This window comes from Nothobranchius furzeri, chromosome 7 (assembly GCF_043380555.1).
Source record: "Nothobranchius furzeri strain GRZ-AD chromosome 7, NfurGRZ-RIMD1, whole genome shotgun sequence".
Taxonomy (NCBI): Eukaryota; Metazoa; Chordata; class Actinopteri; order Cyprinodontiformes; family Nothobranchiidae; genus Nothobranchius; species Nothobranchius furzeri.
In genome coordinates this window covers 36,947,726-37,091,904 of record NC_091747.1, presented here as the reverse complement: position 1 = coordinate 37,091,904, position 144,179 = coordinate 36,947,726, and the positions used below count along the sequence as shown (strand labels likewise).

Here is a 144,179-nt window from a genome sequence, read left to right as displayed (position 1 = left end):
TTGAGTTCAATGCAGTTGAAGTCCGTGATTGTAAACATAAAATTGCGGGCTTGGAGAAGGAAGCCTCAACCTTACGAAGAGAAGTTGATGATCTCAAAGAAAAGGCAAGAGAACGAGACCGGTCTCACGAAGGTGGAATCTAAGGATTAAAGGAATGAAAGAACGCATGGGCGAAGATATCAGAAAAGAGGTGATCAAAATTCTCGCCAAGATTGCCCCAGAATGGTCGGATAATTTGGAGTACATCGTCGACACTGTGCACCGGATTGGAAGAAAAGAAGAGGGCAGAAATCGCCAAGTCATAATTCAATTCACACAGCGCCTACACCGAGATGGAATATGGAAGAAGTCCAAAAAGGCTCAGATTTGTGAGAGTGGAAAAAATCCATTTTGCCGAGGACTTGACGAAGGAGGATCGTATGGAGAGGGAGAAGGTTTGGCCGAAAATCTTACAAGCCAGAAAAGGGGGGGAGAAGGCTTACTACAGGGGAGCTGTCAGTTATAACGGCCGTCGCATTCTGGCAGATGGCTGAAAGGTGTTCACCTTTACTTGTTTTCTGAATTCTACTCAAAGAGGGACACTTGACAGTTATGAAGGGGATGGGAGGTGCCGACACCACTGTTCTCTCACCTTTTACTAAACAGGAAAGTAAACAAAATTTTTCTTTTTTGTATATCTTCCAAGTTTGATATTCTTAATATTTTTTAACTCTATTTTTGTTTATTTTTAATGCTACGCACGTGTTTACCCTTTGTGTCGTTGAATGTTAGAGGTCTCAGGGATAATGTTAAAAGAAAAGCAATGTTTATGTTTATCAAAGGGCTAAAAGCGAATTGTGCCTTACTACAAGAAACTCATTCAAGTGACGCTTGACGCCACCTTCTGGTCAAATCAGTGGGGTGAAAAAAATCCTCCAGCCACGGATCAAACCACTCCGCTGGAGTAGCTCTCTGTTTCTACCGATGTCCAGGGAAGGTCGTGACTTTTCAGGCTGATATTTCAGGACACTGGCTGGCAGTTGTATTGAGTATTGATGGTTCATTTGTGATCCTAGTAAATGTTTATGGGTACTCCTCTGTAACTCTAAATAAGCTCATGCTGGAAAAAATAACAGATGTCTTTTCCGAGTATAAACTTTTATACCACACAGACCATGTGTTACTAGGCGGTGATTTTAATCTTGTTCCAAATGAATGGCAGGATAGAAACCCTCCTAGATACAGTATTAATCAGTGTAATCCAACTCTAACAAAATTCATTGCTTCAAACAATTTAAGTGACATATGGAGAGAGAGAAAATCCTGGAGTTACTCAATTCTCTTGGATTAAACCAAATGGTAATATGTCCAGATTAGATCGGTGGTTGGGCTCATCTGTACTATATAGATATGTTTCACATGTTTCCATCTCAGCAGCCCCGTTGACAGATCATACTATTATTACTCTTAAACTTAACTCTGAAAATATAACACAGTTTAAAAAAGATTACTGGAAATTTAATGCAGATCTGTTAATTGATGATGGGTATGTTAAGATGGTTAAAGACCTCCTCCATAAAATTTACTATGATGGAACAATTGGTACTTACACACACAGATGGGAATTTTTTTAATTTAAAGTTAGAGAATTTCAATTGCGTTTAGTAAAATGAGAAGTAGACAACAAAAGGAGTTTGAAAGTAAACTACTTGACAATTTAAATAACTATTGTAATAGACAGCTTATGTCAGAGGCTGATAAGAAATACCTTTTGTCTTTACAAGCTCAATTAGATGATTTATACAAGAAAAAGGCTCATGGAGCATACAATAGAGCTTGTGCAAAATGGATAGAAGAAGGTGAAAAAAGTACTTCATATTTCTACAGTCTGGAGAAACGGAGGCAAGAGAAGAAATCTATTAGTACATTAATTGTAAATGGGGAAGAATGCACAAATCAAGACTATAGCAGAAGAAATACATAAGTTTTATTCAAATTTATACTCATCTAAATATTTAATTACTGATTTAATTCCTTTTTTGATCAGATTGAACCTTATATTCCAAAAATCGATTCTGTATTCAGAGTAATTTGTGATTCTGACACATCACTGGATGATTTAGATCAAGCCTTAAACAAACTGAAAATGGACAAATCTCCTGGTCAGGATGGCTTGATTGCCATCTTTTATAAATTCTTCCGGAAAGAAATTAAAGAATTTTTCTTCAAAACTATTAGGAAAATTATTAGTAATTAAACATTAGCAACGACAATGAAACAGGGTCTTATTTCCCTTATTCCCAAACCTGGTAAAGATAAAAGATTAATCGATAATCTATGACCAATTGCTCTATTGAATACAGATTATAAAATTCTGGCTCATGTTATTGCAAACAGATTAAAGGATGGTTTGGATCATATTATTAGTGAAACACAATCTGGGTTCCTTAAGAATCGTTCTATCCACAATAATATTAAATTAGTTTTAGATCTACTGGATTATAATCACTTAACTGAAGATGATGGTGTGATTCTTTTTTTAGACTTTTGTAAAGCATTTGATACGGTCGAACATCCTTTTATTTTAAAAGCTTTACAATATTTTGGTTTTGGTAAAAAATTCATAGATTTAATTTCTTTGTTATACTCTGATAACATCAGTTCTATTTCTTTACCTTTTGGAACGTCTAAACGATTTAACGTCAGTCGAGGAATCTGTCAGGGGTGTCCAGCTTCTTCGTTACTTTTCATTAGTGTTGTGGAACTTTTAGCTATTTTCATGAAACACAATCCAAATATTCAACCACTGAACTTGATGGGTGCCCCATTGATCATAAGTCAATTAGCAGATGATACTACACTATTTTAAAGAACACATCACAGGTTCCTCTCGCACTAAATGAAATTTCACTATTTTCAAAGGCCTCTGGTTTGTACCTGAATATCAGAAAATGTGAATTATTAAATATTCATGATTGTGAACCCAGTATCTCTCTTAACATAGCTATTAAAACTGAAATTAAATATTTGGGTATTATAATCTCAAAGAATACAAATAATAGAGAAAATCAAAATTTTGAGCAGATTACCCAGAAATCTAAAAAGATCCTAATCAGCTGGTTACAAAGAAACCTCTCCATCTTTGGACGCGTCTTACTTACCAAAACAGAAGGTATCTCTCGACTGATTTATCCATCACAATGTTTCCAATAGACTAATCAATAATATAAATAAAATTAACATTAATTACATTTGGAGAAACAAGCAACATTATATTAGGAAGAATGATGTAGTGAAATCATTTGAAGAAGGAGGTTTGAATGCAATTGATTTTGAAGCAATGGATGGTTCCATCATACTCAAATGGTTGGAGTCTTTCATGAATAACTCAAACAGTATTTGGTTTTATTTCCCTAAAATAATTTTTGAGAAGCTTGGTGGCATTGAATTTCTCTTAAAGTGTGACTTTGAAATTTCAAAATTACCTATTAAATTATCTAATTTTTGTAAACAGGTTCTCCAGTACTGGAAAATGATTTACAAGGATACTTTTTCTCCACATACAAATTCTATTTGGAACAACAGATGTATAATGATAAAAAGATAATCCATTTTTTATAAGGATTGGATGGATCATGGAATTTGGACAGTTTTACACCTGTTGGACAGTGATGGCAATGTATTATCATGTAATAAATTCATAGATAATTATGGCGTATCATGTACCCAAAATAAATTCATTAAAGTTGTGAAAGCCATTCCCCCTGCAATGATTCAGATGGCTAAAGCCAGTTTAACCTATTCTTCCTCTATAATTCGTGAACCGTCCTTAATTATTGATGATCGTCAATTTAAAGGAAAGTCATGCAATAATAAATTTTTAAGGACAATTCTAACCAAAAAACTTTTTCCTTCTCAATTAAAAAGAAAATATTTGTTTAAAGATTAATTCTAGGTTTTTGATTAAATATCTTTCTTTACCTATTCCACCAAAAGCAAAAGAAAATCACTTCAAAATTTTAAATGCCATTTACCCATCCAAGGACTATCTTCATAAGAAATTCAATATAGATACGAACACATGCACTTTTTGCAACACTGATGTTGAGACTACAGAGCACCTTTTTTATTCATGTGACGGTTCCAGATCTTTTTGGAATGATTTTCAGTACTGGTTAACCTCTAAAAATATTGACTGCCCTTCGCTAACCTTTCAAATAATTAGATTTGGCCTACAAACAGAAAATAAGAAAATACAATTTGGGATTAACAACTTATTTATAGTTGCAAAATGTTTCATTCATAAATGTTGCTTCTTAAAAATTACTCCGATTTATGCTGGCTTTAAAAATGAAGTTCTTCTATTGAAGGCTTCATTAGATAAGTGTAAATTAAATAAAGCTCAGATCTTACTTGAATTTTTGATGCTGCTTTTCAACTGATGTAGCTAGACTCTACTTGCGTACTTCTGTTTTTGTTTTGTTTTCTTTGTTTACTTTATAAGGAAGGTCATTTAATGTACTTGTATGCTGTTTTATGTTATTTCTGACCTATTGTCCGAAAGACCGAAGCAGAACTAATATTCCGCAGAGGGGAACTAATGTTTGTTCAGTGCTTCCAGACCATGCCTTTAATTTATGACGGACATACTTCCGGTTTAACGTTGTGTATGTTGTGCGTGACTGATATAAAAGTGAGTACTAAAGGCGAATATTGATGTTATATTTATGTTCGCTAGTTTATTTCATGTTTGGTAGCCCGTCAGTCGCAGTTGTTATTCGTTAGCATGTTTAATAGTGTTTAAATGACTGCCGTTAGTTGTTAATGCTAAAGCTAGCCTTGTGAGTTCTATACTAAGTTGGTAACGTACCTTCAGTTACACGAGTACCGGTTGATAATTTGTTTAGTTAGCAGTGGGTGTTGGCTATGTCTTTGTTGGATTATTTAACTTACGGAAGTCACTTTGTTTCTTCCTAGAAACCACACATATACATACATGTATTCAACTCCAGCCACAAGAGTCTGCTGTTTAATGTCAATGCCAATAAATCCACTGAAGATACTTCTAGTCCGCCTGGTTCTCTGATCGGAACCTCCTGTCCATATTGACTGCCTCAACCAGTCTGTATCCCCTTACTAGTGTAGTGCTACTACATTAAAGTCTGGTCCTTCGAGCCCGGATTGAGGCTAAACCACCACAAATGGATGATCCTGCGCCCACGGAAGAGGAACAAAGCAGACCACAGAGAGTGACTCGTCTACCCCAGCACCTAATGGACTATGAAGTGGATTATTCAGTGCACAGCTCACAGCCTCCACTCGCTTCATCCCACTCTAATTGCAAATACCAAAGCCATTCGAGGAGAGCTACAAGCACTGTAACCAGCTCCAGTTCACATTCTGGGCGGCGAACCATCTACTCCACTGGCCGCTATCCCCTGCACAGCCTCTCGCCGCTGCAAGCAGCTTTACTAGAAGTGTCAAGAAATGCAAACTAAATGATCTACAGCAGCAGCTGGAGGAAGACACTCTAGCCGAGCGTGAGCTCCAGCAGATACGGACACAAGCTAGGGCAGCTCAACTAGCTCAAGAGGAAGCCCTACAGGATAGAGAAGCTATAAGCAAGTGCCTAGAACAGAGTCGTCGTCTCAAAAAGGTAGAAGCGGACGTAGAACTAGCCGAACTAGTAACCTCCATGCTCTCCACTAACAGCATCACTAGCAAAGACAACCAGGTCTCAATACTTACCGGTCCAGTAGCATCAGTTGGACACCCGATCTCAGCCACAGTCCCTCAGCCTGAACCACACTCTCATAATGCTCCATCCAGGGATGCGCAGAACCCTGCCCAAGGCGCAGACATAGTGTAGGCCCCACCAGCACCTCCATCAGTAAGTACACCTGCTCCAGCAGCCAACGTACTCTCGCCCATTACACCACAACAACAACCCACTCAAGGTCGAGGGACAATGTCAGCTGCTGCAGTTCCCTGGCCACAGCCAAGCACAGCCCAAACTACCTTCTCATCTGACATTCCTCCCACGATGCAGCAGCAGAGGGAATCCCACAACATTCCGTCTTCTGCAGTGTTGTACCCTCCATGTACAGGTACCAATCCAGGACATACTCTACCGGCCCTGGCCCCGATGCCTTGAGAGGTAAAACCTGCAGCCACTCCTGCACCATAGCCAGCCCCTCCGCCAACGCCCGCCACCTATTCTGGTCCACAGCCACAAGTCGGAGCGGACATGTTTATTGCTGCTGCTTTTGGCATACCTTACCTCGGCTTTCCACAGGAGCTGTCAGCAACACGTTACTGCAGCAGCACGTCTTGCTCGTGTAAGCTGCTGCTTGGCCCTTTCCACGAGACACGAAGCAGCAGGGGAGCAGCTGTCACCGACAGAGCACGAAGTCACACGAGTGACTCAGTAAACAGTAAACACAACAACAGTAAACACAACAACAAGCAGGAGAAAATTACAACATGGTTAGTGTTTTATGTTCTGTCCGTTTTATAATCGCCAATACGGACCTGAAAAACAAAGGAGACTGCTAGCTACGTGATAACTTCTCACGGGGCCGAACAGTTAGTAACCTTTTTTAAAAGTAAAGAAACCGGAAGGCAGTATGTTCTTTATTCTGAAAATCTCGGGAGCTTCTTTCCATTTCCGCATCCGATTTCCTGTCTTTCCTTCCCAAAAATGTCGTTCAGAGGCGTTGCGCGTAGAAAATAGAACCGGCGCGTAAGGTCCACGACATGCTGCTCCTGAGACGCGGCCGACTCGCGCTGCTGACGGCTGCTGACGGCTCCAGTGGAAAGGGTTCTGTTGACCACAGCGGTTCCTATCAGCAGCTATGATGTGCTGCTACAGTAACATGCTGCTGACGGCTCCTGTGGAAAGCCGGGGTAAGCCAACACTACCAGTATTTGAGAGTGGGCGGGAGAGTGACTTTGCCCTCCTTAAGATGGCACTGGACAGCTTATTAGACAATCACAGCCATCTTAGTGAGCAGTACAAAGACCAAGTAATACTGAGTCACATAAAATTACCCAGTGCATTACAACTCACAAAGGCCTATATGCATCATCCAAATCCATACACTGCTGCACTCGATGCATTACAGGATAAATATGGCCAACCAAGGCAGCTCGTACAATCAGAGCTTGGTATCCTCCTAAACTCCCCTGCACTCAAGATGAGCGACATTAACAGTTTTGATACCTTTGCTCTGTCCGTACAATCCCTTGTGGGGATGTTACAGACTCTAGAAGGCCCAAATGGGATTGAGCTCCAGTGTGGATCGCATGTGGACCGGTTACTAGGTAAAATGCCCCCCTTTTACCGTGACGGCTTTGTGGAGTATTGCCTCAACCGGAGTATCCTGCAGTCTGGTTCAGACAGAACGTACACACTACCAGATCTCACTGTCCTACTCCAGGTCAAGTCCCAAGCCAAACGCATCTCAAGCCGGGCTGCAGCTCTATATCAACCCGAGCCTCACAGGCTAAGTAAGAGTGAAAGGAACCCCAACGCATATCGGGAACGATCCACTCCTGTACTTCTCACAGTAAACAATGATACAACTCCCTCCAAGCCAACTCATAGCAAATCGGCTCCAAAACCACAGCCCTATTGCCCACACTGTGATGAGAAGGATCACCACCTAAACGCATGTGATAAGTTTAAGAAGCTTACACCTGATCAGATTGTAAAATGGATCAAGGATGGAAATCAGTGCCGGAAGTGTGGCCGCAGTCACGCCACAGAGAACTGTACCCTTAAACGGCCCTGTAAGATCTGCAAAGAGCTACACCTCACTGTACTCCACGACCCCGTCCAATACACATCTGGTGCAAACCCAACCACAAGTTCTACAGCAACCAAAGTCTACCTTGACCGCCCAAACCGTTCACAGCGGGTGATGCTAAAGGTAGTCAAGATTCTCATCCACCATGGCAAGCAGGCATTAGAAGCCTATGCTATATTCGATGATGGCTCAGAGAGGACTATCGTACTAGCATCGGTCCTACAATCCCTCAAACTACAGGGCACCCCAGAGACTCTCCCTATACAAACCATTCACCAGAATGTGAAAAATTTAGGAGGGCTAACAGTCTCCTTTGAGGTATCGTCTATCACCAATCCGAATGAGAAGTATCTCATCTCCAACGCCTTTTCTGCTGATGGACTAAGTTTTGCAGAGCACAACTACCCAATAGCAGCACTACAGCACAACCACAGACACCTAAGAGACCTACCTCTTCCCACAGTGGATCATGTGCAGCTTCTGCTACTGATTGGGTCAGACATGAGCCATCTTATAACTCCAGTTCAGCCTATCATTAAGGAACCCAAAGACGGACCCATTGCTGTATGTACTCGTCTTGGCTGGTGTCTCCAAGGCCTAATGACTCAAATACAGAGCTAAACTCGCCCAACTCAATGCCTACACCTTGCAACAGCAACAAGCACTGAGTTGTTCCAGCACGTACAGCGCCTTTAGCAGCTAGATATCTTGCCATACTCTGAGAAAGTTGTGACCAGGTCAAAGCTGGATCAGCAAGCCCTCAACCTTCTACAAACCTCCACAATTCGAGTGGACACTGACGGCATCAGACGTTACGCTACACCTCTTCTCCGCCGTTCACCACCAACTCCTCTTAAGGCCCCGAAGAGGCAGGGCTTCCGAGTCTGCGCAGCACTGAACGTAAACTTGTCAAGGATCCATCAAGAGCTGCCTCCTACTGCTCTGAGATCCTAAAGCTAGAGTTTGCGGGTTATGTGGCTAAGGTCTCATCCGAAGAAGCACATAAGTCAACAGAGTCCTGGTACATTCCGCACCATATGGTGCACCACAATGGCAAAGATCGAACTGTCTTTAACTGCTCCTTCCAATATAAGGGACAGTGCCTATATGAGCAGCTCCTACCAGGGCCTACATTAGGACCATAGCTGTTGGGAGTCCTTCTGAGATTTCGTCAGTACGCCGTGGCCATCAGTGGTGATATCAAAGGCATGTTTCACCAGGTACTGCTACTCGACTCAGACAAACCCCTACTGCGCTTTCTGTGGAGGAACATGCAGAGGGAGGAGAAGCCACACATCTATGAATGGCAGGCCCATTCGGAACTACTTGCAGTCCATGCTGTGCCATCTACACACTGCAGCATCACGTTCAAAGCTGTCTGCCGTACCCAGCCAACCTGATCGACATTGTCACCCAAGCCTTTTACGTGGATAACTGCCTTTACAGCACACCAGACCCTGCCAAAGCCAAGGTCGTTGTGGACGGATTACTGACACTTCTAGCAGAAGGAGGCTTTGTCATCCGACAGTGGGCTAGCAACTTTCCTTCAGTCATTGACCATCTGCCTTCTGATGCCAGGTCTGCTAGTAGTGAGTTATGGTTGTCCCGAGATAGCACCAAGCTCGATGAGTCCACTCTCGGCTTACAGTGGAACTGTCTTGATGACACTCTGGACTACAAGCACTGCCCTGCAGAGTCACTCCAGCCCACACTGAGAAACATGTACAAGACTCTTGCAAGGCAGTATGATCCACTAGGCTTCATCACCCCCTTTACCACCAGAGCTAAGGTCCTAATACAGGATTTGTGGAAGCACAAGCTGAGTTGGGACAAACTCATAGAACACAGGCCATTGAAGGAGAAGTGGTTTGCCTGGGCAGGTGAGCTTCCCCAGTTCCGTCAGGTGCAGTTCCCCAGGACTTACACACCACCACACGTGGATGACACAGCCACCAGGCAGCTTCACATGTTCTGCAACGCCTCTGAGAGGGCCTATGGATCAGTTGACTACCTGCACACCACAGATGGTGAAGGTAACGTCCACATTGCCTTCATTCTCACTCGCTCCAGGGTAGCCCCCAAGAAGTGTCTCTCCATACCAAGACTGGAACTAAGTGCCCAGGAGCCCAGCTGGTCAAATTAATAAAGACTGAACTTACCATTCCCATTCAGGAAGTCGTGTGTTGGTCAGATTCCACCACTGTCCTTCACTGGCTGCATTCTGAGTCCTGTTGCTACAAGGTGTTTGTGGGGACACGTGTCGCAGAAATTCAGACCCTCACCGACGCTTCCAGCTGGAGATATGTGGAGTCTTCAAGGATCCCCGCAGATCACATCACCAGGGGCCTAACCTTATCAGAGTTAATACGTCATAACCAATGGAGATTTGGTCCTGACTTTCTGTCCCAGAATCAAGATCACTGGCCGGTCGTACCAAGTACCACGGTCAATGATGATCAAACTGAGATGAAGAGGAGTACCTTTGCTGGACTCGTTACTTCGAGCCCTCAGGTACCTGAGGCTGGCCAGTCCCAAACCTGGTCCGAGCTGGTCCGAGCCACTGTTCAATCTCGTCACGGGGTGGCTGCCCCCAATGATCAGATTGAAGCAGCAGATTACATTGCGGCAGAAAAGCTCTTCTGATCCAGGCCCAAGCTGACTCTTTCCCTGCAGAAATAAAGGCTCTCAAGGCTCAGCAGCTAGTCCCTACTAATAGTAGACTCAGTCCTCTTGCACCAGAGTTTGAAGAGGATACTGGTCTCATCCGAGTTGGTTGGTCGGCTCCGCCGTGCAGCAAGTCTCAAGACTGCCACCATACGCCCTATTGTCCTGGACCCTGGACATCCAGTGACCAAGTTGCTCATCAAAGACTATGATGAGAGGCTCCACCATCCAGGTGCAGAACGAGTCCTAGCCAAGCTGAGACGTCATTACTGGGTGCTAAGAAGACGCGAAGCAATTCGTAAGTACCAATATAACTGTCCCGAATGCCGACTTTGGCGTGCCAAGCCTCAGAAACCTAGAATGGCTGACCTCCCACCTGCAAGGCTACGGCTCTTTAAACCCCCTTTCTATTCAGTCGGAGTCGACTGCTTTGGTCCCTTCCTCGTGAAGATAGGACGTCGACACGAGAAAAGGTGGGGGATTTTATTCAAGTGTATGACCACGAGATGTCTGCACTTAGATCTCCTTGAGGGCTTGGATACAGAAGCGTTTTTGCTATCCTTGTGCCGGTTCATCGCCAGAAGGGGAAAGCCGTTTGAGGTCCTCTGCGACAATGGCACCAACTTCACTGGCGGTTGTCGCGAGCTACAAGAATCCTTTGAGGCTATGAGTCCTCAGCTGCAGGAGCAGCTAACTGAACAGAGGATTCGATTCCAGTTCAACCCTCCTGCCGCTCCCCACTTTGAAGGGACCTGGGAGAGAGAAATTAGGTCCATCAAGACATCACTGAGGATCGTCCTACGAGATCAGGTTGTTCCAGAGTCTGTTCTGCAGACCCTGCTCACTGAGGTGGAAGACATTCTGAACTCCAAACCTTTGGGTTACATCTCTGCAGATGTGGCAGATCTCGACCCTGTAACCCCTAATATGTTGCTGATGGGTCGCAGAGATGTGTCCCTACCACAAGCCCTGTACGACAGCGAGGACCTAGTTGGGAGACACCGGTGGACGCAGAGCCAGGTGCTGGCCGACAACTTCTGGTTGTCATTCATTCGTCAGTACCTTCCAGGACCGCAAGAACATCAGAAGTGGAGGATCGACGGAAGGGGCTTACTGTCGGCCAGGTTGACCTCATTATGGATCTGCGATTCCCATGATCATCCTGGCCCATGGGTACTGTTTCAGAGGTCTTCCCTGCCACAGATGGTAGGATCCGTTCAGCTGTAGTGCAGGTACTGGGGAAACCCTACACTCGTCTTGTCGTCAGACTGATCCCACTTCCTCAACTCTCGGAAGAAAGTGATGGTGCCTCTGATAGTCTTTCTAGGGATGAACAATTCTCTTAAAGACAATTGGGGCCGGCTGTGTCCGAAAGACCGAAATGGAACTAATATTCCGCAGAGGGGAACTAATGTTTGTTCAGTGCTTCCAGACCGTGCCTTTAATTTATGATGGACATACTTCCGGTTTAACGTTGTGTATGTTGTGCGTGACGGATATAAAAGTGAGTACTGAAGGCGAATATTGATGTTATATTTATGTTCGCTAGCTTATTTCATGTTTGGTAGCCCGTCAGTCGCAGTTGTTATTCGTTAGCATGTTTAATAGTGTTTAAATGACTGCCGTTAGTTGCTAATGCTAAAGCTAGCCTTGTGAGTTCCATGCTAAGTTGGTAACGTACCTTCAGTTACACGAGTACCGGTTGATAATTTGTTTAGTTAGCAGTGGGTGTTAGCTATGTCTTTGTTGGATTATTTAACTTACAGAAGTCACTTTGTTCCTTCCTAGAAACCACACATATACATACATGTATTCATCTCCAGCCACAAGAGTCTGCTGTTTAATGTCAACGCCAATAAATCCACTGAAGATACTTCTGGTGCGCCTGGTTCTCTGATCGGAACCTCCTGTCCATATTGACTGCCTCAACCAGTCTGTATCCCCTTACTAGTGTAGTGCTACTACACCTATACTGTTCTTTTCTGTTGCTCTTTGTTTGATGGCTGCTTTGTTCTTAACCACCTGTACTTATTTATATCTTGTTGAGTTGTAAGATATGCGCTGTATGTGTGAATTTGTACAGTAAAAAAAATATATATATATATATACATTGCTTGGTGTCTTTCAATAAAATTCTTATATTTTATTTTTGCCCTATTTCATCAACATCAAGAGCTTTTGAGGGTCACCGATTATCATTTGCTTATATTTTACATTTCCTTTAGAAATTTAAACATATTTTCTCCAAAAAGTGTTGATTTTTAAACTACAGGACTACAACCGCTACTAAAACCGCAAATTTGTTCTGACCAATCAAAATCATAACGTGATAACGTAACTTCCGTAAGCTTCATGTTCAGCCAATCAACTACTTTGATGTCATCGGCAGTCGAAGGACCCCGAGCCGATCCTGCACCCGTGCAGATCCTGTACCGACACCGGACTCGCGCTCCACGAGGAACCAGATGTTGTGCACAAGGTGCATGAGTGTTGTGAGGTGCACTGCTTGTACAGCACCTTGAGTCTATGCAGGAGAGGAAAAAAAGAGACGAGTTATCCAACACCATGCTCGTTTCCGACTGATAGCAGCAAGATCTGACCAGCCAGTGGTTAAAAGCGCCGACAGCAGATACCCATACAGACCTGGTTAGATGGCACCAAAAGAAAAGTATAGTGAGCAAGCACAGGAGAGAAGTTGTCAAAACAAGAGGCACATGCTTCATTTGAAAGTGGGCATGTTGGGGGGAAAAAACTGCACGGTCACAAACATCCCAGCTGCTGCTGATCACAATTGTCTGTGGGTCTAAACGTGAGAGAGTTTTGTGGAAATAGGTTTGTAAACAATTGGCACACTAATTCTAGTTTTTCTTGTTGACATGTTGCGTTTTGCTCGCTGTGGGAAGCTTGACGTCAACACTTGCTGCCCATAACAGAAAGACGGACTTGAATGCTGCTGAAGCAGCTGCTATGGACTCCCTGCTTCTTCCGATCAAGCGAGTGGAGAGGACCGAGCAAAGGATGTGTTTGCTTTGCTGATAAATAAAGGCAACACATTGAAATAATCCAGAACATGGACCTATAAAGACCCTGACAAAAAAAAATTCATTTTAACATAATTTCTTTGTAACTCTATGAAGTTTAAACCAGTCATCCTTTTAATAGAAAAACATTGCCTTTAAACTGTAAATAAATCACGTTCATGCTGAACTGAAGCTTCATTTTAATGGCTGGCTGGTGTTTCCCTTCCTAATATGGTGGACTCCTACACGAGTTGATGAACAAACGGATGGAGTGAAAAGTCTATGTAATTTAGGTCTATAGTGTTTAGTCTATTTCGCATTTCATTGGAAACTGGGGGTCGAACATATTCCCGTTCATACACGTAGAGTGGACGATGACGTAATCGTTTTGGGTGTGTGCTGAATGGGACGACCTCCAAAGAAAAACACTCGCAGCAGACGTGTCCCTGCTTTTAAGTGAAAATTAGCCGATCAGAGCCTGCTGGAGGTAAGACGATCTCTTATGCTGTCCGAACCGGTCCGAACACGCGCACACACACACACACACACACACACACTCGCTCGCGCGCGCGCACACACACGCTCGAGGTTGAGATGGTATTTCATTAAAGGACGATTTCACCAAGTTTTTCCATCTCAACCATCTGATGAAAAATCGAAACTATTGTTCAAAGTTCGAGATAAAGCAGTTCCTGATTTGTGAAATGTTTCTATTTAAGCAAAAGTTTCAATGTTCAAGTTAGTTTTCGTTGTTTTATTCCACATTAAGACATTTAAAAATCATCAGCTGGTGGTTAAACTCTTAACTCATGTCAGTCTTTGTGTATATTTAAAATGTATGTTTAAATAAAATCTTTAGATTTATTCCTGAATTTGTTTTGGAATGGTTTTGGGTCACAGTGGAATTAAATCAGAACTTCCTGTTTCCAGTGTTGCCTATCTGAGCCCTGTAGATACATTGAAAATGTTTGGGAAAAAACTCCTGATGTGGTTTTAATACAACGTTAAAATTTTTTTAAAGTCAACGAAGCCATTCAGTCTGAGTGAACTATGCTGACCAAGGTGTTGATCTAATTTAGGCAACTTTATTAAGCTTTCTTTGAATTCAGATGGAAGTTAACATGAGTGTTTTCCCATCAGCTACTTTGACTTCTGTCTAAAGATAAGTTTGCATATATATTTATTTGAAAGCATGCAACATCATAGAAGATATAATGCCAGATGTGATGCATCTAGATTAGGCAACAATAAATGTTAGGAAAAAAGCTAAATGTTCTTTTTCTTCATTTGTTACAGTGAGAGACTGTAGCTCCTGATGCAAACAGGTCTGATAATGGACAGATCTACTGATCATAAAGCTGTTTCAAAGAATCGTTATTCATTTGAATGTTTTATTCCAGAATTTAAATAGTTCTTTTTGGTTTTATGCAGCAGTCTATGCAGCAGAAAATCTACTCCGAGCCCCTCCCGGATGTCTGAGCTTCTCACCCTATCTCTCTTTTTTTTTTCTTTACCGTGTCCTGTCTGGCCTTGAAGCAAGCAGAATTGATGTCTGACTGCTGGTGACAAGCCTTACAGATTTACTCTCAGGTGGAGCATCAAAGCGTCTGCTTTTAATGTCACGCCTGATACTTAAAACTTTATTGTTATTGTTGTTGAATGCTTTGTAATTCCGACCAGACACGGAGACAGAGGTGAAAGAGAAAGGAAAAGATCAGGTGGGGAGAGGGGGGGGGGGGGGGGTCCACAAAAATAAACAATGAACAAGAGTCTGCTTCTAGACCTGCAGAAAAAGACAAAAAAAAAGCAAAAGGACAAAAAAAATGGGACACATCACCAATACAACAAAATCTAGCGTCAACTTGATGAAAAAATATATAATCAACATTGCTTAACTGAAAAATCACGATAATAAATCACTGTGCATTAAGTGCCCACCATAGTCTTAAGACCTGTGTTTAACGTGCCCAAGCCCATGCTTTTGAGAGCACCATGTGAGCACCTACACGCGCTTGTTTATTTAAGGTTTCTCTATAGGAGCGTCCAACAGAGAGTGTGAGGGACCACAGATCCGCCCCCCAAAGATGCGCAGGAGACGGGGGGAGCTCCAAGTCCCAGAGATCCAGGCGCTGCCTCAGGAACACAGGAACCCCAAGGAGACTTCAACCAGAAAGGCCCCCGCCCCCTCGAGAGGCACAGAGGATTGCCCCGGGGGGCCACAACCAGCAGCCGGCAGAGTCCCGGGAGACATCAGCGGCAGCCCACAGGCCTGCACGCAGCCTCCCACCCCCTAGCCGGCCGAGCCCGGGACCCAGCGACCCGGGACCCAGGGGCGACCACCCCCGCCGGGAACCCCAGCAGAGCCCAGGGACCCAGACCCCACTAGGCAGCCACCGGGATCTATCCGGCAGATGCCAAAATCTTAAACCCCCAGACCTGGTTGCAACCAACACTCAGGCAGACCAAGGCACAACCCCTCACACCAGGTGTGGCAGGGGGAGGGGGGACGAAGATCTATATCATCAAGAGAAGTTCCAGGAGAGGGGAGGAGTCAAAGGCCCCACCTGACATATACAGTCATACACAAACACAGTCACACACTCCCTCCCTCATGCTCACACATGCACATACAACCCAAAACTTACAAAAATGCACGCCGAACACCCACTCATGCTCCCCATACACACCCTATTCACTCTGGTCCCGGTACTGCTGCACATTGGGTTCAACCATCACCGGTAACCAGAGTTTGACCCTTTCTGCTGGGGTGCTGATGAGCAGGCTTCCCCACCCAACGCTGAGCACAGCAACCTACCACCCCAGACTCCAACCAGACGGCCAGATCTCCCTCCTAGCCTCCAGCCCCAGGAAGCCAAGCAACAACAGAGGTGGCTAAGACCCCTAGTCTCCCTCTGCCTGCTCCAATATAGTGTTGTGTGATCATGAGGTGTATTCCATGGCTGTGGTGAGTAGGCAGTGCGGGCATCATCCGGCCTATGCAAGCTGATACCAACGGACCACCCCACTTACACCCTCAGCCATCAGTGTCTAAGTGCAGTTTAAAATTGGAAGTGGGCACCGGCACCCGGGAGGAGGCTGAGATATCCCCTTGCCAAATGCCGTTGAATGTGCTCACTCCCAAGGCCCTAAGTGTGTGTTTGTGTGGAATGTCGTCAGTGGAAGTGTTTAAGGTGCAAATAAAATTGGGGGCAGGTTGCCACAGGAATGCGGAAATGGGGTTCATACCCACTTGCCCACTCCCCAAGGTCCTATGTGTATGTTTGTGTGATGATGTGAGGGAGCAGGAGGAGAGAAATATGCGGGGATGGGGAGGAATGGCTGGTTGGGCTTAGCCCTCCAGGGAGCCAGCTCCCCTACTGGCCCCAATAGGCACCTCTGTTGTCAAACTGCCACCCAGGGCATGGAGACCCCAGCCCATCCTGCCAGGGCCCAAAGCAGCAGCATTACAGAGCCTCACTGAGTCTGAGGGCACCAACCCAGCCCCACCCCAGCAGAATATCTATTCCCATCCCTGCATTTGCACTACTTCCAGAATATATAAGACATGGGACATCCAGGTAAGGTTGGGTCCTCCCCCTCCTGGACCTCCCCCTCCCCTGTGATGGAACGGCAGAGAAGCCAAGGTCTACCTGAGGCCCCCGAACCCGGGCCAGGCACTGCTGCGTGTTCCTGCCTTCTTCCCGGCAGCATACATGTCAGGACCTGACCCCTAAGGCCCCGCCCAGATCCCCACACGGGGCCGGCCACCCCCAAACCCCGAGCCCCCAGGCCCCCACCCAGACCCGCCCAGGGGCATTGCAGCTGCCAGGCAGTGAGCCATGGCCGCCGCCAAGATCCCCAAGGGGCCCCACTCACAACCGCCAGTAGTCCACCCCCCAAGGCAACCCAAGCACCTCCAGAGGGGGGCAACGGCCCCCCAGTCCCAGACACCCCCAGTGAACCCACCTCCAGGGAACATCCGGATACTCCAAACTCAGACCCCCCCACCCCCACCCCCCCACCCCCCACACCATTCCGCAGGACAACATCAATGGCCCCCCACCCTCGCTATTTGATGGAACTGATCAAAGGAGCCCAGAGAGATTCATCTGAAGTGGAAGCAGAGGCTATATCAAGTGCAATATGATCTAACAAAAGATTTCTATACTGGTTAATGCAGAGAGTTTCTCTATTTTTCCAATTCAAGAGGATAGTTTTCTTAGCGATGCATATGGCAGTCAGAACCACGTGAACCAAAGATGTTGCAATCGGGACATCGTCCAGCTTCCCCAGTAAACAAAGAGAGGGGGTGGTTGGGATATGACATTTCAGCGACTTTGACAGGTCTTCACACACTCTACCCCAAAATTCCTGGACAGGTGGACAGGACCACAGTGCATGAATGTAATTGTCAGGAACGTTGTTTGTGCAGTGTGTACAGGTGTCAGATGACACAAACCCCATCTTGAAAATCCGATGACCTGTATAGTGTACTCTGTGTAGAATTTTGTACTGAATTAACTGATCATTTTAAAAGTTTTTAAACAAGTTTGGGACCAGAAGTTCTGGTCAAAGCTGACTGATAGATCTACCTCCCATTTTTCAATAGGGATTACTATTCTATCGTCTATTTTGGACAGTGTCTTATATACTTTAGACAGTAGTTTGGGGGGTTTGAGATTAAAGAAGTCTAATACCCTTGGTGGTGTTTGTAATTCTATTTTATTGAGCTTAAATTTTTGTTTTACTACAGATTTAATTTGGTGGTATTCTAAAAAGCTATTCTTATCTATTCCAAATTGGGAGACTATTCTATTAAATGGGATGAAGTCCAATCCTTCATATATATGTTCCAGGTATAGGATTCCTTTATTATTCCAGTCCGGAAGGTTTATCATTTTATTCTTTTGCAAAATATCAGGATTATTCCAGATAGGTGTGCGTCTGCATGGTACTAGTGAAGACTCTGTCATTTTAAGATACTCCCACCATGCTGTCAGAGAGGTGCTGATACTAATACTTTTGAAGCCTTCATGTTTTCTTATGGTTGAGCTAATAAATGGTAAGTCTGAAAGCTCTATCGTATTGCAAAGTGTCTGTTCTATATCTAACCAGGACTCATCTAGTGGGTTATCTTGCAACCATCTTGGTATATATTGCAGCCTGTTGGCTAAGAAATAATAATAAAAGTTCTCACCCTATCTCTAAGGGAGAGCCCAGCCACCCTGCGGAGAAAACTCATTTCGGCCGCTTGTATCCGCAATCTCGTTCTTTCAGTCACCACCCAAATGTCATGACCATAGGTGAGGGTAGGAATGTAGATCGACCGGTAAATCGAGAGCTTCGTCTTTTGACTAAGCTCACTCTTGACCACGACAGACCGGTACAATGCCCGAATCACTGCAGATGCAGCATCAATCTGCCAATTGAGCTTGTGCTCCAGGTCCCCGGGAACAAGACCCCGAGATACTTAAACTCCTCCACTTGAGGCAGGACTTCGTCCCTGACCCAGAGAAGGCATTCTACCCTTTTCCGAATCCAGACCATGGTCTCAGATTTAGAGGAGCTGATTCTCATCCCAGCTGCTTCACACTCGGCTGCGAACCGCTCCAGCGAAAGCTGAAGATCACATTCTGATGAAGCCAACAGGACCACATCATCTGCACAAAGCAGAGACCCAATCCTCAGGCCATCAAAATGGATGCCCTCAACACCTTGGCTGCACCTAGAAATCCTGTCAATAAAGGTTATGAACAGAATCGGTGACAAGGGGGAGCCTTGATGGAGTCCAACTCTCACTGGGAACGAGCCCGACTTACTGCCAGCAATGCGGAACAAGCTCTTACACCGGTCACACAGGAACCTAACAACCTGCATCAGAGGGCCTGGTACCCCATAGCCCCAGGGCCCCCTAAGGGAGGTCAAACGCCTTCTCCAATTTCACTAAACACATGTAGATTGGTTGGGCAAATTCCCGCGCAGGATCCCCCTAAGGGTATAGAGCTGGTCCAGTGTTCCACGGCCAGAACAAAAACCGCATCGCTCCTCCAGAATCTGAGGTTCGACAATCCGACGGACCCTCCTCTCCAGAACCTCTGAAAAGACCTTACCAAGGAGGTTAGGAGTGTGATCCCTCTGTAGTTGGAACACACCCTGCAGTCCCCCTTTTTTAAATAAGGGAACCACCACCCCGGTCTGCAAGTCCAGTGCGACTGCCCCCGATGTACACGCGATATTGCAGAGCCTTGTCAGCCAACACAGCCCCGCAACATCCAGAGCCTTAAGGAACTCTGGGCGGATCTCATCGACCCCTGGAGCATTGCCACAGAGGAGCTTTTTAACCACCAGTTGTATGGACTTCTTGCTCCATGGTCATACCAAACTCCTCCCATGCCTGGGATTATGCCTCCGTGACCACCCGAGTCGCATTCTGCTTGGACTACCGATACCTGTCAGCTGCCTCTGGAGTCCCACAGGCTGAAAAGACCTGATAGGACTCTTTCTTCAGCCTGACAGCATCTCTAACCACTAGTGTCCAACAGCAGGTTTGTAGGTTGCCGCCACGACGGGCACCAATGAACTTCTGTTGGCCATAATCCATATTTTTAAATAATAACATAGAAAATGGGATGGCACTGCATTTTAACCAAACACTGACTGAATCAGAGGCCACCTTGTGATTTCTGCTCTGTTCTGTCTCCATCAGACACAATGGCCTCATCCACCCCTCTATCCAAGGCCAACACCAGCTTCTCTCTGGATCTGCTCAGAAAACTGAGTGAAGACAACTCAACTGCAAACATCTTCTTCTCTCCTTTCAGCATTTCTTCAGCTCTGGCTATGGTGATGCTGGGAGCCAGAGGAGACACGGCCACACAGATATCAGAGGTACCCAGCAGTGTGTTTCAGTTTGATCCTCACTGTGCCTCTGTGTGACACTACTACTTTGTCCGCAGTGTTTAAAAACTCAGGACTGCCGGGATGATGTCCACTCTCAGTTTGACAAACTGCTGGGAGAGCTCAACAAGCCAGGTGCTCCTTTTGCCCTCAGCTTGGCTAGCAGGCTGTTTGGAGACCAGTCCTACCAGTTCCTTCAGGTCAGTGGGTGATGGCCTGAGCAAATAATTTGTTTTTATTAGAAAAGGTAAGTGGTTTAAAGATTTTTTTCTGACAGCGAATGAATTAGATCTGGTAGCTAACATTTTTATGATAATCTAAAAAAATGTGCTTTGTGTTTTCAGGAGTTTTTAACACAAACCAGGACAAACTACAAGTCTGAGCTGGAGTCTGTGGACTTCAGAACTAAATATGAGAAAACCAGAAACGAGATCAACAGCTGGGTGAAGAAGCAGACACAAGGTGGATCACCAAAGCCATATTTATACATCTCCGTCAGCTCCGCGAGGGAGAGACGCACGGACGGATGGAGACAATTTGCCCTCATATTTCTCCGTCTCCTGGGGAATGTTGCAAAGCAATTCCCCGCCAGGACAATAGAGGGCATAGCGCTGTTCTGTGGAATCCTGTCATGTATCCGGTCCAAGATAGTGTGTTTATATTGTGTTCTAGTGTGTTTATATTGTGTTCTTTGTATATAAGAGACTTTTTAAACGCGGACAAATTTGTCACTCATCCTCCTCCACCTCTTCATGCGCTCGCCACCTCTAAACCCACATTTCCCGTCATTTCCATCCACGAATAGAACGCATGCTGCGTATCTTTTCTCTCCTCCAGTCACGGGGACTAAATCGTTCATATTTTTAGAGTTTTTCCTAGAGGTACTCTTCAAGCTTCTCCATGTCTGCCGCTAGATATCCTTGGGTCTCTATGTTTTTGAGGGCGCAATGGTGGCGCTATTTACAACAGTGGCGTTCTAACCAATCACAAGCTTACGTTCTCCGTCTTGATGGACGGATGTTTAGAATAGAATAGAATAGAATAGAATTCAACTTCATTGTCATTGCACATGTACAGGTACAGGGCAACGAAATGCAGTTTGCATCCATCCAGAAGTGCTTTAGCCGTGATATAGACGTATTACAATATATATTAGCAATAATATAGATGTGTAAGTATATTACAGAAATAGATCTATTACGTATGTTATAATGTACACGGTATGAAGTATGTTATGAATATTCTATGACTATAAGTATGTACAGGCTGTAGTTAATACAAGCAGTCCATGAGTTTAACGTGGGTCAGATGTCAGGAGGCAGGGTTCAGGAGTCTGACAGCTGTTGGGAAGAAACTGTTCCGGTACCTGGTGGTCTTAGTCCGGAGGCTCCTGTAGCGCCTCCCAGAGGGCAGCAGGGTGATCAGTGCATGTGATGGGTGACTGTGGTCTCTGATGATTTTCCCTGCCCTTTTCAGACACCGCTTCCTGTAGATGTCCTTTATGGCAGGAAGTGGTGCTCCGGCGATGCGCTGGGCAGTTTTCCCGACCCTCTGCAATGCCTTCCAGTCCGAGGAGGAGCAGTTCCCATACCAGACTGTTATACAGTTGGTCAGGATGCTCTCGGTGGTGCAGCAATAGAAGTTCACCAGGATGTCTGAGGACAGGTTGTTCTTCCTCAGAGTCCTCAAGAAGAAGAGGCGCTGGTGAGCCTTCTTGACCAGCTTTGAGCAGTTGGTATTCCAGGTGAGATCCTCGGAGATGTGGACTCCCAGGAACTTGAAGCTGCTCACACGCTCCACTGCCATCCCCTTAATGTGGATGGGTGGATGTGGGTCAGCATTCCTCCTGTAGTCCACGATGAGCTCCTTAGTCTTCTCAGTGTTGAGCAGCAGGTTGTTTGTGTCGCACCACTCGGTCAGACGGTCCACCTCCTCCCTGTAGGCGGTCTCATCGTTGTCACTGATGAGACCAATCACCGTGGTGTCATCTACAAACTTAATGATGTTGTTGGAACCATCAGCAGGTCAGCAGTCGTGGGTGAAAAGGGAGTAGAGGAAAGGGCTCATCACACAGCCTTGTGGTACACCAGTGTTCATTGTGATTGTTGATGAGCAGCGGTTATCCAGTCGGACATGTTGAGGGCGGTTGGTCAGGAAGTCCAGTAACCATTTGCAGGTGAGGGTCCTAAAAGTGGTGTTGCGGGCCTTCAGTAGGAGACGAACATCCCGGTTCATCCAAGGCTTCTGATTGGGGTACATGGTCATCCTTTTCTGGGTGGTGACCCTGTCTGTGGTAACGGAGATGTAATACAGTACAGATGAGGCGTACTGGTCCAGGTCTGTGTTGGTGAACATATTCCAGTCTGTGTTTTTAAATCTGTCCTGGAGCACCGCGTCTGTCCCCTCTGGCCACACTTTAATTGTCCTCACAGCAGGTTTCACACGTTGGATGAGTGGTGAATACCGAGGTGTGAGGAACTGGGAGAGATGGTCCGATTGTCCAATGTGGGGGAGAGGTGTTGCTTTGTAGGCTCCAGCCAAGTTGGAATAAACATGGTCTAAAGTCTTGTCTCCTCTAGTGTGGCAGGAGACATGTTGGTGGAATCTGGGGAGGACTGTCTTTAAGTTGGTGTGGTTGAAGTCGCCAGCAACAATAAAAGCAGCCTCGGGGTGTTTATTCTGGTGTTTGTTAATGGCTGCAGAAAGTTCTTTCATGGCCAACCTAGCATTAGCGTCAGGGGGGATATACACTGCAGTAAGTATGATCGAGGTGAGCTCTCTGGGGAGATAATAAGGTCTGCATTTGACCATTAAAAACTCCGCATTGGGTGAGCAGTGACTCTCAGTAGTAGTTGAGTTCATGCACCAAGCATTGTTAATAAAAATGCACAAACCTCCACCTCTGGTCTTGCCGGAGTCATCTGCTAGCCTGTCGGCTCGGTGTGTGTGGCATCCTGCTAACTCGATAGCATTGTCCGGGCAGCTGTTGTTCAACCATGTTTCGGTAAAAAACATGGCATTGGAGTCCATTATCCGTCTGTTGTTAGTCATGGAGAGCCGTATCTCATCCATTTTGTTTGCCAGAGAATGGACATTGGCGAGGAAGATACTGGGTAAAGGCAGCCGATGTGGTGTTAGCCTTAGCTTGGCCCGTAGCCCTCCGCACCTACCTCGCCTTTGTTTACGTTCTCGGCGTCGTCTGCATGCACTTCTGCCCGGCTGGGGGGGGGGGGGGGGGGCAGCCTCCGGTGTTCTGGAGATCTCTGGGATGAGTCGGAGATCGCCGATAAAACTGTTGGAGTTTTAAGTCCAGATGTCCAGAATCTCTTGTCTGCTGTAGGTCTGCGTTGTTCATGCGCCGCCATCTTGGTCGTTTTTAGAAAAGAGCTTGACTCAGTCTGTCCTTGCAAGGGCTTTCCAGCAGCCTCGCAAGGACGGATAATGGAGTTGCGAGCGTCCGTCCCTACGCAGACGGAGAAGTATAAATTAGGCTTAAGACCATCATATGAACCATCAGTCACACATATGATGAAGAAACCTGCAGCTTCAGCAGTGTGGTATTGTGATGTTATTGATTCTTCTATTGTTCTCAGGTAAAATCAAGGGTATCATAGCTAAGGGTGAGCTGAACAACATGACCAGGCTGGTACTGGTCAACGCCATCTACTTCAAAGCAGCCTGGGATGAACCTTTTCTGAAAATGTCAACTTATAATGGCCAATTTTGGCTCAACAAGGTAAAACTGAAAAACCTCAAAGTCTGCCAGACACAATCTTTGTGCAAAACTCAGACATAGATTCAGTTATTTTCATGGTTCTCAGTGTTGTCACATCCAATAACTTATGTTTGGACATTAGGGATGTATGTGTTTAGGTGAAATTCTGGTAATACGATATGTATCATTCCATTCCATTTCCATTTTTTATTTCATGCAATCAAACAAAATTTACATTAAAACAATTCATGTTCACAAATAATCCATAAATGAAAAGGAGCAGAAAGAAGCTAAAACTTATATCTGCCCCCTTAACACATCAGACATTAGCTGTTCAACTCAAAGACTGTCGTTCACCTACCCCCCACCCCCAACACAAACAAGTCTATCAGCCTACTTAAGGTCTTATTTCATCAAGATAAGTTTGACGCCTGTTTTAAATACAGAACATGATTTAGATAGTTTTATTTCACCGTCAAGACTATTCAATAAACGGACACCTTTAACGGAAATACATCTTTCCATTATCTTGTTTAAATTTCTTTTAAATATCAATTCCTTTTAAATTATTATTACTTTATCTTTTTACAAATCTCTTTTGAATATTTATTGGTAGAACTCCTTTCTGTGCTTTGTACATAAGTCTAATAAATTATATTCTACTAATTAGTCAAATTTCTTTAGGTCTAGTTGTGAAAACATTGGATCCGTAGGATCCCTATATCCACTTCCACTAATAACTCTCACTGCTCTTTTCTGTAAAAGAACAATTAAATGTGTAAATATTTTGCAGGTACTTCCCCATACTTCAATACAATGTGTCAGATATGGAAGAATTAACGAGTTATACAGAATATACAAAGCTTTTTTGTTAAACAATTCCTTTGTCTTATTTAGTACTGCAATAATTCGAGATATTTTAATTTTAATAGCATTTACCGTAAATCCTCTAATACAGGCCCGGGCCTGTATTTGACTCAAGCTCATCAAGCTCCAGGCCTTTATTGGAAGGAGGACCAGAATTAGAGGCAGGCCTCTATTTCCATTTGAGCAAAATGAACTAATGGTTCCCTGGAGTTTTTGACAGTTAAAATTGCTCCCACATTTTCAAAGTTAAACACATTTCTTTTAACAACGGTAGTTTCTGCTTCAGCCCCCCCCCCCCCCCCCCCCCCAACCCCCCTCCACCTGCGCAGCGGCCGCAAACTGACTGATGCGCCTGCGGCCTCTCGGAGTTCCTGCTGTTCTAAACATTAAAATAATTATTTCATTTTCTGTTCCTCACTTCTGATTACCTTCAATGGTGTCTGTTTGTTGCAACCACCAGGTACAAAAACTAACTTGTTTTTGATTTTTTAAAAACTGAAATTATTGTAGGAAAATTCAATAAACAGTCCAAACTGATACATAACATGATTAACATGAGGTGGAAACAAAACCTGTTGCACATTGCTGCCAACTAGCAGTCGGTGTTTGAATTTCACCAAAAGAAAAGAAAATACCCTAATGTTTGCATGCAAATTCCTCCAAAAATTCTATACACTGCTTTTGCATATTGATATAATATTGCAGGAAAAAAATATTACGATATATTGCCGAATCGATATTTTCTTATATCCCTATTGGACATGTTATAATACAGTAGAGTAAAGTGGTCAAACAAGTGCAAATTTCTGGTTTGTTTTAGCACTGAAAATAAAAATGCTGATTCATGTTTGCTTTACCCTGGTGATGTCTGCTGTGAACCTCATTAACCAGGTTAGAATTTCAGGCACAATGCAGGATTGGAGATTTAGGATCCAGACAGTCGTAGTTCCTCTCCAGCAAAATTAAATGATACATAATATGAAATCCACAATAAAGCTTTAGAGGTAGGACAAAAGAAGTAATAACTCTAAGATTAACTCAACAACCCAGTTACTGGATGAGACATGGAGGTGTCAGGAGAAAACTGTTGAAAGGTTTTACTAAACAGAATTCAGGAGCTAGATTTGCATATGAAGCTAGTATTTCATAAGAAGGGGACATAAAAGGGAGGATGATTTTTTTTTACACTTCTTTTTGGGAAAGACGAGTTCAGGGAAGACTCTTTCCCAGAGACACAAAGACAGAATGGGAACAATCTGAGATCACTGACAACCCTCTGATTACTGGTGAACCCGCTCTTCCTCCTGACCCACTGTCATGCATGACTACTTGATGTGCTTGCTGTCTTCAGAGCATCACAAAACCAGTAAAGATGATGTCCCAGTACTCCTTCTTTCCTCTTGGCTTCATTCCTGAAGTCAGCTGTCAGGTAATAAAGTAACAAAGTCTAAATATTAATAAAAAAATACTTCATAAGGAGACTGACAGGGATTCTGTATAATATGTTTTAAACATTTGAATTCTTCATCTGAACAGGTCCTGGAGTTGCCTTACAAAGGGAAGGAACTGAGCATGCTCATCCTTTTACCTAAGAGGATAGATGATGATACAACAGGTCTGGAGCAGGTAGGACTCATTCTCACATAGATTGATAGGATTTACGTGGACGGACGCATCCTATGATTTTTCATCCATGCAGCTGGAGAAGCACTTGACCTATGAGAAGTTCATGGAGTGGACTCATCCAGGAAAGATGCACAAATGTAAAGTTGACGTGTACCTACCTCGATTCAGACTTGAGGAGACGTACGAACTGAATGAAGTCCTGACCCGCATGGGCGTGGTGGATGCTTTTGCTGCGTCAAAATGTGACTTCTCTGGTGAGACATGTTAACCTGTCGCATGCAGTGGGGTGTAGAGAACCTCGCTAGGCTCTTCCAATTATGTAGTGTAATGGTTTATGCTCTTTTATGAAAGAGGAACCATTCTACATATTAATTTGGAATATTAATTTTTAATAAATTAATAACCAAATTTTATAGGGTTAAGAAGACTCAAAGGTTGTTTTCATCGATAAACTGACGATAATATCCGTGGGTCTGTGTTTCAGTTCAATGAAGAGACAAGTTTGAAAGTTAAAAGTTTTAATTCTTCAAATTAAACTAATGATTTTTAAATGACAAACATAGGAAATAACAATCAACATTGGCAACTTTGTTGAACAATCTTTAACAGTTGATATTTTAAACTTGCTCAAATAGACCTTGTGTTGAATGTGTGAAAATTGAGAATGAGGTGAGATGAATGCGTGTGTGCGTCTGATTTTGCTTCAGGAAGAAACAGGTGTCTGAGTGAAAAGTGATGGTTTGAATAAACTTAGGTTTCGTTGGAAAAGATGCATCAAACGCTATCTATTGTGTTCTGCCTCACCGTACGAGGACCCTCGTTCAGATCCGGACCTCAGGAGGATGTTTATCCAGGTCACACCTTGGCTGGCAGAGGAGACGAAGGTGTGCGACGATCCGGTCCAGAGATGCTCCCCGGTACACGTTGTTGGAGCGTTTGCAGATGCGCTTTCTTAAGTTTAATTTACTCAGAAAATCAAAGTTTAATTTACTCAGAAAATCAAAGATTCTGAACGAGTCTGCGTTAGCGGTTGCAATTCAGCTATCCTGTCTGGCTTGACAAGAATAGCGTGGGGGGGGGGAGAGAAAGGAGCCGCAGCCCCGTTCCCCCGTTAGCGGTTGTTCACACGTCCTCTTTCTCTCGTTGTCACCACGAACTGAACCATGAACTGAAAACTTACCAAAAGCCTTTCTCTTCTCAAAGCAAAACTTGTGCGTCAGCAAATGTGTTTTGAATTTACTGTGAGAGTGTGTGTGAGCGAGTGTGAAGGTCACCACTAAAACATCTTCAAAACATTACTTAATTAAGCATTGCCTCATTATATTTAATATGATTAACCAAAGCATAATTATAATTCATTTGATTAAAATACATTTATAATGAGTAAAATGGTAAAATGATTATTTAGCATTAATAAACAAAGGAAGCGTAAGACTCTTTATTATGACTAGCTTTCATGAGAACAACATCTTCTGGCACTGCAGGTGGCAGATGTTATGGTTTGCAGCAGACTCTTGCAGACTTCATGTCGGCAAAGGTCTCACTCTGTGGGTGAATGTTCTGCATGACCCAGCTTTGACCCAGCCGGGCCAAGTACAACCTTTGGCACAGAAAACCCATATTTCCTCACGTTACAGGGGCAAAAAGTATTTTCATTGATTGTGCAAATTGTCCCACTTAAAAAGTTGAGAGAGGTCTGTAGTTTTCATAGGTACATCTCAACTGTGAGACATAATGTACAAAATGTTCAGTAAAAAAATTGTATGATTTTTTAAAGATTTTAATTGTACAATGGTGCAACTAATAAGTATTTAGCTCCAAGCATTATTAATTTATTTAACATTGAAGATAAAATGTGGTTGGATCTTCCAGCATGATAATCATCCTCAAAGCAGTGGCTTTGTAAAAAAAAAAAAAAAAAAAAAGTGTTTCAAGGTTCTGGAGTGACCTAGCCAGTCTCCAGACCTCAATCCAATAGAGAATCTGGGTAAGGAGCTGAAGGTCCATGTTGTCCAGTGACAGCACCAAAACATCACAGTTCTAGCATCGACCCACATGGAAGAATGGGCCAAAATACCAGCTACAGTGTGGTCCAACCATGGTTACATTACAAAGTATTGAGGTGGATTTTTGTTAACTCATTCACTGCCAGCCGTTTCTTGATCAGATAAGCCCTTCGCTGCCAGCGTTTTTCAGTGTTTTCACTGTTTTTTAAGAGTCACAAAACGTTGCGCTCTGTGATGATCTCATCGCTAAAACTAACAAAACAAAGATGAGACTCACCTCTTACATCAGGAAGAATCTGCTTGTTGTGAGCGTTTGTCACGTTTCGGGGATGTTTAGGACCCAAATTTGCAGATACCCAGGATGACACGAGGCAGGAGTTGAATATAAAGAAAAATCCTTTTATTGTAGGATTAAACAAAAATAATGCCAAGGGGCAGCAAGCCAAAAGCCAAAAACTCCAGATAACGATCAGGATATCCAACAACGCTAAAGACTCAAGAGTACCAAAAACACTGGAAATTACAAAAGCTAGACGAGACTGACAGAATAACATCACAGTGGACCGACAAGACACTGAGACAAGACAGGGCTTAAATACACCGGGAGGATGAGCTGCAGGTGTGTGGGGTGTGGGAGGAGGACCAGGTGAAGGCAATGACTAATCAGGGGTGAAACTAAATTGACCTAGGAATAAAACCTAATACAAAAGAGCAGGAAACATAACTACAATTCAAAGGGAGGTGGTAGAAAAATAATGAACACTGATGGGAAAAAACATACTAAATGATGAAAGGCTGTACTAAAGGAAATGACCTGAGAAACCTAGAGGGCTGGAGATCTAGGGGCAAATGGGGAAAACCAGAAGACACATGAGGAAGACGCAGACATGACACATGAGGGTGCTAGGAAACAAAAGGAGCACCTAGAGAGGATGGAGAAACACCAGGAGGCACATGAAGGAAGGGCTGCAGAGGCAGACCATGACAGCGTTATCCGTTCTTTCATAATCCGTTGTTGAATTGGGATCGGCAGAAGGTTTTCCGGTTTGCGCTTCACTTTTTTTTTTAACAGCAGCGGCCCAAAACGATCTCCTGACACATGGATTTTCTGCTTCCTGATCATGTGATGTGTGACGTATGCAGATGAAGATCGACCTTAGAGCTGGGATGTTTGTTCTCACAGAGCGGGGGCGTGTTCCGATGCCCACACGGTAAAAAAATGCAAATGACGACTTTAGTTGTCAATGGCAGTTAATGAGTTAATGACCAAATGCATAATTTCTTCACCATTATGCAAATACATTCCAGAAAAATAAAACATTGGGATTTCCTGGAGTGTACATATTATGAAAATTACAGATCTTTCATTTTTTCAAGTGGGACAACTTGCACAATCGGTGGCTGCCAAAAATGTTTTGCCCCACTGCACTTATAAAAGTCTCTGAGTTAAAATTGTGATTATTTGAAACCCGTTCATGTGACTGACTTGCCTCAAAACCTTATTTATACTGTGACTTTGTCCGATCAAAATCATAAAATCGTTTATTTCAATCATTATTTAACCCGAAAAGTAAACCTGTCAATTTTAAAATATGTGTGCACGATCAGGGGCACCTAGTCACCACAGTTTAATAATTCAATACAAATTATTATTATTATTATCATTACTATTATTATTATTATTATTATTTATTATTATCTATTATAATATATAAAGGGCGATGGTGGCACAGGAGTTAAGTGCTCGCCCTGTTGCAGGTTCGAGACCCGCTCAGTTTGTTGATGTCGTTGTGTCCTTGGGCAAGACACTTACCCCACCTCGCCTGCTGGTGGTGGTCTGAGGGACCGGTGGCGCCAGTGCTCGGCAGCCTCGCCTCTGTCAGTGTGCCCCAGGGCAGCTGTGGCTACATTGTAGCTCATACCCACCAGTGTGTGAATGTGTGTTAATGGGTGAATGACTGATTGTGTTGTTAAGCACCTTGGGGGGCTCCAGGACTCTAGAAGGCACTATATCAAATACAGGCCATTTACCATATATATTTCTTTTTGTAGGTATGTCGAGCAACAAAGAGCTCTTTCTGTCCAAAGTCTCCCACAAGGCCTTTGTGGAAGTAAACGAGGAGGGAACTGAAGCTGCTGCTGCCACTGACATCTCTATAAGGATGCTTAGTGCTGGACCAGTGTTCAGAGCAGACCATCCTTTCCTTTTCTTCATCCGCCATAACCCCACCATGAGTGTTCTGTTTGCCGGACGCTTCTGCTCCCCTAAGTGAGAGGTGTCTGGACATGGACTTTTATAGTGATGAACATCAGTATTTGAACACCCTGCGGTCATACAATGGGATTTCCTGCTTATTTTAAATGCTTTCTCTCACAATAGGAATACACCTCATGTGAGTTTCAGTCCCCCTAATAATTTCTTAGTTAGAACTTGCAAAATTGCTGGGTGTTCGAATATGTATGTTCCTCGCCATATGGTGGAACAGGTTTATTGTACTTCACAGAAAGCTACTGTTTCTTCTACAAACTAGTGATTTTCTTCATATCCATATTAATCAGTTTGTTGTTTTCTGTGTCTTGTAAAATATCTGATGAAGGGCGCTCATCCAGTTTAGTCCAACGCCAAAGGCTTACTGATGGCACCACCAACACCAAGTCGTAGGAAGAAGGAGGTCCAGTCATTGAGTTCTTTGCAACATTTTTTTATTTTTGAAATTAATTTGGAAACTCAACAATTATTTTTATGCAAATAATGTCTTAATATTGTATGTGTGTCAATAAAATAATGAAAAATCAAAATTATGCTCTCTAATGTAAATTTTTCATCTTTTTGCGTCTTTTAATAATTTACTTTTGTATCATGGGCTCGGTGTCAAGGGCTTTTATTATTGTATATATTGAATTTCCACTAACCTAACAAAGTAGCAGGTTCAATAGGTACTGCTCCAGACTAAATATTGCTCCTGATAAAATGCATCCTTCAAATAAAGTTATTCAGCATAGTTCAGAGTTGTAAACTGTGCTCCATGTCTCTGCTGCTGAGATGGGTGGACCACGCTGTTGATGGGACGGGCATGCCCAGTTCTCCCAGAACCGTGAGCTGCGGCTGCGCGCCGCCATAATGACATGCTTTATTTAGAAATGCAGCAGCTTCGCCAGTTGGTGTTGACGGAGCTTCAGTCCCAAATGTTTTTCTTTTGTTTTCACTCATCAGCCACAGATCGCTGCTCTCGCTCACAGCAAGCTGGGCTTCCTACCGTGGTGGCTGAAGCTTGGTTTATGCTTGACGCATTTACTTTCCACTTGGTGATGCGGCTCGCGGCTGGAACGCGCTTCACAACTTGCAGCGTTTATGGTTCATGCGGCTTGTCTCTGCGGTGAGCCAATATTCTCCCAAACTGTACGGGACAGCATGGAGCGCTATGGCATGCGTCCCACACTACACCATAGTAGAAGTAAAAATTACCGTTGTTTACAACACGGCATTCCAGCATTTTTTAACAGCGTGCTCGTCTTTTCTGACAGTGCGAGCTATTTCTCCTCAAGAATTATTAACAACATGTTGATCACGGTGTTCTTTGAGAGCTGAATCATACAAATGTCTGTATTTACGAACCTCTGCCATACTAGTTCTTGCCGGTCCGCCATGTTTTTCCACGTCCGACTGGTTAGAAAATTTCCTAGGTGTGCGGTGCGGAAACTTTGGGCCATGCGGAGGCGCGGTGGAGGGGCGTGGTTGTTAAAATGAAGCAATTTTGCCGCGCGGAGCCGTGCGAACCTCGTGGACGCGTCAAGCATAAACCAAGCTTCACTCACATGCTCCCTCTCCTACATTAGTAGCTGCTTCTGGTCAACACCTTCTACAGTGTTGTAGTGTAGTGAGATTGGGGTGTTAAATTATGACCAATAAAATGTGATGATTCTATATAAATATAGAATATCATCTGATTGATCTCCCAGAAGAATTTAGGATTCTTTGCTTATTCAGTGACCATAAACACACTTCGTATTAATGCAGACAGAGTCAAGTATATAATTAAAAATACATTTTATGTCATGTTAGAGGGCAGTTTTTTGACCCACGACATGAAGAATCACCACAGAACCTGAGGTAAGGAAAAGTTTTCATGTATTTTATTAAAGTCTTTGTGGAGGAGAGAAAAAACGGAGATCGAGGGGGTAGAGGAGTTTCGGGGTGTTCTTGAGAGAGAATGGATTTTAGTCTTTGGATAATGATGCAGAGGAAAATCAAAAGGGGAGAGGAGGCTTACGGTCTTCAGGAAGTTGGGAAGCCAAGGAGGGAGGCAGGTCAGGTCTGGCTGAGGGGGGATTGAGAGACCAAGGCTGGGAGCTGAGCACAGGGAGTTGGCTGCAGGTGTGTTCAGGTGAGCAGGTGGGTGGTGAAGAGCTGGTGGTCAGAGGTGAACGACATGGCTGAAGGCTTGAGTGATTCCAAAGCTATTGAAGTGTGATGTTCTTTGCAGGTGAGAGAAATCTGGATGGGTCAGGAGAACAGATCAGATAAACGTGGAGTCAGGATAAAAAAGACAAAAATATATTCAGAGATGACAAGAGCTAGGACTGGTAGTAGCTAGAACTACCCAAGACGGAATATCATCCGGCACTGGTGAGTTGTCACGCCGCTCCTTAAATCCCCTGGCCACTGATGGGCTGAACAGCAACAGCTCTGCTCTCCAGGACACGCCCACCTGCAGACAGCACTCAGAGGAAAACAAAACCAGTTTAGCTCAGCACAAACCATGACACTTTATTTTCGAGACTAATTGTAATACATGACATGCTATGAATAATGATGTGTGATGGATGTACGTGTGTTGATGGAATGTGATGCAGATGTTTATCAGAACCTTTGTATCTGAAAGAAACTGTGAGCTGTGGGTGTAAAAGAATTTGGTCTGCTATAAAACTAGAGTTGATGATTTATAGAACAACATCAGACACAATCTGTTGTGTCTACGAACCCTGATGGAGACCCCCGTTGCAGATCCGGAATGTCAGGAAGCCGTGTGTACCCCAAGGCACAGAAGTTTGCAGAATAACTGCCGTACCACTGGACCGGTCTTGAGTTGTCTCCAGGTCACAACAGGTATGAAGGTTGTTTGCGTGTGTTTAGTGATGTTTACCAAACATCCCTCAGAAACCACACCTTCCGGATACAAAATGTTTTGTTCTGTAAATAAAGAATCTTTAAACCTATGTGATATGTGACGTTAACCGTAATTTATAACTTATGAACATTGTGTATGAGTGCAGATAGTGATTCACCTGTCAAATCAAACATTGCTGATCCTAACATATAAATCTTTCAATGAAATAATAATATTCATTTCCCTTTACTGAATTAGGCACAGATTATCCAAACATTAATATTATTACTCATATAACATTTGTTTATTCAACCATACGATTATTTAATGAGTATGAGCTGCAACAGTTCACTTTTTACTCAGAGTGTGGAATCCTGCAGTCTTATCAGAAGAAAGCTTTGTTTGGGAGCATCGTATCCTCCTGAAATGTCACCATGCGCTGCAGAATCTTCTGGGCTTTAGAAGACAGAATAGAAGCTCCACTCAGCTAGTGGAATTATGTCTGTAGGTGGCCGGTCACTCTGTGGTCAATATATAGGTGACAATTGACCCTTTCTGGATGTTACAGTGTTTAGCATTAATGAGTACACCCCACCAGGTGTGTCAGAAAAACTTCAGTTTTCTTTCAGAATCTACTTTTTCCATGGAATGCTGTACTGCAAAATACTCCCTCAAATGTGATCCATTGACTGCAATCAAGATTTGTTCATTTGCTCACACGTAAAAGTTAATTTCCTAACAAAGTAATACAAGCTCATTAGTGCACCACATTTAAAATTTACATATATATATTTTTTTTTATTTAAGATGTGAAGACAGAAAATTATATAAAGGCATCACTCGACAAAGAAAATCCTTTCTCATATCATGCTGTCACCAACCCCGTGGAAGAGAAATGTCACAAAACCTGAGAAAGGAAATAATTCGACAACAAAGGTGAAGACTTTAAGAAGATCAGCAAATATTTACAAATCAGAACACTGTAGTTTAAGAAAGATGGAAGTGCAACAACGTCCAGCCCGATGATGAAAGTTAACATCTCGACAGAAGCATCTTTTCATGAGAGTGGAAGAAAATCTCCAAAGAAGTTCACTGCAGTTAGCTAAAGAATTAGAAAGACAAACTGAAGTGACACCATGTGGCACACCCTCTTGAGGAATGGCATGCATTGGTGTCATCTATAACAGAGCTGTGTACTCTGGAGTGATGAGACAAAGATCACTGTTTTTAGAAATCACGGTTTCAAAAATGTATGGCGCTGCAAAGGTGAGGATTTCAAAGAAAACTGAATGGTGCCTACAGTAAAACATGGTGGTGGCGTTGTCCTTATGTGGGGCTGCACGAGTGCTGCTGGTGTTGGAGAGCGTCATTTCATTGATGGTATCATGAACTCACAGATGTAGTCTATTGCTCAATACTGAAATAGAAGATGCTACCATCACTCTGTGCCCTTGTTATCATGCACTTTTTCTACATGACAATGATCCACAACACACGTCTTAAGCCACTGTTGGCTTTCTGGAGAGGAACAGGGTGAAAGTAATTATTGGCCAAGAAAGCCACCTGATCTGAACCCAACTGAACATCTATGGGGAATCCTGAAGAAACAAGTTGAGCATCATTCTCCATCCAGCATCCAGGCTCTAAAGAAGGTTATTCTTGAAGAATGGATAAAGATCGATGTTGCAATATGTCGCCAGTTTGTTTGTTCCATGTGACTTGAAGACAGTTTTGTCCTTAAAACTCACGCTGGTTATACAAAATAATAGATGTAGTACTTTATGTTGCAGGGTTGCTACTAGGGCTGCACGATATTAGGAAAACCTGCGATATGCGATAACAGTGATTAATATTGTGGTGACGATATTTTTTTAATTAAATCTTTATTTGGAATGAACATAAACAAAAGATCTAAATGACACAGGAACAGGGTCATTCCAGTTTTTTGTTCTTTTTTTCCCCTCCTTCCCCCCTCCCCATTTGAATTCAAGATGAGTGGTGGACGGCAAGAGCATCCCACCCTTCATAGAGGAGTATCAAGGAGAGTCCCTTAATGTCTAAACTACTGAAAAGTCACTGCGCTCCAGAGGGGAACCTGTAATAGTTAAAGGGTTAAACACATTTATATGGAACAGGAAACATAACCAAAAACTGAGGGGTTGTCTGTGCTGCTGCCAAAAAAAGAAATGAAATTGCCAGGTTACAAAAAGTTGATTAACAGTCGAATCACATAATGTCCGCTCTAGAGGGGGGAATGAATAAGATCCACTTGTTCCAGATTTCATAGAATTTGGTCTTCCGATTTTTCAACAAATATGTCAGTTTTTCCATCCTAAATAGCTCGTGATGACGATATTACTTGCGATAACTAAAAACTAAACTCAGGAACAAAAATAATCAAAAACAAAGAAATTTTAAAAAGTACTAAATAAATCATTAAAATGAAAAAAGCAAAAGATGTGAGGAAAGGGAAAATAAAACGAACAAGAAAAGGCAATCAGTGTATCCCGGGAAAAGCTGGATCAGCAGATAGAGCAGAATAAAGCTAACTCAGGTGTTTGCTAAGTGCTGTTCGTCTCGGGGCGGGCATCTAACCTATGAGAACCCACCCAATTGGCCAAATGGGTGAAGATCTCTATTTGATTTGTTAAAAAACATCATGCTTCCGTTTGATTGACAGAATGCATTATGTGTAGCAAACATTTGAGCTGACCATTCATTGCAATATTTATCTGTTCTTTGAAATATGCATATTGCGCATGCTGATATCGTGATAACGATATATTTGCGACATATTGCACAGCCCTAGTTGCTAGATACTGTGTCTATAAGGGTTTATATTTATTTATTCGTTAACTTAAAATTTAGGATATAATTTTCAAGTGGGTCTTCCTACATTATAGCCAATAAAAGAAAGATAGCAGAAAAAAGCAAAGCATTAATCACAAATTAAAAGCAACACAAAAAAAATACTTTTTCTGTGGCATGTAAAACATATTTTGCCATATATATACACACAAATACATAAACAAATATATACATATGCATAAAAGTAAGCATTATAAAATTACATTTCAAATGTTCATGGTAATTAGACAGTAGAGCGGAAGCAATTACAATTCTGCATAACAAACATAAACAGACGTACTAAATAAGTGAAAGAAGAACATCCTGACCAAAACGGGAATACACAGGTATAATTAATACACTACACATCATATTAACTCCGAAAGGTATGCATGATAAAATTGTTTTGTCTAAAAATATCAGAAAACCAGAGGTTTGAGCAGATTGAAAGGGCGAAACTTTTTCTCCCTTATCGGCTTCCGTAAACAGACAAATGCGGAAGTCGTTTTCATGAAGAATTTGGGGTGTGTCGACCTCTTCCACAGACAGTAGTTTTCCCAGAAGTGAGGATAACAGCAGACGTGTCTGACAGTGAGTACATTTGTTCGGTTTGTGAGAAAAATTTATAATGTTTTGTTTGTTTTAACCGTTTTTCGTCGCAGCGTTTTATACAGGAAAAGCTGCCATTACTGAACTTTATAAGTTTCTATTAAATGTTGGAGCTTACTGTTAGTTTTCCTGCGTAAGCTAATGATCACAATATTACTTATAAAAATGTACACTAAAACAAGTCACTGCTACGAAATAATAATAATGATTAGTCTCATTTCTCATAGGATTTTATTTAGTAAGTAAAAAAGTAAATACAAAGAAAATTTCCTGAATTAGTATGTTTAATGAAAGCTGAATAAATGTCAAACGTTTTCCCAGTTTGCAAAATGTTACAGCTTTCATATATGAATCATACACAGATGAATGAATTTGTTATTGTGTAATTTAATATTTTTCTATTGGAGCTTGATTAGACATGAAAGCAGTGCTTTGTTTCATAAAGAAGTAAACAATAATTAACGTCCAGCTCTTCTTGTATTTACAGGCACCATGGCATCATCCACCCCTCTGTCCAAGGCCAACACTTCCTTCTCTCTTGCTTTGTTCAAAAAGCTGGGAGAAAAGGACAACTCTTCCAATGTCTTCTTCTCTCCGCTCAGCATCTCCTCAGCTCTGGCTATGGTGATGCTGGGAGCCAGAGGCAACACGGCATCGCAGATGTCAGAGGTAGCGTCCATGCTCAGTAACCGCTGTTCTTGTCTTGTTATTATCACGTTGCTGTCATATCACAATACCATAAACTCTCCATTTTCTCAAATACTCAGTGTTTTATCTAAAACCCTGTAATCCAACACTGAACCTTAAAGGACCGTGAAGGTACTGCGTTGAATCTGATGTAAGGAGAACCCAGGTCAGAGTCCCAGGTGTCAGAAACGCATCTGGCGCAGATTTATCATCTGCTTTGTCTTTCATCGTCCGCAGAAAAGATCAGGTTGGGCTTGTGCTGTGTGGCCATGGTAACATAATAAACAATGCGGAAGTGTAGGGGTAATAAAGCCATCCGTTTGGTAGGGAGAGCTTTATGTGAGATCTCAAAGTTCAACCTGCATGAGCACTCATCAGGAGCTCAGAGACCGTATCTTTCCTTAAAATAACAAATGACTGTTTTCTTTCTCAATAAAGATGTATTTGGCAACTGCTGCATTAAAATGCACAGACCTTTAAAGAGAACATAGAAATGTATGTAGCTGAATTGAATACATTCTAATTATAACAATGTGGTTTTAGTCCAAGAGAGCAGCCAAGCCCCACCTAGTTTAGTCAGTGTTTGTAGATGGAAGGAGATCAGCCTCACCCATAATCTGCCCTGAAATTCAAATGTCTCCAGTTCCACAATAAATCAGTCTTTTGACATTTCTAAAGCAGTATTACGTAATTATTACAACATATGATGACTGTTAAGGAAAGCTAAATAACCGTGCTGTTATGTTTCCCTATGCAGGATTATCGTCCGAGTGTTTCACAGGGTCAGTAATTATCCATGAGTTTGTTGCTCAGAACGTAACCTTTTTTATGTTTAGAAACTGAATTAGTACAAAAAGAAGCTGCAGTTCCCAGCAAACCCCAAAATCCAGATGGCAAGTGCTGCAGAACTGCTCATGAACAAGATCCGAAGCAGGAAAGAAGCCCGTTTAGCAGCATTTATTTATTTAACCTTTATTTAACCAGATGAGTGGATTGAGAACTCATTCTCATTTACAACAATGATCTGGCCAGCAGCAACAGACACATAGTTAGCTTTACACCAAATAACAACGATTAGACATAAAGACAAAGGACTGTTCTCATATATAATATGAACAAGCAATCAAAACAGACTTAAAACAGTCTTAAGTACTCAGAAGCACATCGATCAGAAACTCTTGATTACAATGAATTATGAAGGTAGATAATGGAAAGTAGGTAGTGAACTTCAAGGATTTTTGCATCTCATTCCAGTCGTTGGAAGCAGCAAACTGGAATGAGGAGCGGCCAAAGGAGGTGCGGGAGACCAAAGGAGGTGCTTTGGGAATAACCACAGAGATTAAAGTGACAGCGTGTATTTTTCCTGGCGATAGGGTTCAGTAGATACCTAAATTTGTTGAAAGCAATCAGTGTTTTTGTGTTGGAGTAAGACCTTACCAAAGGATGCCCATTAGGGTCAAAAAGCCCAGAGGCATGCAAACTTTAGCAAAATAACAAGCACATCAGACTCTCTTTCATCACTGGCAATGAGTGAACAGGTTAATTTGTGAAACAATAACATTAACCCTCCCACTGTCTTCATGGGTGACCCCACCAGGAAAGTTGACCATTGAGCTCGACTGATGGTTTATCACTTGAGGGCCATGTGGCAGGGGTGAGGTGGTGCTCACTCCTCACCCCTGCCACGTGGAGTGATGATGAAAAGTTTTGTAACCATTTGTTACAAATCAGTAAATGCATTTTGTCCTCAAGAGCTCCCGTAGAAGGAAACATGGCGTCTAATATGGTGTCGCCCAGAGACTTAAACCCGCTCCATGTATTTTAGACCTGATTTTTATGGTTATATGTTACAAAGCCGCCAATATTTTTCAACAACTGGACATCGGTTAATTAACTTTCAACATTTTGATGGAAATTACCATAAATTAATGGTAAAAACTACACATTGTCTCTTGTTGTTGGAAGTGATGAGTAATGAGCGAAGATGTGATGGTGTTCTATTGATTATTGTTTTGCATATAAATTGATACCAATGTAACAATCTGCAGGAATTGAGCGATGGCAAGTTAACGAGCATTGTTAGTGACAGAATCTTTAAATGGTACTGTTAAACTCTTGAGTATATTCCCGTGTGTTATGCTGTTTTTAGGCCTACAGGGCAAAGTCAGCTGAGTAATGTGGTTTTTAAATGAGTAAAACCTGTCTGTGCTGCAGGAAAAAGTGACTCAGCCTGTGTCAGGAGTAGGGAGAAACGCCTTAGAAAACCCTAACCCTAACTAAAACCACTATGTTTGCTTAACTTTCCTTTAAGGCACCATCACAAAAGGTTGAACTTTAAGCTTTACAGAGACACGGCCCTGAGTCTGATAAGAGAGGAGGGTGGAGTGGAGTCCTCTGGTTGTGAATCACCAGATTTATCTGACATGGTCAGCAGGAATGAACAGTCAGGGTCAGCTCAGTGGGAGCAGCTCTTGATGCTCTTTAACAACTTTTAGTGCCATCACAAAGTGAGACACGAAGTGTTTGAAACAATCATGGTCATCTTCTTCCGTTCCGAAAAGAACTCTAAATATTAGGGGTGTGTATTGGTGAAATTCTGGCGATTCGATACGTATCACGGTGCAGGGGAGACGATACGATATATCACAATACATTGCGATACATTCAGCCAGGTGATATTAGCGATTTTTTTTAGACTGAATTTATTGTAGGAAAATTCAATAAACAGTCCAAACTGATACGTAACATGTTTGACTCATTCACTGCCAGCCATTTCCTGATCAGAAAAGCCCTTCGCTGCCAGCGATTTTCAGCATTTTCACAGTTTTTTTAAGAGTCACGGAATGTCGCGTTCTATGAAGATGTCAACGCTTAAACTACCAAAACAAAGAGGAGACTCGCCTCTTACATCAGGAAAAATCCAATAGTTTTGAGCGTTATCCGTTCTTTCATAATCCATTGTCGAATTGTGATCGGCAGAAGCTTTTCCGGTTCGCACCTCACTTTTTTTTTTACAGCAGTGGCTCTAAACGATCTCCTAACACATGGATTTTCAGCTTTCTGATCACGTGGCGTGTGACGTACGCGGATGGAGATCTGCTTTAGAGCTGAAAGGTTTGTTCTCACGTTGCGGGGGCTCGTTCCGTCGCCCACGCAGTAAAAAATGCAAATGATGACTTCAATTGTCACTGGCAGTTAATGAGTTAACATGAGGTATCTGAACCATAACAGGGATTTACATTTCCATGGTGGAAACAAAGCCCAGTGCACAATGCTGCAAACTAGCGGTTGGCATTTGAATTGCAACAAAAGAAAAGGAAAAACACACAAAAGTTTGCATGTAAATTCTTCCAACAATTCAATACGCAGATTTTGAATGTCGATATAATATCGCAGGAAATATATATCGATATATTGCCCTATCGATATTTTCTTACATCCCTACTAAATATAAAGTTTGAATGATGGACGTCCACAGCTTCTCTCACACATGCCTGGGCTGGAGATCATAACCGAACATAAGTGATGCCCTGTTTACAGCAGCTACAAATTTCACCTCCAGGTCCTCAGGTTCACTGAGACCAACAAGCTGAAGCATGCAGGAGCACAGATGCAGCAGCAGGCCCAGGCCCATCTGCCACAGTTCCTACAGAGGGTAACGTCACTAATACAGGGAGTGGCACTGGTCTTACTAACAGATGACGGCAGGCGTTCAGAGGGTCTCACACAAAGAATATTCTTCCTGACTGTTCTTCACCAGCTTCCCCTGCTTTCTGCAATGTGGTTCTCCTTCTCTTTTATCAGCGTCTGTCTTGGGTCATCAGGAAGTAGGATCAACATTCACCAAACCTTCCACAACATGTGTGTTCCTTTTCTGACTCCACAAAATTGTGGTTTTTATCGCTGACAAATGCAAATGACATTTCAGTGACAAAACGCGTTTCCTCTGACAGAAAATAGGCTTAGCATTCGTCATGCTGAGCCTTAGGAGGCAATGGTTAACGGCCTGTTTATTTGAACGCAGACGGTTTAAGAAAAAGCAAATATGAGCTTTTATGTAGACGTCAGAAAAATCTATATGAATAACAACATGGTGGAGGGCCAACTTGGGGCTTTGTTTTCTGCAAATGTTCCTGAAATAACTTAGAAAATTTGGGTCGTGGATTCTGTTGTTTTTAAATTCCTTTTTGCATTAACCTGGGGTTCATGTTGGACTTTGACTAATTTTCTTTGAAACATGGTGAGTTACACTCCATAAGCATATATAATAACGAGACAAAACCTACTACTATTGCTCAGAAGTCAAGCCGTAGTCTTCCTTTTACAGGCACGGCCATGTTGAATACTTTAAAATGAATGTCTACATAGAAGTGGGGCTAAAAGCCACGCCTACTCACCTGCACACAATCAAAGTGTGTTAGAACAATGTCGATTTGATCATAAAACTGCAAGTTTTAACTATGAGTCAACAGAAGTCTACAAATAAAGTATTTCAGATGTGATTTTAGTTTTTTGGTTAGAAAAGCATCTCTTATGTTGCATGAAAGGGGTGGGGCTTATCAAATGTACTGCAGCCCACCAGTAGAGGGAGACATTACATTCAGACATGTAGGTATTATTTATGCTGATGGTTTGTACCTTGTTTATTTATATTGGATAATTATTTGCTTATTTTTGCCTTAACCAGTGAGCTGACCATCACACCAGTCTGTTCGCCTGTTGGGAGTGGGCTGGCCTGGCCTTTTTCTTGTTCAACCTGTATTATAATACCTTGTTTTATTTGCAGAGCCTGAAAACGCTTGATTTACGTGATGGTGTTCACTCAAGCTTCGCCCACCTACTGAGCGAGCTCAACAGGTCAGACGCTCCATATGCCCTCAGTGTCGCCAACAGGCTGTTCGGAGAGCAGTCCTACCAGTTTGTTCAGGTGTGTAGAAAATTTGCATCGTGTGTGTGTGTGTGTGTGTGTGTGCGCTTTGGCTCACCCTTTGTTAAGCCAGAATGAATGAGGAGTGTCAAAGCCCTGTGAGAATGTCAGCTAGTCGATAAACAACCAGGTCTAGTGGTGGCCGTATTTTAATGCTTCATAAATCTTTCTTGAAAATTCACACAACAGAGGAAAGATGTTTAGTTTTTGAGGTGAATGTCTGTAAACGGGATTATAATTTGTTTCAGGATTACCTGGAAGAGACCAGGAAGTACTACAAGGCAGAGCTGCAGACCATGGACTTCATACACAACACAGAAACAGCAAGGCTCACCATCAACAGCTGGGTGGAGAAGGAGACACAAGGTGGGTCTCACACACACACACACACACACACACACACACACACACACACCTGGCAAACCTCTACCTCTCAGTCCAAAATGATGCTGTTAGAACAGAGAACCTTATTGTTAAAGACTCTTAGAAATTTGCTGTTACAGATTTCTGAGCATCATAGTTTCATGTGGGTCTTTTCATCTTTCTTCCCCAGGTAAAATTAAGGATATTCTGGATCAGGGTGCGGTGAATGGTTTGACCAAGCTGGTGCTGGTCAACGCCATCTACTTTAAAGGAAACTGGAACAAGCAGTTTAATGAGAGCGCCACACGAGACGCTTCATTCAGAATCAACAAGGTACTAATATCAGACTATTAAACCCGTGTTCATAAACAACAGGTAATATTGCTCTCTTTATGCGTCAGCAAATCAGAAATCATCTGTTTGTCTTTCATGTTTTCCAGAATTCATCCAAGCAGGTGAAGATGATGCACCAGAAGTCCAAGTTCCCTCTGACTTACATCTCTGAGGCCGCCTGCCAGGTAACTCGGTTAAGGTTTACCGTGATTGTGTCACATTCATGTGGTTTCACTTAAACACATAACTGAATATCTGAAATGTTCAAGAACAGATCACACTTCTAAAAGCATAAGAAAATCTTATTTGTCTTTTCAAAGTTGGTTTCAAATCTCCAACCAACATAGAAATAAATGGTCATTAATTTGAAAGTGCCAACGGAAGCAATGTCTCCTAATATCTAGTCTCTAAAAACATGACCGATGTAAAGCGTGAACCTGGGGAGTTTTTGTGCTAGTTAACCATAGCTCAGTGGTTTAGTGGTGTGAGTGTCTGCCCCGAGATTGGGAGATTGTGGGTTCAAATCTACAGTCGAGTCACACCAAAGGCGTTAGAAATGGGACCCAATGCCTCCAGCTTGACATTAAGGGGTTAAACCACCAAATAGTTCCAGGGTGCGGTCGTGTCTGGAGCTCACCAATCCCCATGGGGAGGGGTCAAATGAGGAGAAAAAAATGTACTAATGGGACTTTCATCTTTATGGGCTCGACACACGGGAGGCGACATTGCCTCTCCTCCATTCATTTTCAATGAGACATGTGCGACAAAGCGATAATCGCGGGTCTCCCTCCTACCAAGCGAAACGCGGAAAACGTGTGTGTGAAATTTTGCACTCATGCACGTGTCGTGCACAGGCGACACGGCAACGCGATCCCAGAAAGTTGAAATATTTTCAACTTTTCATCGTTGTCGCTCGGACGAGGACCAATCAGCGGAGGTTTCATTCACTGACCAATGAGCGGACAGGATGCTCCGTACATCTCCGAGTAAACATGAAGGAGAAGTTGATTATTATTATGTTTTATAGTAAAATCAGAAGTAAGATTTCACATAACTCTAGCAGCACCTTGTGAAACATCATATCTACTGCTTTATTAACTCTGAACCGCTTAAATAACCTTAATTCCTTCCAACCTGACACAGCCAAACAAAACAACAGAAGTTTCAATTTCGCCATGGAACAGAACGCGCCAACGGCTTTACTGCTGGCTGCTGCCGCGGGTCGCCTCCCGTGTGTCAGGTAATAAAAGCGACAGCGACGAATTTCGCTGATCGCGGTCGTTTCTTGCCTCCCGTGTGTCGAGCCGCCAAGCTGGTCCACTTGGACACTTAAAAAAACATGATTTGTTACAGTCATCATGATTGTCAGCCCAGTCCACTTCAAACCAGCAAAGTCTTGGTTGCTAAGCACGAAACGGTTATTCTGAACGTTGGTTAAGAGCTGTCCGGTGCTCGGTTTGTGTCGTTTCCTTTTGGGAACGCTGTGGCTGGACTCTGGTGGCCTTCAGGAGATCAGGATGATCCTGAATGTGCTATGGAAGAAAGGGAGGAGTTAAGAGTCTTGCTGGGTTTTAGTGAAGTAATCCTGATCAGAGGTTTTCACTGGGATGAGATTATAAAGTCTTGAGTGTATTTAGTTTATTTCTTGATGAGCATGGTGTGTTTGACAGGTCCTGGAGATGCCTTACAAAGGGAAGGAGCTGAGCATGCTTATCTTCTTACCTAATAACATAGAGGACAGTACAACTGGTCTGGAGAAGGTAGGATAAGCACGCATTCCCTCTTGAACCTGAAGTCTGAAAGATGAGAACAAATGAGTGACTGGTTTTGTTTTGGGCACTCAGCTGGAGAGCGTGCTGTCATACGAGAACTTTGTGGAGTGGACTCGCCCGGACATGATGGATGAAGTTGAGGTCCAAGTGGGCCTGCCTCGATTTAAGATGGAGGAGAAGTATGACATGAAGGCCGTCCTGATGAGCATGGGCATGGTGGATGCCTTTGACATGGGAAAGAGCGACTTCTCAGGTAGGACGTGTTCCTGGGTGGTAACCACACACGTTTGTTGAACAGCCATTCCAAACCAGAGGTCTCATTTATCAAGCTTGCTTACACACAAAACAGGGTCGGAAAACTGCGTAAGCAACTTTCCATGCAAACTTTGGGATTTATGAAAGAAAACTTGGTGGAAAAATGTGCTCAACTTTAAGTTGACTAAGGACCTGGCTTATGCACATGTTGGACATGGAGAGCACCTGCAGTGCTGCTGCTGAGAAGATAAAATCATGAAATCCTGCAGCATTATCACTTGTACTGCTTTGTTTTCACACAGAACAAGACACCCCCCCCCCCCACACACACACACACACACATATGCGCGCGCGCACACACACACACACACACATGCGCTCACACACGTGCGTGCACAGCCTGAAGCGCAGACTACGGAATGCAGAATATCAGCAGGGCAACAGATTGAGACAGAATGTCATGCATCTGTGACAGTGTGTGTCCCGTCACTGTGACCTGATTAATCATGCACCCTGCCTACTTTGACAAGGGAGATCGCCATTTGGCTGACTGGTTAGCGCGCGTGACTTTCACCTGGGAGTCTGAGGATCAAATCCCGATTGGACCTTTTTTTTTTTATATCCGCCACAGATCTCTCTGAAGAATTCACAACATTGATGGCTTCAGCAACGCTGTGCCACTCCGTGGATTTTCTCTTATTTGTTTTGCAAAAGCACTTCCTTTCATTTCTCCACCTCACCCACAAGTACCTCAATTTCTGCTTCTGTGAAATTGTGCTTCCTTGATCTGCCTTGATCTACGGTCCCCATGTCATTGGTGGAGCGCTACAACAGCCGGCTTATGTATATGCATGAGATCCACAAGGCACTGTGCATTGACCATTTATGGCAGTAAGTGGGCGTGGTGAGGGCGGGATGTGACCAAAATGCAGCTGAGAAACATTCTCGTTAGTCTCCGATTTATGAAGCGGAGATTGCGTGCAGCTGTGCGTACTCCATGTTTGATAGATCACAAACCTACTTGGCGTAAGTAAATTATTTTTGCTGAGCTTAAGTACGGTTCTAGTAAGGATTCTACGCAATGTTTGATAAATGAGACCCCTGATCCAGAAGGTTTTGTTTTAATCTCATGTGGTGCATTATCACTTAAAGAATCTTGCTGTTACAGGCATGTCTCCTGCCAACGACTTGTTTGTGTCAGAAGTTTACCACAAAGCCTTTGTGGAGGTCAACGAGGAAGGAACTGAGGCTGCCGCTGCCACTGCAGCTGTCATGATGCTGCGTTGTGCCCTACGCCCGGCCGCCTTCATCGCAGACCACCCCTTCCTCTTCTTCATCCGACACAACCCCTCCAACAGTGTTCTGTTTGCTGGTCGTTACTGCTCACCTGAGTGATCAGCACGTCGCTTAGGGCAGGAAGGAGGTTACTGTGTCAGCAATAGAATAACTAGAGGTCGTCTAGACTTCCCTTTTGCTAAACACACCCACGTAAAAGCTGATGAGGAAAACCTGTAGATGGATGTCTCAGAACATCTTGCTTGTACCACTTCTAACATAATCACTGAGTGTATCACGTGCCTTGCTTAAAATGAACACCTGATATCATGTTAGTGGGATTTTATCTATGTCTGTAATGTATGTACGGCCCTATATGCTGCTACCTGATACCCCAGGTTCTGTATTTTCGTTCAATTCATCTACGCATCAGTTCATTTGCCTCTAAAATAGATGAAGTTATTTCCACTGCTGTTTCACCATTAAGAGAATGAAAGATCCGTCACTAAGTGCAAATGACGGGAAGCTTTGCTGGCACTGGGTCTGAGTCCGCGTAACGCCTCCTGCTTTTACACATGGAATAAAAGTGTGTAGTTTGCATGTGTGTCTTCTTTTAAAAGCACCAAAAACGTGATGATTCAACATTGTTACAAAATTTTATTTTCAACCAGTTTTGCTATAAAAATCTGTGTAGTAACATAGTTATACTGCAGGAAATATATCCAGTCAGACACATCCATCTGTCTACAATCTGGATTACATTTAGATAACAGCTGTTTTTATTCAAAGTGGTTTACAGATTAAATCAATGGAACCAAACAAAATCAGCAGTTTTAAGGTTATAGAAGTGAAGAAGGAACAGGAGAACGAATGCATCTTCCTTGGCTGCAGGGGGCTCCTGTAAATATTCAGATTTGAATCTTGTGTCAGACGGTCATGTGAGAGAATGTGTTAGAGGACTTATGCATTTGCATAAAATCAAAAGAATGCTTTTGGGAGGCATCCTGCTCTGGAAAACAAATCTAAGAATATGAACTTAAAATGATTGTTTTTCTATGGATGACCTTTTATTTTATTTGGCATACAAGTGTCCTCTTTGTGTGGCCGTTTGTGTTTTTACAGCTCAGCAAATCTCACTGCGACACAGAGACGACGCAAAAAACTGCTGGATGCTATTAAAGGGACAGTTCACACGAAATGGAAGGGTTATTTATACTACCCTGTTTAACAACATTCAAATCAATTCAATGTTTGCCCTTTTTTGTCACTGAAGTAAATATTTATGGGGAAAAAAAGAATATTTTTTCTCCTTAAAAAGGAAGTTTATAGTGTTAATTGGACTATTGTGGTCCCAGAATGCATCACTCATCAGAGTGCTTAGTCAACCACATTGACTTATTTTTCAGATTTACTGTGTTAAACGTGTCTTTTGGAGTAATAGCTCCATTAGTAGTTTAGACATTTTACCTGGACCAAATGTGTCTAATTCTGTGCTTTTTATGACAACATCTGGTGCCAGAAATGAGGAAAACCTATCTTTTAGTTTTGTATTATTCTACACATGAAAGAAAATTGGTTTAATTTTTAATCTTTTTTATCTCAATTATTAGAAAAAGAATTCGGGTCAGAAATTTGTATTTTAAATCAATTGCTTGATTTTCTTTAGCATGTTTTTTAAAAAAATCCAGAAACCTAAACAAACACGGGCCAGGATCGTGAGTCTATATGAAGGATGTGTTAAACTGAGAATAAGAAGTGATAAGGGATTAAATCTGCTTCTTTCCTTTTCATATTCATGTTCTGATTTTTACTATATTTAGTTACAACCATTTTTCATTTTGCCAGACTTCACAACCTTTTCTACCTGTACCTAGTGACAAAAGAGAAGAAGGAAATTTTAGATGTTGAAAAGCTAACAGAAGCCAAAACAGGCTGTTTTCCGGATTTTTGGTGGCGGACTAGAAGAGAACTGTGTAGTCAGTTGTAAGAGCCAGACTGGAATCACGTGAACCTTTTCTGTATAATACTTTTCAAACACCAAAGCAAATATTGGAGGGACACTTTTTTATGTTAAAAGGCAGATAATAAATAAAAAAAACTATTTCATAAAATAAAAAGAGCCAAATAAAGCCTGTAAAACCTGCTTCTTCTCAAAAGCTTGTGATGTAGTAGTTCCTTTCTTCCAGCAGGTGGCAGGAATGACACATGATCATTTGAAGTGCCGCTACAAACCAAAGAAGAAGACAATGTTTTCCTCTGCACTTCCGGGTTGTCACATTTGAAGCAGTCTGGTCACTTATTAAAGGTCATTCACAAAAATGCTCGATGAAAACACTTTTAAAAGTGTCATGCGTTCAAGAAAAGCGGACATGATTCACATAGAACTGAACATTTGAGTTAAACTGCAGCTAATCTGATGGAGATGGGGAGACTTTTGTCCAAGCTTACAGAAAAACACGTCCTCCTGTTCACGACGTCCTTTCTAATCCGGCTGGTTCTGGTCGCTTATGGAGACTACCAGGACAGGAACATGGTGGTGAAGTTCACCGACATCGACTATCACGTGTTTACAGATGCTGCCAGGTTCATCACTCAGGTATGTCGCAGTGCTCGCTGTGCATTATGGGGGGAAACTGAGCTGCAGTTTTATCTACTTGTTACAAAACCTTTAAGTAAAGCGGTGGGCAAGACACGGAAATATAAATGAATTCATTTATTTATAAATATCATTGTAAGGAAAACAGTTTTCTGTGCAAACATGCCTAAAGTGTTATTTATAGTTTTACAGATTTATGAGAGGTACACATGTTTTCTAAACTCACATTAACTTGTGAGCGTTTTCACAGGGCGAGTCTCCGTACAACCGCTCTACCTACCGCTACACTCCTCTTCTGGCCTGGCTTCTCACCTCAAACATCTACCTAACCCTGGTGTTTGGTAAGATGCTCTTCATCTTGTGTGATGCGCTGTCAGGAGTGCTCATCTACAAAATCCTTTGCATGCAAGGTCTAGACTGCAAGGTATGTCAGTCTGAGCTAGACCTTTTTGTTTCTTGAACAAATTTAGTAGGAAATGCAGGTTTTTTTACATACCAGAATGAAAAAATGTGTTTTTGTTTGCATTTTTCTTCAGAGTGCAAGCAAAATTTCATCTTTGTGGCTTTTAAACCCTCTTCCTATGGGTGTGTCCAGTCGAGGGAATGCCGAGTCCATCCTGTCTGCTCTGGTGCTCGGGACGTTGCTCTGTATGGAAGGTAAAGAGGGGATGCCCTCCTTAGAAAGGGAACTCTTGAGACTTTTTAGTTTCTGATCTTCCTTTTTAAGCTTCAGTGCACCGATACCTTTCTTTGTTTGTTCTTCCAGCCAAGCATCTGGCATGTGCAGCTGTGCTTTATGGCTTGTCTGTCCATATGAAGATCTATCCTGTTACATATGCCCTGCCCATCGCTCTGGCTCTGCGAGCACCAGAGGGCAGAAGAGAGGAAGGCAGACAAAAGCAAACATGGAAGAAGTGGGTCACCTTTATTGGAAGTTTCCTCAACTATGAGCTGATCCTCTTTGTGAGTGTGGCCGGAGCGGTCTTTTTCACACTCAAAGGACTCTTCTACTACATGTAAGCACCAAAACACACACACTTACGCACAGGATGGTTTCCTGTGGCAGCACTTTTAAACTCTCTCCGAACGATCAGTTTTAGGCTTTAAGATTTTCACCTCGTGACATATTTAACTTTAAAACAGACACAATTTCTTTAAAAGTAAACATTTTAGCTTCTTTTATCTCTGAACTTCTAAGTGTGATCACCTCTGCTGAAACCTCAGGTATGGCTGGCAGTTTCTTCATGAGACATACTTCTACCATCTGACCAGAAGAGACATCAGACACAACTTCTCCCCCTACTTCTACATGCTCTACCTCACTGCAGGTATCTACTAATTCAGCATATCAAATCCACCAGATTAAGACAACAAAACAGGTGTTTTATATCGATGTTTTGTAGTTTTCCACATATTTTTATTGTTTTTGCAGACAGCAGGGGGAGCCAGTGGCTTGGCCTGGCAGCCTTTCTGCCTCAGCTCATCCTGCTGTTAGTAGCATCATGGGCCTTCCATCGTCACCTGGCCTTCGCCTGTTTCCTTAATACAGCCATTTTTGTTTCCTTCAACAAAGTCTGCACTTCACAGGTACTAAAGGTCTAGGCAGAGATCATATAAGAATTTATGGAAACAGACTAAGCGCTAAGCAATTGTTTATATATATTTTTTTTCAGTACTTTCTGTGGTATCTTTGCTTACTTCCTCTGGTCATCCCACACCTGAGTCTGTCTGGGAAACGGGGTTCAGGCCTGCTGCTCCTCTGGTTTGCTGGACAGGTAATTCAGTTTTTTTCATTAATTCTATTCTCATAATCTTGTTGGCTTAACCAGCAGGATTTTAGTAGATTTTATTTTCTTTGCTTCTTAATGTTAGGAAATTTCTCAGGCAAGCCCCATCTTATAAATGTGAATATGTAGCCTAGCCATCAGTGTTGGGAGTAATGCGGTACAAATGTAATTAATTACTGTAATGCATTGTTTTTTGCTGTAATGTGGTAAAGAAAATGGTAATATTTACTCGGTACAATTGTCAGTAACGCGGTAATTACAATGCATTTTAAAACCCAGAATCAAGACGTGGGTTTCCTAAAAATTCAAATTGTGGGAAACCTGAAAAAAGATCCAGTATCCACATATATGACGTCATTTATGGACTCAGCTTTGCGGGCATTCTATGAGCAGAGAGAACGCAGCGGTAATGGCTCAAATACTCCAGCTGCATCCTGCGCGTGTGGCCGCTGTTATATTCACAAAATCGCTCCACCAAAACAACGTAATTCGTTTGTGATCGTTTATGTCAGCCCATATTCTCTGGTACTTCACGTACTTTTCAGCTGAGTTCATAATCTGTGCCCCGGTGATTTCAATTCGTTGCTGCTGGAGCGCAGCGCATATTAAGCTTTTTATTTTTTATTTTTTATTTTTTTTGCGTTCGGTAGATCCCTTTGGCTGATTAGTTAGAAAGTAGGAAATCTAGGAAACAGTTTTTCTGGAAGACGGAGAAAACATGCAGCATGCAGGAAGGTTAGAGAGAGAAAGGGCAGGAAATTATTCACATAAAACCAAGAAAACAAAACAAAGTGCTTGAAAAGAAAAAAAAGTAGGTAGATTTATCCCCAATTCACATTTTTACCAGTGAAAAGCAACAATATATAAGCTTTTAATATTTATACATGTGATAGAATCAGATCACCCCAGAAGTCAGTCCCACATCCAGGGCCGTATCAAGGCATTTGGGGACCAAGGCAAATGTAGGCTTGGAGCCCCCATCACCAGCAGTCCTAGCTCAGACACCACATCACTTTCCACATATATGTCATGAGCTCACTGAGCGTCACATTACAGATTCATACTGAAGTTGTTTTGGTGAAAGTAACTTAAAGTTATTCAAAAGTAGTGTAATGCCTTACATTTTAAAATCAGTAATATTGTAATGTAATGAATTACTTTAAAATGAGGGTAACAAGTAATAAATAATGCATTACAGTTTTGAAGTAACTTGCCCAACACTGCTAGCCATAAACAGAGCTCCGTCGTCTTCAAAATGTCTTCACGTGCCAACAAACAAATACATAATTTTTCTAAATAAACTTCAGTACTGTCACCATCTTAGTTGTTCCACTCTGTTGCATCTAGGGTTGTCACGGTGTGGAAATTTAACCTCACGGTTATTGTGACCAGAATTGTCACGGTTTTGGGTGTTATCGCAGTATTTTTTAAAACGTGCTACATTTTCAGACAACTAAATAAATCCTGTATATCAGGAAAATATTGTCCTCAGTTTGTGTCTAAATTTTGCCTAAAATTTATTATTTTGTAATGATGTTGTTTATTTGTTTACATTTTCCCCTTTAGTCTTTAAAATACCAATATTTGTCCATAACTTCTTATTTTATGTCTGTTTGATGTCATAATTTAAAAATATTAGATCAGATGATACTCAGTACTCAAGTAGCCTTCTAATCAGATACTTTTTTACCCTTACTTGAGTACTAAACCCTATATCAGGAAAATATTGTCCTCGGTTTGTGTCCTTCCAGTGAGCTTTGCAGATGTGGGAAAATGTCATCAGGCAGTAATCATTGTTAAATTCATAATTATTCTCGGAGAGAGACCAACTCTTATCTGCCCCTGGGAGCCCCGTAATGCATAGCGTCATTTCAACATGGGGGTGTCCGTGACACGGTTTATATGCAGGTAGCGGCGCTGCGGCTACTTTATATAGCGACCCGTTGCATTCTCCCTCAACCCAAATCCTCGGATCACGCATTTTAGCTAAAACGCTAACGTTAGCTTGCCTTGCGTTGACTGCAGAGTTGTGGGTGATGGTCACGCAGATGTGTCATGAGATTTGAAGCGTTGCTGCCTTTCACAGACACTTTTTCTGCACGTGCTGCAAACAGGATAGCCGTCTTCTATCAACTGTCCCTCGGCATTCTTCAAATATCCAAAAGATGCCCGTACTTCCCACTTTGTCTTCTTTGAGGGATAATAAATGTCCTGAGCGCTGCCATCTCCTCCTTTGGCCATTATTTCAGCTTTAGCTTCAAGAAAGTTTTGGTCGTAAACAACAAAGTGCGCATGTGCCGCCGGCAACTTCAGCAGATGATACGGTGGCTGGTAAGGGTCACCGCGCCTACACCGCAGCCACGGTAGTCCACCGAGATAATATAGTTTTTAAAAAACAAGACGGTTATTATTTTTGTCAACTTGTTTTTTTTACCGGGGTTTACCGCTACACCGGTTACCTTGACAACCCTAGTTGCATCATCCCACCCACCAAACCGATGGAGCTCTGTTAGTTGCGAGACACAAGACTGCTGCGGCTCTAATAAAGCGTGGCAGGGCTAAATCATTTTAGCCTCAGCTACCTTCTGTCTTGATTTCTAGGCTAGGTCTCAGGTTCAGATCTGGCTGGGATCAGTTTTAAAAGATAGAAAATAGCTGGAAATGTTGTAGAACTGTAATTTGGGTGCACTGAGACCCTAAGACTGTTTGGTGTTAGGGCCAGGGCTATTTAACCTAATCTATCATGCTTTAAGTGTTGTGGCTCATCAACACAAAGTAGTAGTTAGAGCTGGTTTTGGGTGCCTGTCCTGTACCGAGCCATGTTTTATCCCCCTGCAGGGTATCTGGTTGGCTCCGGCCTACTTCCTGGAGTTTGAAGACTACAACACATTCTTCCTGATCTGGATGGCGGGATTATTGTTCTTAGTCATCAACTGCTTCATCCTGGTTCAGATCATAAGCCACTACAGACACACACCGCCTGCACAGAGACTTAAAACAGAGTGACTCTAGTTTTCTCACTGCTGCTTGTTCGGCTTTCATTGTGAAACTCCAGCAGATTACAGATGCATCAACTCAAAAGCTCTCTCTTTTACTCACTTTCTCCTTTCAGTTTTTAGACTTCCTGCTCCGTAATCTAAAGAGATGAGTTGTAAAGTAAATTGTGGGGGATTATATTTAAGCCGTTTGGATTAAATGTTTGTCCAGTCAGACCACCGGTAACTTCTCTTGTGCTACTCTCTTGAGACTTTCAGTTTGTTTTTAACTTTAATAAACTTGCTGTAAGTCAGAGAAAGTCCCCAGATGGGTTTGTTTAGATGTTCTGGTTCTGCTACAAGCTTCATCAGTTTTCCTGTGCTGTTTTATTATCAAATGATTAAAAACCTTTTGTCTTCTTTTATGGTTTTAGAACTCCTAAAGTATGGGTTCTTACACCGTTTTACCTTCATTTGACATCAGCGTGGTCATTTAATTATAACTGTTTAGCAGGAAAGGTTCACCAAGCAGAGTTCAAGGAAATCTGGGATTTTAATCTGCAAAAAAGTGGGATACTTACACATGCTCGTATTTCAACGGTTACATTTAAAGCATCTTTAAAATGTAAACTGTTGATGAGGCACGACTACGTTTAAAACCTTTGTCAAATAGCAACAATTAGTGATTTGTTAACTTATCACTAATTCTAAAGTAAGACCTCCCGTCCACCTGCAGTACCTGGTCGTGACCAGTAGATGGAGGTATAATCCAGCAGAACCAACAGAATGAGCTACTAGCCTTTTGTAACCTCACAGATTAATCAGTCAACTGGAGCATGAATCTGACCCAAACAGCTGCCAGTGGTTCCCTAATCTCACCCTCTCTGCTAATCTCACGCTGAAACCATCAGAGTGTCCTGTTTGGTTCTGGAGGTTCTGATTGTGTTTGTTGGTCTTGCGTCTTAGAGACTGACACCAGAACCAGAGCATGCTGTATGTGAATGCATGAGATGCACAGTGGGGCAGAGTTGGAGGGGTTTTCCTACGACATTTCTCGTGTGCTCCATATGTGCAGGCATGTTGGGTTGACTCACGGTCAGTTGCGGCCTGAGTTTATGAATCACTGAGTTGCACATGGTAACCTTTCAGCTGGCGCTTTGCCCCTGGGCCCATACGTAAACTATTTAACCACCACATTCAGAGTTTTTGTGTCAAATGTGCTGACTGTTAAAAGGCTAGTCCCCTCCTCTTTATTGGATTCATTCTGACCAGCCTTTCAGTTGAATGTATTATGTTTAGTTAAAGGTGCTTACAGTTGTAAGTAAGGGCTCTTGTGAGCAATACCAAATGTAATTAATACACTTGGAACCTGATTAGGTGAGGTGTTTCTGTTGTTAGACACTCAGGATCAGGAAGCGAGGTGCAGTGAGGATGGTGTTATTGTTGTACACATTCAACATATTTAAAATGCATTTGATCTGTTTAGAGTTTTTTTTTCCACTTGTCTTAAACCGGAGAGTCCAGAATAAGGATCTACTGTTGATTATAAAGGTTCAAATTAAAGGCATCTTAATCCAATCTGGAGAATTGTCTGATCAATACCGTTTTCCACTGATCAGTATTGAACATATAAGGCAACACTCGGCTCCTAAACATTATTGTTCACCTACTTTTAATGGTTTAATGGCAGCCATGTAGCGGTATGGTACCATTCCTGACCGGTCAGTAGAAGTACTTTAATCAGCAGCAGGAGACGGGCTATTGAAGACCAACTACCAATCAAAGTTGTTATGGCTCCATATTGGCAATCTCGGGTAGTTTAACTTTTACTCAGTTTAATTTAAAACAAAGATTTCACTTCATATCAGTGGAATAATAACAGTTTATTATGTTTTTAGTTGAAAAGGGTCAGAAACTGCATTTATTATCATCAGCTGGTGGTGCAAATGTACAAATTCATAGTTCAGACTTTTATCATGTGCTTTAGGGAGATACGGTGCATAAATACGGAGATCTAAACGTGCTTCTATAAAAATATTTGTTCATGCCTGTGAGAAACACAGAAAATGCACTTTAATTAGAGTAAAAATGTTAATATGCATCATCACAGCCCGCACACACACACACACACACACGTTTTACTGCCTCTTACAGAAACGGCTGTCAACATGCATCAAACACAGCGTACACGACTACTGCCTCACTTCTTACTCCTGATTGGATCTCCTCTATTCATCTTTTTTTTCTTCTCGCATCCATTTTCTCACTCCTGCATTGTGTCTCACTTCGCCCACCTCCCTGTCTTTGTTGATTCGCACCTTCTCTTTTTCCTGTACCAACGTGTAGATGGCGAGGCAGAAGAGCAGCATCATGCTTTTGCAGCGTGATGTCTTCAATTCCTTTTCTGAAGAGGTCTGGTCTTAAGCACATGTTAGCGAGGCTCTGCTGCAAATGTGATGCGCACAAACCAAGTGTTACATCATAAGAGGAGAAAGATACTTCTAATTTACTTTTTTTTTGTCATTTTGAATGTTTCATTTGAAGGCAATTTTTGTGTTTCTTTTGGAAAATATTTAAAATTCCCTGCCGAAAATGCATTCTTGCTTTGTTAATTCAGAACTAAGCAACATATTTGAAAATAAATTTCAGTTTTTATTTTCTACAGCCTAAACAAGGACAATTCTTAAATTTCTCATATAAGACAGTTAGCTGTTTACATGATCTGTAAAGACTTAGGTGATTTATCTTCTTTATAATAAAACTTTTCATTCTTTAAGTTAGAAGAACTAACTGACAGGTGTTCCTGTTGCTGACCCAAACGCCGTCCAAGAAGCCAAAAAGGTTTTACATTGACCGAGTCAATCTCCAGATTAAAACCTTACTGAGCTGCATTTCACCTGCTAAGAAGAGGATTGAAGAGAATGTCTCCAAAATAAACACGATGCTGCAGTTGAACCCTGGGAAAGTTCAGGGGAAAAAACTAGTTTATATATTTCTCTTTGTCACAAGCTTTATGTAAATCAGAGATCTACAGCTGAATAATGGTCCTTCCTTGGGTGTCTGATCTATTTTAGGGTTACTTGTGAAACTGTAACATTAAAAATTGTGTTTATTTTCTGTTGTTTTCACACTAATCTTGCATCATCAGCATAATTTCAGTTTTGGGTGAAAGCCCCACATGGAGGTATGTGAAGGTGAGAGGCCTGGAAGCATGACTGTGATAGGAGGTGGTTTCATTTAATTAGAGAAACAAACAAACATTGATCTAATGTGTGCTCGGTGTAGAAGTATTCACACATACACTCACATGTGCCCAAATGTACGCAAACACTCAAATCGTCCCAATTAGTCAAATCCCTGCATTAACTGATCCTTGCTCAGCCTGTAATGCTCTGTAATCTATACACCGAGTGAGAGGAAACAAACAGGGATGACTGGGAGGGATTAGGAGGAGTGATGAGAGTGTCGCTGACAATTAGTCAGATCTAGACCGATTCACTAAGTCAGAGGTAGGTGATGAGCGTATTGTAGCGTATTCTACATACTAGAATCAACACTGTTTGCTATCAGTTGTGGATTCTGAGAATGACCAAGCAAATTAGCATACGAGCCTTTATCATGCATACATATCCAGGATACTTATATAATCGATAGAGTTTCATACACCAACCTGTTTGGTCTATATTTAATCCAAAGATTAATGTTTAATTTAAGATAATTAAATTTAACAGCAAAAGTTTATTTTTGAATCAGAAGTTAAGAATCTTTGCTTTTTCAATAACAAGACATTTTTTAAACATTTCTGTGTTTCATTTCAAAGATGAGAGTCAAGTTTTTAAAGTTAAGAATTTATTACTAACAATTTTAAACTTGACAGTTTGGAACGACAATTCATGGATGACAATTTACCAGCTTTGATATTAAACTTGGTTTAAAGGCAAACCTGTGACTGGATGGAAAGCTAAATTGAAAATGCGAGTTTTGGATGCGTGAATGAATTCTCAGAAGGTTTCTTTCAGAGAGAGAAGCGCGTTCTGGGTTGGAAATGATGGTTTTGCAGCTAACTGTTGTTACTAAGAGAAACAGCATCAGACGTCATCTGTCGAAAGTGTCTACCTCACCCAGTTTCAGGAGACCCCTTTCTGGGTCCGAGATGTCAGATGGAGATGATTTCCTCTGGGCACGAGGATGGTAGAAGAACCTCAACGCGACCAAATCAGTCCTGGGATGTCTCCGTGGGTCACACGACTGATGAAACTATTTGCGTCTCAAAATCAATAACTCTGAAGGAGTTTTGCGTCAGCTGGTTATCGTGTGTTTATTCAAAGCTATTCTATCAGCGTGACAGAACAGCAGGTGGAGGCTTCAGGGCGGCCGTTCTCTTATCCTCAGTGATGGTGGTTGGTTCACGAACTGAGGTTTTGCTGCTGGAAAGTTAGTTTTAACAAACCCCTCAGAACACGCCCACTCTCAGAGCAAGAAAGCTTTGGTCATGAGTCAAAGACGTGATGGCAGATTACCTTTACTCTGGATAAGCTCTGTGTTGGATGGATAAAGTGGAAGTTGACCTTCTGGTTTACTGAACATACATAACCGATTATCAACCATAATCATAATTATACCCAAAGCATAATAATTCATTTCAGTAATTAAAAATAAATTTACTGATCCAAGATATTATTTATGATGATTATAATAAACAGTAATAAAGTCAAAGAGTTTATTAAAATTATTATTTAAATTATCATTGTGAAACTTGAAGTGTCCTTCTTCTGGGACGGAACAGCAGCAGATAGGGATGATATTCAGCCGTCATCATGACTCCTGGATTAATCTGTGGAACCAAAAGTTACAGTCTGACCCAGCTTGACCTAGCTGGGAAAATGTGACCTTTGTCACAAATTAGAGGACCTTCGTGACGCTACAGTATTTATTCTACAAAATTAGTTTTGTGTCAAAGCTGTTTGATTTTAAGAACTTGGTAAAGTAAAAAAGTGCCCTGATATGGACGCTGGACCTGGTTAAAGGTGACTGAAAGGTCCTTCAGCGTACACTGGGGCAAAAAGTATTTAGTCAACCTCTAATTGTGCAAGTGCCCCCATACTGGGCTTTCTTTTGCATAGTAGGTGATGACAGAAATCTTTTTAAAAACACTCACAGGTGTGTCTTCATTATGTCATCAAGCTCTACAGAACCATGGTCATAGGCAAGACAATGCTGAAAATACTTTGTCCCTTTTATTTGTTACCATCCAATGCATTGACATGGGGAAACATCTATAAGGTTCCAGAGAACCAAGAATAGGGTCCTCCTGCTTTTATAACCATCACATATGCAGGTTTTGGACAATAAAAACAGACTGAGCTAAAATAAAAGGAGATGGCATTAAACACAGATCCACTGTAATTATAGTGTAACACGTGAATGTTCAGGGATGATTCAAACCAAGCGTGCCAAGTGAATGTTGGCTCTCTGCTTGTCAGGACAGACAACTGGTTCTCCTGAGAATCACAGGGATCAGGAACTAACCACAGCTTTGAGACCAAATATCTTCATCTTCTTGTCCCCAGCCTCCCCCATGCCTTCTACCTTTCTCTGGATACCAACAGTCCCCTGGCTCCATGCTTCATCCAAACAGTGAAGACAGATGTGTATAAAATTTCTTAGGTCATGTGACGAAGTTGTCATGCCAGCTTTGCAGCACATTAATCATACAGCAAATGTGGCTATCCCCTGTATCCTTTTCTGCTGTGTATCTATTATTGATAGAAAAAGAAATTCAAAGGATGCAACTACAATTGGTAAATGTAAAAAATTCAAAAGCTAATTAAGAGACAGAGATGCTAACCGAACTAAAGAATGTCCCTTGTTTTCTTCTGGAAACTATTTATAGCAGAGGGACGCCTAAGGAGAATGACAAAGGTTATCTTTGTTAAAATGTTCTTTAGAAAAAGTATTACCTCCTTTTGTGTTTTATTTCACAACAAGCCATTAATATTTACGACTTGGTGTTTTGATGTTATATAATTGACCCACACAGCTTGGTGCGATGAAATATAAAAGAGACTAAACTGAAAAATTGTTTTGAAGTCTGACTTTCAGTAAAATACCAAACCACCTCCCGAAAAAACGAGTTCTATTAAATCTAAATCAACTTGTTTGCAAGCAAAGTATTCAACATCACTTTGAAAGGCCTATATATGAGAAGGTCTGAAAAACTATCTGGAGCAAAGACGGTTATGAGAAGTTTACGGGAAGAAAATGCTAAAAGCCACAAGGGTTCAGAACGTGGCAGCACTTTTTATTCCTGAAAATGCTAATTTCATTAATTTTAAATGGAAATACATCAAATGAACTGCACATAGAGGTATTGTGAGAGTTATAGAAATTTTAATTAGAAATTATGAATATCGTCTTCAAATTTTGCTTTAAAAAATAATAAAAACACATTTTGCAGTAGGTCCAACCTAAAAGATCTAAGATGAGCTTTCATCCCGTTTTCCCCGGAACATCTTCCATCCATTCATTATCGTACACTTAACCGGGGTTGGATCGTGGGTGCAGCAGTCTAAGCAGGGAGGCCCAGACTTCCGTTTCCCCAGCCACTTGGGCCAGCTCATTCAGAGGAATCCCAAGGCGTTCCCTGGCCAGCCGAAAAACATGGTTCCTCCAGCATATCCTGGGTCTTCCTTTAAGTCTTCTCCCAGTTTGTGTCACGTTGAGGAGAGGAGGTTGGACCCAGGATGCAGAAGTACCCAGAACGACTCAAAGGCAGGAGAGGTCTTAAGAAAAACAATTCCTTTATTTAAGGCGGATGTGCTGAAAAGTCCAAAGCACAAAATAAGACTAATACTCAAAAGCTTGAAAAAAATCAAAAATAACTAAGCTCACACATGAGCAGGGACTCAGAGAGACTCGAGAGGGGAACAAACGGCGCAACACATAAGAAAATGAACCAACAGACACAGAGTGACAAGACAGGGCTTAAATAGACTGAGAAGATGAGAGGGAGATGAATTGCAGGTGTGTGGGGAGAGGGACCAGGTGAACACAATTACTAACTCAGGGAGGAGGAAGAAAACACTGGTGGGAAAAAACACACTAAATAATGAAAGGCTGTAACAAAGGAAAATGACCTAAAAGACCAGAAGGCATGAATCATAACTAATTTTCTAAGGGGAAACTGACACTAAAGGAAAACACTACAGAAAGAAACTACAGGGGCGTGGCTAAGAGGGGGCCAAGAGAGCACAGGACCTGGGAAAGGGAAGTCTGAGGGGGGAATCCTAGAGGGCAAATGGGGAACACCAGGAGACACATGAGGAAGACGCAGACACGACACCTGAGGGCGCTAGAAGACACAAAAGGAGCACCTAGAGACGACTGAGGACAAAAGGAGACACATGAGGTGAGACGCAGACACAGACCATGACAGTTTGACATGCCAAGAAAACATCACTATAGAGGCATCCAGGAGGCATCCTAACCAGATGCCTGAGCCAACTATAACTGGCTCGTCTCGATGTGGAGGCGTAGCAGATCTACTCTGAGCCCGTCCCAGATGACCAAGCTTCTCACCCTATCTCTAAACTCCTCCACCTGGGGCAGGTCCTCACCCCTGACTTGGAGAAGGCATTCTACCCTTTTATGACTCAAGACCATGGTTTCAGATTTAGAGGAGCAGACTCTCATTCCAGCTGCTTCACACTTGGCTGCAAACCGCTCCAGCAAAAGCTGGAGATCATGTTCTGATGAACCTAACAGGACCACATCATCTGCAAAAAGCAGAGACCTGATCCTGAGGCTACAAGAACGGGTCCTCTTAACACCTGGATAGTCTTCCTCCATAAATCCTATCATCAAGCTGCTCCCAAGACAGCTTAGTAGGGTTGAGATCTGACTCTTTAATAGTGAAACGTCCAGCTAACGTTTTTGGTATTTTAATTACACATATGTTTTTGGCTAATGATTCTGTTTTAGAATGAGACTGGCTCTCGTCATATGCTCTCAGGTGTGGCGTGGTGTACCAACTTCTTGTAATTACTTTCCCTTTTACCCTTTACACTTATGAAAGGATTTACTTGGATATGCAGCCATACTAGGACATTTATGCCGTTGACTGAAAGACACTGATAATAGGTCATTGTGCAAAAAATGGATCTTTCCTCTAAAATCCAATTAATTTTGTTAATTGCACGAAAGCACCTTATTTTACACATTTCCAAGTGATTCAGACTTTTCATTGATAGATTATTAATTCATCTGATCACCAAAACTCACTTACATTGCATAAATCAGAGATAAAAACAAAAAAGGAAATTAATTCTGAAGGAGTCTCATCATGTGAGAGTTGAATTTCTTGAGCTTCATAAAAAAAATCTGTTTTTCCCCAAACCTAATCCCCAAACAGCAGTGAAGCACGGTGGTGGTGTCATCATGCTGGTGTTTGTTTATTGGCAGGGCTGGGAAACTAAGAATAAGAATGAACAGGATGGTGAAAAGTCTAAAGTACAGACAAATTCTTGAGGGAAAACTGTTTCCGTCATAAAGATTTGAGAATGAGACTTACAGTTCTTACATTTTTTTGGCTCTTTTTAATATTTATTGTGTGTTTTGATTGCTGTTTTTATCTGCTTTTACTGCCTGTTTTATTTGTATTTTTTATTCTGAGTCCTATGTTGGGAGGCGCTTTGGTCAGCTCCCATGCTGTTTTTAAATGTGCCGTATAAATAAACTGGTATAGTAGTTCAGACAAACAAATACTCTTAGTAAAAGCAACCCTCGAGTGGTTTAAGAGGAAACTTTGAGACATTGGTAGAAAAAAAAGATCACAGTAGTTAGATTTTATATCATATTTTTGGAAATCTAGAAGTAGTTTTGATATTTTAAAAATAAACGTGTTGATACAAACTATTTTTTTTAAGCCGTGAAGCTAAATAAAAACATTTTTTGACTGCTGGGGAGTGTGTGTGTGTGTGTGTGTGTGTGTGTGTGTGTGTGTGTGTGTGTGTGTGTGTGTGTGTGTGTGTGTGTGTGTGTGTGTGTGTGTGTGTGTGTGTCACCTGCTGTGTTTGCTTTGATCAGGGCATTGTTTTGTTTTGTTTTTGGTGAAATTACATATGAAAGTAAAAAATGACAATATGGCACAAAAGTTCATGTATTTCAGTAATTCAAAGGTAAAACAAATCTATGAGACTGATTATTACATGCAAAGCCAGATATTTCCAGCCTTTTCCTCACATTTTTCATCCCTGACCTGCTTTTATGTCTGATTGCTTTGGTGTTAAGACCAGTTGTTTGGTTAGCAATGTCTGGGTTCAAATATAAGCAGCGCTTGCTTAACTAGCGTCAAGTTGGGCTATAGCTACCTGGCAGCTGGCTTCTCACCGTGTTGCCACCATCCTGCGCCAGATGGCAGGCCGCTTTCAAATTTTCTTAAGAAATTTTCTAGTTTATTTTTGCACTGTGGTTAGTTATTCTTCTTCGTCGTCTTCCTCCGCTTATCCGGGTCTGGGTCGTGGGGGCAGCATCCCAACTAGGGAGCTCCAGATCGTCCTCTCCCCAGCCACCTCCACCAGTTCCTCCGGCAGGACCCCAAGGCGTTCCCGTACCAGACTGGAGATGTAACCTATCCAATGTGTCCTGGGTCGACCCGGGGGCCTCCTGCCGGCAGGACATGCACGAAACACCTCCCCAAGGAGGCGTCCAGGAGGCATCCTGACCAGATGACCAAACCACCTCAACTGACTCCTTTCGATCCGGAGGAGCAGCGGTTCCACTCCGAGTCCCTCCCGAATGTCCAAGCTCCTCACCCCATCTCTAAGGCTGAGCCCGGCCAACCTACGGGGGAAACTCATTTCAGCCGCTTGTATCCGCAATCTCGTTCTTTCGGTCATTACCCAAAGCTCATGACCATAGGTGAGGATTGGGACGTAGATCGACCGGTAAATCGAGAGCCTGGCTTTCTGGCTCAGCTCCCTCTTCACCCCGACAGATTGGCCCAGTGTCCACATCACTGCAGACGCCGAACCAATCCGCCTGTTGATCTCCCGATCCCTCTTACCCTCACTCGTGAACAAGACCCCGAGATACTTAAACTCCTCCACTTGAGGTAGGACCTCTCTCCCGACCCAGAGTTGGCAAGCCACCCTTTCCCGGTCGAGAACCATGGTCTCAGATTTGGAGGTGCTGATCCCCATCCCAGCTGCTTCACACTCGGCCGCGAATCTACCCAGCAAGAGCTGAAGGTCAGAGCTGGATGAAGCTAGGAGGACCACATCATCTGCAAAAAGCAGAGACGAGATTCTCCTGCCACCAAACTCAACACACTCCACACCACGGCTGCACCTAGAAATTCTGTCCATAAAGGTTATGAACAGAACCGGTGACAAAGGGCAGCCCTGGTGGAGTCCAACCCTCACTGGGAACAGGTCCGACTTACTACCGGCTATGCGGACCAAACTTACGCTCCTCTGGTAAAGGGACTGAATGGCCCTTAACAGAAAGCCACCCACCCCATACTCCTGGTGCGTCCCCCACAGGGTGCCTCTGGGGACATGGTCATAGGCCTTCTCCAAATCCACAAAACACATGTGGATTTGTTGGGCAAACTCCCATGCCCCCTCCATCACCCTTGCAAGGGTATAGAGCTGGTCCACAGTTCCACGGCCAGGACGAAAACCACATTGCTCTTCCTCAATCTGAGATTCAACTATCGATCTGACCCTCCTCTCCAGTACCTTGGAGTAGACCTTTCCAGGGAGGCTGAGGAGTGTGATCCCCCTATAGTTGGAACACACCCTCAGGTCACCCTTCTTAAAGATGGGGACCACCACCCCGGTTTGCCACTCCACAGAAACTGCCCCCGATGACCATGCAATGTTGCAGAGACGTGTCAACCATGACAGCCCTACAACATCCATAGCCTTGAGATACCCAGGACGAATCTCATCCACCCCCGGGGCTCTGCCGCTGTGTAGTTGTTTGACTACCTCAGCAACTTCTGCCCCTGAGATTGGACAGTCCGTCCCCAGGTCTCCCAGCTCTGGCTTTTCCTTGTAATGCAGGTGGGATTGAGGAGCTCCTCAAAGTATTCCTTCCACCGCCCGACTATAGCCCCAGTTGACGTCAGTAGCTCCCCATTCCCACTGTAAACAGAGTGAGCGAGTTGCTGCCTCCCTCTCCTGAGGCGCCGGACAGTTTGCCAGAACCTCTTTGGCACTGATCAATAGTCTTTCTCCATGGCCTCACCAAACTCCTCCCACGCCCGAGATTTTGCCTCGGCAACTGCCACTGCTGCACCCCGCTTGGCTATCCGGTACCCGTCTGCTGCCTCTGGAGACCCACAGACCAGCCACGCCCTGCAGGCCTCCTTCTTCAGCCTAACGGCTCCCTGAACCTCTGGTGTCAACCAGCGGGTACAGGGGTTGCCCCCACGACTGGCACCGGCCACCTTGCAACCACAGCTAGCAACAGCTGCCTCAACAATCACAGAGTGGAACAAGGCCCACTCGGAATCAATGTCCCTCACTGCTCTCTGGACGCGGTCAAAGCTCTGCTGGAGGTGGGAGTTGAAGACCGTCTTGACATGTTCTTCTGCCAAGCATTCCCAGCAGACCCTCACTATACATTTGGGTCTGCCAGATCTACGTGGCATCTTCCTCTGCCATCTGATCCAACTCACCACCAGGTGGTGATCAGTTGACAGCTCCACTCCGCTCCTCTCTTCACTCGGGTGTCCAAAACATACGGCCGCAGGTCAGATGATACGACTACATAGTTTATCATCAACCTGCGATCTAGGCTGCCCTGGTACCAAGTGTACTGATGGGCATCCTTATGTTCGAACATGGTGTTCGTTATGGCCAAACTGCGGCTTGCACAGAAGTCCAATAATGAAACACCACTCGAGTTCAGACCAGGGGGGCCATTCCTCCCAACCACAACCCTCCAGGTCATGCTGTCATTGCCCACGTGAGCAATGAAGACCCCCAGCAGGACAATGGAGTCCCCTGATGGAGCACTATCTAGCACTTGTTCTAGGGACTCCAAAAAGGGTGGGTAATCTGAACTGAAATTTGGCCCATAACCACAAACAACAGTCAGGACCCGTTCCCGGACCCGAAGGCGCAGGGAAGCTACCCTCTTGTCCCCCAGGGTAAATCCCAACACGCATGCAGAGAGTCTTGGGGCTAACAAAAAGCCAACTCCAGCCCTCCGCCTCTCACCCGGAGCAACTCCAGCAAAGGAGAGTGTCCAACCCCTCTCAAGGACTTGGGTTCCAGAGCCAATGCTATGAGTTGAGGTGAGTCCGACTACATGTAGCCGGTATCGCTCAACCTCTGCCACAAGCTCCTGCTCCTTCCCCGCCAGTGAGGTGACGTTCCATGTCCCAATAACCAGTTTCTTTGTCCGGGGATCGGACCGCCAAGGCTCCTGCATCGGTCTGCCACCCGATCCACACTGCACCGGACCCTTCATGTTCCTCCTGCGGGTGGTGGGTCCACAGTTGGATGAGCCCATATATCCGGTTCGGGCTGGGCCCGGCCAGTCCCCTTGGGCGAAAGCCTGGCCACCAGGCGCTCGCTCACAGGTCCAAACCCCAGGCCTGGTTCCAGGGTGGGACCCCGGTAACCCTCCAGGCCGGGTACTCCGACTCTTTGTTCTTACATCCATGAAAGATCCTCTGAACCATTCTTTGTCTCACACTTCACCTAAGACCCATTTGCCATGGGAGACCCTACCAGGGACACAAAGTGCCCCAGACAACATAGCTCCTAGGATAATTAGGCCACTCAAACTCCTCTGCCATGATAAGGTGACGGTTCAAGGAGGACGGTTAGTTATTCTGTGTCAGGTAAACCCAGGATGCACAAACTTTCCATATAAAGAGAGATCTTTAATAGACAATAGTTCCATTTGCAAAAACATTGGAAGACTCTGTATATGTACACTCTGTTCACAACTTTTCAGCAAAATCCTCAGTGACATAAGCACAAATGACCAACAAAAAATATATAGAAAAGAAAAAAAGCGTCATTTTCCAATAAAGAACAAAGCCTTCAAATTTGTAGTCTTAAAATTAGACACATTTGCCTTTTACAATAAATACAAAGAGTCAAGCATGTATTTCCATGAGTGTACACAAGAATAAAAGGATAAATCCACAACAGTGATATTGTCTACATTTGTGCGTGTTGACGCAACGTTTCTAGGTAGGCTGAACTTCAAATGAAACTATTCCCAGTAGTGCAATAAAGAAACTACCACTGTAGTTCCTCAGAGCTGAGACCTGTTATTAAATCAATTTGGTACTTTTAATCAATATGTGCAAAAATACTGATGCAAAAAACAAACAAAATCTGATTATTCTGGACTTAAAAGACAATATGAAATAGGATACTTTAATTCTGAAGGAAATTTTTCAGAGATGCGAGGCTACACTGAGAACAAAATGCAAAATTTAAGTTCTACAGTTAAAAATAACATTAAAATTAAAAATTGTGCTTTAGAAGGAGGAAATAGTTAAAAGATAGAAAAATATCACTTTTATTTTGCTTCTGCTGACCTTCAGTTTACAATTGTTACAATCCTACTGGTGCAGGAACTATTCAGTTTATCCTGTTGATTTAAATAATAGTTATGACAAGTTAAAAAAATGTCTAAATCTTTCTAAAATCTGACTTTAAGTAAAAGTGGACTCATGGACTCAGATTTATGACTGAGGTTAGTTTACTTACTTTTTGAACCCACATCTCTTCCCTTGTAACAACGTTGTTATGAGTTAATAAACACATTTTAAATGGGACCTACCAATTAAATGTTTAAATTAGACTCTGAAGACACTTTTGCAAATGTTTTTGCATCAAATCCTCTAAATGTTGTGTAGTGATATATGTCGTATTTATAAACAGCCATGTGAAAAGAAAAATGTGTGTCCGAACATAAACACAAAACATACTGAAAAACAGACGACGTGGTTTTAATTCTCTCTTAGTTCTGGATGAAAGGTGTACTTCAACACATCAACAGTAAAAACTCAGATAATGTATCATCTTGCTACTTTGGTGTTTAAACTGCACATAAGTTTTATGTCTGTGCAAACTGAATGATTTGAGTCCATAATGCATAGAAAGGTTTTTTTTTTTCCATTTCCATTCACACATTACCAGATGCTGTGACATAAAAAGAGTAATTACAACTCTGGTATCTAAAAAATCGACATGCATAACTACAAATAAAAACAGAATGCAATGATGAACATTAAAGCTGCTACAGCAAATGTGGAAAACAAATTAGCTTCAATTTTTTTATGCCTCTTAACAACGTTCCAACATAGTATAGCTATATTTAGCTATACATATATTTTGGAGATTTAAAAAAATGAAAAATAAACAAATGTATTGGCTCTCTCGCATTTGTCTAAAAATCCCCGCCAATAACACATTTCAGACCAAAAGCAACTACTGACCCATCCAGTCGTCTGTCTCCTGAGCCACCTCACTTCCCTGGGTCTTCCACTCATTACACACTCACGCATTTAGCAACAGAACGCCACTGTCAATAAATGAGAAGGAGAAACAGCCGGCTGCTACCACTTCAGCTTTAGGACAAACTACCAGAGTCCCAAAAAGAAAATCACCGTTTGAAGTCACGGACAACAAAAGACGTTTGGACGTAGAAAACAGTGACTGGTGTTAGCACTGTTTCGTTTTGTCGTGGGCTTCTGGTTCTGGTGGATGCGTCTTAGGGAAGATACCCGAGAGGAGGGGGTCAGTGTTCCATCATCGTGTTTGCTTTCAAAACCTAGCCTGTTCTGTACATTTGCTATAGGAGCTTTAACCAAAACCTTAGAATTAGTTTAATCTAGTGACCTCTTATGCAAAGATAATGTGAAGTTTCGTACCAATTATGAATGAAGTTTTGTTTACTGTTCTGTTTTTGTACTCTTATTTTAAAGGCAGAATGTTTTCTCAGTTGCTGTTTGATGATAAGATGACAGGTCTGTCCTAAAACATGCAGAATTATCAAGCAAGGCTTTCTCTGAAGAAGAGATCATCAGAATGTGATGCTCTGATGCCTGTTTGTATCATTCAGCTTTAATGAATCTTTACAGATGTGCAGTTTTCCAGCAACTCTGGTCCTTAAAATGAGTTTGGGCTAAAACAATGTGGCAGTGTTTCAGAAACTCATATTTTAGGCTCAGAGGTTCTAACGCAACAGCTTCACAGCTTTGCTGCTTTTTGTTGCTTTGTTTTCTCTTCATCATTTTCCAGTAAAATTTAAGATCCAATTGCATTGTACATCATTGCATTTTATATTTTACATTTTATGCAGCATCAAATGTTTTAGTCATTTGCACAAAAAGAAGTAAACGGAACAGATATGAAACACGCCAGCCTTTGAGTACATCTCTGCCTCCTATACGCATGTTTTCCTAATCATCTACCTAAACTGAATGAAGTTAACAGTGGAGTCTTCTGTGCTCAAAAAATCTTTTTATAGCTATTTTACCTCGACAGCCTGATGTGCACATACATGCAAAACCAAAAAAAAAAAGACTTTTGTCACATTGTCTATAAATGCAAAAGTGCTTGGAATCAATAAAATGTGTACCTCAAAAACAAGGGATCGATAAAATAAACTAAAAGTAACCTTTTTTTCTGATTGTCAACACTGACGCTTAAACCTGAGCCTTGTGAGAAACATCTTCATTAAATATAAAAAAAACTTCTCTTGTGATGCTGGTACGTGTTCACGAAAAGGTGAAGCAATCGATTTTAATACACAACTTTGTTTGTATGAACAGGGGCGTGTCCAGGGAGTGGCCCGGGGTAGCACATGCCACCCTTGGAATCTGCTTGGCCACCCCTAGGTGCCACCACACTAATTTACCTTTAAATAGGCTTTTCATTGTCCACAAAAGGCTTGGGGGTAAAACAAAAAAAAAGCATAATCATTGGTGCCACCCATGCACAAAGTTGTGCCTCACCTGGGCCACCCCATTTTAAAAGATCTGGACACGCCCCTGTGTGTGTGTGTGTGTGTGTGTGTGTGTGTGTGTGTGTGTGTGTGTGTGTGTGAGAGAGAGAGAGAGAGAGAGAGAGAGCAGGTAGGTAAGTGCTGCTTCATAGTGCACCAAACATTTTTACTGCATATAAATGTAAGGACTGGGTTTGTGGTGGCCTGTGCTCATCCCACACGGCATAACGTTCCTGGAGCCCACCAGCATGGACCGGTTTAGGTCGTGACCATTCCCAGACCAGGGAGGGGAGTCCATGGGCTCCCGCTTGATTGAATGGATCAGACCCTGACCTTTGAACTCATAAGTGCCATGCTTGTTGTAGTCCAGGTGCATGTAGGCCTTGTGAGAGTATACGTTTGAGTCCATGAGGTTGGTAGATTGATTGTTGCATAGAGAGTCTGAGTGGGAGAGTTTCTGAGGACTGTACTGGCTGGAGTCACTGTTGTTGCCCATGTCTTTATCGCCTTTTAGCAGGCGCGCGGCGTTGCCTACGTTGTTGTTGATTGCATAGTTTGGATAGGTGCCACTGTTGTATGGGGGGCTAATTCCTGCTTTACCTCGCTGACAAGGTGAGTACTGAGCATCATAATAATTGGTCTCTGATTTCAGTTGCAAGCCAGAGCTTGGATCATACATCCCGTTACCATAGTGACGGTCGATGGAAACTTGGTCACGACAAGCCCAAGTTTGCCCGTATGCGTCACACCCGTTGTCAGAGTCCGAGTCATGCTCCACCTTGATGGGTTGCACATCTGGCATCAAATGGGCATTGTAGCACTCTCCATAGTCGTTCTCACTCTTCACCAGGTCCACACAGTAAGCATCAGGGTCTGCTGGAATCTGGACGTTCCCATAGAGCTTGGAAACAAACACCTCATCCCCTCGTCCACCGTGACAGCTCGGAGAACGGCGATAAGTCTTCTCGTACTGGCCAGTTCTATTCAGGCGATTCGAGGTGTTGTATCCAACTCCCTGGGCTGCTCTGATGGGACCTGAGTGCTGCCTCATGTGCCACCCACCACCCATGCCACCCCCTACACCTTTATGGACAGCCATGGAGGACTTGCAGTAATTGAGGGGCTCCTCCTGGTTGTAGTAGCCATCAGAGTGGTACTTGAGGTTTTCTTTGCAGATTGGGGTCCAGGGAGTGTGGTGACCTCGCTGCGAAGCTCCTGGATGGGAAAACAGGATGGGGTCTGTGATGTCCCCCATCCCACCATTGACGGAGTGCCTTCTCAGGTGTTCCCCATGCTCACTGCGAGGGAGAACAAAGAAACTAATGTAATGCCCAATAAATGCAGACAACTCAATAAAAACACTATCTTTTCCTGATTCTTGACAATTATCTAAATTAAAAATATACTGTCCACCTCAGACATGGGCTTTTCCTCAACTTCATTTCTCTGCTGAATGGGATGTGATTTTCCTAAAGTGTTTGTTGTTCTGCCAATCTGTCAACATGATCATAACCTGTGTGCAACGTTTGATAGCACATCATTTTGAATAGCAGGGCTCACACTGCACTTGTTGGACTTCCTGCTTCTGCAACTGAGGAAACTGTTTTATCCACACAGCAGATGGATGGCCTCGCTGGAGTAAATTTGACTGGCCGACCATACATCCATGTGGGAACATCCACATGTTTTTCTTTATTTCTGAGAGACAAATGACTCAAAGCATAAATATTTTGGTTTAGTTCATTTTAGTACACAAAGGAATCATTCCAGCAGTGACTCATCTTTTCTGGGATGAATCCCGTCCGAAAACTGAGAACAGACTTTACATCCAGAGCCCAAAGATCGATGATGGTTCACACAGTGAGTCTGTCAGCAGTATAACCTGTTCAGCAACAGCCCCCTACCCCTTTCATGAATGAGTTGGTAAGAAAAAGGGAAAGTTTTTAAGCATTAAAGCTAGTAAATGTGAATTATAATGAGATCTAAAAAGCCCAAATATAGGAGTTTAGTACCTCCCAAATGAAAACTACATTATTTTTAAAGAGAAAATTACCAGATGCTTTATATCCTGCATGCAACCCTTTTGCAAAAAAATAAGTCATCTTCTTACCCATGCTCCATTGCAGACATAATCCCTCCTCCCTTGTTCTTTCCCCGCATTAAGATATTTTTCACTTTCATCTCAGCGATGGAGGGCAGTAAGAGAGGCACAGCTATGCAGAAAAGAGCCAGTTGGGGAGGCGTCGATGTACCAGAGGGGGACTTCTTCTTTTGCCCATGGAGGAACTTTAACCGACCTTGGAACTGCATAGTCTGGGATAAAAAAACAATATGTCTTCACTGGATTTGAAAATATTTAAATATCCAGATTTCATTAATATTTTTATGTTATTATTTTAATTCTTGCCATAGTTTATTTAAAACATAGCATGGTACTTTATTAGTAGGTACCAAACTTCAACTTTTCACATTTACTAAAATGAACTACAAACACATTCTACTAACAGTCTTATCACAGACGTAAGGTTTATTTATTTATTTATTTGGCTCAATTTTGTTTTCCCAAGAGGTTCATGGGTATGCTAGCCTGGCCTGCCAGACTCCTCCTCTGTTTAATTCTGCACAGAGAAAGGGTCTGGGAACTCTCCTATTCAAATAACCCCACCCCCTGAGAATTCTAACTGAGCCGATCAGCGCTGAGTAGCGTACGTCTGTCACGCTGAGAGCAGGAGATTTCGACCCAAAATGCAGAAACCCAGACAACTCAGGCAGGAGCGGTTGAATAAATGTAAAGTCCTTTTATTAGGGTGATGAGTAAATATCCAAAGGGACTGGAAGCCAAACCTAAAATCTGAAATACAAAAACAAAGCTCATTTATGAGCAAGAACCTGGAGTTTCTAGAGGAGGACAGAACAACACTGACAAAGACAATGGACCAACAAACACTGAGAGACAAGACAGGGTTTTATACACAGGTGATTAAGGGAATTGGGCACAGGTGAGACTGATAACTGAGAGGAGGAGCAGAACAGGGCAGGTGAGGAAACCAGACCTAAAATCTGTAAGACAAAGCTACTGAGCGTAAATAAACCTAAACAGTGTAGAAATAAGACTAAAGATAAATGAACGAATGACCTCAGAGTGACAGAACTAATTATACTGAAAGGCAGGAGAGGATCATACTTAAATGGGGAAGGAACACAATACACTAAAGGGAGATATGAACTAGATAATCTAAAATAACAGAAAAATAATGACAAGTGAAGTGACTAGAGGGAAACCTGGAGGAGCTGGGGACCAAAAGGGGCACAGAACATTAGAGGACACATGAGGGAACCTGGAGGAGCTGGGGACCACAGGGACACAGAACATGACAGCGTCACACACCATAACGTCGAGTTTGTCATAAACATGACGACTGAAGCGGAGTTCGCTGCGGCTCTTTCCTCTGGTCTAAATGACTTGGACACGTCTTTAAAACCACAACAAGTAGAAGCGCTAAAAGCCTTTCCTCTAAAGAAAGATGTTTGTGCTGTCGCCAGACGCCACTTTTGACTACAGCAATAGAACTACAGCGTTGTGGACGTCACACACAGCGGCGCTCAGTTTCTCATAAACAAAGGACAGCGGCGGAGTTTGCTGCGGCTCTTTCCCCCGTTCTAAATGACCTGAATGTCTTTAAAACCACAACAAGTATAAAATGGTAAATGGCCTGTATTTGATATAGCGCCTTCTAGAGTCCTGGAACCCCCCAAGGCGCTTTACAACACAATCAGTCATTCACCCATTCACACACACATTCACACACTGGTGGGGATGAACTACAATGTAGCCACAGCTGCCCTGGGGCGCACTGACAGAGGCGAGGCTGCCGAGCACTGGCGCCACCGGTCCCTCCGACCACCACCAGCAGGCAATGTGTGCTAATTTCTTCTAAAAATAAAAGATGTTTGCACCGTTGCCAGACACCTTTTTTTTTTTACTACAGCTAAAAAACTACAGCGTCACGCGGTACAGTCGACATTTCCGTCTTTTTTCTGATTGGTTATTTTTGAGCTGCTTAGTCCCGCCCCTCATGTGCCTCTCTGCCTGTGAGTTACCAGACTCTCTCTCTCTGTGCAGGCTGTTCTGGTTTAATGATTAATTATTCCAGTGGTTACAAAGCGAAATGTTAACACGTAACTAGGGGGAGTTTACAACAGGGACCATCTTGGTCCAGCTTGCTAGCATGTTTACATGTTTGTTTGTTTTTTATTTAGCACAATAATTAACATTCATCTGGATTTTCGAAGCTTCGGGTTGTTTGAGATGTTTTGTTTGAACAGAAATTCATCATTCTCTGTTCTTTTCATTAACTAACAATAAATATACAAATTTCTTCTCTCTGTGCGCAGTAAGCAGTTAGCCCACCAGTCCTTACTTTCCACTTGACATTCAATAACTGAAACAGTAAGGCAAAACATTACAATCCAGCATTTTCGTTGTGTTGCTGGCATCAGTGCAACCACAGCAGACTTTGTGACTGTGAACTCAAGTGACCCTGGTGGCATTGTCCAAACCCAAATTCTTGTTGCACCCTCATCAGGGCCTCAAGGTTTTCCACTGCAGGTCTAAAAAACACTTAAGATGCTGCTATAATAAAATCCTCTAAGCTCCCATTCTGTTGGTGACCACACACACATATTTCAGCATTCTTAGAGTCAGCTGTACATAAGTGTACACACTACCATGGACGTAATTTGGGGGGGGGGGGGGGGGACGACAGGGGGGACATGCCCCCCCTACCCCCACCCCACCCACACATACTTTTTCCAAAGTCAAGTTTTGACCCCTGCACTTTTTTACCATCCAAAAACAATATTACGCTATATTAAATTGACACTGGTTGAGCTCTAGGACCAAGCAGAAAACAACCGTTTGTGTTGAAGTCTGTTTCCCATTAGAACATACTGTAAAGATACCCCCCCCCCCCCGTGCCCCCCCTACTTCTAAAGTGAAAATTACGTTCATGCACACTACTGCTGTGAATGGGTTTAAAACACAATTTGAGACGCCTACCAGGAAACCAGAGGTACTGTCCAATAGACATCGCACCCTGGCTACGAAGCATCTGTTGAGAAAGCAGGAGAGCTCAGGAGGAATTCCTCCTGCCTCTGGAGAGTTGAACACGCTGTTCACCACAAAGTCCTCACCTGCAGCAAAACATGAAATAGAAATATATTTTGAGGACACAAAATGAGAAAATTTAAAATTTGCTGGCAGAACAGAGAACCCCAACATGCGTCATGAAGATATTAAAATAATCTAATCTTGTCTAAATAAACTTTCATTTGGCAGTCTCACATTGCAGAAGCGGTTCTGTAAAAATACTAAACTGTAGTATAATTATTAGCAAAAATATACAGCGTTGTGATTTATTTATGAAAAAGATAGTGTTTGTCACTTAGTCCCGTAAACAATGGGAGGATTTTCTTGTTTACAGTATAATAACAATATTTTACAAGCTATTTATAAGCTAACTGTCAGGTAAACATTCAACAAGCAGTAATACAACAACTTCCAGAGGTAGCGCATCTCCAGGTTAAGAGCTCGTGACATAGTAATCGGTCAATGCATTTCCCCAAAGTAGCACACATCCATATATGTATAGACCTAAAGGGCCTGCACTCGTATAGCGCCTTTAAGAGTCTGAGGACTCCAAAGCGCTTTCCACTACAGTGTATCATTCACCCATTCACACAAGCATTCACACGCTATGAGCTACGATGTAGCCACAGCTGCCCTGGCGACAAAGGCAAGGCTGTTGAGCACGGGAGCCACTGGTCCTTCTGACCACCACCAACAGGCAAGATGGGTTAAGTGTCTTGCCCAAGGACGCAAGAGCAGCATTCCCTGTCCGGAGCCGGGATCAAACATGCAGCCTTTCAATTACTGGCCAGCCCCACGGCTGCCCCACCGTGGTGTGTGTAGCTACCAGGAGGTGTGATGGAAAATAATTGGGAGCCACTACATTACAACCACCTTGCAGCCGCTATAAAAAACCTTTTTCACACTTCTGTTCTGTTTTCATCAGGGAGCGACAAAACAACACTTTCTCACACCCGAAGAGTCGAAAACTGAAGCTGGATGATCACACATCTGTCGAGAGGCGACGCGCTGTGCCAGAGCGTTGTTTTCCGACCGCCGCGGGAAAACTGAGATTTCACCAAATTCTGACCTTTATCCTCTTGCTTTTTAACCTTCCCCTCACCCCCCCCCCCCATCCTATCCTTAACCTTCTGGCGCATGCAAAACTTTGTTTCTGGTTGTAACGTCCCTCTCAAACACGGTTAACGGGAAGTTTAGAATGAGAAACAGGGTTAAGGTTAGGATGGGGGTGAGGTTAAATAACAAGAGGTTAGAGGTTAAATGTCAGTGAAATGTACATTTTACCGCAGGTGCTCTGGCGCAGCGCGTCGCCTCCCGACGCATTGGGACTCCCAAAGCGTTGGAAACAAACGCTTCGTCACCCAGCGTCGTTTCTCTACGCTTCGGGGGTGAGAATGTGTTGGACGACAGCAGGAGACAAATATTTCTGTAGGCTGAGTTGCTAAAATATCACTAAAACTATGGAACTTTTGAAATATGCCTGAGTGTGTGTTAAACTAAATGATCCATGTCTTTAGTAGCAATCATTTCTGACTGTGGGCTATGTGTCTAGAGGAAGAAAACAAACCATTATCCATTTTTCTATCAGCTATTTAATGGTTTTTGTGGAATCCACATGTCTCCTATAGCCTTGCAAGCCATCCTGTACATGTGTTAATACACAGTTTGGCCATGACCCATAGACAGAACTCAGTTGCTGGTGTAGAATCTACGCTTGTCTTTCAAACTGACTCCATACATATTTGGGCAGTGTTAGAACCAATCAGAGAGACAAACAACTTGACATGACGGCAATCAGTCATCAGGCAGTCCGCTATACACCATCGAAGAAGATGAAAAAGCATATGCATCCTTTTTTGAATTACAAAGGAATTAGGGTACCTCTATCTGCTCATGTCTCAAAGAAAAATCCAAGTCTAAATCATCCAAAGTTGATGCCAAAGAGCTCTATTCCTAAGCCGAGGCCATCTTTGTAGTTTTGCTTTGTCGCAGCTCGGGTGCTAAGCCCGCCCAATGTCTCTCTAAAAAGACAGTGCTGTGACTGGCCAGACTTAAAACTGTTCGACCCAACGGTAGACCTGCTGAGGTTACAGGCTAGACCAGGGGTGTCAAACTCATTTTAGCTCAGTGGCCACATTGAGGGAAATCTAGTCCCAAGTGGGTCCTACCGGTAAATTAAAAAAAACTTCAGATTGTTTTCTTTGTTTTAATACAGTCAATATAAAACAAGGCTGGAGCCTGAGGACAGTGTATCCAAAATAGTACAATTACAACACCTGAAGTGTACTTGAAAATTTGAAACAAAAGAAAAAATATCAACAAATAAAAAAAAACATTCCTTAGTGATTCAGAGCTTACAGATCACACGACAAGATCAGTTCCATGCAGCACTTAAAGTATATTTGACTCATTTTACTTTACATCTTTTAGCTTTCACCAGCACATCAATATCAGAAGTCACATCCTGAGTGGCGGCCAACTTCAGGATGGGATTCAAGTTCTTGTGTGAGCCTTGAGAGCAGCTTTGTTTCATTTATACTCATTACAGAGAAAACTTGCTCACAAAGATAAGTTTATTTTCACTCTACATTGTAAAGTATGAAAATAAAGTTTACACAACCATCTCGCGGGCCGGATTTAACCCGCTTGCGGGCCGGATCTGGCCCGCGGGCCGCAAATTTGACACCCCTGGGCTAAACCAACCTGCAGAGCAAAACCTTTTGCTACTGCTGTGGTCGGTCTACGTCAGTGGTTTTCAACATTTTTTAACGAGGACCCCCTTTCCTGTGTCCAAGACAAGCCAGAGCCCCCCAACTCCTCTGTCCATGCACACAATTAAAAGTGAATAATTACAAACCTTATGCACACATAGAGTTATGCCTCTAACACAGAGTTCTGATTGTAGTACTGGGTGTGTTATCGGGATTTTTCATGCAAGTTTTACTAATATAATCTTGGTAACCTCACTGTCTCAGCACACACAAAATCACGAGGACCCCCTGCAACCTTTTGGGCACCCTCTTAGGGGGGTCACGAACAAAGACTGGGAACCACTGCTCTACATCACCAAACTACATGTCCCCTACATGCTTCATCCATTTGTCACGAAGCTACTCACTGGTTCCTGCAGTAATCTGATTGTCCTGTTGACCAGATGTCCCCTGGTATTGTGGAGGACACATGGACCAGTGAAGCTGGCGTCTGAACTCCTGACGGTCGTCTATGTGGATGTAGTCAAAGATGTTTTGGTGCATCACGTCAGTCTGTGGAGAAAAGGTAGAAGAACGGAGGTGGTCCAGGCTGCAGTTTAGAAAGACACGATTTCCTTGATGCCTGATCAAACTACCAACATAAGCTCCTTACCAGTGCAGACTGACATTCACACGGATGAAATTATAAAGAGGAAAATCTTTTATATAACGCCTCTTAATATAAAAGTCACACAGCACTTAAACAGATGGTTTATATTAGTAAATGTGTTAATCCACTTCATTAAAACATGTGTACTTGTGACAGATCTGGAGCACTTTCCTTCAGTGCTGATGTTGTCTCTGTTCTACGTCTTGTCTCGGGAATCCCAAGCAGGATGAACTTCTCCATCCCTCAGAAACAGGGTGAACATTTCACAGCAAATGAAGCAACAGCAGCATACGTGCTTCGTTTACATCCGTACTGCATGTTTCTACACACACATGCAGCAGGATTTACTCAGGCTAAGCAGCTGCAGGACCAGCAAGGGCAGCTGTGTTTGTCAAACATTGCGTGACACCAACTCCTGAGCTGCAGTCCAGCCAGGCTGACCCTCTCATCCCCATCCACACACACACACACACACACACACACACACACACACACACACACACACACACACACACACACACACACTGAATGGGTCAAGTTCCATGCACTTTCATGCTTCTCTCTCTCTCTCTCTTTTCCAGCAATAGCTTTGGTTTCACCAGCAGATTCCTCCCTGAAACGTTTAACCTCCTCCTCTTTCTTTCTGTCTCTCTCTCTCTCTCTCTCTCTCTCTCTCTCTCTCTCTCTCTCTCTCTCTCTCTCTCTCTCTCTCTCTCTCTCTCTCTCTCTCTCTCTCTCTCTCTCTCTCTCTCTCTCTCTCTCTCTCTCTCTCTCTCTCTCTCTCTCTCTCTCTCTCTCTCTCTCTCTCTCTCTCTCTCTCTCTCTCTCTCTCTCTCTCTCTCTCTCTCTCTCTCTCTCTCTCTCTCTCTCTCTCTCTCTCTCCATAATTTCCACCATGGTGGCACGCAACGGTTTTTGATTGTCCTCTGAAAACACAAACTCTTTCCACCGTTTCTGCAAACACTTCATCCTGCGGTCTGGTTCTCTACTAGCGTTAGGACAAATATATCACCATTGTTTTGTGTCCCATGAAAAACAAAACAAATAAAAAAAAGACTGTGGAAAAAATGCAAATGAGAACATTTTAACTGAGGCTAATGTTTTCTCTTAACTGGTAGGATGCCAGTAAGTTAACTTCTGGGTTCTGGTGTTTTTTAGGTCTTGTAAAAGAAAGAAGGCAAAAACAAATAGCTTATTTTGAAAAAGTGAATGTGGGAAAATCCAGGAGCGGTTTTGTTCACTATATATAATCACAAAGATCTTTGAATGTCGTTAGCATATTTTGGTGCTTCTGGCTCACAGTCATGTTGTAACTTGCAAACATCTTTTCATTTTCTGTTGAGCATGTAATGTGTTTTTGCATCTCACTTATGAAAAAGTAATTATATTGCATAACTGGGCTTTACAACGGGCCGGTTTATCGAACCATCACCGCCAAGTCCTGCAGACAGGAAGGTGCAGCTGTTATATACGCAATCTCTTTTTTTACATCTGCTGGATCTGTAAGAAATGCTTAGCTTCTTTGCATTTTCTATGTAGTTACGAGCGTAAATATAGTGTGAGCTCTTGGTTTTTCCCACACAAGCATTGTTTCTACAAGAAAGTTCTTACTTTACCCAAGAAGACGGTTTGTTAAACACTTTTAAACTCATTCACTGTCCCGGGAAATGTTTTAACACCATTAAAACTAAATGGACGGCAATATGACATTCCTCTGAAGTTTGTATGTGAAACTGAATCAAGTTGATGCACCAGTATTGAACGGGTCCTGGACTTTCTGTCTAATGAAGACCACAAAATAAAAGTCTTATACATCTGTACACACAATGTGTTCACACATATTAAAGCAGGGTGTCTCAGACCACTTTAGCGTTCCTAATGATTTCATGGCGTTGGGTTTTCTTGCAGAGTCTGATTGTAAAGCCAAGCGGGAGCGCTGTAGCAGAAGGATTTGTACCCTAATGTGAGACGTGGGAGCAAACGAAGGGTTTTGACACTGAAAAGCACTTTATTCATGGTTTTAAAGGGGAGCAATGGTTTCAGCATCAAAGGACAGGAGAGCTGATGATATAATTTATAATGAATGAAGGGATGTTCCCACCGGAGAGGAAGAACGCTTAAGCGTTGGTGACTGGTGCCTGAACACACACACACACACACACACACACACACACACACACACACACACACACACACACACACACACACCAGACGAGAGAGTAACGGAGTGATTCTCAGGGTAAAAGAGAAGTCTTCATTTCTTTGTTTTCCCTTAAAGTGAAACCTCAGATTTTTGATATCTGTTGCAGAACGCCCTTTGACCTGCTGGGCGGAACTGTTTCTGACTGGAATGATGAGCTAACTGCTAGCAACGGTGATGAAAAAATAAGTTTTTTGCTAACTCTGTTTTATAAACCTTTACTTTCCCACTGATTTGACCTCATATGGTGATTTACATAAATTTCATGGAACTAACAAAGAACATTTACCAGCAAATATAATTTAAAATATTTGCAAATTTAAAATTTCTGCTTTTTCTGATCATCTTGTGACATTTTAGTAAAAAATACTTTTTTCCTATTAAATTAATTTGGCAGCTAAGTTTTTATGTCTTAAATGGAGGACATAAGCTTTTAAAATATAACAAAATGCTGAATATTGAGTCTGAAGTTTTACTACTCTTTAGCTGTGGTCACATTTTACAGCACTTTGAGCCAATAGAGTTTAGGTTGTTCACCAAATGTCTGATTATTCGCAAATATTACCACTTAGTTGTGATTTTAACATTAAAAACAATATAACAGTCTAACTATCAGCTTGTTCTACTTCCTCCACATGATCTTACATGAAAAATAAACAAAGAAAAAGGATTGGGAACCATTTTTTAATTATTCTTCCATAAAAACAGGAAGAATGGTTGCCTGTTCTTAGTTGTGTTTATTAGATTCAAGAGAGTTTATCTGAATGCAGCATTTTTGAAAATCTCAAACCTTTGCACTGTTTTCCTAGAAATATTTAGTGATAAATCAACTTAAAGGCAGATGAGGTTTGTTCACAGCTAGGATATTCTGTACAGTGAGGCTGTGAATGCAGCAGGCCAACAATAGTGATTAGTGATTTTTAACGCTGACAACAACAATAAAACTGGACAGTGGTTGTACTGCCATTTGCTGCATCCGTGTGTATTAATTTCCTTGTTTGTTAATTCGGTCTTAACTTGAGATTGTATGATTTAAGACTCAACGTTTGCTTTTAATGGCTAAAAATACTGCATCTAAACTCCTGATTCTAGAGATTTGTTTGGTTGTGCGTTTTTACGTTCCCTAGCAGTTTAGAAGGACCTAACAAACATAATAAATGAACTTTGTAATTGTACAGGAAGTAGTTTTCATAAAAAAAGTTGTCCCACAAAAAAACATAAATAAAAAAAAGATTCCTTTGTTATTTCAGATCAAAATGTCCCAATTACTTCAAAATCAAGACTTCAACTTTCTATGACAACATGAATTTTTTCAGTTGTGACATAAAATACACCATTGGTTGACAAAAGTAAAAACCTGTCTATTTTAATACATTAAATAACTCAGCCAATCTTTACAGAAAATCAGCTGATTTTACCATGTTTTATGTAATAGTGTCAAATTCTCTGTGTGCTTTTCAAAACGGCAGCTGTGTGTTAAATGCATGTACGTCTGAGTACCGCATACTAAAAACGGTAAATGCGTGTTTGCATAAATGAACACTGCTCCACTGTAAACAGCCTGTTTACCATTAAAAGCCACATTCTATTTATATTGTTTTATTTACGAGGATTTATTCCCGGACCGAGATAGGAAGAGACTGAAGAAGCTAGTTAAGAAAGCTAGCCCGGTTCTGGGATGCCCACTGGATTCTGTCGAGGCGGAGCTGACCTCCATCTTGGAAAATCCCCCTCACCCACTGTATCCCACTATGGAGGCCATATAATGCTGTTTTAGAGGCAGACTGAGACATCCCAGATGTAAAACTATTGGGATGTAGACGACGCTACTGTAGGTCATTCATCCCCTCTGCAGTAAGAGTGTACAACTCCTGAGTTTAACTGGTACTGGCATTATCCTACGCAATAACATCAGTGCTATGTGTTCATTACACAGATGCACATTTATATGTCTCTGTCCTTTATGCTGTTTCTTCTTGGAAACTACATTTTCTATTTTTATTCATTATTTTAATTGCTGAAGGTTGCAGTAATAGCCTACAGCCTTGTATTTAACTGTATTATTTTATCTTTCCTCCAAGTGTAAAATCTATTCCGTGACTTTTCTGACTCACCTGATGAAATCCAAGATAATCCACAATGGTTGAGGAAGCGTAGAAAACCATCCCATCATTGTTCACCACCAAGGCAAAGCCTGTCAAAGACTACACACACACACACACACACACACACACACACACACACACACACACACACACACACACACACACACACACACACACACACACACACAGTTAAATATTAAATACAAACTTAAGTGCAGTAAGTACAAACTTCCGACATTTATAATTTTTATTTATTATCACGTTGATTTCTTTTTATCTCTTGCCTTTAGGACAAATTATCAGAAGAGTTCCTTAAATTTGCACTTTTTTTTATCCCAACTTTAAAACAATGAATACATAAATAAATGAAGAATAAAACAAACGTACATTTTCCGGCTTAACTAAATTGTTTTTGCTTTTTTCCAAACTGAGAAAAAAAATCCCCCTTCATAAACTCCTTACAAATCATGAAGTTAATAGAAAAAAAAGAAAAGTGGTCTGACCAAAAAAGGGGAGAAGTCGTAATAATAAAATAATCTTGTTTTTATGGCTGGTGCAGATGTAAAATGGAGAGAAATTATAAAATTCTTTCCAGAATCCTTGGAACAGAAAATAAGCATGAAAGTGGAACAAAAGACGGGACAATAACTAACAGATGGTTGTGTTTCAGAGTGTGCCAAATAAAACAGTGAATTTATATTTAATCAGCTGCTTCAGAATAAGTTTTGGGTGTGTTTTCTCCTCAGATTTAGATAACTGGTGTGCAAAGTAAGCTCATCATATGGGTGACACACACTTTGATGTTTCTATCAACACAGAAAAACTTTAGTCTGCGTAGATCCTCTTGTTAGTAATAAACAACTGTAGGACTATCATTTTCACCTTCCCTGTTTAACACAAAGGATGACAGGTTCGGATGAAGAAAAAACAAAAACTCCGGTAAATGAATAAAGATCGGAAGATGGCGAAGTAAAAGAGGAAGAACAAACTTCACAGAGATGATTTGTGGAAGAATTCGCTCAGCGGTCGTAGCGTGACAATAAATGACTAGCGTGACTGCTGCTGGAGTCTGCCACCTCGTTTTATGGAGAAGAAGTGCATGCAGGACTTTCCTGGTGCGCGTGTGTGTGTGTCTGTGTGTGTGTGTGTGTGTGTGTGTGGGGGGGGGGGCTGATTTACGTACGCCTCTGTGATCTCTACTTTCACACTTAAACACCTGAGGATGATATGATTGCTGTTCTGCACGCGTGTTCATGCTCGGTCATCTGTTAAGTCTGCGTGACCACAGCGAATTATGGCAACTAACTGTCATAGAGTCATGATATAGAGGAGGGAGACATAACCTTTACAGCTGTGGTATCAAAACAAAAGTTTATGTGGAAGAAAAGAGGAAACGATGCTGAAAGACAGAGCAGGCGCTCAGTTGTTATGATGCAAACAATGTTTGACATGTTCAACTGCTGGCACATGTCCCCCCAGTGACCCCCAAAACACACGCATATGTACACGCACACGCACACACACACACACACACACACACACACACACACACACACACACACACACACACACACACACACACACACACACTTGAGAGCAGTGGGTGTTGATGCCAATGCCAACATTATGATAAACAATAATTTTTTTTGCCCAAGTTTAACAGAAAAGCTGAAATCATTCCATACAAAGTGAAATATTTCAAGCCTTTATTTGTTATTTTGATGTTTCAAGTTCAAAATCTCAGGCAATTAAAATATTGTGAAAAGGTTCAATATTCTAGAGTGGCACACTCTAGTCAGCTAATGAATCCAGAACACCTGCAGAGAGTTCCTGAGCCTTTAGATGGTCTCTCAGTCTAAGTTTAACTACTGATGTTAGTTAACTTTTGCACTATAATCTCATTTTTGAGTCTCACCTGTATAATAATGTTATGTTGGTTTTTGGATAGAAAACAAATCACTTTTTATTCTGGATTGAATCCTTTATGCAGCAAGAGAACTCGCCCCTCAATTTTACTTCCAAGTCATTGAAATAAAAAATTCTTGTACTTTAATGGTTTTAATTTTTCTGGAACAAATAGGTGTCAGATTTCAATCTGAAAGAGTTTGTGCAGGCCAAAGTAGGTGTGCGTGTGTGTGTGTACGTGCCATGTGTGCACGTGTGTGTGTGTGTGTGTGTGTGTATGCGTGCGTGTATGTGTGTGTGTGTGTGTGTGTGTGTGTGAGTGTGTGTGTATGCGTGCATGCATGTGTGTGTGTGTACGTGCGTGTGTGCATGTGTGCGTGTGTATGTGTGTGTGTGTGTGTGTGTGTGTGTGTGTGTGTGTGTGTGTGTGTGTGTGTGTGTGTGTGTGTGTGTGTGTGCTGGTTGCTTTTCTAAAGGAAATGCCTGGAAATCTTTCTACAGACGAACACAGTGAATTTGTTCTTTTCCTGTTACCGACTGTTAAAGGGACACTTGTTTATTAAGGTGGAATACATCAGCCCTGTAGAGGCAGTAAGGACTGCTGAAAACAATCATTATTTGATCATATTCCTCAAAAGTGGCAGGTGCATCCAACACAAACAGATCTTGTTATAAAAAAGTAAAATAACAACATGAAGGTATTAATACTAATATTGGCAGCCCCTTGCAACACGCTGATTTTGGATGTCTTCTCAACATTTGCCTCATTTCCTTGCATACTGAAACCTTTAGGTAATGGAAACATGCACCTATTGACGTCCCTCGGCACCAAATATCTGCAATATCTGCAAAGCCACTTCACATTTAGCACATGTTCTCACTCGTGGATAGTAACTGGAGACAACTGGAACCCCTGTGTGGTGAAAAAACAACCTGGACTTCACCTTCATGTGTTTACATGTGACTCAGAGCAGGTGGAACACTTTTGTCATACTGTTTTATCCAAAAGTGAATAAATGAAATTCCTATTTATGAGTCTGCTGCTAAACCTCATCAGTGGTCTGAGGTCAAGTGGCTGAAAAACAAACGTTATTGTTGACAGACTTGATCTCACTTTCACACATGACCACATGCATTCAGACAGTTCTCTTGGCCTCCGTCAGCTCCGACACCACCGTCTTCTCCTCGTGTGTCACGCAACACCAAAGCTACACTGGGAAGTTCAAAGGTCAGCTCGCTCAGACAAACCTCCTTACAGACGTGGAGGAGAGCGTTTCACAGACGTGTGTGTGTGAGTGTGTGATAGCTGATGGTGTGTTTCACCATCACCAGTAAAGTGAACTTTAAGGTTTTTGTTTACAGATGACCTCCTCTGTTTAAGAGATTTGAGATCACATGCACACACACACGCACACACATCCAGGTCATATGGTTTCTTACTTCCAGGAGGAGGCTGCTTTCGTTGATGGTGGCGCCTAGTGGAAGGTTCTCTTTCCTGGGTTCAGGGTTAGAGGATGCTGTGCTGGTGATGTGCTTCCTGGAAGTCTTGTCTTGACTCGCTGTAAAAAGGAAAAAGGGTAAATAGATTGCCATATGGGACTATAAACAAATAGCATGTTCCTGTACACAACATCCGAGATGAAAGTGTTGATTTTTCATCAGTTAAACCGTTTAAATGATCTTGCTTGCCAGAAAAAAAACACCATGCAAGGTCTAAAACATGATCGGAATATTAACCATCAGATCAGCTTGAGGAACGTAGAGATTTATAATTTATTTATTTTCAAAACCCTCTATGGATTCTCTTTTGGCCTCTGGTGGGTCAGTGAAGGAGCTGGATCAGGACTCAGACATTTGGAGGACTCATTAACTGTATCAGTCTACTTTCCGCACTTTTATAAATGCCAGATAGTAATGTGAGGTGGACTAGTCTAAAAGAACAAAACACTGGAGGGTTTTACTACTTTGCAGGATTCCTTATGTGAGATAAGCACATGTGATGGTCACGGAAGGAGAAGCAGACACCAAAGTCAGGCTGGGATGCTTGTGTTGCTCAGGACAAACATAACCTTCTAAAGCAGTGATACTCAATTAGCGTTTGTGGCCCACAAACCCCGCGCGCACCCCCACCCCCACCCCCGATGGCCGACCAGGAGGTTTAGGATAGAGCTGAGGAAAATAATCAAATAATCAATGCATGAGATGTTAAATGATTCTGCATCAGAAGAGTACCATAATCAATTATAGAGGAATGTAGTTTTGTTATTTTAACGGCGGCACCAGCGTAGCATCCACATCTGTCAGAGCGGGTGTTCTCCACATTTACCGGGTGGGAAACGTTGGTCTGCCTTTATGTGGTTCTGCAGGGCTGAGTTCTGGAGTTGTAACCTGAGACCGAACCCGAACCGAATCAGCCCGATGGGTTCTGTTGGATTTGGGCCGTGAATTATGTTAATTGCACGGGTTGTCGCGCTGCGCGCTCCGCTCACTCGATCAGTGACAGAGAGAGAGAGAGAGAGAGAGAGAGAGAGAGAGAGAGAGAGAGAGAGAGAGAGAGAGAGAGAGAGAGAGAGAGAGAGAGAGAGAGAGAGAGAGAGAGAGAGAGAGAGAGAGAGAGAGAGAGAGATTGTCTGCTCACACAAGAGAGAGGATCAGAGGACGCTCCTCCAAACACACGTTTTTATTTTCATAATTTCGTTATTGTTTCTCCTGGAAGCGCTCAGTCAGACCGAGTGCTGTGATGTCGGGAGATCCTCTTGGGCAGGGGGCGGGGTCAGTGACGGCAGCTGCAGCGTAATCATCTGTCTCTCTTATTTAGGGACACGGAGAAGTTAAAAGGAGAGAGAAATAGAAGATAGAAGTTTTTGTTCCACTTTATACTTTGTTTCATGAAGATAAACTGATGTTAAATTCAGCTTAGAGAAAAACTGGGAGGAAGCTTTGGTTCATTTTAAGTTACAGGAGATCTTGTCTCCTATCTGCTCCTCCAGAGACAGCATGGACATGAGGGTCACATGGTGAGGGTCACACAGGACAGGTTAGTGCAGTCACACAGCCGAGCTGGAGGGGGACAGGTGTTGTCCTGCTTTATATTGCAAGCTTGTGTGTTATGTGGGCTGCACAGTGGTGCAGTGGTTAGCACTGTTGCCTCGCAGCACGAAGGTTGCAGGTTCGAAAACTCGGCTGTGGCCTTTCTGCGTGGAGTTGCGTGTTCTCCCCATGCATGCGTGGGTTTCCTCCGGGTACTCCGGTTTCCCCCACAGATCACAACATGCCCTACAGGTTATAAATTGTAAGTCGCTTTGGATAAAAGCGTCTGCTAAATGAATAAACATAAACATAATAAACATGTGCATTACAGCCATCGATCCAAACAGCAGGAGCACCCCCCCCCCCCCGCCCCCTACCCCCCCCCCCCCCCATCCCCCACACCCTCTTTTTGTGAGTGGCCCTCGGACCATTATAATTGAGGACCCCTGTTCTATAGGAACCCGTTATCACCGATCATGGGCTTGTGGATAAAAAACAAGACAAATGATTATACATGACAATGAGAAAATCTACTGAGCTCATTAAAATGCAGTTATCACTATAGAGAAGTCACGTTTTCAGATTTCTTCAACGCTTTCATGCACAATTTACTGTTTTATCTTTGAGCGGTCCATTGCAGTGACCAGAGTCATGAAAGGGTTAAAACTGTTTAGAAAAGACACATTTCTTCCTGCACAGCAAACACACACACGGGTCTAAAACTACCTTCTGTCTTCTACTTCTTTGTGGATTCTGCTCTTTAAAAAAGGATGAGTATCTATAAATTATCCCAACAGTTCCGTTTCTCTTAAAGTAACAACGTCTGAGTGTGTCTACCTGCTCGGAGCGAAGCCTGTGTGTGTGTGTGTGTGTGTGTGTGTGTAGGGCAAGCTGAGCTGTCACGTGTTTCCTGCTGACGTTTGTGTTGCAGCCATGTTTGTGTGTTGGCCTCATGGCCGTCCTGACTGGGGGCATGTGGCTCGCTCCCAGAGATCAGCCCTGCGCTTCATCGCTCGTTGTTGCAAACACAGATTAGTCACGCAACACACATGCGCAGTTTATGTGCTTCAATACGTAAAACGTCACCATCGGTGAGTATATATGGCTCCTGACGCTTTGCTCTGTCCCCCCGCTGCCCACACCGAATAACCTCATTATGGCTTCAGTTTCTCACCCTTTGACCCTCAACTGTCTCCTCGCTACATTCTCCTCTTCCTCAAGCGTCTTCGGTGCTCCTTCTCATCTCTTGAGCTGTTTGGTTTCATGACGCAGGGCAAAGTTAATACTTTTATATTCTATCTGTAAGTTTACAACTGAAATCAGCTTTTCTTCACAATTTAAAGCAGTTTGTGTCACAAATGAGCTCCAACAGGCTCCGAAAGCCAGTGCTTACGTTAAATGTTTAGTCATCACTCACAGTAAGTGAGAACACATACAAACAGCACCAGACACCTCCCGTCTCTATTGAAACTGCTCAATCACCACAATATCACCCATCCAGTGGAAACTATTGCGGAAAGGAAATGAGTCTAATAACCGTCTTCGTTTTCCTCCTTCATCGCCTCATATATTTTTGTTTTCTCTCTTATGGCAGCTTTTGGAGAGGATGCAGCGTCAGGAAAGACAAACATACGGGATGATTAATTATCGGCACCGGCACTTCCTCTGCCGACAATGCAGGCTTTATTCGTTGACATCCGCGTCTTGGGGTTTGCTTTCTTTGCCTCTATTTTCTCCGTCTCTGCTCAAAAAGGAAAACAGAGGAGGTAATGGCGAGGCGTTTATGTGCTCGGTGTGAGGACAGGGTGTTAGGTAAAAAGTGACAAGTAGCGGGATGTAGACGCTGCCAAAAGGGTGAGGTTGAAAGTGTCCAGTTCCCTTCATGAGCCAATGACTGTCTTTCCACTGAATGCACAGAACATCACGACCACCACTTGTTGAGTTACAGTTCATTTTACAGTAAAACTTGACTCGGGGTTTATAAAACCAGATGAATATTAATGAAACGTGACGATACCAGATGACTTTGATTAGTTCATAAAAAAGCTGGACGTCACATTTTCTGATGGAGCGGGGTTGAGGTGTGTTTGTGGAGCAAGCGGAGAACTTTGAGGGGTTTTTGTCTCTTTTCTACACCCCACCCAGCCTCAAAAGCCACTTCCTCCTGTAAAACCCAAAGTAACAATAAAAGATGTAAAAATGGACTTGTAGATGCAGGCAAAAACATTATCACCCACCTTTAATGCTGCTAAACAGAGTTCATGCTGAAAAATGACCACTATATTAATATAATAATAATAATCCAATAATATTAAAGTAACAGAGCAGTGAAGGATTCATAAGAATGACCAAAATACTCGAACTGGGTCTATAACGTGTCTTTATTATTGTTATCAAACTGTGTAAATGGGCCATTTTTTAAAGACCCTTTTCAAGTGCCTTTAGTTTAGTGATCGGTTTCTCAGGGGCGTGTCCAGGGGGTGGCCTGGGGTAGCACATGCCACCCTTGGAATCTGATTGGCCACCCCACTGAATTCCCATTAAATAGACTTGTCTACAAAATGCTTGAGGTAGAAAAAAAATCATAACCATTGGTGTCACCCATGCATAAAGAAGTGCCACCCCATTTTAAAAGATCTGGGCACGCCCCTGCGGTTTCTATCCCTGCTGTTGAAAGTGTTCTTCCACAGTAAACATTTCAGAAGATGAAGCGTCTCCTGCGTGAGACCACAGTCATGTCCCGTGTCCAGGCTCTTCATGTCTCTCTGATTAGAGCAGCATGGCTGCCATCTTTTGGCAGCTGATCCTCAGCTGCAACTTGTAAAGAAACGTTTGAACGCGAGTGCCGAGCAGCACAGCAGTCCCTCCCCTCCCTCAAGGCTCGCGTGAGTGCAGAGAAAACTGTGTGTTTGTGTGTGTTGAGGTTTGGCTGGCTCACGGCCACCTCCTTTGCCTAGCCCCGCCCCCTTCCCTCAGCTCTCTACTTCTGTGCCTTCCTCTCTCTGCAGGCACAGGAAATCCACAGCAGCGAGAGCAATACCAACACACACACACACACACACACAGAGAGAGAGAGGAGCTGGCTGATCAAGGGCCGGTTGTCACGCGAGCAAGCCGTCTGTCAATCTGCCCCCCTCCTCCTGACAGCCTGCTGGCTGACAGCCAAGGCCTTGCGTGCAAACCGGCGAGCCACATTAACCCATAAAGAATTTCATAATAGCAACAGCTGTTAAATATTGATGACTGCTGGCAAGCACTCAATGGTGCCTAGCGAGAAAAAAGCTCGAGCCTGCACTGTAATGGAAGCTAATATTTCATTACAGATCAAATGTCCGGATCTTGGCCCGTCCAAATCCAACCTGTGCCACTTCCCTTTTTTCTTCATGTTTTTACAGCATAAGAACCTTTTTTTGTTCTAAAATTTTCCCTTTTTTCTCCAAACCGACAGGGCCAGAATTTTTGAGCGTTGCACCGGACCGAGTCAATCCTCAATCAGCCTACATACCAGCATTAATGTTCATTCTAATCTTTCCCATATTGTTTTCGGATGAGAGTGTTTAGTTTTTCTCCTGATGTGATTACACGTCGAGGGATGAAATGATTTAGAGAAATTCCCTTTGTCTGTTGACAAAACAGCATCCACCAAAAGTGCTTTCGGTTGGAGGCGAGGCAGGAATTACAAATATTCATCTTTCAGAGGAGATTATGATGTGAGTGAGTGATGTTTGCGGGGGTTAGAGCTGCGACGGGGAAACCTAATCTCTAGAGCAGGAGAAAAATCCTGATTCCTGCACAGAAGACCAACAAAGGCCTGAAGTAGAAGGGAAGTGATATTATGACAACGCAAATGGGAATGCAGATCAAAGATCTGAAGGTGAACTCGATTTTTCCTCGTCTTTGTTGTGATTGGCAGGCAGATGCACCAGTCCCCATGTTCTACACGCGTAATACGTCTAAGCACTCGAGGCTCGAGGCATAACAGACTTGAAAGGCAACTCATACTGCTACTGTACGTGGCTTCGCTGAGCATCGTTAAACTGGTGCCACGCAGTCCTCACAAACACACTAGCAGCAATCATAATTTAAAAGTCATGTTCTTGTGTCTATAAATAGAATTCATGACTGATTGCAGAACATGTGTTTTGTGTGTTTGGAAGGAAAATGTTTTTCTGATTAATCCAATCAAAGAGCAGCACACAAGCTGAGCCACTCCTGAACTCTGCTTTTCAAACGCTGTCAGAGTGAACCACATGAACTCGATGCAGCGCAATATTTACACAGACAATTAGAAAAACTAGCAAAACGCTAATAGCTGGAGGCTGTGTGCTCAAACACAGGCGGCATCCAGACGCGGGTTGCGTGAGATGAGCCAGTTAAGCAGGATAGATTTTTATTTGACTTAAACCCAAATGAACGTCTTCTAAATGAAGAACAACAAGACGCTCCGGTTTCAGAGTCCCTCTGGATGTGACGCATTCCACCGGCCGCAGCACCGACCTTGGCCTTCATTCGAGTCAGGCCCAACTCCGCTGCGTCACAACAGCCGCATATACTTCATGTGTTCAACGCCGCCTGAAGGCAGAAAGATGCAGCCTTCACAGTGAGTCACATAGAGTGAATGTATGTTAGATGGTAGAAGCTCACTTCCAACATCGTCGCCATTCGTTGCATCTTTTTTGCCTCATTTTGCATTTCACACATCTGTGTCTGGATGTATTTTTACACAAAAGATAAATGACTGAAACTTATATATTTGCATTTTAAACAAGTTATATATAAAATTTCATGATGCAATAATGTCTTTTTGGCACAAATGCAGAGACGTGCATCGCTCACATCTCAGATTCACAGCATTTCTGCAAAACACTCGGAGGCGCTGGAGTTTGTTGACATGCTTCTTCTATAAATAACTTTCCCTTGAATTCCTGTTTTGATCAGAGTGTTTTGAGCCTGCTGCGCTCAACAACTGGTGGTTAATAAAACGTGCAATCAGGAATCCCATCTGGCCTAAAAAAGCTCAGCTTTTCTATTTTTACACATCTTAGTTTTTACAAGCTTTCAGAAAACACGCAGGAGCTGAAATGACACCATAAAGATTAAAGCTTCAAGTTGTTCATGTTAATGATTGTTAATGATTATTCATGGGCTCTGATGAAAGCATGAACAAGTGAACATGCTGCTACGTCAATGTAGGAGATCTGACCCAAACAATTAATTAAAAAAAGGCTCAACCAGAATAAACACTAAGAGCTTCATTCACTCATTCATTCTTTAACACTTTAAGCACTGGCAGGCATTCATAACTGACAGCACCTTTGAAATAGCTGCTTTTCTTGCTAAAGAAAAAGCCAGGTGACCTGCAGGGGTGATTACAGGTAATTACAGGTTTACGATCCTCATGTTTTCATCCTGCCGAACATGAAAGGAGAGGAGAAAATATAACGACAATGGTAGTTGACAAGTCAGATTCCAGTTCCCCTTTGGAGAAATTCTGGTTTCTTGCGCCGCGTGCCAAAACACTCCACCAACAAAGTTCAATATAACAGTTAGAGACTCAAGTCTGGATTTAATATCCATGCATTCTCCCTACATTTGGTGGTAAACTTAATTTTGACTGTTAGGATAATTTATACTCAGTACAAATGTGTTTAAAGATGATGGATGTCGCAGCCAAACAGGGAGGCAACGTCATGCCTGATGGCAGTGAAAGGTCAGGAATTGAGTCCGATTGCAGAAAATAACGAAATTGCTGCAAATAGAAGAAATTTAATCAAAGATAATAGCGTAAAAGTGTGCAAATGTGTACAAAACACACTGCTTGGTCTGCCACTGACATTTCATTTGTCACAGAGACATTTGTGCCATCAGACAACTTTTAGCGGAAAACCAAACAAGGCAGAAATGAAGTGTGTTAACATCTTATCTGTTGGGTGTTACTTTAAAGTGACTAAAACAACAAAAATCAGTTTTTTTCTGCATATTTATGCAAATGTCTCCATGCATTTGTTAACAATGTAGAGGGTAAATGTTGTTGCTTTTAAGCTTAATATATTACCTTTACTAATGACCAATAAACTGTGATATTCTATATAAATATACAGGTGCTGGCCAGTAAATTAGAATATCATCAAAAGGTTGAAAATATTTCAGTAATTCCATTCAAAACGTGAAACTTGTACATTATATTCATGCAATGCACACAGACCAATGTATTTCCAATGTTCATTACATTTAAATTTGATATTCATAAGTGACAACTAATGAAAACTCCAAATTTGGTATCTCAAAAAATTAGAATATTCTGAAAAGGCTGAATATAGAAGACACCTGCTGCCACTCTAATCAGCTGATTTACTCAAAACACCTGCAAAGGCCTTTAAAAGGTCCCTCAGTCTTGTTTTGAAGGCACCACAATCATGGGGAAGACTTCTGACTTAACATCTGTCCAAAAGACAATCATTGACACCTTGCACAAGGAGGGCAAGACACAAAAGGTGATTGCTAAAGAAGCTGGCTGTTCGCAGAGCTCTGTGTCCAAGCACATTAACAGACAGGCGAAGGGACGGAAAAAATGTGGTAGAAAAAAGTGTACAAGCTCTAGGGATAACCGCACCCTGCAGAGAATTGTGACGACAAACCCATTCAAAAATGTGGGGGAGATCCACAAAGAGTGGACTGCAGCTGGAGTCAGCGCTTCAAGAACCACCACGAGGAGACTCATGAAAGACATGGGATTCAGGTGTCGCATTCCGTGTGTCAAGCCACTCTTGAACATGAAACAGCGCAAGAAGCGTCTCGCCTGGGCCAAGGACAAAAAGGACTGGACTGATGCTGAGTGGTCCAAAGTTATGTTTTCTGATGAAAGCAAGTTCTGCATTTCTTTTGGAAATCAAGGACCCAGAGTCTGGAGGAAGAGCGGAGAAGCACAGAATCCACGTTGCATGAGGTCCAGTGTAAAGTTTCCACCGTCAGTGATGGTGTGGGGTGCCATGTCATCTGCCGGTGTTGGCCCACTCTGTTTCCTGAGGTCCAGGGTCAATGCAGCCGTCTACCAGGAAGTTTTAGAGCACTTCATGCTTCCTGCTGCTGACCAACTTTATGGGGATGCAGACTTCACCTTTCAACAGGACTTGGCACCTGCACACAGTGCCAAAACCACCAGCACCTGGTTCAAGGGCCATGGTATCCCTGTCCTTGATTGGCCAGCAAACTCGCCTGACCTTAACCCCATAGAAAATCTATGGGGTATTGTGAAGCGGAGGATGCAATACGCTAGACCCAACAATGCAGAGGAGCTGAAGACGACTATCAGAGCAACCTGGGCTCTCATAACACCTGAGCAGTGCCACAGACTGATCGAGTCCATGCCACGCCGCATTACTGCAGTTATTGAGGCAAAAGGAGCCCCGACTAAGTATTGAGTGCTATACATGCACATTCTTTTCATGTTCATTCTTTTCAGTTGGCCAACATTAGAGAAACAAACATTTTTTCATTGGCCTTTAGAATATTCTAATTTTCTGAGATACCAGATTTGATGTTTTCATTGGTTGTCACCTATAAATATCAAAATTAAACGTAATAAACATCGGAAATACATTGGTCTGTGTGCATTGCATGAATATAATGTACAAGTTTCACGTTTTGAATGGAATTACTGAAATATTTTCAACCTTTTGATGATATTCTAATTTACTGGCCAGCACCTGTAGAATATCAACCTGCTTGGCCTTTGGATGTTTAATCAGAAGATTCTAGGATTATTTGCTTTTTCAGGGATCAAACACACTTCGTCTCAGTTCAGACAGTCAGGTTTATAAAATGTAAGAAATTTATTTTCTAAACAAATAAAAACATGACAAGTTAACCAAGACTACTGTGATGGATGAATCGAAGTGGATGGGATGTGATGTATGGTGATTTAATGGTGTGTGTTTATCAGAACCTTGTATCTAGCATTAAACTATGAAGTTGGTTCTTATCAAAACGGCATCAGACACAATCTGTGTCTACCTCACCCTTTCTTTGGAGACCCTCTTCACGGATCCGGAGGTCAGGGAGGTCGGATGACCGCTGGGCACCGAGGTTTGGTAGATTAACCGCAGCACCGACTCTCCAGTCCAGAGATGTTTCCGAGTCACAACAGATAGATTAAATCGTTTGCATCTAGAAGGACTCTTAGGGAGTCAGAACTGTATCAGCTTTGTTCTGCAGGAACCGTTTGCTGTGTCAGCTTCAGCATGTAGCAGGGTTTTTGACAGCTTGTCAAAAATGCTCTGGGTTAAAGAGGGTTCGCTCCGTATGGCCTGTCCATAGCTTTCTCTAGAACTGACTCACCGTCAAGTGAGCTCTGTTTTAATATTCTCATATTATGATTTCTTGGCCAATGGGAACATGCCATGTTAAGGGGTGTTAACAAGCAAACCTCAGAACATCACGCCTTCTTTCAGATACAGTGTGCTCTGATTTGTGGCTAAGAAAATATCTATGTGTCATGACGCTTAACTTTAATTTATCTCTAATGAACCTTGTGTCTGACCCCGGCTTTCCACAGCAGCCGTCAGCAGCACGTTACTGCAGCAGCACGTCATAGCTGCTGATAGGAACCGCTGTGGTCAACAGAACCTTTTCCACTGGAGCCGTCAGCAGCCGTCAGCAGCGCGAGTCGGCTGCGTCTCAGGAGCAGCATGTCGCGGCCTTTAAGCGCCGGTTCTATTTTCTACGCGCGACGCCTCTGAAACGGGTCAAGTTCGATATTTTTGGGGAAGGAAAGACAGGAAATCGGACGCGGAAATGGAGAGAAGCTACCGAGATTTTCAGAATAAAGAACGTACTGCCTTCCGGTCGCTTTACTTTTAAAAAAGGTTACTAACTGTGCGTCCCCGTGAGAAGTTATCACCTAGCTAGCGGTCTCCTTTGTTTTTCAGGTCCGTATTGGCGATTATAAAACGGACAGAACATAAAACACAAACCATGTTGTAATTTTCTCCTGCTTGTTGTTGTGTTTACTGACGAAGTCACTCGTGTGACTTCGTGCTCTGTCGGTGACAGCTGCTCTCCTGCTGCTTCGCGTCTCGTGGGAAGGGCCAAGCAGCAGTTTACGCGAGCAAGACGTGCTGCTGCAGTAACGTGCTGCTGATGACTCCGGTGGAAACCCGGGGTTAGTGCAGATAATGATTCACTTGTCATATCAAACAGTACTGATATATAAATCTTTCAATGTAATAATAACATTCATTAACATTCATTTCAAACTTCAGTAATTTAAGCACAGATTAATCAAAACATTATTATTATTATTCATCAACTAATATTGTTCATTTCATCCCACAATTGATTAACTAATATGAGCTGAAAATAGTCACTTTATTCAGAGAGTGAGCAATCCTGCGGTGTGTCACGACGAGCCGGCGAGTGGAGCGGAGGTGAGGATCCAAACGCTGGGGAGGAATCAGGCAGGTAGACAAACTGGGACAGGTAAGGTCTTTTAATGAGAAACACGCTGACATGGAAACAATGAGGCAACAAGAGACACAGAACTGGAGAGGTTTAAATACAAGAGGGCCGGGAGCTTGGGTGATTGGGAAACGAGAGGCAGGTGGGAGCAATCAACAGAGACGTAGGCTGAACCAAATGGGGAGACAGGACAGGGTGTGACACGATGTTACCAAAAGAAGGCTTTGTTTGGGAACACAGCCTGACATCTTGTTCCTCCTGAAATGTCAACAAGGCTGCAGTATCCTTCTGGGTTTGTTGGAAGCTAGGATGTAAAATCCCCTTTAGAGAATGGAATTTATGTCTGCAGATGATCGGTGGCATGTAGGTCAATCTGTAGGTGAAAACTGACCATTGCTGGACATTACAACAATGTGTACTTCCGCTTTCTAATGAAAGAGTTTCTATAAGTTTCCCTTAAACTGCTGTTTTGCGTCTGAAATACAGAACAAATTATAAAATGCATTTGGTTCTTTCAGGATTTTAATCCCAAATCAGACTAAATTATTATTCTTACTAAGGTTTACATTTGCCTGATAAGTAATGAGAGTTGATGCCTTTTTCCTGAATAGCATACCGTACATAAATCTCACAACAAGCAGCTGCTTGTGTTTTCAATCAATCGATCAATCAATCAAATTTTATTTCTAAAGCGCTTTTCAAACAAAGTGTTATTCAAAGTGCTTTACAAAATGACCCCAGATTCCTATAACAGGTTAAAAACATTAACAAACATATGCAATCACACGCACACACACACAGACTCACACACACACACACGAGTAAAAATTATATTAGGCTGAGTCCAGATGAGCCAAGTATGGTAACGCAAGGAAACGCCATCAGAGGAGCCGTCTGTCCCGGCAGCATCAGGTCTTCCACACTAAGTCAGGGCGCTCAGTGGAGGGGGAGCATAGACCCCCACCTATAGAGCGCCCAGGAAGCTACAGTCGACCACCGCTCCCGGGGCAGAGGGCCCCCACAGAGGAAACACTGGATTAAAATGAGTAAAAATGTAATAAAAGAGCTAATATAAATGACAACAATTAGAAAATAAGTAATAAATAAAATCATAGACAGTAAAATAATAATTTAAATAATAAAACTGTGCTAAAATATAATCATATAGAACATGCAAAGCAAGTAATAAAATATAATCATGTAAAATGAGAAATAAAACTGTAGTAAATATTTAGATAAAAGCTAACCTAAAAAGATGGGTCTTGAGTCTTGACTTAAAAACATGAACGTTCTCTGCGGCCCTGAGGTCCTCTGGCAGCTCGTTCCAGAGGCGAGGGCCATAACACTGGAAGGACGCCTCGCCGTGAGTTTGTGTCCTGACTTTAGGGATGACCAGGAGACGCCTGCCAGAGGAGCGCAGAGGCCGCGAGGGTTCATATTGTAAAAGCAGTTCTGATAGATAAGAAGGCCCAAGACCATTAAGACACTTAAAAACCATTAGAAGAACCTTAAAATTTATCCTGAAACATACGGGGAGCCAATGCAATGATTCTAAAACCGGTGTCATGTGCTCCCGCCTCCTGGTCTTCATCAGGACACGTGCTGCCGAATTTTGTAAAATTTGTAAGCCTGAGATGCTCTTTTTGGGAAGACCAGAAAGCAGGGCATTGCAGTAGTCTATCCTACTGGTGATAAAAGCATGCATCAGCATCTCCGTATTGGCCTGAGAGAGAATGGGGCGGACTCTGGCCATGTTCTTTAGATGATAAAAACCTATTTTTGTGATATTTTTAATGTGTGGGATTTTTCATCTGCAGCTCACCTGTGACTCTAAAACATGCCATAAACTAAAGTGTTTAGTAATCTATTTAAAAACAAACATACGATTATTTTTGCACATTATTATGGCAAACATATCCCTTTTGAAACCCTTTGCAAATTGTTTTTAACCTCCACACCCACACCATGTATTTGTGTCCCCAACGGTTTGTTATTTGGGAGAGTTTTCTCCTCCAATCATTAGAATTACTGTAAGCATCGTTTCAGTTAACACAGTGTCTGAGAAAAGGCAAAACAAATAAAAGTCAATATGTGTGTACATAGAATGCATCAGGTCCAGAAAACGGATGGATGTGTGATTAAATGGATGTTCGGAAGTTATGTGTTCAGTTTGAGGAGATCGAGTGATGCTAATCATGTCTTATGCATGAACAACATTATCCTGTCAGTCAGTAGACACTAGAGAGGTGTTATGTGTTCACAGTGTGTGTGTGTGTGCGTGCGTGCGTGCGTGTGTGTGTGTGTGTGTGTGTGTGTGTGCGTGCGTGCGTGCGTGCGTGCGTGCGTGCGTGTGTGTGTGTGTGTGTGTGTGTGTGTGTGTAAGTAAGTAAGTAAGTAAAAGTTTATTTATATAGCGCCTTTCACAGATATAAATCACAAAGCGCTGTACAACATGATAAAGATCAGGGCAAATACCTCTAACCAATAAAAACATCAGAAAAACAACAGCAGTGATAAAATAGAAAATAAAAAATTATTGTGTGTATGTGTCGTGTGTGTGTGTGTGTGTGTGTGTGTGTGTGTGTGTGTGTGTGTGTGTGTGTGAGTGTGTGTGTGAGTGTGTGTGTGTGTGTGTGTGTGTGTGTGTGAGTGTGTGTGTGTGAGTGTGCGTGTGCGTGTGCGTGTGTGCGTGTGTGTGTGTGTGTGTGTGTGTGTGTAGAATAGAATGCCTTTATTGTCACTATACAGGTGTAAAGTGAGATACAGAGCATCTCCTACTCAGTGTAATACAAACATACTTGGGGGGGGACACTTCTGCAGTGCTATGTACATATGGACAGTAAGTGTTATATACAAATTATTGCACAGTATTGTTACAGTTCAGTCATAGGTTTGTGGCTGTGACTCATCTACGTTAAAGGGATAGTTCAACGCTTTGACATCATGATACATCCATATTTTTATTTTCGTGTGCTTATCAGGAGCCGGGTCTTGGGGACAGCAGCCTAAGCAGAGAGGCTTCGCTAACCCTAACCCAGACTTCCCTCTCCCCAGCAACTTGAGCCAACTCTCCCGTGGGGAATCCCATGGCGTTCCCTGGCCTGCTGAGAGACATCGTCCCTCCAGCATGTCCCGGGTCTTCCTTTGGGTCTCCTCTCGGTTGGACGTGCTTGGAAAACCTCACCAGGGAGGCATCCAGGAAACATCCTAACCAGATGCCTGAGCCGCATTAATTGGTTCCTCTCGATGTGAAGGAGCAGCAGATCTACTCCGAGCCCCTCCCGGATGACTGAGCTACTCATCCTATCTCTAAGGGAGAGCCCAGCCACCCTGTGGAGAAAACTCATTTCAACCGCTTGTATCTGTGATTTTGTTCTTTCGGTCACTACCCAAAGCTCGTGACCATAGGTGAGAGTAGGAACGTAGATCAACCGGTCAGTACTCTCTTCACCACGACAGACCAGTACAACGCCCACATCCTTGCAGACGTAGCACCAATCTGCCTGTCGATCTTGATAGGTGTATTGTGGGAATCAGAAAACTTAAATAGCAAAAACATGCTTGTTTTTCTTAGAAAACTGTATTTTTTAGCATCCTGAACTTTTTTATGTACACCTTCCTAAACAAAACAAGATATATTTGTCTCTAAAATAGGCTTAAAAATATTAAACTTACCAAAGCAAATTTCAACGTTTCTCTGTAAATCATACAGAAAATAAACTAGCAAAAAGAAACCAGTTGTGGTAATTTCAAATGTCTCTGACTGTCTCTCCTGTTCCACCAAGTCCACAGCTAGCTTGTTTTTGGAAGTCTTGTGGAACAAATCAAGCATAATATCAACATGAAGGTTCTGAATTTAAACTCTGGCGCAGGTGAGGGTGGACTGAGCCTTAATCAGCTCCACCCTGTGAAGCTGTTGGGAGTCCCTGTACAAGCCCCAATCGAGACAAAGCAGGCACCTGTCACACCTTAATCCTGACATCATCGTTTCCTATTCTTATTGATCCCAGGGGGAAACACTGCATCACATTTTTATTGAACGTCCCAGTCCAAATTGTGTTTTCGACGGATTTGGAGTAAAGTTTTCTGCGTTTTTAGTTAAAAAGTCATCTATTGAGATACTTTTGGTATTTCCCTTTGGGACTACAATATTTACTGTTAGGTTTCAAGAAGGAACCAAAGGAATGTGCTTGATTTGCTTCAGAGACTAGTCGTTTTGTGAGTTTGTGAGGAATTTTAGTTTATAAGACAAATAATGTAGATGCATTTGCAATCAAGTGGGCTGGTTTTGTGTATACCGTAAATCCTCTAATACAGGCCCGGGCCTGTATTAGAGGATTTACGGCAGTTGCTTTTGTATTCACATTTTGAGGTTCATCATTTGATGGGTTTTCTTCTGACTAATGGAATGTCTAATAAAAGGAACTTTTTAATTCCCAAAAACTCCGTCTCACTTTCTACCCCTTCATGTGCGTGTGTATCCTCACGATGATCCCATCACCATGTGGCTAAAATGACACTGCTTCTCACGAAAGCCAAGTCAGCAGCAGAGGCAAGAATGTGAGTGTGTGTGTTTGCGTGCAAGCGTGCATGTGTGTGTGTATTATAGTAGATTAAGGGAAATAGAAGAATTTTCCGGGGCATCTATGCCGAAGGCTACAGAAGAGTCAGGAGTGTAGAAGTCACCATCCACTGACACAAACCCTAAAATGTGCATTTCAAAGCTTCACATGGCCTATTCTACATGTCAGGCCTAAATAAACATAAGAACAAAAACAATAAGAAACACTAAATTGGACAATCTCAGTTTTCTTACTTGAGATTTGGCAGGAAAAAAAAGACTAATTAGTATTTTAATGTTTGTGTTTCAGTAAAAATGTAGCTGATGAAGAAGCCTCTATGTGATTCAGAAGCAACGTAAAAAAGAGTTACAGAGGAAATACTGGAGATTAATTCTAGAATTGTTAATGAACAATATTCACTTGGTTTATCCTCATTTGTTGAAATGCATGTTTCTCATAAATTCAGCTGCTGGATGTGATGTATGACGACGTCATGTAAGCCCGGTGTGTCTTCAAGCCGGAGGTTGAAATGAGACTAAAGAGACGTGACGTCGTAAAAACTTTTCAGATCAAAACACATCGTCAGAAAATTTCATCTCTGAGAAATATTTTGTTTCAGGAGCCAAAAAAGGAAAAGCTGGAAGTTTAATGTGCAGCACGCGACTCAAACAAACCCTTCAGTTACTGTCTTTGCACTAATGAGCTTCAGTTTCCACCTTGCACCAGTTACAGCAGCTTAAACCACTGCTGCTCTGAGGCTGAGACCTGTGGGACCCACGCCTGGTTCCTCTGGATCTTTCACTCTGCTGCTTAACTTTCAAACTCTGTACAACTTTGCTGCAGCTTCGACGACTGACATGTCTAAATGATGCAATAAACTCATGAGAAAATCTCATTTACATCTTTTATTGCATCTATTCACCATCAAAATAAGGCATTTAAACCAAACCCCCACGTTATCACTTAGATTTTTCTTGAAAGTTGTTTTTTAATCTTGCATCTGAGGTTCCTTGAAGAAGTCATAGTTCCCCCTCTCAGACCAAACTGGTGCTGTGGCAGAAAAATGTCCAGTCATTCTGGAGATACGCAATAGTGATGTGGTTGTGTAATCAGCATTTATTATTACTTATCGTCCTTTCATCATGACTAGATTCAATCATGAGTGGTCACATAAGGCCTGGTTTGTAAGTACCGGCTACAAAGACGTCAAGTTTTGCAGATAAGATATTCTGCTTAACTGGGATTTTAGTTAAAAAAAAAACAACTACATGAGATGTTGTGTTAATTCAGTCTGTTTTACCACCAGTAGTATTCTAACAGCATGACGAGCATGCAGTCATTTTGAAAGCAGCAAAGCAACAGTTCAACACTCTGCAGGTCAGTCTCCCAGAGATTTCTGCCTGACTTTTCAGCTGGAGTCTGATTTATGAGCAGAAATGCAGAAATTCCTGTAGGATAGCTTCAGGATGTCTGCAGAGGGAGAGAAACATCAATGATTTGGAGACGTTTCAGCAGCTTTAATCTCTAAAATCCTCATAACAAACTCAAAAAACCTGCATTTTCTTTCTTTTGCAAAAAATATGCAGTAAATTAAGCAGTTTTTTTTTAAATAAGAAATTGGTTTTGCAGTTAAACACAATGGCCAGAGCTTGCATTTGGCTTTTATACATAGATTTTTTTCCATCATTTTGAAGCAACTAATTTCATTTAAATCACAACTATAAAAATATACGATCAGCCTTTTAAATCCCAAATGTGTTCATATGGAGGAATTTAATAAAAACTTGCACAACAGGTTGAAGGGAGGCAGTCTCCTGTTACACACGCATAGATTAAACACAGAAAATACCCACATCCTCCTCATCCAGCAACACTGCTGCAACTGTTTCTCATGTGACAGAAGGGGGTGGGGGGTACTGCTGAGAAGGGAGTGGCGAGGAATAGCGTGCAAAGACCTAATGCAACGTTTCAGAACCAGATGGGTCACATCAACAGCCCGCAATCAACATTTTTGGCAACTTTGCACACTTTGCATGTAAAAAAGGGACAGTTGTAAAGGAAAAGTGAACCACTCAGCATCACCTCCTCCTTTGCTGTCATCCGTCTCCACAAGTTCTAATTATTTATTATTATAAAAGAGAAGAAAGCAGAGGAAGAGGATGGGACGGTCAGTTCACTTCCTCACTAACATTGGTAATTATTACCACCACCAGGCTATTTAAAGCTTTTTACAAACCTCTCCGAGGTAAAAATGAGCCAAGAGGACACATGCTGAGTAACTTTAGACGGAGAGCTCGGCGGAGCTTACAGAAGGGTTGTTGTCAGAACGGAGATCGTATCTGTGTCTCTGGAGCAACGAGGGTCGAGATACCAAAAGCTTCAGCATCCTCCGCTGAATTATCAGTGACAAATCTAATCTTACACATGCATCAACGACATGAACACAAACATCTACCGGAGGGTTCTGTTTTTTCCAAACATTCCCTCCTCCTCTCCAACGCTGTGTGGCCTCACCCCTCATTCATTGTTTCCACAGCAGCCTCTTGTCTTCAAATAGCAGCTATAATCTGTCAGTTCAAGCACAGAAAACTCAGCTCAGATTAGACTAAGTGGTCCGATTTCATGTTACTCACAGGTGGAACATTAACTTACGCTCACGCTGAGAGGCAGATATTAAACTCTGCAGAGTGAATTTTAAAAGTTGTACCAGAACACTTGATGCTAACCTAAATGATGGCGGAAAGTTTTCAGCCATTAAACATCCAGAGGAAGAGGCAACGTTACATTCTTTCCTCATCAGATGGCAAAACGTGAAACGTTTGTGTTAATAGGAAGAAAAAAGCTTTTCCTTCACCAAACGGAGAAAAATTCAAAAGGATCCAGATGTGTCTGGGTAAGGTAGTGAAGCAGATCTGGGTTCTGTATTCAACTCCAGCCTGGTGGATGACCGGATGACTCCAGTAGCAGTGAATGATGTGTTTGGTTGGTTTCATTTGCTTTTAACCCTTCCACTAAACTAGACCACCTTTTTTCAGCTGCAATTGTGCTAATCACAAACGAACTTTGGTGCAACGCAAACAGATTAATGAACCACACGTGGATGGTATAAAGCAGGGGTGTCAAACTCATTTTAGCTCAGGAGCCACATTGATGGAAATCTAGTCCCAAGTGGGCCGGACCGGTAAATTAAAAACAACTTCAGGTTGTTTTCTTTGTTTTAATACAATCAATATAAAACAAAGCTTGAGCCTGAGGACAGTGTATCCAAAATAGTACAAGTACAACATCTGAAGTGTACTTGAAAATTTGAAAAAAAACTAAAAAATCAATCAATAAATAAAAATATTCCTTAGTGATTCAAAGAGCTTACAGATCACATGGCTAGATCAGTTTCACGCAGCATGTAAAGTATATGTGACTAATTTTACCTAACATCTTTTAGCTTTCACCAGCACATCAATATCAGAAGTCACATCCTGAGTGGTGGCCAACTTCAGGATGTGATTCAAGTTCTTGTGTGAGCCTTGAGCACAGCTTTGTTTTATTTATAATCATTACAGAGAAAACTTGCTCACAAAGATAAGTTTATTTTCACTCTACATTGTAAAGTATGAAAATAAAGTTTACACAACCATCTCGCGGGCCGGATTTAACCCGCTTGCGGGCCGGATCCGGCCCGCATATTTGACACCCCTGGTATAAACCAATCAGGTGTCAGAATGGGAAATGCTTCCTATTATAATCCAGTCAAAGTAAAATTCACTCTAACCGGATGGTGCAATTTATCAGGGTAAGAGTTTTTATACACATGACAAAGATGAAGGCAACGGAGTAGAAAGCACTGATGATTGAGTGAAAATGGAAGGAGTAGTAATATATCAGCTTATAATTACTCCAGTCAAGCTTATACTCAAACTTCCTACTTAAAGGAGACATAACATGCTTTTAAGTTATTCCTTTTTACATCTAAATCCTTCAGTTGGGGTCTAAATACAGTGGAACTGCAGTTCTTTGGTCTGATTTCCTCATTATTGTTGCTCTACAGACCCTCATCTACCCCTGTTCTGAGGAGAGTCTTGAGAACGAGCCGTTTTTGGGTACTGTCTCTTTAAACTGGAGGAGGAGCTGTAAACTCCGCCCCCCTCCATAGTGCAGACCTGTACTCTCCTCCCCCAGTCGGACTTTGTAGTTCTATAGAGAAATCATTATTTAGCATAGCAGATTTAGCATAGCATATTAGCATTTTTAAAACATGTGGGGAGGGTAGTTCATCAAGCTGTTTCAAGGCTGCTAACTCTCTCATGCATTTGTCTGTAGTCACACACACACACCCGTCACTGCCGACGGAGGGACCAGCTAGCAGGCACGTGCGCGCGCGCGCGCACACACACACACAAGGAATGCTGCTTGCTTATTTATTTCTATAAAAAATGTTTTAAAAAAATGATACAGCTCATTAAAACACCATTAAAAGAATACATTTTAAGATCTCTATCTATATATATACATACATATAATTATAAATAATTTTATAAGTAGTCTTATTTTATATTGGGTGTCTTAATGGCTGAAAATGGATAAAAAGCAGTTACATTTTAATTTAAAGATTTGAGATTCGAGTCAAAAATAAAGAACATTCCTCCAAATGTTCTTTAATGTGATCATTATAATTCTAATGCTTACAACTTTGTTTTTATTGTCTGCAATGCGTAGCCTATATCTTTATTAAATATGTGTTTAGCTGTAAAGTGGTAATTCTCTCTAATGTGTACAGAGAGGTGGACATCAGTGCTGCAGTGAAATTCCCAAGATCAGTCTGCTTTGCTAAAAAATATAGTTAAATCTTACCTGCATTCTAAATAAATACCGTTAGGTGGAAACATCAGTAGGCATTGAGTTATTGATACAATCCCTAACAGCCAGAATGGATGAAGAGCATGCTGGGTCATCCTGAATCTGAGCCTGTTCTGTGTATTTACCTACAGGATGCAATAAATGTCTACAAGGCTGAGTTTGGACCATTACATCTAAAAGAAAACATACAATCAGTGATTTTTTTAATTGTTTACATTAATATACAAATTTTCTAAGTATTAACCTCACAGCAAATAAGTAGAACAATATAATAAACAGGCTTTAGTAGTTAAACAGGCGTTGTGCACACAGGTGCTTTGTGTCTCGGTGCTGGTGGTGTCTAGGTCTCAGAGTTCCTGTCCTCCTGCCGTCTTCTGTTGTCCTCAGGATACGGATTGATGTTTCCTGATGATGAGGGAGGGGCAGTATGTGGGCTTCAAACTGGTCCTGGATAACAGTGGGAGACCTCTGTTGTCTCTGAGACCAGAGGGTCGGTGAGATGCAGATCTTCTCTACCTCATCTAGAAACGGAGTTGGTTCAGGGAAAACTTTTCCAAAGACCAGTTCCATGATGTCATCGCCATATTCTGCAATGATAGACGATAACTTTAATGACATATTTTGTTTACAAGCAGCTTTAGGAAAGTTGTTTCTTTAGCTTTCATGTTTATAGTCACGTTTGTGTTTGTTCACAAGTTCACTTTGCTGCAGTGACTTCATATTTTCTTACAAATGTAATAAAATAGTGACACTAAAATTATACAAATGATTCCTTATGAAAGGAAGCTCATTAGAGAGCAGTGCAGACAGACTTACTACATGCTGCAGCTGTTTTTACAGGCCAGCTGCTGCTGAATTTGGGGAAAGTTATTCTGCACACATCCAGATCAGATGGTCGATTACAGAAAATAATGTAATTCAATAATTTCTAAACAGATTAAACAAGTAAAACGTCAAATAAATCACTCTGCTGTCATCAGACGGAGTGATTCAGGGGGTGAGGTGTTCTTAATGATGAGGGTGGCTGAGGTGTGTCATCACTCACTTTGGTCTGGTCCAGCTACCATCTCTTTACTGGTGGGTCTCCTTCCTCAGTAGGTGACGTGAAATGCCAACATCTGAACGTTCTGTGTTCATTAGAGGAGAAGAAAAGTAACATTAGCAAGCTGGCTAAATTATTTTTTACTAGCATCTGGGAGAAGCAGATCTTCACTTACCTAAACATCAGACCAGTTTGTCCCAGCTGAGCTCATCAGGGCTTTAGTCTGACAGCCTGTCAGTGAAACACGGCTCCAGTCTTCTGGATGTTGACTCTAAAAAGCAAAGGAGCATTTTTACTTTTGTTTTACAGCCGATTTTATCAGCTTTCCGACGCACACGCTCATACAGACGGTGAGCTTTGCTGCGTCTGACTGATAAAGTTAGTTTTTATATCTGCAGTGAGACAAAAAACTAACCTCACTCCACTCAGAGATTGTTCTTTAAAACTATTAAATCCACTGTGTTGACGCACTTTAATGACTTTGTCACGCTGCATTTTAGCTGATATGGGACTTTATTTACTGGATGCTAAGATTACATCACACTCACGTAGAATAACACACAGGCTCTCTGCTGCTACAATCAGTGGGAGGTTATCATCTGGTGTAAAAGAAGGCGTTGATCAGAAATCACGTTTTATTCCACGAAAATCAGCCAAATCCACATTGATCTGGGTGCTAACTTTACTAGCATACTGTGCTAGCGATAGTAAGCCGGATGCTAACGCTTTAGTGCTGCTAATGCCCGTAAATCTAAAGTAAAGTTTGTCGACATTTTAGAGTGATATGAAGCTTACCGCTCTGCTGCTGTGTCCCGGTGCTGCCACATTCAGATGCAAATGACTCCTTTTAGATAGATGAAGCCCTCAGTACTTACTAGCCTGGAGACAGGAACGAACGAACCACGCGCGCGCACACACACACACACACACAAACACAAACACACTACTTTTTCTTCTGTGTTTTTTTTAGCAGTAGTGTCATCAGCTCCTGGGTTTAAATACTGCCACACCACCCTTCCTTAAAAAGAGGAACAGTTTTGAGCTGTGTGTGGCTAAAATAACCAGACATTCTGCATTTTTCCAATAGGACTACAAAAAATCTTAGCGAGAAGAAAAAATGGCGGATTGGCTCTGTGTTTAGCCGAGGGCCATTACCATATTTGGTAGTTATCCTGACTAAATTAATTACTGACGTAATGGATAATGTAAAAACTGAACGGGTGGACAAATATGCCCAAAACTTAATTATTAAATATCTAAATAGCAACTCCAGTGAATAATATAAGCCTTTTTGCTCACTTAGACACTTAAAATGTGAAACACACTGTGTTAACGGATAAAAAAGTGGGTTTTTCATGTTATGTCTCCTTTAAGTAATTGTACTAGGGATGGACAATATACCGGCATCGGCGATGTTAGTCATTTTTTTACATCATAGTATCGGTCCGATAAATAAAACCAGGCCGATATTAACAACCGATATTTTTTCCATCTTGTCTCCATTTGTTTATCTGTTTCGGGGGGGGGGGGGGGGGGGGGGGGGTAATTGTTTAGTCATGTGATAGTGATTGTAATCATCTCAGAAGCGTAAATGTGTTGTGTTGTGTGTACATAATAACGTAAATTCAGCTTTAATTATTTAATTTTATATAAAATGTGCTGATTTTAGAAGCATTAATGGCAGTATATTGGTATCGGCCATAACTGTAGTCTTAAGATCGGATATGAGTATATGATAAATGACCCGCACTTGTATAGCACCTCTCAGAGTAAGGACTCCAAAGCGCTTTACACTACAGTGTTTCATTCATCCATTCACACACACATTCACACACTGATGGTGATGAGCTACCATGTAGCCACAGCTGCCCTGAGGCACAATGACAGGAGCGAGGCTGCCGAGCACAGGCGCCACCGGTCCCTCCGACCACCACCAGCAGGCTAGGTGGGTTAAGTGTCTTGCCCAAGGACACAACAGCAGAATTCTCTGTCCGGAGCCAGGATCGAACCTGCAACCTTTTGATTACTGGACAACCCGCTCAACTGGGTGAGCTACTGCTGCCATATCGGTGCATCACTTATTTGTACTTCATTAAATGGATTCATGTCCATTTCTCTGTCAGACCATTAACATGTCAGAATCTGTTTGGTCCCTTATTGAAGCAGAAGAATCCTAAAACGTTCCTAGATGAAACATTTTCTACACATAAAATGTATTAAATGAGTAATGTTGCTCTACTGAATAAGCTCGTTTGCTGCATTTCTATTCTGACTCATTCAATAAGGAATAGTTGACACCTGATTTTAAACTTATGTTTAATTCAGACAGAAAAGGATCCGTCGTTTGCACACCTCCCTGATGAGAACATCAGAGCGTGACATCACCTCTCTTTCTGCTCCTCCCAGGCGTCTGGTTGTAGCTACACCTTTAGCACATCGTCTTCTGTGAAAGCCTCAACAGGGAACGGGTGCAACAAAACATAAATTAAAGTAGCATCGCTCCTTCCTTTCTTCTTATGGGAATACGGACATGTGATTTTAATCTCATTAATAGTTGTCTAATTATTTCTGCATGAAGGAAACAATAATCTCTCTATAGCTCAGTCTATAAACTTCACAGCCACGGATGTTAAGTCGGAACATTTGGTGCTGAAGGATACTTCAGGAGCCAAAACAGAGAAGGACTCATTCACTTGTGGTTTTCAAAGCAACACTCGGGTTATGTGTCTTAGTGAAGTCTGTGCTGTCTGCACAGCTAATCTGATTATGCATGTCTCTAAAACAATCATCATAAACGCTGTTTCTTGATTTAAGAATGATGTTGTCACAGTTCACCGACAGCGCGTTTGGTCTGACATGAGATTATCGCTGTGCTCCGGGATTACAGAGATGTTTCTGACTGAAACATCCAAACTTGGCTTCCAGTCTTTTCTGTCTCCCCCACTCCTGTAACCCTTTTTGATGACGTCAAGGAACTGATCGTCGATACACAGCAGAGTTTTATAATCTGACTCTGACAGTTGGATGGAAAGATTACTGTAGTTTAGATGTCACAGCTGCTGCTCGGTGGCTCCGTTTCCTCGTTTCCGGTCCCTGATTCCAAACAATCTATCTGATAAGCTGCCAACCAAAACACTGAAGTGTTACCCTTGAGGCATTTTTAAGGTTTTATTGTTTTTGCTTTCAGTCTGGATCAAATCTCATCTGAGAATCCTTTTAAATCTGGCTCATAACCACATAGATCGTCTGCCTCGGCGTTTTTACCGAGGACTAAATTAAGAAAAAGTGACAGAAAAAGAGGGGTACATTTGTTTATTTCCTCTCTCTCTCTCTCTCTCTCTCTCTCTCTCTCTCTCTCTCTCTCTCTCTCTCTCTCTCTCTCTCTCTCTCTCTCTCTCTCTCTCTCTCTCTCTCTCTCTCTCTCTCTCTCTCTCTCTCTCTCTCTCTCTCTCTCTCTCTCTCTGTGTGTGTGTGTGTGTGTGTGTGTGTGTGTGTGTGTGTGTGTGTGTGTGTGTGTGTCAGAAGTGGCACCTCTGCCTCTGTAATGGATATGTTTGCCCATGTGCTGCTGACTTCCATGGGTGACTGCACCACATCAGTGTTTTCTGTCCAAGTATCTGTGTGTCTTTGTGTTGGCTTCTTCTTTATTGGTGTTCACACAATGGCTGCTACATATTCTTGAGGTGTGTGAGCGTGTGTCAGTGTGTTTGTGTGTAAAGGTGCAAGCCGGATTCCCTTAAGCGTGTTTGATAAATCCACAGGCGGCATGTCTCTCAGGTATCGCGTGCAGCAGGGGTGGAGTCTTGGGGTGAGACCACGCCTCCGCTCTGCACAGAGGTCCAACAGGACAGCTCTCGACAGGTCCGTCTAACAGTTAGGTGAAAGGCTTAAGCTGGTGTCATGGGAGGGTCAGTGGATTTCAACCATTAATTCACCTGTCATCCCCATTAAATCCATAGCTGGTCCTTTGACCAAACGAGACCCCGTGTTGTTGAAACAACCGTCATCTGGTTAACCTCAAGCTCACACTCTTCCTTTGCTGTGTGTCAGCGCAAATGCACGCCCCTGTGGAAACACATAACCATGCCAATTTCATTTAAACATAGCATCAAACATCTCTGCCTGTAATGTAAAAACAAAACCAAACCCATAGTCCCATGTCTTAAACACCTGTGTGCTTTTGATGTCAAAGGAAACTGGTTTGGATGAGGAACCTCACAAGCTTCGTCCCAGTGTGGGTGGTCAGTCCGAGCTATCAGTGTGTGTGTGTGTGTGTGTGTGTGTGTGTGTGTGTGTGTGTGTGTGTGTGTGTGTGTGTGTGTGTGTGTGTGTGTGTGTGTGTGTGTGTGTGGCTTCAGCGGTCAAATTCGATGAAGCACTGAAACATGTCACCACTGCAAATCGTTCTCAGGGAAAACTTTTGCAGAAGAAAATTATTTGGCTTCAGTGGTGCCCCCAAGGGGTGGTCAGGGAAGGCCAAGGCCCTCAGTGGCCGACTTCCTTCTATTTACGGAATAAATCGCAGTCATGTTCAATCAAACCATACAGACATACAATAAATTAATTATGACTAAGTAAATTAAAAATAATGATAGATAGATAGATAGATAGATAGATAGATAGATAGATAGATAGATAGATAGATAGATAGATAGATAGATAGATAGATAGATAGATAGATAGATAGATAGATAGATAGATAGATAGATAGATAGATAGATAGCATAGGCGTCATTTTAACCGGGGACGCCGGGGACATGTCCCCGGCAAAATTCGTGATTGGCAGCTGTGTCCCCCCCTCTTTCAAAAAAGCCTGCTGATGAGGATTTTTGTTTTACCAGCTCAGATCTTATACCAGGGGTCGGCAACCTGTTCCCATCAAAGAGCCATTATTACCCATTTCCCACGGTAAAGAAAACACCGCAGCAGCCGCAGCGTTGCGGGCGGGGCCTACCCTCAGACAGCAGAGCGCTGCTCACAACAGGTGACAGCAGCCGGGGGCATCGCACCCGTGGGGGATTCAACACCCTCACTTTTCCTTCTGTTTTGCTCACTTCCACACCAGTCTGGTTTCTTTACGTCGCACTCACTCCGTTTGCCTCATCTCCTTCTTCCCCTCCCTCTTCTGACAGCCGATGTCGGGTTTCCAGGAGAGCAGGAGAGGGAGGGACGGAAGAGCTCGACTGAATTCATAATTTTACATCTTGACATTAGCTGTACAAAGTCTGAGTTTGATAAAGTGAAGAACAACAATTTGCAGAGGTTTATAACTGGCGCGGCGCCAGGTTTTCATTTTTGGATGGGCCACGGTAAGTTTGGACTGACCTTAATAAGCAGTGCCTTAAGTGAAGCAGGCAGGTCGCGCTGGAAAATTTAGTTTAAAAAGACGTCATAAATGTGTTCCCCCGTCATTTTTATTTCTAAAATATGAAGTAAAAACTCACAATTTAATTTTCATTCATTTGTCATTCATATGTAGTCTACAACCGTGCATTAAGTGGACCAACTTCCAGTAAACGCAAAGCATCCAGTCCACCTCTCCAAATGCGTAAAATTGCATCAGCCGCTAGTTAGGCGTGCCGCGCGCACCATCAGCTGATCAGCCCAGAAAAAAGCAGAGCAAATAGAGAAAGAATAGAGGATGATTGTGTCTGGATGTGGATGGAGATTACATTTTACAGCAGCCTGATCATCATTTAAATACGTAAACCATCACCTGGCTTCTAGTCCACGCTATCAGCATTATTTTAATTGGTGTGTGTGTGTGTGTGTGTGTGTGTGTGTGTGTGTGTGTGTGTGTGTGTGTGTGTGTGTGTGTGTGTGTGTGTGTGTGTGTGTGTGTGTGTGTGTGTGTTTTCCACTTCAAACACTGGTCTAACCAACCAGACCAGCGTGTCCAGTAACATATTAATGTTACAATTAAACTTGATTAACCCCAGAGCCGTGCGCACTGCGCTGTACGTCGTGACTGTAAATCAGGGGGAAACTATTTAATCGGATCCTTTACTTTTCAACATGGTTTAATGTAAAGTTTCATTCAGTACAAACTTTAGTTACACCAATCTAACGAGACAGAGCCTAGATTTGTATTCTGAACAGTTTAAACATGTTTGAAACGGAGACATGCGTGACACGTCTAAAATTTGCACCTGCTCCACTATTATGGAAATTAAACTAACAAGATGAATAACATGAAATTATTTTAGGCACAGACAACATCTCCCACACTTTTGAAAAGCTTGCAACGCGCCTGGTCGCTCATGTACGTCTTAATTATCTTTCATTAGACGATAATCAATAAAACGATTTATATAAAATGGATCCAGAAGTTGTAGCCCGTCTCTGCCTACAATTTTTGGTATTTTTCACCCTGTTGATGGTTTTACTGAGCAGGTGCCACTTTTGTCCTACGTTTCTTTTTAAAACATGTTTAGACTGTTCAGAATACAAATCCAGGCTCTGTCACGTTTGATTGTTGTAATTAAACTTTGTAGGTGGGGAAGGTCAGATAGCAGCTCAGAAGCGCCGATATGATTACGCACAAGCGTGGCCCGTCAACCCGGTCTCACAGTAAGACCGGGTTGGAACTGTTCAGGTTTACGCAGACAATCTTTACATTTAGAATTAGCTTACAGATGTAAAATTAATGCAGTAAAATATAAAGCTTTTTATTTAAATATCCATTCATTATTTCACAAGCACAGAGAGCCGCATCAGATGGATGGAAGAGCCGCATGCGGCTACAGAGCCGCCGACCCCTGTGCTAGCCTACTTTATTGTCCCCAGCAATTCTGAAAACAAACTGACGCCCTTGATAGATAGATAGATAGATAGATAGATAGATAGATAGATAGATAGATAGATAGATAGATAGATAGATAGATAGATAGATAGATAGATAGATAGATAGATAGATGGATAGATGGATAGATAGATAGATAGATAGATAGATAGATGACTAGATGACTAGATAGATAGATAGATAGATAGATAGATAGATAGATAGATAGATAGATAGATAGATAGATAGATAGATAGATAGATAGATAGATAGATAGATAGATAGATAGATAGATAGATAGATAGATAGATAGATAGATAGATAGATAGATAGATAGATAGATAGATAGATGGATAGATAAGCTGCTCTTTATAAAGATGTATAAATATCAACAGGTTTTGTAAAAGCTTTCTTTACGACAGCAACATTCAATTCAATTCAAAAATACTTTATTAATCCCAGAGGGAAATTGATTAAAATGCTATTCAACAATAAATGTTGAATGAAAAATACTTGGAATTACTGAAATGTTTTTTCAGAGATGTTTTAGTTTCTGAAATGCGAGGTAATTGTGTTGGATGCATATAATTTTTTCATGACGAAGACTGAAGGAGATATACGCAGCCTAAGGTTAAACGCTCCTAGAGCTACCACGAGTGTCACCCTAAATGTTTCACTGGCCCTGTATGAAGTTTTTCTGTGGGTGCCACTGTTTGACCTCTACAAAATGTCTGTAATTCATAGATGCAGATACTGAGCAGAGTTACATGTGATAGTAGGGCAATGTCTTGCAAAGTTTCATGAGAATTATGGTATTAGTATTAGACAGAAACAGGTATAACTTCATCCTTTTTCCACCATCTACATCTTAGTCTAAAACAAGCATGAAGGTAAGCAGATGATCTACATTCCTTCAAGTGGAGGCCTTTAATTTATTAACAGCACTGCCTGGTGGACCACTGATAAAATGTCCTGCACTCCCACATCTGGAAACGTTCAGCCTTTACCTGATTAGACCCATTCAGTCCTTTTCCAGACCATCAGCAGTCTTTGCTTCAGGTTGTAAATCTCTCCAAACAAGGCAGATGCTCTGGAAATAAGACTTTAGAACATCAAAATAGTTATTTCTCCATGGTAGTGACTGTTGTGGTGGACAATCTTATTTTTGGGGACGACTCAGTCATTTCTACTGCAACCACACAGATATGCAGAAGTAACACAGTGGGCATTCCTTCCTCTGTGTTGAACTAACCAGTGAAAGGAGATAGGGAGAGCCAGAGATTGCATCTGCAGACAGATTTACTGCCCTATATAGGCAGCTGCTTTACTGTGCAAGCAGAGCATCTAAGAGATGTTTGGTTTATTAGCTCCACTGATTTGTTTCACAGTCTGTGTTAAAGGTAGGTAGATCAGCCTCAGAATGAATATAGTCAAGTTGTTCTTTGTTGCACACACACACACACACACACACACACACACACACACACACACACACACACACACACACACACACATCCATGTGTGCCGACTTGATGGGTAAAACTGACACCAGTAAAACATGTGATGCACACCACCTGTGCAAACAGCACCACAAAGACTTTCCTGTTTTCGTGGTTCGGCCCTTTAATTAGCCTTTAATTGGGGCGCTGCTCCTACAGTTGAGACAGTGAGGGATGAGTAGCCAGCTGGGGAATCGCCACAGGACCCCCAAACACACACACACACACACACACACACACACACACACACACACACACACACACACACACACACACACACACACACGTATATATATTAGTGATCAGTGTTAATTCATAGCAACCTTTACAAAACTGTGGGTCATAAAAAACAAATGTATGAGTGCGCTCACCATTCAAGCCTCACACTCACCTCTGCTCCCTGACATTCTTCATAATTTACAAACCACATTCAAGGAGTTATGCAATAATCAAGCATGTGGCCAGCACTGAAAACAAACCATGGCACGCAACAGGAGAGAGGTCGAGTTACAGACTCTGAAAACTGGCTCCCCTTTTCTCTCTCTCCATGGCGCTGCTTCTCTATTTCCTTTTATTCCCAGCAGAGCATTTACGCGGGGAAATGGGTCAGACTTTATTAGCTAAGCAATAGACTGCTGAGTTTTCCTTACACAAAATGGCTTTACAACGGACCAGTGGCAATGTTTACATTTAGAGTCGCTGATGAAAAGAAGAGAAATTGACCAGGAAGAGGGAATTACAATGTGGTCGAAAAACCGAGAAACGTGCGTCCGAACTGTTCAATCAGAAGCACGGGACTGCTCCACTTCATGTGATTCTCGTGTAATAACCTTCACATTAAAGTTGCAGACAGACTCAAACACATCATGTTCTTCTGCTGTCTCCCCTGGAGACATTCAGTCTGTTTGGGATAAACCATTTTAATACATCTCTGGAACACACATGGCGACAAACATCCACAATACCGTCCTGCTTGTTCAGGAAACAACAGCTATGAGACTGTCTCTACTTGTAAGCGTGATGTGTGGCAAATAACACCTGTTAAAAGTGTTTTCATGTTTTGAAAATGCAAATCTTTGAAATTCCGAATGATTGTGCTGGGGGAGTAATTTTCACTGAAGAAACCCTCATCTAATTGTGAGTGGCATGTGAGGAAAGGATTATCCAGAGCAGGTGAGCGCTCCCTTCAGTCCTGTGCCCTGCTATCAGTGAAGCATCCTGAGACCATTCATGCTGCGCCTCAACCTATGAACACATGAACAATGATTAGCTCCTAAACGTACTCTGAGAGGAACCCCTTACAAAAAGTGACTCTGTCTAGAGTAAAACTTCAGTAAACTACAAAAATGTCTGACTAAAGCTCTAAAAACACAGAGAAAGCAAACAAAACCACTTGTTGATCTTTAATGGTGTAGTTGACTCAAAAACCATTTCTTAAATGTTTTGTTTTTCTGATTATAATCGGTCACTCTGAGATTTTCATACAGGCTGACATGAAAATAGTCTCCTACACCTACATCCTGCATTAGCTTCTGATAGAAAATAGACGGTGTTAAGATCTGGGTTTAAAATTCTTACATGAAAAGACATCCATCCATCCATCCATCCATCCATTTTCAACCGCTTTTCCGGACTCGGGTCGCGGGGGCAGCAGGCTAAGCATAGAGGCCCAGACTTCCCTCTCATCCAGCCACTTGGACCAGCTCCTCCAGGGGGATCCTAAGACGTTCCCCGGCCAGCCAAGAGACATACTGTAGTCCCTCCAGTGTGTCCAGGGTCTTCCTTTGGGTCTTCTTCCAATTGGACGTGCCCAGAAAACCTCACCAGGCATGTTAAACTAGATGCCCGAGCCACCTCAACTGGCTCCCCTCGATGTGGAGAAGCAGCGGATCTACTCCGAGCCCCTCCCGGATGACCGGGGAGGGAGAGCCCAGCCACCCCGCGAAGAAAACTCATTTGAGCCGCTTGAATCCGACATCTCATTCTTTTGGTCACTACCCAAAGCTCCTGACCATAGGTGAGGGTAGGAACGTAGATCGACCGGTAAAACAAGAGCTTCACCTTCCAGCTCAGCTCTCTCTTCACCACGACAGATCGGAACAGCTCCCCCATCGAAGACATTCACCATGTAAAGTAATTATTACATACGTTTATAAAAGTCTTAAAATTTTATGTTTAAAAGTCAAAAACAAGCAAATAAAACACTAATTCCTGAATCAACTTGCCTGTATTGACCCACTGGTTGCACAAATGACTTTTCCAAAATTTTCATTGGAGCAAAATGTAAAAAAGGATTTGAGCATGTCATTAAATGATCTTAAGAGATTAAGCTCATCGTGTGATACAATTCTGCATCCAATAAGAATTCAGCCTTATGCAATAAATATTTCTCACTACAAAGGATCAGATGTTTTTTCATGTGGTTCTTTTAAACAAATTCCTAGGGAATAGAAAACAGTTAGAAACACACTGGGGCGGGAATCTTTTCCAAAATTTCCATTTTACACGATTATGCTTTGGACTCGAATGAGTCTTGTGTGACCTTGCGGCGTGTTTTTCCTGCACCACCCAAAACAGCAAATGAACAAAACGTGGATCAGCATCTTGTCTGGCCACCAGATCTTCCTCATCTCAGACAAGAATTGCTCTTGGCAAAACTTAAGTGAGCTAATAAACATCCTCTGATCTGCCCCAAGACAAGACAGGAAGACAAGACTTCTGCACAAAAGGCATTTCGCATTTATGTACTTCACAGCTGAATCCAACGGCTGCACGGAGGAGAAATTATTAGCATGAAAGACGCACATATGCACTGGCACAAACTGCAAACTCACATGCATCTACAGGACGGCCATGCACGCTCAAAACAAGCCATGTAATTGGCCCTGAGCATGCTCAGACATTGAGATATACAGTAAATGTGACAGCTAGAGACGGGAGGGGAGGGGGAGTGGGGGGAGACGGTGAGCTGCTGTGACAGAGTGATTTTGCTGAAGACCATGCACTGCAAATATTGACCCAAGCAAGGAGGGCAAAACGGCCACTCTTCAGCACCAGGGAGCCACATAAACACAGAGTACCAGCTTTTAATTGTCTGGAGAACCAAACGAACCATAGATCGTATGCTTATTTTAAATGTTTTCATACAAATCATGAATACACACAATAATCTCTACCGGGCTCACAGATTTCAACCTTATCTAAACCATGAGCTGCATCACTCTGACTCGCCCTTCTGGACCTCTGGTGAAAACCTCACATCAGTGATGTAAACACGGGGTGCTCCTCATGACCCATCAGTGTAAACTGTTTCTGAAAAGGGAGCAGCCAACCTGAAGGAGCTAACCTCCAAACCTCAAACCCATCACATGACCTCTCGACCTTTTCCACCCCACGACTAATCCTCAAACGGAGCTGATCCTCCAGCGTTCCGCTGAGCTGCAGCAGGTCCAGAGATTATTTTTACACACAAACTTGATTCATGCAGCCATTGGATTCTGTTGCTTTACTGCTCTGTGTTTATTCTGCAGGCCAGATTATGTAATTCTGTAATAAATATTTAAATGTACTACTGCTTGTTTTTTTTTTCACAGCAGCTGTTATTTATTGCATGTCTTATATTTTATAAATGCACAAATTGTTTGTTTTAATTGTGGATGTAAACTTTAATCCCCATAACAATAATTTTATTATTACTAACATTTTCCTGTTGTTGTGTTTTATGTAGGATTTTGTTATTATGATTGCCCAGAATTTAACCCTCTCAGGCTCAAATTAAGTTTTGATGAAAGGATGAACATCTAAGTCCTTCAGGGGTACTTCTGAGTTAAAAAATGCTCATGAAATACGTATGTGGCACAACCAGGTGGGTAGGTTTTAATGTTCCATATCTGCAACGCCTGACCCCAGAGGGTTAATGAAGACGTTTTCACAGTTTTATCAATTTAACACATTTTTACTGATGACAAATTTCCACTTTTGTAGCACGTTTCTATTCTACATGATCAGTGGGTTGTGAGGAACAAAAGGCCTCTCAGTGTGTTGACAGAAGTTCCCTTTATTCTAAATTTTCAACCAGCCATAACAATCACACATCCTGCTGTTTGCTTTGAGGTTATATTTCCAAACTGTACTAGTTCTCATGAGTACTCTCTGGTGCTGAAGCTGCATGGTGCAGGGGCAGCAGATAGTTCATCTCACACCTAAAATGTGACAGTTTCATTCAAAACAAAGATCCTGATTGAGAGTCATTCACCCCCCCCCCCCCAGGGTTTTGTCCCTGGGCGACTCATGCAATGACACAATGTGCTTCACTGTGCTCTTTGAAGGCCAAACTTACTCTTCACACGCAATCTCTTTCCAACAAACACTGATATGTTCCTCTCTCTTTGTTCTATTTCTTCCTTTTTTATCCCTTTTCGCCTTTTAGTCTACCTTCTGATCACATTTTCCAACATTGCAGTTATGCATTTGATGTCAAGTTTTTCATTTAAACCAACAAAATGGGTCATTAAAATAACATTTTACTAATTTCACCTTAAAGGAACAAATGTGTTCCTGCTCTTACTCAGAACTACAGTTTTGTCTTTGTTATAAACAATCTGACAATTCAATCAATGCAGCCGGTCTGGACAGAAGGCAGTCTAATCCTGTACAGGAATAATTTTGGCAGATCAAAGTCCTGGATAAAATAAATGTCAACCTAAAATTTGGATATAATGAAATAAACATAAAAATATGCTGAATTCATGGATATTGTTGTTAAAATCATAAAACAACACAATGTGATTTTTCTTTTACAATAAATAGCGTCACAATTTTATTTATTTATTTTCTTTTTTAGGCCTAAAAAACTCCATCAGTGAACAGTAGCCTACACATGGCTGGGTTACAAACATACACTCACTCAAAATGATAAAACCCTGAAGTGTCATGACCGATAAATAAATAAAGTCTAACACATTAATTAATTAATTAATTTATTTATTTATTTGTTTATTTATTTATTTATTTATTTATTTATTCATTCATTCATTCATTCATTCATTCATTCATTTATTTGGTTTATTGAACAAGGACAGCACAAAAGACAATGTTACATGTAAGGGCAATGCAACCGTTGTTTTGTACAGAGGTTTTCTGGCTAGAAGCTAATTTGCAAACTTAGTCCTTGGTTGGACTTTTAGATGTAATCAAATAACAGCATTTATAACATTTGTCATCTCTCTCTCTCTCTCTCACACACACACACACACACACACACACACAAAAGCTATGTAGATAAATTAGTTTGACTAAGAAACATCCGTGTTCACAAGTTTTTTTTTTTTTTTTCCAGCCATTTTTAACCTGGGAGTTAAAAGCTAGAGTTACACAATTCAAACATTAAAATATCGTGGGAAGTGAACATGGTCAGTTTCAGTTTGTCCCATCTGTGTGAAAATGTAACGGCAAACAAGGAAATCTGCTTTTTCCTCTGTATTCGTGTGAAACATGAAAGAAAGTTTGTATCAATGCAAATTTTTCTTTCGTTTGTTCGTCTCCTATCTACGGACCTATCCTCATTTAAATATATTTTTCTATTTTAAATGCAAATTTACTTTTTACCCACTTGCTGACTCTTACTTGGAAAAATGCTAAAATTTTATATTATTTGCAATTAGGCTTATTGTTCCCCATGCTTGCTCCCAAACAAACTGCAGCTTTTAAAAATAAAATATTTTTGTTGCTTTTTTTTTATTAATAGAACATTTTATCTTAAAGTTAAAACAAATAAATTACATCACTGAAAAATATAATAATAATAATAATAATAATAATAATAGTCATCTTCACACACACACACACACACACACAGAGTAATACTATGCTACGGAGACACTAGTTTTAAAGAGACAGCAGCATCTTTCTTCGAGCATCCACAACATGCAGGCTTTGCTGTTTGACAGTCAGTAAGTCTGTTTTGGCCCTCTGAACTCAGAGCTGGAGGCAGCACACATGCAACCTGTAGCTGAAATGTGGAAACACAACAGTCTCAGTCTTTAACCTTTTGAATGCACTTTAAGCCTTATATATACTCATCTGGAATGCCATGCATCCTTATTTTTGCTAAATAAGTGAACAAAAACATGATTTTTTTCTAAAGATGCAAATATCAGCAAGGGATTATTCCTCAGTCCTTCTCTGTGTGACTATTTGGTGGTGTAAAGAAAATGTATTATTTCGGTGAAGCACAGAGCCACATTGTCCTGCCTTTCTCAGGACCTGTCAGATTTTTCTGTGTCCCTTTCTCTCGGTCTCATCACCTCTCCCTACACCTCATCGCCTTTGTACAACCAGAATAACCCAAGAAGGAATGTACAAAACAGGATGGCAGAGTGCCAGAAGAGGAAACGATGGAAAAACAAAGTGATCATACATATTTCTTTCCACACAAAAAATATATATATTTTTTTTTCTAACTCTAAAAGTGCCCATGCAGTTCCCATGTAGGAGAAAAAATAAGGATCCCAGAATTCAAGTCTTATTTCACAAACTTTGCTCTCCTTCAGTCACAAACAGTAAAAGAAAATGCAACACCTAATAAGGTAGATTAATACATTTTTGTCCATATAGACCATGTAGGACAAAACAAGTATTTTATTACTATAAACTACTAAAATAATTTCACCAACTTTCATTTTATATTTAAATTTGACCCTTGCTGGACTCCATACAGCTGGTCATCTCCTCCATGCAATAAAACAGATAAGTTGATAAATCCATCCTTTTATTGACAAAATATTCAAATCTTACATTTAAGAGCAATTACAACTCTGTTTTATTAATTAATATCTAAGTGTGCCACCAGAGGATTAACTAAGTAAATTTCCTAAATTAAGTAGCTTCTATTTTAGAAAAAATTAAAAATAAAAACACTAATTTAATATGTCTATGCTCTTTCTTTTTATATTTATTTATTTATTTTTTTCCCATTTATTTATTTATTTTTTTATTATTTATTATTTATTTGTTTATTTATTTATTTTGTTTTCTGCATCTGAATGTGATTACAAAAGGCCCTGACTCTAAATGCAGGATCCAAAGTCCCTGCAGCCCGGCCACGCCTTTAAACTGGGATTTGTTCAATAATCTGAGTCATATGTGAAGCAGTGTAAATGCACGTGCATGAGCACACTCAAGCCTTGTTAAACTCAAACGTCGTTACCTGCTCTCTAGCTGTTTAATGAAAGTTGACATTTTGACACTTAACTCCGCACAGGCTGGACAATAATTCTTTACAAGCTGGAATGAGATTTTCCAGCTCATCAAACCTCAGTTTGTGTGTTTTTGTCATGACATCACCAGCGAGGGAGCAGAGGCCACAGCACAGGCTCAATATGGCCTGGAAATCCACTGAAGCTGTGGCCAGGAGAGGTTGCATGAGAAAAAGGAGGATTTGAAGTAGCGAGAAGAAGCTTGCCAAGAGAGAAGGCTCTGGCCTGAAGGCTTTTGGCAGGTGTTGTGTCTCTGCTATCCATCCAGCTGCTGACTAAAAACATGGAAGGTGTTACAAGAAAATCTATTAGCTGTGCAGACAAGCGGCAATCGGGGTAATCATGTTTTTGTTCACTTATTTAGCTCATTTCTGCAGAGTGACAGCAAATTATTTTTACTACAGTATATCTGAGTTCTTTTTTAATGTTTGCTTGTGTTTTTAAAAAGTACAGCATCGTCGTGAGTAGTTGAAAGTACTAGTTAGGAGAAAAAATGATATTCTAGAACTAAACTAATTACCTCAGCAGCTTCAGCCCCATCAGCAATCATATGTTTCCACCAAATAGGTCAAGCCCGAGCTTCTTCTACATGACCTGACTCCAGCTGACATGTTCATAATGATGCAGGTGTAACGACGGCCCGGTGAATTATGCTGAACGTTTTATCTTCTGTCTTTCAAAACTCGTCTTTTTGCAGAGCAGATGTTCAAATCGTTAGCGTTAGGACTCTGAGTGACATTTCGCAGAGTCTTCCTGTGCGATGATCAGAGGCAATCGATGAAATGTGTTAGAGACTGGTGCACTGAGGAGTGGCGGCTCCACGGGAGAAGTGAAGTTTAAAAACAGAAACAGCGAAACAAGGTGAGAATAAAACACAAGTCCACTCCCTCACAAGTGTGATTTCAGTTTCATCACACCGCTTTCCACTTCACTCTGTTAAATGTCAACGGATGATGGTTTAATATCCACCTAAATAAAAAGTCAAGTGTTTGAAACGAGCTGTGAGACAGTTCAGCGTCATCAGCAAGCTGAAGGTAGAAAACCGTATAACGGTGAATTATCATGCCTGAAACATGTGAGTGGTGTCTTCAGCCTTAACTCGCTTACAGACACGCTGAGGTCATTTTGCCCGCGTTTACACAACATTGCGTGACAAGAGACGGGTATCTGGTGGATCCAATTGCCCTCGGAGAGGGCGGCAGTGCCTTCATGAATGTGGCCTTTGAGTGGCGAGAGGCCAGCAGACGTGCAGACAGCCTGTACTTACGGTATGTGGGAAATGGGCCTGATGCGACTTCAAACAGTCACAGTGATGTTATTATGTGCCCCCCTCCACCACCACCACCTCCTTTAAAGCAGCGCTCCTCCGTTTTTTTTCTGTGAACTTCTTCCTCATGAGTCACAAGGAAAGGAGCCTGAACTGGTCTGCTGTTTGCTTATTATACTGCTCCTGTAGGGAGCGGGGAGGGAATTCTTCTTTTCATTTTAGTTCTCGAACTGATTCCTCTTTTTCTTGGCCAAGCTGTTTTTATACCATTTATTTAATTTTGCTAAGGAATGTTAAGAACATTGGATCTTTGAAAAAGATCTTCAGGGAGACAAACTGGGAATTGTCCTGATTTTAAAAGTAAATTAGGACATTTTGAAGGAATAAAATGAGAAACAGAGGCAGAAAAAGGCTGTAAGTTGACAAATTTAATTACATAAGAAGTCGTAACAACTCTGACTCAGCCCGTCGCCCTGGGGAAAAGAGCACTTTGGATTTCGTCTTTCCGAGCTGACTTGTTTTCATGCAAAAACCAGGGTCTGCAACCTGTGGCTCTGGAGCTGCATGAGGCCGTTCATTCCCTCCTGGGTGGCCCAATGATGCTTTAATCACTTCAAATGAGTTAAATCTGAATTTTGCAGTTTTCTCATTGGTTTTTAAAATATACTCATAATGCAACATGGTGGGTTGCCTATTTTATTTATTTATAAATTATACTTACTGATATGAAATGCGCTTATTGTCATTTCATTGCCTCATTTAGCTAAAATTATTCAATAAATATTTTACAATGCAGTGACTGTTATTAATGTTGAGCTAATTATTTATTATACCATATGTTTTCCATTACATAATATAACAGACGAATGTTTTTCTGCACAACTTTGAACAAGAACACGTGATCTATGACCCTATAATTAATTAATCAAATTTTTTTTACTCTAAAAAATCAAAATAAGATATGTCACAACATAAACTGTAGGACAACCACAGAGTAAAGAGTTTTTCTGAATTTTTTATTTCTTTATTTTCAGGCATTGAGTCAATTTTGAGGCTGTAAACAAATAAATGAATCCATAAAAGTGGTTTATTTTATGGAATGATGCGTCAATATATTATTTTATTCTTTTTTTTTTTTTAAGTAAATCCGGACATTTTGGTGAGGCAGCTGTGGAGTCGGTGTGGTCCAGCTCTGATTCTGCTGCTATATTTACTGCAGCGGTCACTGCAGGTGTCGGTACAAGATCTGCTCGGGTGCAAGATCGGCTCGGGGTCCTTCGACTGCCGATGACGTCAAAGTACGGCAAACCCACTCGGACAAAATACACTACACATCTATACTGTTGGAAAGAATTTAGCAGTTTCATTATTAAAATGTTTCTTAAGACGTACATTTGTGTTTATAATGGTATTTGTAAAATAAAACACTATATTTTATTCATAATGTTGAACTCCTCTTTGAGCACATCCCTTGAAGAATCATATTAGCAACACCTGTGAAATTGTATTTGCAGGAAAGAAGTGTGTCCCGTTTATTGAAGTATTTTGTGTTTAGTTTTTGACGTCTTGTCCATGCGTATTTCAGTTACGCTCATAGCTGCTAGCCAAAACTCTGGAGTTAAAAGTTTTCTGGATTTACTAAAATACCTGTCTGTACTTATTTGATTGATGGTAGTTTTACTTTCTATTAGACTCCAAATGTAATCATTTGGCACGTTTCTAATTCATAATTTGTAATAATGTAATCGGTGATATTAGCATTAGCATTCCTATGGGTTTTTCCACGTATATCAGCATTGCGCTAACCACTCGCTGCCAAATTGCAGCCTCTGCGATTAGAAAAACTCCTTTTGTCACATCGCAATTTAATTGCACATGTAGTTAAATGTTCAGCCCTAATATACATGCAGCTCTATGCTAAAAGTGTATTTTCAAAGAGGTAATGATGGATTTCTTTGTAAAAGTTGTCCATCTTTCCAACAGAAAGATTTGCCTGGACCAACGTAACGTGATAACAACGTAACGTGATTGCGTAATTCCATAAGGTTCATGTTCAGCCAATCAACTACTTTGACGTCATCGGCAGTCGACGGACCCCGAGCCGATCTTGCACCCGAGCAGATCTTGTACCGACACAGGCTGTCGCTTCAGCTAAATTTCTGCTAGCTGAGCCAACGTTCCAGCTAACACCTCACAGCTTTAACACACTAAACTCATCAAACACACAGCAACAAAACTTCAAGATTATAATTCTTTTGATTTGTTTTATCGTTTAAAATATTTTGTTTTTTTATATATATATTTTACATATGATCATCATTATTGTTTACATTTCTATTTATTCTTTCAAATGAAAAAACACAAGTCACCTTATAAACGCAGTACATTCATTAAGCTTCCTGCACTCACACTGATTGCTGCCCCACTCTGCACAAGTGTCAGATTAAAAACACAAACAGGTTCAAAATTTAAATTCATCACATTGGTTAAATGAGACTGAACTGTTAAGGGAGTGTTTAAGGCAAAATAAACACAAGCCAAAGCCACTTCCACTTCTATATTTGACGAATGAGGCTGCATGAAAGCGAGGATTAGGCTGTCAGAGCACTGACTGGATGAATGTGTGAGCGTGTGCACATGTGATGCATATTTAAAACATTTGCAATTTGATGATGAAAACAAATCCTGGCACATTAGCGCTCAGAATTTCTCCCGTTCGCACGCAAACTTGGAGAAGGGGAGGGCCCTGGCGTGTGTGTGTGTGCGTGCGTGCGTGTGCACGTGCATGCGTGCGTGCGTGTGTGTGTGTGTGGCAGTAAGTGTCGCCGAGGGTTAAGCCGGCAGCTGTTTAAATTCAGTTTAACATCGCTGTCTCTGCAACATGCCAGTTTGAACGCGCTCCTCGGGGACGGACTGACGGTGACACTGTTGTCATTTTTCTGTCATTGCCTTCTTTCTGCTCTTTTTCTTGTTAAAAACATTCCCTTTAAATTCTCACACCCAACATTCAAACCTTGCTTTTCTTCAGTTCGCCAACAACGATAAGCTCAAGAATCTGATAGGAAGATCCGAGCTGATTCCTTTCCTGTCTGCTTAAGCCACCTGTCAGAGGTCATTGCCCCACGGCCTGAGAATTAAGTTTAGCACCACATTAGTGTCTGACTGGTCCAGAGTTGTATGGCTCCATTTGTAATGAGATCACGTAGTTCAGATTCGCTGAAGTGAAGTTCTGTGAGGTGGTTAAAAATGTATCTATTGTAAATAGCTCTTTGATCAGCCTTAGTTTGGAGAAACAGAGATTGATCTGACTAAATTACTGAGCTAATGGCTCATCACAAGGGGACTGGGTTCTGCCATCTTGTAAACATTCAGACATATGTTATGATCTTCCTGTAAGAGGAATACACAGCTGATTTAATTAGCTTTAACCAGACAGTTTTCTTGTATTTCTTCTTAATTGTAGCTAATCTGTTCTTAGCTCTGCTCAGACTAACCATTAGCTTATCAATCCAACCTGACATCATTTGTTTCTCCAAGCTAAGGTTCTGTAATGAGTTAGAACGTAACTTAATGAAAACAATGATTTCATGTAAATAATCATGTTCATAATTAAATATTTTAATTTATTGTGCTCAAACTAGCAGTAAGCTCAACAGTCCAGTAGGATGCTATTTCTCCAAACAAAGGCTGTTCAGGAAGAAATTGTCAAGATAGTTATATTTTCTCAAAGGCAACATTTGAAAAGGGAAATAAACTTGCTTTAACCATAAGAAACAATCTAGATGAGCAAATAAATAAAACTGCAAAGCGGAGAACTGATCTTTGAAGTCTCAGCGTAACAAGTAGAAAACTTCTGACAGCTGAGTTCCAAGAACGGTGAGCTCTACAGCGGCTGTGGTCTACGATCAGAAAGAGAGAGATTGTTTTGGCTATAATGTGAAGATGTGAAATGTGAAAGGATTAAAGGAGTCAGTTTGAGCATACAACAGCAGCTGAAAAGGGAAAATGAAACAAAGGAAGGTCTTTCAACAGCTCTCACTGTAAATATTATAAAACACTTGAGAAGATCAGTAAAATTCAGTCTTTATGGTTTGTGTGTATAAGTCAACATGGTGCAAATCCCTTTATTTTATCCATTAATAACGTTAAAACAAAGAAATCATCTTTATTCACGCTACCTGATCTCTTTATTATATCATCTCTTAATTTGAAATTTAATAATGAATCCTTAGTTTTCACACACACACACACACACACACTCATAAAAAGAAAAGGTTTGACTTGCAAAGCTGCTGTGTCTGGAGTAAACTTGTCACAAACATTTGAGTGAATCTTGTCAGACCTACTTATTTTTGTTTTGCTGTGTGTGTGTGTGTGTGTGTGTGTGTGTGTGTGTGTGTGTGTGTGTGTGTGTGTGTGTGTGTGTGTGTGTGTGTGTGTGTGTGTGTGTGTGTGTGTGTGTAGGAGTCACTGCTCCCAGTTGGGTGTCCCTTCTGATCTTTAACTGTGTGATGAAACAGTGTGAGTGATACATAAAAGATAAAAGTACGCACACACACACACACACACACACACACACACATATATATACAGCTCTGTTTACGGCTGAAAACATACACTAGCCCTTCACTCTGTGGCTAACTACTGATGCCCGCAGGCCAGGAGGGCTGAGACAAGCACAAGTCACGCAACTGCCTCTCTTTTATTTTGTCATCTTGGTCACTCCTTCTCTAACGTTCACAGCTCAGTGTGTACCTGCCTGTTGCATTTCGGTGACACATTCACTCCTTCAACACCGCTGCTGTAAACTGATGTTTAGCCTCCTTTGTTTGTTTAACTGACCCAATACAGCACAATGCATCTGTGAGAACGTCGATGCACACCAAGGCAAAATCGCTTGTTCCACAATAATTGAGCAGAGAGAAGCATTGCATTCAAACAGATTTGCAGAGAGCAGAAAAAGCCTGTCCGTATTTGGAGATATTATTAAGTACTCTTATGATCATTTATCAGCACAGAATTTTCTGTTAAGGGAAGAAATCAGTAATATAAACTTCCTTTATCCTAACTGACGTGCTCCTATTTTTACCTGTGTGTGATCGCACAAACTGGTGATTTTCCATAACATATGCTGACCAAAGCGAACCTAATCTGGCTGTCAGTAGTTAGCGTATTGAACTGTGTCAGGTCAGATGCCACCTTTAGTTAGTGATTATTCCAACCACATGGAAACATATCGATTTACATCAGGACCAGCAGCAGGGGCTGGGTCCGTTCGCTTTAGCACACTGAAGCATGCTTTAATTAAGATAAATGGAGGTGACAGTCATAACAAACAGCCTGAAGGACAATGATGTGAGGCAGTGAGCGCGCAGACCCAGCCTGATGACACGTAGAACACGAGTTACATTATTTAGAGAAACAGCATCCATGCATAAAGAGCACATGCATTGTTTAAATTCACCCAGTTTAACCATAAACACATCAGCTTTTTCTGGCTGTGGATGTGTTCATTTAAAGGTGATATTGGGTGTTTAGCAGCAGGGAGCTGAAGGCTATTGGAACTGAGAAGGTTAGAAGCATTTGGTTGTGGATCTAATCTAAACCTAGCCTAGAATACCGGTAGTCATTAGCTGAAGCTAGATTATTTTGCTCTGCATTTTCTAGCCATGCTCCATTGGGACCTCCGCAGCCCCGGCTAGTCTGGTGGCTGGCCAATCACAGCGCTCTATTGGTCGTGTGGGCAGGATGTTACTGCGGCTTAGCAAAGCTAAGTTGGGGACGGCTCGTTTGAAACAGCTTTGGCATCAACTTTGGACTATTTAAATTGGGCTTCTCTTTTCAAGAGCAGATAAAATTACTTAAGTTTATTTACAAAAAGGATGTATTTGCATCTTCATCAACTGTAGCGCCCCCAACTGGTGGCAACTCCTAGAAAATTGCTGGCCCTGTCGAGGAAGACCAGTGTTAATAAATCATATTAGTGTTCACTCAAACCATAAATTCATCTTATTAATCAAGACACAATTGTAAAACCCAATAAAAATATTTCAGTTAATCAGTAAATAAATTATCAGAATTAAAAAACAATTGTATATGTTTCTGCTGCTCACCATTTAAAAACGGTTATACCTCCACGGTTTTTGTGAAGACAGCAACATGTGAATTAAACTAAAAAAATAATATTCTAAATAATTTTTAAATAAGATTTCTAATAACTAAAAGTGTTTTAGATACCTGTTGTTTTTTTTATAAAAAAGAATAAAGGAGCATCACCACAGGCTAAACTCGTCCGGAGTTCTCACAAGGACTAATTTGGTGTTCCACCCTGAAATTTTCTTTGGTCCCATCCAGACCCCTAATCAAAATTTTCTGGGGCTGCCCCTGTTCATTATGCTTCATGACGGATAACCTCGTTGACTGACATCTGTAGCGGTGAGTACGTCATGTTGTTTGTTATCCAAGAGCATGTAGAGTCAGCATGAACGACTGCCCACTTTATATGGGTCGTGGCCAGACTACATATTCACATGGCTTGCCAGGCTAATCTACCCTAATCCTAATTTTTACAAAAAACTCTTCACTTTGCTTTATGACATTTTAATCATTTTCATAGAGCTGCATAATTTTAGTAAACATAAAATTGTGATATCGTTGTGTATAATGACAACAATGCCAATCGATCCATATTAATCTCACAACTCTTTAGCCACACTGATTGTGCTTGTTTGTTGTAAAAAAGCTAATAATTATGTTTAAAAATGTAAAAGAAGCCAAAAAATGCAGATGTGGTTATAAATAATTACAGCCGAGCTTCTGCCGGTGAACAAACTGCAATTTTTCCTCCAATCAAAAATCACCTGCCTCCAGATTTCTAATCAGATGTGTCCAAATTTAAAACCATTTAGAACAACATCTGGGAGACATCAACATGTTAGTAGTGTTGCTGCATCTCTCAAGTGTTTCCATTTCCAGTGAATTTACTCTCCGCTGGCCTCTGAGCGCTTGTTGCCTCCCCCTTGCCCCTCCATGCTGAGCGGTAGCTATGACCATAATTACACCAGACAGCTCCCAACAATAGTGTTGGACCAACAAAGGCTTCTGCTCCCTCTGTGTGAGTCCCGCCTGTCTGTTCGTACCCACTCAAACTCAAAATACACACACACTATACTCCACTGTTTGCACACAAACACACCACCCACTTCTGCATGGCTGCCACTTGCTGTAATAGTTGGGGTCTAATGCTCCTCTAACCCCTCACCCTCTGCTAGGATCTGAGTAATTCACTTATGGCCCCTGTGATCCACAAGGGCTCCACTCCTCCAGAGTCAAACTCCATTCATGCAGATTTTGTCTAGGGGTAAAAAAGCCTGTGTCGTGGATCAATTCAGCCGACTAATGAGCAATCTGTGAGGAGCCTAAAAGCATAAAGAACCTTAATCCCTTTCATGGTTGTGAACAGATACAAAGGATTACCATGACTAGTCTGTTATAGCAGTTAAACAACTGCTTCCTGCAGAGGGAGCAATAACAAGCAAGAAGGTGGGAAAGCCAACTTTACATTAATGTAAGACAATCTTCTACAATTAAAGAAATGTCTTATCTGTTCTAAATGTTAATCAAACTTTAAACGTTTGATTTTTATGGAAGCCCCATTCCCACCACTCAGAAAAATAAAAAATATGATCTCATAATTATGACTTAACTATCTCATTATAATGAGATAGTTAAGTCATAATTATGAGAAAACTAAATCATAATTATGAGATACTAAGTCATAGTAATGAGATAGTATTTCATAATTATGAGATACTAAGTCATAATAATGAGATAGTATTTCATAATTATGTGATACTAGGACATAATAATGAGATAGTATTTCATAATTATGTGATACTAAGACATAATAATGAGATAGTATTTCATAATTATGCGATACTAAGTCATAATAATGAGATAGTATCTCATTATATTGAGATGTTTGTCATCATTATGAGATAATTTTTTTTATCTGAGTGGCGGGAATGGGCTTCCATATTTTACCTAAACCTTTTTATTACAGACAAGTCCTAAGCAGCTCCCAAAGTCCACCACGGTGAAGAAGGATTTTGATCTCCTAGACCAGGTCTCAGATCATTCTCCTTCTTTTGTGGTGTGATCAGTAATGTCCTCTTTTCAGTATGTTGAATCGTTATCAGGATATTTCCACGTACAACACATGTTCTACGGAATGGGACGTGTTCCAAGTCACTGTTTTTAAATCTTTCTTACAGATTCCTGTGGGAGGACAGTACCCAGAGAAAACCCACACACGCACGGGGGGGAACATGGTAACTTTACACAGAAAGGCTGAGAAGGCAGGATTTCAACCAGTGACCTTTTCATTACCAACTGGTCCATCATGCAGCCCGAGGAGATAGGAGAAAAAAGGAAAAGCATTAGAGAACTTCATTAAAATGGAAAAACTCTAGTTTCTGTGTCGTTTTGTCATCAGTTACGCTGGCAGAAACCAGCTTAAAGGCAGATCCCATCCATCTCACACAGCAGAAGGTAAAGCTACAACATCAGACAGATGCTTTAAAATCTTTAGACCAGAGTTTGATTAGGGGAAACAAAAAAGAGATTTAAAAAGATAACTTGTTGGCGACTCTATGTGACTACATGCACATCTGTGTGAGTCGAGCTATATCACTAATCGAGCTAGCCACGAGAGAGCCTTTATCCTTGTTTACATGTCTGTTTCACAATCAAATTGTTTAACGAAATGCGTTTGACTCCACGTCATGCGCTCAGGCTTCAGCCAATCTGAGAAAGTTATGTCTGTTTTTTGATATGTCAGTAATGTGGATACCCCCCCCCCCACACACACACACACACACACACACACACACACACACACAGTGATGCAGCGTTGTACCGGTGTGTCGAGGTGAAGAGAAAGCTGAGTCAGAGGTGAAGCTCTTCATTTACCGGTCGATCTACGTTCCGACCCTCACCTATAGTCACGAGCTTTGGGTAGTGACCAAAATAACGAGATTGGTTGGATACAAGCAGTCAAAATGAGAGTTCTCTGCAGGGTGAGAAGGGTGAGAAACTTGGCCATCCGAGAGGGCTACTTCTCCACATCGAGAGGAGCCAGTTGAGGGCGCTAGGGGATCTGGATGCACCTGGTGAGGTTTTCCGGGCACGTCCAACTGGGAGAAGACCTTAAGGAAGATGCAGGACACGCTGGAGGGACTGTGTCTCTCGGCTGACCAGGGAACACCTTGGTATTCCCTTGGAGGTGCTGGCCCAAGTTGCTGGGGAGAGGGAAGACTGGGCCTCTCTGCTTAGGCTGCTGCCTCCGCGACCCGACCCCAGATAAGTGGAAAAGAATGGATGGATGGATGTAGACGAGCAAAAAGTATTGATAATCCTACTCAGATTACTAGTTTTACTCAGCCTGTTCCTGTCTAACAGGTTCAATACAAAATTGAAAATGAGAAACTTTATGAATCAAAATAAAAGTAAGGATCCTCCATCTTCTTTTGGACACAGAAGTCAGCAGGCAGAGTTACAGACATCGCATGTGGACGAAAGAGGAAGAAAAAATATTCTGCAGCTGTTTTTTTAGATCTGATCACGCACTCCTCATGGTGAATTTCCTTCACAGGGGTCAATGGTACAAACAGAAGGGGGTGGAGGGTGTTTCTCCCAAAGAAAACAACTCTTTTGTCCACTTTCTTAGAAACAAATCATTTATTTTGTTACTCTTTTAAGACTGAGATATTTTTGTATTTCCTCTGATTTGTTTTGACCCTTTGGTGTCCTATTGAACTCGCCGTGTAGAACATCCGTCCCATCGGAGATGTTTCACTGATACTAAGTGATTCTTATCTCTTTCACCCTATAATACCGTAATTGGATCAAACAGCAGGCGCAATTGAAAAGGTCAAAGGGTGTGGTCTTTGGAGGGTTTAAGAGTTCACTCTGATAAAAGTGCAGACAGCTGGGACCGATGGGTCATTGAGTTTCACAGTCGAGTGTTCAGCGTTCAGTCACAACCTGGAAGCATCAAGGTGGAGATTGTGGAAATAAAATCCTCCAGATTATTTACAAGATCCCTCAGAAAGATGATTCTGCACTAACGCGGCCATGCCCAGTGGCAGTGTTCAGCGGCGCTGGGGCACAGCTGTGCTTTGTGCTAAATGCTAACGCATGCAACAAATCATATTCACTGAGTGGATTTGCCTTTTGTACACACTTATAAATTGTCTCCCTCTATGTTTTCATATACTCTGTCCTAATCTTTTAATCCTTGTAAACCTTTTTCTACGTTTATGGTTGGTAATTTGAGCATTTATTCCATAAAGGATTAGAAATATATGAAAATCTAAATGAAAAACAGGCATGATTTTCATCCTAAATCTGTATTTTATCTATTTGCTAACAGAGTCCATCAGACCTAACCAGCAATCCCCCTCATGAGCTCTATCAAAATCTATATTTCACATCATCGTGCTGGGGGTTGGTCTATTCTGAGACAGCCCTCAAGCTAATGTAAGAGATATCAAACATCTAGTCAGTTTGCATGAAAGTTTTATCCTCTGTGCTCTTAAACATGGAACAGAAGCCTTCAACGCCAACACTGTGTGTTTGAGAGGCAACTCTAAAGTGGCCACGGCGTGACCTCTCCACTGCTGAACACTTATCTTGCTGATCTGTCCCCAGCTCCGCCTGACCATCCCGTCTGCGTGCTAGGGAAGGAAAACGCGTGGGGTCACTGGGAGTTTAGCAAACACAAGAGTCTGTCTATGATCCGACCTGACCCACAGTTTCACCCCTCAGCAAAAAGACTCCATTCAGAAGCAGTTGTCACGCTGCCGCACTTCCCGCTTTAGGAAATCAAATGGACTGCATCGTCATTGACCCAATTTGTTAGAGACCTGATGTGGAAATAATAGACCAAAAACCACTGTGAAGTGAAGCCTTTCATCTTTGAAGTTCATTTAAATTTATGAACGTTGGAATAAAAATCTAATCTAATTGTTTTTGTTCCGTGATTTTTTTTTTATTAGAGGGGTTGTTACAAAACTATCTGTCTGCCTGCTGATGTCATGGTTGTGCTTGCCTGGCATGAGTCTGTGGGCTCTGGGGTGTTTCTCTTCCTCTTTTATCACAGCTAAAGGCCTGATGACACTCTTATTGAAACTGGGCTGCATGCTGTGCATCAGTAATGCACACGCATGGTCAAGTCTACACCATTATGGTTGTTTCTCTTTATGTTTTAACTCCAGGTGAGTTTCTCCGCCCTGTCAACACCCTGGCTAAGCTCACACCTCTGAGATATTCCAGAAACTTGCTTTCAAATGCAGCGCAGTGCAATGTGGGCTTGTTTACACCACAACCATGTAGATGTGGCAGCAAGCTTTGTTTTGGTGGGAGCATTAGGGACTGTGAGAAACTCTGAGTTTCCGAGCAGATTACTGAGACGGCTTTCAGATCACTGATGTGTGCGTGAGCGTTTCTGGTTCTCAAAACAGCCCAAACAGAATGATTCTTCCCTTTTCTGACTGTGTGGCAGTATTTATGAATTAGAGGGGGAAATGTGAGGCTTTGATGGGTAAAAGTTTATAAACTAACTGTAGAAAGAGCCATTAGTGTGACAAATCTGAAATCTGGTCATAGGAACAGTGTATGAAACACAAAATATTGCATAATAAATTAATGTTTTGATCGTTTCAGCCTTATATTTTCTTGTGTTTACAGTTTATGATGTATGCCCCACATTTGTTTCCTGCTCTTGTGTATTTTATCATGGCACCACATACCAGGGGCGTGTCCAGGGAGTGGCCTGGGGTGGCACATGCCACCCTTGGAATCTGATTGGCCACCCCAGGCGCCACCACACTAATTTACCTTTAAATAGGCTTTTCATTGTCCAAAAAAGGCTTGGAGGTAAAACAAAAAATAGCATAATCATTGGTGCCACCCATGCACAAAGTTGTGCCTCACCTGGGCCACCCCATTTTAAAAGATCTGGACACGCCACTGCCACATACAGTCCTGGCATGGTTACTACAGCTTTTTTAAATGAGTGAATTTTCACGTCGATCAACACCTTCTTAGAGTAGGCCCAATGCTAACAGGTGTGTGAGGGTATTTTTGACACAATGCTTTTGGAGAAACCTGAATCCTTCCGCCAATCCACAGAAACACACCGTGGTCCCACGCTGATCGATCAATGCATCTGAAAAATTCAGATTTTTTTGTGAATTTTTATCTTTTAAGTTTAGACATATCAACTGTGAAATACACGGAAAGCCTCCAGCCAGGTGATGGTGTTGTCATTATTGCTAGGATGGAGGCAATAATAAATAAAACAACAAATTGGGCATCGTATCTAACAGAATGATCCAAATGTTGTCTTTTTAATTAAATATTGGAAAATATGACAAAGTCTAAAACTAAAGAACAAAAACAACGAATGTACACTAATGTAAACAGTTCGCTGTAGAAATCTGAGCTTAGGTTTTCATTGCAGAACTACAACAAAAGACTCATTACTGTTAATCTGGGAATAATTTAGTAAATTAACCAAGTGTTTCCCAGAAAGTGAGCAAAAACTTTTTTTTTATAAACTTTATGTCTGAGAATGTTCATTGCAGAAGCAGAGAGGGAAACGTGGCTGAAACAGACAACAAACCACATGCTGCACTCCAGTTCACAAGTGCGACCACATTACAAGCACATGAAGCCCACAATAAACAGCATAATGATGCTCAACTTTTTTTAGATGCATGTCGTGCCAACGGCACACAGTGGTGCATTAGCAACTATTAGATCCACTCATGTCAAGGCCATAACAGTGTGTTTCATTAGCCTTATTTATAAGACAGCAGGCTGTGCATTAGGGGAGTTTAGGGTTTTAATATGTGGTCTCAGGGTTTTCAGCTTTAATGCTCTCTTCTGATTTCCATCAGCTCGCTCTGTCTTCTCTTGTTAGAGCCAGTTTAGATTTGATGTCTAATTAAAGAAAACAGGGAAAATAGTCAAAAGAAACAAGATAAAAGATGTGATGATGGCCAATTCTGCTGATTTGTTCTCCACAATATTAAAATGATGTTAATTTACTTTAGATTAGAATCTGTAAATTGCTATCACATGAATTAGATGAATGGGGAGAAAACAGGAAATCAGAGCAGATAAATGTGGAGGCAGCATTAATTGTCAGGGTAAATATTCGATAAACTCAACAGGAACAAGGTTAGGGACCTATGGTAGAAAAAAGAATTCCTGCTGGGAAAATGTTTGCTTAATAATAATAATAATAATAATAAATTATTATTATTATTATTATTATTATAAAGCAGGCCTTGAGTGAAGATCCTTGTGCTTGTTTTAGTTGTAGCTGGCTAGCTACATAGCTACGTGCTGTTATGACAGCAGATCCTCACTACACGGGACAAATTCCTAATTATTCACAAGTTGTGCCAAATAAAACTAAAATATCTCAAAAACTAAACATCACATATGTAATATTATGTCATTTTGAGAAAGAGGAGATGAAGCCAAAGAGTTTGATGGGTAATATGTGCAAGGTATGTAAATGTTGGGTCATTATGAATAATAACAGATACTGATATTTTCCATTTTTACATTTTAAGGCCAAAATCGGTCGATAACATTGGTAGTGATATCAGACATCCCTATTTACTGTCCCCAGACCATCATATTTATATCATTTTGCTTTAATGTTTTTCAATATTTGTCAAATATTTCACAACATGAACTCAAATCTTGTACCTTTTCTTCATTTCCGACGATAAATTAATCAGTGAAGTATTTTTATTGTGGGATTTTATTTACACACACACACACACATTGTCTAGCAGAGGTGTGACCAAGTCACTGCTTTGCACGTCTCAAGTAATTCACAAGTCTTTCCAGTCAAGTCTCAAGTCAAGTACAAGTTAAAGACAACCAAGTCCAAGTCGAGTCCAAAGTCAATGATGTGGAAGTCCAAGTCCTTAACTTTGACATTTCAAGTCATAATCAAGTCATCTGTCAAACTTCAATTTATTGACAATGATAATAAATAAATTCCAGAAATAAAGTTTCTTAAAGCTTCATTTATTTGCTCAAACAAGCAGAAAGTGAAACTGATTATAAACAAAGTGCTGCTGCATGTAGCCGTACAAAATCAAACCCAGAACCAAGAATGATTTATGATTTTTGTCCACGATGTTCAAGTCATCATCAAGTCAACAGATGCAAGTCGATTCAAGTCATAAGTCTTGTCCCTAATGGACAAAATAGAAACTGCACCAGGGGAACAAATCCCTTTGTCCTCCTTTGTGAAACTGTTAATAAATTAAACCCAAAGCTGCAGGTTTGGAGTCATATTCTTTTCAGTGACTCACAGACATATCTGACTCGTGTCAAACCACAAGAGGGATCTATTTGCTGCTGATCGGGTTAAATTTATCTAGAAAAACCTCTGGCTTCAAGTCCGTGTTTAAACATCAGAGGGAAGTCGTTTCTATATGTGGGTCAAGAGTTGATCAAATAGGGGAGCGGAGAATCTGGATGTAAACACAACCGCATCGCTCATGTTCCACGCTAATTAATCTTATTTGCGACGCATCAAAGGTCAGATAAGCTGGTCACTACTGCCGCTGATAAGGAGGCACCCAGCAGAGGAGGAGTAAACAAAAAAAGGCTTTGGACTGTCTCACTCTTACTGCTGTTTTAGATGCTTTAAAAATAACCACAACCAGGCGCGGGAGATGTCAGGATCATAGATCAGAAAGGATCTGAATGCAGAAGCAAAGATCAGATTGTTTCCACCCGGACCCTTTTTGATGTGGGACATTCTAATCCTGCTCACTGATGTGTCTAAATGAAGGGAGGTGAACTTCACTAAAGATGTGGATCATTGATTTTTACTCCTTATTTATATTAGCTGGTTCAGTTGTGTTCATTGCTTTTAAATAATATTAGTAATTTAATTATATTAGCCTTTTTACTGTAAATACCATAGAAGAATTTTCTTATTTCTAACTGCACAGGTTGCACGTCATGTAGCTGTTATGATCAGATGTGATCATAAATGATCATAAAACATGATGAAAATAGGTACAACAACCATGAGGTAATATTTTGTACAACTTTTGGCCGAAGGAAGCCCAGAAAAGAAGAAGCGTTTTCTTGGATGATGCACAATGAGCACATTTTCATTTCTAAAATGTACTAATTACAGCTCTCGCTCCTGAGCGTCGCACCTCACTCAGAGAGGGATGTTTACTGGTACTTCTAAATCTGCCTCCTACCTCAGATTCCCCAGATTATCATCTGTTCTCCAACTTTGTGTGCTGCCTAAGCTAAAAGAGCCTTCAGGAACCAATAGGAGAGTCTGCGTGAAAGCCAACGGGATGCCAGCTGCTGAAAGCGCATGCCAAGGCAAAGGCAGCAGATAGTAAGGACTGGTGCAGCAGGAATCAGAGGGCACGGTGAAAGGGAAAACCCTCATGTGACAGAGAAGGGAAAACCAGAAGAAGCTTAAATTCCTCAGCAAACTTCAGAGAAACTACGTCTCCTGATGAGACTTTTCTCTCAGCCCCCAGGAATCAGAAGGCGGTGAACCTTATAGAACATCTTCTGCTTCACCTCCACTGCCCTCACTTTCCCCCTTTATTCTCCTTCTGCTCATCACATGAAGTTTCGCTTACAAGACAGTGGAAAGATGCTCATTTCTCTTTGTTAAAGATAAAAATACAATCTCTCGTTTTTGCTGCCTTTCTTGTCCAGCTGTGCCGACAGCCTCTGTGTTGATGAGGCAGCTGCTAAAGGCCAGTGGCAACAAAATACGTTCTTAAGAGAACATGAATATTTGAAGAGGCGTTCAGAAGGAGGGATGGAAAAAAAAGCCTTGAACTCAGTGTCCAAAACATGAAAAGAGAGAAAGCAGTGATGGTGATTTAAGGCGGGGACATGAACAAACATTTCCTCATATCTACCCATCTCTAAATTATGAATCATCCTCACCAGCTCAATGAAATGTTTATACCACGGAGCCCCTCGCGAGGCTTGTGAAATGATCCCTGCTCTCTACAAAGACAGCAGCTTTATTTTAAACGTACATGTTCTCATTTTCAAATATCAGCATCTGTACCAGAAAAGCAGTGAGTGTTTAAACCATCTGTTCTAATTCTGATCTCCATCAGCCTCCACCTCTGAAACAAAGCAGCCCTAAGTTCCTTTACCTTGGAAGAAGCTCTTGACACGGAGGTAGGAGACAGCGAGACGCAGAACTGACAGCTTGTCCAGTTTGGAGATGACGTCCGGCGGGAACGGCAGCAGGCTGGCCAGCCGGTCCAGCTCTGCGTTGAGCCTGTCCCGGTGCCGCTTGGATGGGTTGCTTTTCTCATTGGCAGAGGATGGCTTCCTGAAGACCAGATTGACGCCAAAAAGTGTGTTTGAGTTTGCGAGTGTGACCGTGGAACAAGAAGATCAAAAAGGGCTTTTGCTCTAAGTGAGAGCAGTGAACATCATTGTGGTGTGATCGTGTTAAACCTTTTCTTTTATATATGATTCTCACACCTTTTAATTAGAGATCCCGGTGTAAATAAACATGGTATTAATTTAATTTAATCTCTAGATTGTTACCAGCTGATATATGCGTTTTATTTGTTGCTCCTTATCGTTGTGATCACAATAATAATATTTGTTTGGACATCAGCACTTCAAGGAAAAACACAAGACCAGACACCGCACAATGCTCCAGTGTCTCATCAATTCTCTCTCTGGAGTAAAGATCTGGACTTTTAGCCAAAGCCAGACTTAATTCCCAAACATTACAGTTAAATCTACTGTGCAGCCATTTTTCCTGACTTGGATATGAACAGTAGACTGACCGATCTGATTACACACGGAGATCATTCAACGGTCTGTTTTATGTGTGTATTGGATTGGTGTCACAGTTTTACCAGCTGAATTAAACATACACGTTATGCTCCAAATACTGGATTTGTGCTCCTTTTCTCTAAAACAGAATAAAATTAGAATGTTTTTTATTAAACACCAATAAGATGATCACCACCCTAACCCTAACCCTAACCCAACCACGAGTAAATGGTTGAATTAGACATTTCCAGCCAGATAACACCAATCTCCACACTGTTCTTTATTTTAGGTTCTAATTGGATGAGAACTATCATGAAAATTTTATTAAAATCACAGGATCTATAAATAATTAGGCTACATCACTCTTTCATATCTTATATAAAAAAGCTGCTGATCAATTTTCCCATGAAAGCTAAATTAAAGTTTTTAAAGCCTAATTAATAAAATTATTAAAATTAATTTGGCTGCAATAAAACTGGGAGATTAAAAGCATCAATTCACATATTTGTCCAACATTTGACAGTTTACGGTTCATGTTTTTACTCTGTGAACTTCCTGTCATCCTTTTTGGGTCCTTCAGATTTTTAACGCGTTGCAGGTTTGTGTTTAAGTGTTTGAGCACTTTTTGAACATTGCTCTGTGAAGCAGGGCCCCTTAACTGTTTCTGGATGGGTTTCCTCCTCTTTCTGCCCGCGTACATGCAGTCTCCCGGAGGGATCATGATCCTGCGCTCCTCGGAGGTAACAGGTGCGCTGCGGATAAGAGACAGCTACGTTAGCGCCTTTAAGGCTGCAGACCCTTTCAATGCAGGACGGGACCTCTAAGCAGCACGTTCAGTCTCGTTATATCATTACCTGGGATCCAGGTGACACTTACTGAGCCCATAAAATGAATTAAAATAAACTATACGGGTGTAAACATTCCAACGTCAGGTGGTTTACCCTCCATTAAAATAAAACTAAGTTAACTAAAAGAGCAGATAATAAGGTTTAAATGACCATAAAATTGATTTAAATACTAACCCAGAATATCTGCGGATTAAATCCAGTATACGGTTGGCTTTAGAGTCACGTCCACGTTAAATGTGTTAAAGGGATGCGTCTCACAGGGGTGCACCGGCTCCAGTAATAAATCCAAGAGGGAAATTAAAATAAAGCGGAGAGGTCCTGGTGAGCTCCGAGCTGATGTTTTCATCAGCTTCGCTCTGCTCGCAGCAGATGTTGCGGATTCTTTATACCCAATTCAGTCGCCTTGGCTTCCTCGCGTTTCAGGTGGCGGATTCCTTTGAATGACATGTCGAGCCCTTCGCACGCAACTAGCTGCCTCACAAACAGAGCGCCGGCGCGCGAGAGCGCGCGCGCGCACGCACACACACACACACACACACACACACACACCATGTGCGCTTAGGAGTGTACTGCGTTTATAGGAATTCAACCTTTTGTTGTCACATAACGTTAATTTTAACATCTAATTTTATCTTTAGAGATAATAAATGACTAGAAGGCGTGTTTTGATATTATCAAAGCTGTTACTGATTATTAAAAGTATTAATAGTGATGAAAATACACACATTCCCTCATATTCGGAGTGGATAAACCGCAACCTATGTTTTGAAAGAAAACACCACCCACGTTTTAAATCACATTTTTGTGCAAAAATTGGTCAGGTGTTTTAATTATTATTAATATTTGTGAACTCGTGTGAAAATATTATCGATCAACTTCAGTTTGACGACTATTTGTTTATTTTTTGTGAAGTCCTTGAACGCAGCACTAGTTCAACCAGTCGCGTGCACCACCGACAGAGAGGAGAGGCGGGGCCACGGGCTCAAAGCAGCAGGAGTAGTCGGTAGGTTCCGACCGTCGGAAGCGTTCTTCGGCTGGGCTCACTGTCGACGAAATCCGGGATTCACGTCAAAACACTTTCCTGCTGAACGTGTCGGTGCGCAGGACTAAAGTCGTAGTGATGTGACTGATGTAACGGATGTTATAAGGTGCAAGATGAGTTTTCGAGGAAACAGCTCACGCTACACCGGAAATTGTGTCTACGCTTTCAAAATAAATATCCGATTATATTATAGATTATAAACCGGGGTTTTAACGGTACATGCAAAAAATTAGTGCGATCCAGATTGTTTCTATGATTTTAAACTGTTAATTAAAGAATGACATCCAATTAGTAAAGTCGGCTTTTATTTTGTTTTATTTTGAAAATTATTATTGGTAAATAAAACTAATGTGGGTAACTTGACAGACGTAAGCTCTGATTTAGCATGCTTTGTGATTTAGTTCGTTAAAACTGTGAAATTATTAAGTTAAATGTGTAAAGAGGTAAAAATGGACTAGTTAAAACACGTGTCATGAGTTTTTAAAAGTAACGTGACTGAGAAGGGAAATCCTGGCAACTTCATTTAAAAACAATTATTAATACTCTAGTCTCAGGGCACTGCGTAATGTTATTGTTATTGTTTATATGCTTTTTTCAGTAAATATCCTCTTCAAAAAATTTCAACATTACACATATTTTTATTATTTTTGTTAGGTTTTATTAAAATGTAAGTGGTCATGTAAATGGGCATAACAAATGTAGGTATGTAATATTTAGTTAGCAAAACTAAATAAACTTAAGAGTTCGTGCGTCGGTTTCCTCCACTGCCCCCTAGTGTCGGTTTAAAGCTTTAGCGCCAACAGTCAGCCCATGCATAAGGTTTAATTCTTTCAATTATAATT

The 144,179-nt window shown here is 41.9% G+C and overlaps 5 protein-coding genes across 6 annotated transcripts; 4 read left to right on the top strand and 1 right to left on the bottom strand.

The window, feature by feature from the left end:
- Nucleotides 1–10,811: 10,811 nt before the first annotated feature.
- On the top strand, nt 10,812–12,517 carry LOC139070571 (uncharacterized). Its single transcript, XM_070553052.1, has 2 exons — nt 10,812–11,955; nt 12,240–12,517. The coding sequence occupies exon 1, from the start codon at nt 10,812–10,814 to the stop codon at nt 11,676–11,678; it is 867 nt and encodes a 288-aa protein (XP_070409153.1). The 3' UTR covers nt 11,679–11,955; nt 12,240–12,517.
- Nucleotides 12,518–13,824: 1,307 nt separating this feature from the next.
- LOC139061483 (leukocyte elastase inhibitor-like) lies at nt 13,825–31,375 on the top strand. The gene is made up of 9 exons (XM_070553051.1): nt 13,825–13,958; nt 20,178–20,359; nt 20,428–20,568; nt 20,713–20,830; nt 23,962–24,104; nt 26,302–26,379; nt 26,487–26,576; nt 26,650–26,830; nt 30,635–31,375. The coding sequence occupies exons 2-9, from the start codon at nt 20,183–20,185 to the stop codon at nt 30,853–30,855; spliced, it is 1,149 nt and encodes a 382-aa protein (XP_070409152.1). The 5' UTR covers nt 13,825–13,958; nt 20,178–20,182; the 3' UTR covers nt 30,856–31,375.
- A 5,636-nt stretch (nt 31,376–37,011) lies between these two features.
- LOC107382645 (leukocyte elastase inhibitor) lies at nt 37,012–47,356 on the top strand. 2 transcript variants are annotated; one of them, XM_015954869.3, is made up of 10 exons: nt 37,012–37,128; nt 37,634–37,815; nt 41,396–41,488; nt 42,620–42,760; nt 43,009–43,126; nt 43,314–43,456; nt 43,564–43,641; nt 45,127–45,216; nt 45,301–45,481; nt 46,652–47,356. In XM_015954869.3, the coding sequence occupies exons 2-10, from the start codon at nt 37,639–37,641 to the stop codon at nt 46,876–46,878; spliced, it is 1,248 nt and encodes a 415-aa protein (XP_015810355.1). In that variant the 5' UTR covers nt 37,012–37,128; nt 37,634–37,638; the 3' UTR covers nt 46,879–47,356. The 2 variants fall into 2 exon arrangements, with proteins under 2 accessions (XP_015810355.1, XP_015810356.1); XM_015954870.3 differs by lacking the exon at nt 41,396–41,488.
- Nucleotides 47,357–49,018: 1,662 nt separating this feature from the next.
- On the top strand, nt 49,019–54,541 carry pigm (phosphatidylinositol glycan anchor biosynthesis, class M). Its single transcript, XM_015954868.3, has 8 exons — nt 49,019–49,354; nt 49,605–49,778; nt 49,891–50,011; nt 50,121–50,370; nt 50,579–50,682; nt 50,787–50,941; nt 51,028–51,129; nt 53,980–54,541. Exons 1-8 carry the CDS (start codon nt 49,175–49,177, stop codon nt 54,145–54,147), a joined length of 1,254 nt encoding a protein of 417 aa, XP_015810354.3. The 5' UTR covers nt 49,019–49,174; the 3' UTR covers nt 54,148–54,541.
- A 15,617-nt stretch (nt 54,542–70,158) lies between these two features.
- On the bottom strand, nt 70,159–142,680 carry LOC107382643 (uncharacterized). The gene is made up of 9 exons (XM_015954867.3): nt 142,470–142,680; nt 142,107–142,199; nt 140,808–140,989; nt 86,257–86,375; nt 82,921–83,010; nt 78,365–78,509; nt 75,157–75,290; nt 72,208–72,410; nt 70,159–71,395 (listed from the first exon to the last, which is right to left on the bottom strand). Exons 2-9 carry the CDS (start codon nt 142,166–142,168, stop codon nt 70,264–70,266), a joined length of 2,067 nt encoding a protein of 688 aa, XP_015810353.3. The 5' UTR covers nt 142,169–142,199; nt 142,470–142,680; the 3' UTR covers nt 70,159–70,263.
- Nucleotides 142,681–144,179: the final 1,499 nt, after the last annotated feature.

What these genes read in the sequence shown, in the direction of transcription:
- LOC139070571 (XM_070553052.1), top strand. Translation starts at nt 10,812, where the DNA reads ATGGCTGACCTCCCACCTGCAAGGCTACGGCTCTTTAAACCCCCTTTC.
- LOC139061483 (XM_070553051.1), top strand. Translation starts at nt 20,183, where the DNA reads ATGGCCTCATCCACCCCTCTATCCAAGGCCAACACCAGCTTCTCTCTG. An exon ending in ATACAACAGGTCTGGAGCAG is followed by an intron (nt 26,577 to 26,649) that starts GTAGGACTCATT and finishes TCATCCATGCAG; the next exon opens with CTGGAGAAGCACTTGACCTA. An exon ending in GTCAAAATGTGACTTCTCTG is followed by an intron (nt 26,831 to 30,634) that starts GTGAGACATGTT and finishes TTCTTTTTGTAG; the next exon opens with GTATGTCGAGCAACAAAGAG.
- LOC107382645 (XM_015954869.3), top strand. Translation starts at nt 37,639, where the DNA reads ATGGCATCATCCACCCCTCTGTCCAAGGCCAACACTTCCTTCTCTCTT. An exon ending in CGGCATCGCAGATGTCAGAG is followed by an intron (nt 37,816 to 41,395) that starts GTAGCGTCCATG and finishes TTTCACCTCCAG; the next exon opens with GTCCTCAGGTTCACTGAGAC. An exon ending in GTACAACTGGTCTGGAGAAG is followed by an intron (nt 45,217 to 45,300) that starts GTAGGATAAGCA and finishes TTGGGCACTCAG; the next exon opens with CTGGAGAGCGTGCTGTCATA.
- pigm (XM_015954868.3), top strand. Translation starts at nt 49,175, where the DNA reads ATGGAGATGGGGAGACTTTTGTCCAAGCTTACAGAAAAACACGTCCTC. An exon ending in TGCAAGGTCTAGACTGCAAG is followed by an intron (nt 49,779 to 49,890) that starts GTATGTCAGTCT and finishes ATTTTTCTTCAG; the next exon opens with AGTGCAAGCAAAATTTCATC. An exon ending in AAAGGACTCTTCTACTACAT is followed by an intron (nt 50,371 to 50,578) that starts GTAAGCACCAAA and finishes CTGAAACCTCAG; the next exon opens with GTATGGCTGGCAGTTTCTTC.
- LOC107382643 (XM_015954867.3), bottom strand. Translation starts at nt 142,168, where the DNA reads ATGATCCCTCCGGGAGACTGCATGTACGCGGGCAGAAAGAGGAGGAAA. An exon ending in TGTCAAGAGCTTCTTCCAAG is followed by an intron (nt 86,376 to 140,807) that starts GTAAAGGAACTT and finishes TCCTTTTTACAG; the next exon opens with CGAGTCAAGACAAGACTTCC. An exon ending in TCAGATTACTGCAGGAACCA is followed by an intron (nt 75,291 to 78,364) that starts GTGAGTAGCTTC and finishes GTTTTGCTGCAG; the next exon opens with GTGAGGACTTTGTGGTGAAC.